The sequence below is a fragment of the Lactuca sativa genome, chromosome 5 (genome assembly GCF_002870075.4).
Source record: "Lactuca sativa cultivar Salinas chromosome 5, Lsat_Salinas_v11, whole genome shotgun sequence".
NCBI classification, from domain to species: Eukaryota; Viridiplantae; Streptophyta; class Magnoliopsida; order Asterales; family Asteraceae; genus Lactuca; species Lactuca sativa.
The window spans coordinates 42,806,764-42,950,942 of record NC_056627.2 but is presented as its reverse complement, the minus strand read 5'-3'; the positions used below and the strand labels follow the sequence as shown (position 1 = coordinate 42,950,942).

At 39.7% G+C, this 144,179-nt stretch overlaps 1 protein-coding gene across 2 annotated transcripts; it reads right to left on the bottom strand.

Annotated features, from left to right (window-relative positions):
- Positions 1 to 124,174: 124,174 nt before the first annotated feature.
- Positions 124,175 to 127,256, bottom strand: LOC111892354 (WRKY transcription factor 72A). Of its 2 annotated transcripts, none has more exons than XM_023888407.3 (4): positions 127,107 to 127,256; positions 125,588 to 126,136; positions 125,382 to 125,495; positions 124,175 to 125,279 (listed from the first exon to the last, which is right to left on the bottom strand). In XM_023888407.3, the coding sequence occupies exons 1-4, from the start codon at positions 127,194 to 127,196 to the stop codon at positions 124,377 to 124,379; spliced, it is 1,656 nt and encodes a 551-aa protein (XP_023744175.1). In that variant the 5' UTR covers positions 127,197 to 127,256; the 3' UTR covers positions 124,175 to 124,376. The 2 variants fall into 2 exon arrangements, with proteins under 2 accessions (XP_023744175.1, XP_023744176.1); XM_023888408.3 differs by having other exon boundaries at positions 127,122 to 127,256.
- Between the last annotated feature and the right edge of the window lie 16,923 nt (positions 127,257 to 144,179).

Below are 144,179 nucleotides of genomic sequence, written 5' to 3'. Positions count from 1 at the left end.
TTAAGTTTCTTCACTTTTCTTTGATTCTTAAAACATCACCATGTAACCAAGTCACATCATGTATCAAGAATCTCAGAATAGAAACTTAGCAGAGTTAGATAGTGGACTTTACCTGAAGTAGAGTCAAACTTATTGACTTTAACATCCTTAGGTAAATTTGGCAGCTTTGCAACTAATGCCCCTTCCTTTGGAAATATAAACATATGGATCCTTTGGTAATGGTACATGGGACTATCACAGACTTAGCTTTTCTATTTACCATTTGGTCAACCGAGTTGACTATGGCCGATCCCTTTCCATTGGGAAGAGAAAGCTTTACTGGATATCCAATGTCATCATTGTCAATGTCCATAAACTTTTAGGAAGTTGATCTTAGCAAATAGATAAGATCATTAAGGGTCTTGTTATAGTCTATTTCATAGGTGTCCCAAAGGAACTCACTATGAGACTTAGAAAGTAGTTGATCCACCAAATTTCTCAAGACTTTGACACCCAACTCTCCCGGCTTGTCAGTATGTGACTACATCTCCAAGATGTTACCACACATAGACCTTTACTTGCCAATAGGGCTTGAGTGAACTTAAACTTTTCAAGAACTTGTGGGTTAGGGAGAATAAATTGGAGGAGGTGAAAGAAGTATGATTTCCATGGGACATCATCTTCATTTAGAAAACCTGGTTTCAAGAGATTTGGGAAGATCATAGATGTCTAAACTAGACATCTTTTGGGAGATATTCAAGATAGTTGATTTAAAGTCCTTAATATAACACCCAATATGAAATATTAAGGCTAGGACCCAACAAACTATTTTATAACTTAGAAGAGGGATGCCGTAATCCAAGTTATAAAATATTTGAAGGTAGGTGAATTACGATTCACCAATTTCCACCAAGATAAACGAAATGTATAATTAGGTTTTAATTGGATTTGAAACTCCTAGATCTTTTGAGATTCATTGAACTTTTCAATGGCATGTTTGAATCTCGAGTGTGCCCTTCAGGTTTTGTGACTGGGATGCCGATGATCACAAAACAAGGTGTGAAGTAACCATGCAAATTACTTGGCACCCTTAAGTGTTTACCCATCAATCGATGTGTCGGTTAACCACACACGCTCCATCGATACTATGATAAACATTAAGTTACCCTTTGCCTACCTTGTTAAATACGAGTTAGTGTGCCGGTTAACCACACACGCTCTGCTAACCGACTTAAACAAAGTGCAAAGTGTAATTTCATGGATTAGCACCTTATTCACATTTTCTTAAGTAACTAAGATTGGGTATTTATAAAAGATTTAGTTACTTAGTATTTATCATTAATACTTTTAATGAAGAGAGAATTATAGTCCTTGTCCTACCCGTTCGGCTAATGACCCTCCACCAGTCAAGGAAGCGGTGGGTGAGAGTGGACACCCATTAAACTACCATTTTATAGGCAGTAACCTTATACCCCCCTTATAGACCGGCTTCGTGAATGAGTCCTACTAACGGTAAGACTGACTTTACTCTTATACACACATATATATATATATATATATATATATATATATATATATATATTATTAACTTATAATATTATAAACTATAAGGGTTGAATTTTAACTTTTAAAATTCTAAGGGCTAACTTGTAATTAAAGTATTCATAAGTGAAAAATTTTCAAATTCCAAAACTTGAGGGCAAGTTTTGAAACTATTCAAAACTAATTAATTCCATAAAGTATGTGTTTAAAGTAGTTTTAATCCAAAAACTCTTCAAGTTCCATAACTTGAGGACAAGTTATGGAAGACTTTAAACTAATAAAAGAATTAACTTATCTTTATTTTATAACTTATGGAATTAATTAAGGTTACACATTTTATTACTTAATGAAGTGACTCTTGAACTTCCATAACTCGATGACAAATTATGGAGTCATAAAACCATTCAATGAGACAAGACTCTTCATTTTGTAACCTTTGCCAATTTTTATGAGTTTTATGAAACTTAAATGTGACTTTTCATATAACTTGAGGACAAGTTACAAAAGCACATTTTAGAATCAACTCTTAGATTAAAATGGATTGAAAACACATAATCAATTAACTTTTCTATTAATCTAAGCAACTCATAAGAACAAGATAATTCAAATCAAACTTTTTCATGTAATTAGCCTAATCACTAAACTAATTCAAAACATGAATCTATTGACAATTATCTTTGGAATTGGATTAGCATGAACATTACCACATCAAAAACAAGTTTATAAGTCCAAAAACATCTTAGGGTAATGTTCCTAGTCTAATTCCAGCCAAAAAAGTCGAATATATGCTGTCTGGGGCTCCTACTCGTCGAGTGCATGAACCTACTCGATGAGTAGGATGATTTTACTCATGGACTCGGCAAGTTCATCAGTGGACTCGGCGAGTCCAGTGCCCAGAAATCCAGAAAATCGAGTTTTTCAGCATTTTTCTCTATTATACATGCAAATTTGAACTTCCAAGGTATTATCCTAATCTAGCATACAAAACAATGAATATAACAAGATAGAATACATACCTCTTTGATGTAGAAAGTCTTCATGAAGCTTGAGTGCCTAGTGCTGTAACATCCCCCTCTGGCACGTATCACAATATTGTCCGCTTTGGGCTACTCGGCACGAGGACTTCCCAAGGGGTCACCCATCCTGGTACTACTCCCGCCCGAGCACGCTTAACTGCAGAGTTCTTATGGGATCTGTTGCCCTCACGACTTTAAAACGCATTGTGTTAGGGAAGGTATCCACACCCCTTATAAGGAATGCTTAGTTCTCCTTCCCAGCCGATGTGGGATCAGATCTAACCCACTTTCACCCCCCATAACAATATGTTGCAATAACATTCTATCTTTTGAAATATAAATTGTTGTAATGCATGTATAAACTAAACATCTTCTTAGATTATATGTATACTTGTCTATCTTAGGCTCCATAAAAATCTATGCTTTCATAACAAGTGATTCCTTTTCACTGTGACAGCCCCAATTTCACGGCCAGAAAAAACCGATTTGTTTATGCTTTGTTTTATAAAATCAAAGTAATCTTTTGATTAAAAGAGTTGCAGAATTTGTTCCCAAAATAAAATATGATAAAATTTATCAAAACGTTTCTCAAAGAGAATGTAATTTCATTAAATAATAAAACCTCGGGATGTCATGTTCGATACAGACCAAAAGCATAAACAATATAAAATAAACCTTACAACAGTTATTTATAACTACTGATCTATAATCCAAAATCTCTCGTCAAGTCCACCAACATATACTCTTGTGCCATCACCTGTAATGCAAAGAAAACTGAGTGGGTCAGGCTTGGTAGGCTGGTGAGCGTATAGGGTTTTCAACCCACAATAATACATTTATTATATTCCATTATCAAACAATCAACTCAATTACCCATTCCCATTATCTTCATTTAATCTTCCCAAAAGATATTATCCTAAGGTTCATCTCCTATATCATGTTTACCTCTCATCTCCTTACATCTTATTTCATTATATGTTTGTTCCTAAGAACTTTTCCTAAGGATCATCGCCTGTATCATATAGACAATACTAATTCGGGGATCACTCCCTCAATATATATCTAGTAAAGGTTAGGGTATCATCGCATGATTAAACAGCCACAACATCGCCTGGACTCGTAAATCATAATAAGGGTTAGACTATCATCGCATGAATACGCAGCCACAACATCGCCAGGACTCGTAACTCATAATAAGGGATAGACTATCATCGCATGAATACGTAGCCACAACATCGCCTGGACTCGTAAATTCATCACCTATCTATCATCACCTAATTATCATCACCATTATATCCTCACCTTTCTCTTATCACATTCTTTCAACACACATCAGCTATTTCATCTACCCATGTTCTACCCAACATATTTGTAGATATAAATTACATATATAATGTAAATCATTTAACACCCATATAAAAAGATCAATTCCAAGCCCATCTCATATAGACAATTAATATATAACACATAGCACGTATTTCATAGCAAATACTTCATAATTATGCGTTAGAAGAAAGTAACTACACACTCACACATATAAACAACAATATACTTAATACACTCAAACCGTACTTGTATTATTATTGTGTTTATGAAAGGTAGTATACACTCACACATATAAACAACAATATATATACACATAGCACGTATTTTATAAAATACTTCATATCTATGTGTAAGATGAAAGTGACTATACAGTCACACATATAAACAACAATATACTTAATACACTCGAACCATACTTGTATTATTATCGTGTTTATGAAAGGTAGTATACACTCACTTGATCAGAAGATGATCGGACAGCACTACGACTTGCAGAAGTAGTAATCCTCAACAGATCTGGAAGATCTCTACAAAAATCGAACTTCTCGCGGGTAGAGCTTCGGCTCGGGAACAGCACTTCTGGGGATCTTCGGGATCTCGGGACTTGCCTCGGGGCTCGAGAATAATACCGGGGCTTCGGGGTATTTCTGGCACACAAATCGATGGAAAACGGGAGAGAGAAGAGAGAAAATGAACAAAAGAACCGGCTGCCCTCGCATCCTATTTATAGGAGGCTGGAGCCTCGGAGTACGCGGAGCGTACAGGCGTACGCGGGGCGTACGTGTCCGAAACGTCACTGCATGCGTCATCCGAAGAACTCGAGTGCGAAGGTCGTCATGCTTCGCTGTACGCGGGGCGTACACTCGTACGCGGGGCGTACTTCGGATGAGTCCGATGACTCGCCTTCGGATAATACCGAGATTTAATAATTAAATTTAATTATTAATTCATTAATAAACTTCGAAAATTCATATCTTTTTCATACGAACTCCGTTTTCGACATTCTTTATATCCACACGTAGGTGACACTACGCTCTACGACTTTCGTTTAGACACCGTCGGCTAATTTTGATGTTTATTTTTATTATTTATTTTTAATAGGTCGGGACAGAAAATTTCGTTATAAATTCATAACTTCTTCGTTTGATGTCCGTTCTTGCCTAACTTTTCGTCGTTTCGCTACTAACAACAAGATCTTCGATTCTCGTTTAAATTGCTAAGGCTAAATATCACTCTAACGTAAAATTCACTTTTTACGTCATTCAGCGTTGTGCCGGTTCTGTCGCGAAACTTCAACAAGTCATAACTTCTTCGTTATAACTCGGATTTTGGCGTTCTTTATATGCACGGAAACCTTGTAACATATACTACAACTTAGTTAGGATTATTCATCCTAAATAGTCTTCTATCAAAAAGTCATTTTTGACGCTTATTGTCTCTAAATTGAGTAGCCCGAATCTACGGACGTTACAATTATCTCCCCCTTAGGATGATTACGTCCCGGAATCATCAACGAAATAGGACTTGCATAATGATTCCACACGTTATCTCTTCATCCTAGGGAATAACCGTAACTTCAATGTTTCCTCGATAGAGTATTTAACTCTATGGCTTTCTTGACCGCAGATGATGCCCAATCTTGCATCTGCTTATCGTACTATGCTGTACCTTCTATCATAACTTCCAAGTTACAAAATAAGTCCTTATTGTGGAGTCCTTCTTCTTCACAGGATAAATACTTTCATTTATCTATTGTAACAAACCGATGGGTCGTGTCCCGATGACCTCTTATCGTAGTCGGACTCAATTGATATGACCACTAGGGTCGGAATAACAACCGTCTTACTAGTTATTACCGAAACAATGGTAATGATATGCTTGAATAAAATGGAATCAATTACTAGCTTCTTGGTAACTTTGCGACTTCCCATGATCCAAGCGTGAGTCCTGTGCTTCCGGTAGTATAGATCTCTACTACCATTCACACCTACTCATACTCGTCCCAAGTATTGTCTCGCAGTTAACTATGTCACCATACATAAATCATATAATCATTCAACACATCAGATAACAAAACCAGGGTTTATATTAATTCTTGAAACTATTACACAAAAGTTCAAGTTGACCCTATACTATGCCTCTAATAGGCTACATCATAAGTTACTATTCGCACTGTTACTTCATAACTTGATCGTTGGATATAAAATCCTCATCCTTGATTCGTTTCGTCGAGGATCATGTGGAATGCCCTTGGCTGTGGCGGTACATTTTTCTTTGCAGCTTTGTCCTTCTTTGGGCAGTTCTTCGAAATATGACCACCATCTCCACATTCGTAGCACTTCCTATTGTCGAATGTACAATCTCTGGAATAGTGACCGGTCCTACCACACTTATAGCAGGTCACTTCTCCATCGCATCTTCCGAAGTTCTTTGTCTTGCACTTTTCACACCACTTGGTTTCATCTTTTCCTCCGGATTTCGAGAGTTTGGTTTCTTTGTCGATCATTGAAGATCCCTCGTGTTTCCTTTGCCCTCCAACTTCAACTCTCTCTAGATCCTTTTACTTTATTTGGGTCTCCACATTCTTGGCTGCCCAGATGGCGGCTTTCAGAGTGGTTGCTTCCTTGACTATCGGACCAAAGGCCGCTGGTAATCCATTGGCAAACTTGTTGAACTTGAAAAGTTCAGTTGGAATTAGGTATGGAATAAGCTTCATCTTCTCCGTAATGCTTGTAGCGTATTCAGTGACGCTCAATTTTCCCTTCTTTAAATTTTGGAACTCATTGTTGATTTCCAGAAGATCCTGCTCAGAGCAGTATTGCATTTTCATTTGCTCCACGAACTCTTCCCAAGACATCTTGCTAGCTTCCCCATTGGGCATTGAACCGGCCAGTAAGTTCCACCAACTCAGTACTCCAGATTTTAACAGAGGGATTGCAAGAGCGGTCTTCTGTCTGTTTCTACACTCGCAACTTTCAAACATTGTCTCCATCTCGGAGATCCAGTCCATGACTTGCACCGGTGTCGGGCTCCCAGAAAGACATGGTGGTTTGGATGCCATGAAATCCCTGTACTTGCATCCACGTCCATCATTGTCTCCATCCTGATTGTTTCGGCGAACTATTGGTGGGTTGGCTTGACCAATGGTCCCACTATAGTTCCCTTCCTCTAACTGCCCCTCATTCAGCTCAGGCTATTCAACTGGTATTGAGGGTTCACTCCTGTTGTTCAGCAACAATTGTCTCATTACCTCCTTTTGTTCAGCCATCATGGCTTGAATCATGGTTCGCACTCCAGCCATTGTGATTGGTTCAGGTGTTGCTGCTACCACAGCCACTCGCTCAACCACATGTGGTTGATTCCTGTTTTCGTTCACGTTTCCAGCTCCACTCCTGGTTCTTGTCATTTTGATCTATACACCGAATAAGGTGAAATTAGAGCCTTATTCACGATAGATATTCAAATCATCCTTATCACTCCGAAACGTTTACATGCTAGTTCTAATATCGTAGTCATACGCTTAGAATCCTACACATATAAGGTTTCCAGATCCGGTCGGCAACAGACCATAGATCCGAACAAATAATATCATATAAGGCAACATATAACATTTAGCACATAAAAGCATCTCAGGCAACTTTCCTAAGATAAGCTAGTGCTCGTGTCTAAAATTTAACAGACACACATTTCACAATCTCCACTTAGCATCCTAAGTTTAAGTCTAGAAATCCTACAAATTCGTAGTTCGCTTAAAGTAATGCTCTGATACCAACTGTAACATCCCCCTCTGGCATGTATCACAATATTGTCCGCTTTGGGCCACTCGGTACGAGGACTTCCCAGGGGGTCACCCATCCTGATACTACTCCCGCCCGAGCACGCATAACTGCAGAGTTCTTATGGGATCTGCTGCCCTAACGGCTTTAAAACGCGTTGTGTTAGGGAAGGTATCCACACCCCTTATAAGGAATGCTTAGTTCTCCTTCCCAGCCGATGTGGGATCAGATCTAACCCACTTTCACCCCCCATTATAGGGTTCGACGTCCCCGTCGAACAAATCGACCCGTGCCCTGGCTCTGATACCAACTGTGACATCCCCAATTTCACGGCCAGAAAAGACCGATTTGTTTATGCTTTGTTTTATAAAATCAGAGTAATCTTTTGATTAAAAGAGTTGCGGAATTTGTTCCCAAAATAAAATATGATAAAATTTATCAAAACGTTTCTCAAAGAGAATGTAATTTCATTAAATAATAAAACCTCGAGATGTCATGTTCGATTCAGACCAAAAGAATAAACAATATAAAATAAACCTTACAACAGTTATTTATAACTACTGATCTATAATCCAAAATCTCTCGTCAAGTCCACCAACTTATACTCTTGTGCCATCACCTGTAATGCAAAGAAAACTGAGTGGGTCAGGCTTGGGAGCCTGGTGAGCGTATAGGGTTTTCAACCCACAATAATACATTTATTATATTCCATTATCAAACAATCAACTCAATTACCCATTCCCATTATCTTCATTTAATCTTCCCAAAAGATATTATCCTAAGGGTCATCTCCTATATCATGTTTACCTCTCATCTCCTTACATCTTATTTCATTATATGTTTGTTCCTAAGAACTTTTCCTAAGGATCATCGCCTGTATCATATAGACAATACTAATTCGGGGATCACTCCCTCAATATATATCTAGTAAAGGTTAGGGAATCATCGCATGATTAAACAGCCACAACATCGCCTGGACTCGTAAATCATAATAAGGGTTAGACTATCATCGCATGAATACGCAGCCACAACATCGCCAGGACTCGTAATTCATAATAAGGGATAGACTATCATCGCATGAATACGTAGCCACAACATCGCCTGGACTCGTAAATTCATCACCTATCTATCATCACCTAATTATCATCACCATTATATTCTCACCTTTCTCTTATCACATTCTTTCAACACACATCAGCTATTTCATCTACCCATGTTCTACCCAACATATTTGTAGATATAAATTACATATATAATGTAAATCATTTAACACCCATATAAAAAGATCAATTCCAAGCCCATCTCATATAGACAATTAATATATAACACATAACACGTATTTCATAGCAAATACTTCATAATTATGCGTTAGAAGAAAGTAACTACACACTCACACATATAAACAACAATATACTTAATACACTCAAACCATACTTGTATTATTATCGTGTTTATGAAAGGTAGTATACACTCACACATATAAACAACAATATATATACACATAGCACGTATTTTATAAAATACTTCATATCTATGTGTAAGATGAAAGTGACTATACACTCACACATATAAACAACAATATACTTAATACACTCGAACCATACTTGTATTATTATCGTGTTTATGAAAGGTAGTATACACTCACTTGATCAGAAGATAATCGGACAGCACTACGACTTGCAGAAGTAGTAATCCTCAGCAGATCTGGAAGATTTCTACAAACATTGAACTTCTTGCGGGTAGAGCTTCGGCTCGGGAACTGCACTTCTCGGGATCTTCGGGATCTCGGGACTTGCCTCGGGGCTCGAGTATAATACCGGGGCTTCGGGGTATTTCTGGCACACAAATCGATGCAAAACGGGAGAGAGAAGAGAGAAAATGAACAAAAGAACCGGCTGCCCTCGCATCCTATTTATAGGAGGCTGGAGCCTCGGAGTACGCGGAGCGTACAGGCGTACGCGGGGCGTACGTGTCCGAAACGTCACTGCATGCGTCATCCGAAGAACTCGAGTGCGAAGGTCGTCATGCTTCGCTGTACGCGGGGCGTACTTCGGATGAGTCCGATGACTCGCCTTCGGATAATACCGGGATTTAATAATTAAATTTAATTATTAATTCATTAATAAACTTCGAAAATTCATATATTTTTCATACGAACTCCGTTTTCAACATTCTTTATATCCACGCGTAGGTGAGACTACGCTCTACGACTTTCGTTTAGACTCCGTCGGCTAATTTTGACTTTTATTTTTATTATTTATTTTTAATAGGTCGGGATAGAAAATTTCGTTATAAATTCATAACTTCTTCGTTTGACGTCCGTTCTTGCCTAACTTTTCGTCGTTTCGCTACTAACAACGAGATCTTCGATTATCGTTTAAATTGCTAAGGCTAAATATCACTCTAACGTAAAATTCACTTTTTACGTCATTCAGCGTTATGCCGGTTCTGTCGCGAAACTTCAACAAGTCATAACTTCTTCGTTATAACTCGGATTTTGGCGTTCTTTATATGCACGGAAACCTTGTAACATATACTACAACTTAGTTAGGATTATTCATCCTAAATAATCTTCTATCAAAAAGTCATTTTTGACGCTTATTGTCTCTAAATTGACTAGCCCGAATCTACGGACGTTACAATTATCTCCCCCTTAGGATGATTATGTCCCGGAATCATCAACGAAATAGGACTTGCATAATGATTCCACACGTTATCTCTTCATCCTAGGGAATAACCGTAACTTCAATGTTTCCTCGATAGAGTATTTAACTCTATGGCTTTCTTGACCGCAGATGATGCCCAATCTTGCATCTGCTTATCGTACTATGCTGTACCTTCTATCATAACTTCCAAGTTACAAAATAAGTCCTTATTGTGGAGTCCTTCTTCTTCTCAGGATAAATACTTTCATTTATCTATTGTAACAAACCGATGGGTCGTGTCCCGATGACCTCTTATCGTAGTCGGACTCAATTGATATGACCACTAGGGTCGGAATAACAACCGTCTTACTAGTTATTACCGAAACAATGGTAATGATATGCTTGAATAAAATGGAATCAATTACTAGCTTCTTGGTAACTTTGCGACTTCCCATGATCCAAGCGTGAGTCCTGTGCTTCCGGTAGTATAGATCTCTACTACCATTCACACCTACTCATACTCGTCCCAAGTATTGACTCGCAGTTAACTAAGTCACCATACATAAATCATATAATCATTCAACACATCAGATAATAAAACCAGGGTTTATATTAATTCTTGAAACTATTACACAAAAGTTCAAGTTGACCCTATACTATGCCTCTAATAGGCTACATCATAAGTTACTATTCGCACTGTTACTTCATAACTTGATCGTTGGATATAAAATCCTCATCCTTGATTCGTTTCGTCGAGGATCATGTGGAATGCCCTTGGCTGTGGCGGTACATTTTTCTTTGCAGCTTTGTCCTTCTTTGGGCAGTTCTTCGAAATATGACCACCATCTCCACATTCGTAGCACTTCCTATTGTCGAATGTACAATCTCTAGAATAGTGACCGGTCTTACCACACTTATAGCAGGTCACTTCTCCATCGCATCTTCCGAAGTGATTTGTCTTGCACTTTTCACACCACTTGGTTTCATCTTTTCCTTTGGATTTCGAGAGTTTGGTTTCTTTGTCGATCATTGAAGATCCCTCGTGTTTCCTTTGCCCTCTAACTTCAACTCTCTCTAGACCCTTTCCCTTTATTTGGGTCTCCACATTCTTGGCTGCCCAGATGGCGGCTTTCAGAGTGGTTGCTTCCGTGACTATTGGACCAAAGTCCGCTGGTAATCCATTGGCAAACTTGTTGACCTTGAAAAGTTCAGTTGGAATTAGGTATGAAATAAGCTTCATCTTCTTCGTAAAGCTTGTAGCGTATTCAGTGACGCTCAATTTTCCCTTCTTTAAATTTTGGAACTCATTGTTGATTTCCAGAAGATCCTGCTCAGAGCAGTATTGCATTTTCATTTGCTCCACGAACTCTTCCCAAGACATCTTGCTAGCTTCCCCCTTGGGCATTGAACCGGCCGGTAAGTTCCACCAGCTCAGTACTCCAGATTTTAACAGAGGGATTGCAAGAGCGGTCTTCTGTCTGTTTCTACACTCGCAACTTTCAAACATTGTCTCCATCTCGGAGATCCAGTCCATGACTTGCACCGGTGTCGGGCTCCCAGAAACACATGGTGGTTTGGATGCCATGAAATCCTTGTACTTGCATCCACGTCCATCATTGTCTCCATCCTGATTGTTTCGGCGAACTATTGGTGGGTTGGCTTGACCAATGGTCCCACTATAGTTCCCTTCCTCTAATTGCCCCTCATTCAGCTCAGGCTGTTCAACTGGTATTGAGGGTTCACTCCTGTTGTTCAGCAACAATTGTCTCATTACCTCCTTTTGTTCAGCCATCATGGCTTGAATCATGGTTCGCACTCCAGCCATTGTGATTGGTTCAGGTGTTGCTGCTACCACAGCCACTCGCTCAACCACATGTGGTTGATTCCTGTTTTCGTTCACGTTTCCAGCTCCACTCCTGGTTCTTGTCATTTTGATCTATACACCGAATAAGGTGAAATTAGATCCTTATTCACGACAGATATTCAAATCATCCTTATCACTCCGAAACGTTTACATGCTAGTTCTAATATCGTAGTCATACGCTTAGAATCCTACACATATAAGGTTTCCAGATCCGGTCGGCAACAGACCATAGATCCGAACAAATAATATCATATAAGGCAACATATAACATTTAGCACATAAAAGCATCTCAGGCAACTTTCCTAAGATAAGCTAGTGCTCGTGTCTAAAATTTAACAGACACACATTTCACAATCTCCACTTAGCATCCTAAATTTAAATCTAGAAATCCTACAAATTCCTAGTTCGCTTAAAGTAATGCTCTGATACCAACTGTAACATCCCCCTCTGGCATGTATCACAATATTGTCCGCTTTGGGCCACTCGGCACGAGGACTTCCCAGGGGGTCACCCATCCTGATACTACTCCCGCCCGAGCACGCATAACTGCAGAGTTCTTATGGGATCTGCTGCCCTAACGGCTTTAAAACGCGTTGTGTTAGGGAAGGTATCCACACCCCTTATAAGGAATGCTTAGTTCTCCTTCCCAGCCGATGTGGGATCAGATCTAACCCACTTTCACCCCCATTATAGGGTTCGACGTCCCCGTCGAACAAATCGACCCGTGCCCTGGCTCTGATACCAACTGTGACATCCCCAATTTCACGGCCAGAAAAGACCGATTTGTTTATGCTTTGTTTTATAAAATCAGAGTAATCTTTTGATTAAAAGAGTTGCGGAATTTGTTCCCAAAATAAAATATGATAAAATTTATCAAAACGTTTCTCAAAGAGAATGTAATTTCATTAAATAATAAAACCTCGAGATGTCATGTTCGATTCAGACCAAAAGCATAAACAATATAAAATAAACCTTACAACAGTTATTTATAACTACTGATCTATAATCCAAAATCTCTCGTCAAGTCCACCAACTTATACTCTTGTGCCATCACCTGTAATGCAAAGAAAACTGAGTGGGTCAGGCTTGGGAGGCTGGTGAGCGTATAGGGTTTTCAACCCACAATAATACATTTATTATATTCCATTATCAAACAATCAACTCAATTACCCATTCCCATTATCTTCATTTAATCTTCCCAAAAGATATTATCCTAAGGGTCATCTCCTATATCATGTTTACCTCTCATCTCCTTACATCTTATTTCATTATATGTTTGTTCCTAAGAACTTTTCCTAAGGATCATCGCCTGTATCATATAGACAATACTAATTCGGGGATCACTCCCTCAATATATATCTAGTAAAGGTTAGGGTATCATCGCATGATTAAACAGCCACAACATCGCCTGGACTCGTAAATCATAATAAGGGTTAGACTATCATCGCATGAATACGCAGCCACAACATCGCCAGGACTCGTAATTCATAATAAGTGATAGACTATCATCGCATGAATACGTAGCCACAACATCGCCTGGACTCGTAAATTCATCACCTATCTATCATCACCTAATTATCATCACCATTATATCCTCACCTTTCTCTTATCACATTCTTTCAACACACATCAGCTATTTCATCTACCCATGTTCTACCCAACATATTTGTAGATATAAATTACATATATAATGTAAATCATTTAACACCCATATAAAAAGATCAATTCCAAGCCCATCTCATATAGACAATTAATATATAACACATAGCACGTATTTCATAGCAAATACTTCATAATTATGCGTTAGAAGAAAGTAACTACACACTCACACATATAAACAACAATATACTTAATACACTCAAACCATACTTGTATTATTATCGTGTTTATGAAAGGTTGTATACACTCACGCATATAAACAACAATATATATACACATAGCACGTATTTTATAAAATACTTCATATCTATGTGTAAGATGAAAGTGACTATACACTCACACATATAAACAACAATATACTTAATACACTCGAACCATACTTGTATTATTATCGTGTTTATGAAAGGTAGTATACACTCAATTGATCAGAAGATGATCGGACAGCACTACGACTTGCAGAAGTAGTAATCCTCAGCAGATCTGGAAGATCTCTACAAACATTGAACTTCTCGCGGGTAGAGCTTCGGCTCGGGAACTGTACTTCTCGGGATCTTCGGGATCTCGGGACTTGCCTCGGGGCTCGAGTATAATACCGGGGCTTCGGGGTATTTCTGGCACACAAATCGATGCAAAACGGGAGAGAGAAGAGAGAAAATGAACAAAAGAACCGGCTGCCCTCGCATCCTATTTATAGGAGGCTGGAGCCTCGGAGTACGCGGAGCGTACAGGCGTACGCGGGGCGTACGTGTCCGAAACGTCACTGCATGCGTCATCCGAAGAACTCGAGTGCGAAGGTCGTCATGCTTCGCTGTACGCGGGGCGTACTTCGGATGAGTCCGATGACTCGCCTTCGGATAATACCGGGATTTAATAATTAAATTTAATTATTAATTCATTAATAAACTTCGAAAATTCATATATTTTTCATACGAACTCCGTTTTCAACATTCTTTATATCCACGCGTAGGTGAGACTACGCTCTACGACTTTCGTTTAGACTCCGTCGGCTAATTTTGACTTTTATTTTTATTATTTATTTTTAATAGGTCGGGATAGAACATTTCGTTATAAATTCATAACTTCTTCGTTTGACGTCCGTTCTTGCCTAACTTTTCGTCGTTTCGCTACTAACAACGAGATCTTCGATTATCGTTTAAATTGCTAAGGCTAAATATCACTCTAACGTAAAATTCACTTTTTACGTCATTCAGCGTTATGCCGGTTCTGTCGCGAAACTTCAACAAGTCATAACTTCTTCGTTATAACTCGGATTTTGGCGTTCTTTATATGCACGGAAACCTTGTAACATATACTACAACTTAGTTAGGATTATTCATCCTAAATAATCTTCTATCAAAAAGTCATTTTTGACGCTTATTGTCTCTAAATTGACTAGCCCGAATCTACGGACGTTACAATTATCTCCCCCTTAGGATGATTACGTCCCGGAATCATCAACGAAATAGGACTTGCATAATGATTCCACACGTTATCTCTTCATCCTAGGGAATAACCGTAACTTCAATGTTTCCTCGATAGAGTATTTAACTCTATGGCTTTCTTGACCGCAGATGATGCCCAATCTTGCATCTGCTTATCGTACTATGCTGTACCTTCTATCATAACTTCCAAGTTACAAAATAAGTCCTTATTGTGGAGTCCTTCTTCTTCTCAGGATAAATACTTTCATTTATCTATTGTAACAAACCGATGGGTCGTGTCCCGATGACCTCTTATCGTAGTCGGACTCAATTGATATGACCACTAGGGTCGGAATAACAACCGTCTTACTAGTTATTACCGAAACAATGGTAATGATATGCTTGAATAAAATGGAATCAATTACTAGCTTCTTGGTAACTTTGCGACTTCCCATGATCCAAGCGTGAGTCCTGTGCTTCCGGTAGTATAGATCTCTACTACCATTCACACCTACTCATACTCGTCCCAAGTATTGTCTCGCAGTTAACTAAGTCACCATACATAAATCATATAATCATTCAACACATCAGATAATAAAACCAGGGTTTATATTAATTCTTGAAACTATTACACAAAAGTTCAAGTTGACCCTATACTATGCCTCTAATAGGCTACATCATAAGTTACTATTCGCACTGTTACTTCATAACTTGATCGTTGGATATAAAATCCTCATCCTTGATTCGTTTCGTCGAGGATCATGTGGAATGCCCTTGGCTGTGGCGGTACATTTTTCTTTGCAGCTTTGTCCTTCTTTGGGCAGTTCTTCGAAATATGACCACCATCTCCACATTCGTAGCACTTCCTATTGTCGAATGTACAATCTCTGGAATAGTGACCGGTCCTACCACACTTATAGCAGGTCACTTCTCCATCGCATCTTCCGAAGTGATTTGTCTTGCACTTTTCACACCACTTGGTTTCATCTTTTCCTTTGGATTTCGAGAGTTTGGTTTCTTTGTCGATCATTGAAGATCCCTCGTGTTTCCTTTGCCCTCTAACTTCAACTCTCTCTAGACCCTTTTCCTTTATTTGGGTCTCCACATTCTTGGCTGCCCAGATGGCGGCTTTCAGAGTGGTTGCTTCCGTGACTATTAGACCAAAGTCCGCTGGTAATCCATTGGCAAAATTGTTGACCTTCAAAAGTTCAGTTGGAATTAGGTATGGAATAAGCTTCATCTTCTCCGTAAAGCTTGTAGCGTATTCAGTGACGCTCAATTTTCCCTTCTTTAAATTTTGGAACTCATTGTTGATTTCCAGAAGATCCTGCTCAGAGCAGTATTGCATTTTCATTTGCTCCACGAACTCTTCCCAAGACATCTTGCTAGCTTCCCCCTTGGGCATTGAACCGGCCGGTAAGTTCCACCAGCTCAGTACTCCAGATTTTAACAGAGGGATTGCAAGAGCGGTCTTCTGTCTGTTTCTACACTCGCAACTTTCAAACATTGTCTCCATCTCGGAGATCCAGTCCATGACTTGCACCGGTGTCGGGCTCCCAGAAAGACATGGTGGTTTGGATGCCATGAAATCCTTGTACTTGCATCCACGTCCATCATTGTCTCCATCCTGATTGTTTCGGCGAACTATTGGTGGGTTGGCTTGACCAATGGTCCCACTATAGTTCCCTTCCTCTAACTGCCCCTCATTCAGCTTAGGCTGTTCAACTGGTATTGAGGGTTCACTCCTGTTGTTCAGCAACAATTGTCTCATTACCTCCTTTTGTTCAGCCATCATGGCTTGAATCATGGTTCGCACTCCAGCCATTGTGATTGGTTCAGGTGTTGCTGCTACCACAGCCACTCGCTCAACCACATGTGGTTGATTCCTGTTTTCGTTCACGTTTCCAGCTCCACTCCTGGTTCTTGTCATTTTGATCTATACACCGAATAAGGTGAAATTAGATCCTTATTCACGACAGATATTCAAATCATCCTTATCACTCCGAAACGTTTACATGCTAGTTCTAATATCCTAGTCATACGCTTAGAATCCTACACATATAAGGTTTCCAGATCCGGTCGGCAACAGACCATAGATCCGAACAAATAATATCATATAAGGCAACATATAACATTTAGCACATAAAAGCATCTCAGGCAACTTTCCTAAGATAAGCTAGTGCTCGTGTCTAAAATTTAACAGACACACATTTCACAATCTCCACTTAGCATCCTAAGTTTAAGTCTAGAAATCCTACAAATTCCTAGTTCGCTTAAAGTAATGTTCTGATACCAACTGTAACATCCCCCTCTGGCATGTATCACAATATTGTCCGCTTTGGGCCACTCGGCACGAGGACTTCCCAGGGGGTCACCCATCCTGATACTACTCCCGCCCGAGCACGCATAACTGCAGAGTTCTTATGGGATCTGCTGCCCTAACGGATTTAAAACGCGTTGTGTTAGGGAAGGTATCCACACCCCTTATAAGGAATGCTTAGTTCTCCTTCCCAGCCGATGTGGGATCAGATCTAACCCACTTTCACCCCCATTATAGGGTTCGACGTCCCCGTCGAACAAATCGACCCGTGCCCTGGCTCTGATACCAACTGTGACATCCCCAATTTCACGGCCAGAAAAGACCGATTTGTTTATGCTTTGTTTTATAAAATCAGAGTAATCTTTTGATTAAAAGAGTTGCGGAATTTGTTCCCAAAATAAAATATGATAAAATTTATCAAAACGTTTCTCAAAGAGAATGTAATTTCATTAAATAATAAAACCTCGAGATGTCATGTTCGATTCAGACCAAAAGCATAAACAATATAAAATAAACCTTACAACAGTTATTTATAACTACTGATCTATAATCCAAAATCTCTCGTCAAGTCCACCAACTTATACTCTTGTGCCATCACCTGTAATGCAAAGAAAACTGAGTGGGTCAGGCTTGGGAGGCTGGTGAGCGTATAGGGTTTTCAACCCACAATAATACATTTATTATATTCCATTATCAAACAATCAACTCAATTACCCATTCCCATTATCTTCATTTAATCTTCCCAAAAGATATTATCCTAAGGGTCATCTCCTATATCATGTTTACCTCTCATCTCCTTACATCTTATTTCATTATATGTTTGTTCCTAAGAACTTTTCCTAAGGATCATCGCCTGTATCATATAGACAATACTAATTCGGGGATCACTCCCTCAATATATATCTAGTAAAGGTTAGGGTATCATCGCATGATTAAACAGCCACAACATCGCCTGGACTCGTAAATCATAATAAGGGTTAGACTATCATCGCATGAATACGCAGCCACAACATCGCCAGGACTCGTAATTCATAATAAGGGATAGACTATCATCGCATGAATACGTAGCCACAACATCGCTTAGACTCGTAAATTCATCACCTATCTATCATCACCTAATTATCATCACCATTATATCCTCACCTTTCTCTTATCACATTCTTTCAACACACATCAGCTATTTCATCTACCCATGTTCTACCCAACATATTTGTAGATATAAATTACATATATAATGTAAATCATTTAACACCCATATAAAAAGATCAATTCCAAGCCCATCTCATATAGACAATTAATATATAACACATAGCACGTATTTCATAGCAAATACTTCATAATTATGCGTTAGAAGAAAGTAACTACACACTCACACATATAAACAACAATATACTTAATACACTCAAACCATACTTGTATTATTATCGTGTTTATGAAAGGTAGTATACACTCACACATATAAACAACAATATATATACACATAGCACGTATTTTATAAAATACTTCATATCTATGTGTAAGATGAAAGTGACTATACACTCACACATATAAACAACAATATACTTAATACACTCGAACCATACTTGTATTATTATCGTGTTTATGAAAGGTAGTATACACTTACTTGATCAGAAGATGATCGGACAGCACTACGACTTGCAGAAGTAGTAATCCTCAGCAGATCTGGAAGATCTCTACAAAAATCGAACTTCTCGCGGGTAGAGCTTCGGCTCGGGAACCGCACTTCTCGGGATCTTCGGGATTTCGGGACTTGCCTCGGGGCTCGAGAATAATACCGGGGCTTCGGGGTATTTCTGGCACACAAATCAATGCAAAACGGGAGAGAGAAGAGAGAAAATGAACAAAAGAACCGGCTGCCCTCGCATCCTATTTATAGGAGGCTGGAGCCTCGGAGTACGCGGAGCGTACAGGCGTACGCGGGGCGTACGTGTCCGAAACGTCACTGCATGCGTCATCCGAAGAACTCGAGTGCGAAGGTCGTCATGCTTCGCTGTACGCGGGGCGTACTTCGGATGAGTCCGATGACTCGCCTTCGGATAATACCGGGATTTAATAATTAAATTTAATTATTAATTCATTAATAAACTTCGAAAATTCATATATTTTTCATACGAACTCCGTTTTGGACATTCTTTATATCCACGCGTAGGTGAGACTATGCTCTACGACTTTCGTTTAGACTCTGTCGGCTAATTTTGACTTTTATTTTTATTATTTATTTTTAATAGGTCGGGACAGAAAATTTCGTTATAAATTCATAACTTCTTCGTTTGACGTCCGTTCTTGCCTAACTTTTCGTCGTTTCGCTACTAACAACGAGATCTTCGATTCTCGTTTAAATTGCTAAGGCTAAATATCACTCTAACGTAAAATTCACTTTTTACGTCATTCAGCGTTGTGCCGGTTCTGTCGCGAAACTTCAACAAGTCATAACTTCTTCGTTATAACTCGGATTTTGGCGTTCTTTATATGCACGGAAACCTTGTAACATATACTACAACTTAGTTAGGATTATTCATCCTAAATAATCTTCTATCAAAAAGTCATTTTTGACGCTTATTGTCTCTAAATTGACTAGCCCGAATCTACGGACGTTACAATTATCTCCCCCTTAGGATGATTACGTCCCGGAATCATCAACGAAATAGGACTTGCATAATGATTCCACACGTTATCTATTCATCCTAGGGAATAACCGTAACTTCAATGTTTCCTCGATAGAGTATTTAACTCTATGGCTTTCTTGACCGCAGATGATGCCCAATCTTGCATCTGCTTATCGTACTATGCTGTACCTTCTATCATAACTTCCAAGTTACAAAATAAGTCCTTATTGTGGAGTCCTTCTTCTTCTCAGGATAAATACTTTCATTTATCTATTGTAACAAACCGATGGGTCGTGTCCCGATGACCTCTTATCGTAGTCGGACTCAATTGATATGACCACTAGGGTCGGAATAACAACCGTCTTACTAGTTATTACCGAAACAATGGTAATGATATGCTTGAATAAAATGGAATCAATTACTAGCTTCTTGGTAACTTTGCGACTTCCCATGATCCAAGCGTGAGTCCTGTGCTTCCGGTAGTATAGATCTCTACTACCATTCACACCTACTCATACTCGTCCCAAGTATTGTCTCGCAGTTAACTAAGTCACCATACATAAATCATATAATCATTCAACACATCAGATAACAAAACCAGGGTTTATATCAATTCTTGAAACTATTACACAAAAGTTCAAGTTGACCCTATACTATGCCTCTAATAGGCTACATCATAAGTTACTATTCGCACTGTTACTTCATAACTTGATCGTTGGATATAAAATCCTCATCCTTGATTCGTTTCGTCGAGGATCATGTGGAATGCCCTTGGCTGTGGCGGTACATTTTTCTTTGCAGCTTTGTCCTTCTTTGGGCAGTTCTTCGAGATATGACCACCATCTCCACATTCGTAGCACTTCCTATTGTCGAATGTACAATCTCTGGAATAGTGACCGGTCCTACCACACTTATAGCAGGTCACTTCTCCATCGCATCTTCCGAAGTGCTTTGTCTTGCACTTTTCACACCACTTGGTTTCATCTTTTCCTCCGGATTTCGAGAGTTTGGTTTCTTTGTCGATCATTGAAGATCCCTCGTGTTTCCTTTGCCCTCCAACTTCAACTCTCTCTAGACCCTTTTCCTTTATTTGGGTCTCCACATTCTTGGCTGCCCAGATGGCGGCTTTCAGAGTGGTTGCTTCCTTGACTATCGGACCTAAGTCCGCTGGTAATCCATTGGCAAACTTGTTGACCTTGAAAAGTTCAGTTGGAATTAGGTATGGAATAAGCTTCATCTTCTCTGTAAAGCTTGTAGCGTATTCAGTGACGCTCAATTTTCCCTTCTTTAAATTTTGGAACTCATTGTTGATTTCCAGAAGATCCTGCTCAGAGCAGTATTGCATTTTCATTTGCTCCACGAACTCTTCCCAAGACATCTTGCTAGCTTCCCCCTTGGGCATTGAACCGGCCAGTAAGTTCCACCAGCTCAGTACTCCAGATTTTAACAGAGGGATTGCAAGAGCGGTCTTCTGTCTGTTTCTACACTCGCAACTTTCAAACATTGTCTCCATCTCGGAGATCCAGTCCATGACTTGCACCGGTGTCGGGCTCCCAGAAAGACATGGTGGTTTGGATGCCATGAAATCCCTGTACTTGCATCCACGTCCATCATTGTCTCCATCCTGATTGTTTCGGCGAACTATTGGTGGGTTGGCTTGACCAATGGTCCCACTATAGTTCCCTTCCTCTAACTGCCCCTCATTCAGCTCAGGCTGTTCAACTGGTATTGAGGGTTCACTCCTGTTGTTCAGCAACAATTGTCTCATTACCTCCTTTTGTTCAGCCATCATGGCTTGAATCATGGTTCGCACTCCAGCCATTGTGATTGGTTCAGGTGTTGTTGCTACCACAGCCACTCGCTCAACCACATGTGGTTGATTCCTGTTTTCGTTCACGTTTCCAGCTCCACTCCTGGTTCTTGTCATTTTGATCTATACACCGAATAAGGTGAAATTAGATCCTTATTCACAACAGATATTCAAATCACCCTTATCACTCCGAAACGTTTACATGCTAGTTCTAATATCGTAGTCATACGCTTAGAATCCTACACATATAAGGTTTCCAGATCCGGTCGGCAACAGACCATAGATCCGAACAAATAATATCATATATGGCAACATATAACATTTAGCACATAAAAGCATCTCAGGCAACTTTCCTAAGATAAGCTAGTGCTCATGTCTAAAATTTAACAGACACACATTTCACAATCTCCACTTAGCATCCTAAGTTTAAGTCTAGAAATCCTACAAATTCCTAGTTCGCTTAAAGTAATGCTCTGATACCAACTGTAACATCCCCCTCTGGCATGTATCACAATAATGTCCGCTTTGGGCCACCCGGCACGAGGACTTCCCAGGGGGTCACCCATCCTGATACTACTCCCGCCCGAGCACGCATAACTGCAGAGTTCTTATGGGATCTGCTGCCCTAACGGCTTTAAAACGCGTTGTGTTAGGGAAGGTATCCACACCCCTTATAAGGAATCCTTAGTTCTCCTTCCCAGCCGATGTGGGATCAGATCTAACCCACTTTCACCCCCCATTATAGGGTTCGACGTCCCCGTCGAACAAATCGACCCGTGCCCTGGCTCTAATACCAACTGTGACATCCCCAATTTCACGGTCAGAAAAGACCGATTTGTTTATGCTTTGTTTTATAAAATCAGAGTAATCTTTTGATTAAAAGAGTTGCGGAATTTGTTCCCAAAATAAAATATGATAAAATTTATCAAAACTTTTCTCAAAGAGAATGTAATTTCATTAAATAATAAAACCTCGAGATGTCATGTTCGATTCAGACCAAAAGCATAAACAATATAAAATAAACCTTACAACAGTTATTTATAACTACTGATCTATAATCCAAAATCTCTCGTCAAGTCCACCAACTTATACTCTTGTGCCATCACCTGTAATGCAAAGAAAACTGAGTGGGTCAGGCTTGGGAGGCTGGTGAGCGTATAGGGTTTTCAACCCACAATAATACATTTATTATATTCCATTATCAAACAATCAACTCAATTACCCATTCCCATTATCTTCATTTAATCTTCCCAAAAGATATTATCCTAAGTGTCATCTCCTATATCATGTTTACCTCTCATCTCCTTACATCTTATTTCATTATATGTTTGTTCCTAAGAACTTTTCCTAAGGATCATCGCCTGTATCATATAGACAATACTAATTCGGGGATCACTCCCTCAATATATATCTAGTAAAGGTTAGGGTATCATCGCATGATTAAACAGCCACAACATCGCCTGGACTCGTAAATCATAATAAGGGTTAGACTATCATCGCATGAATACGCAGCCACAACATCGCCAGGACTTGTAATTCATAATAAGGGATAGACTATCATCGCATGAATACGTAGCCACAACATCGCCTGGACTCGTAAATTCATCACCTATCTATCATCACCTAATTATCATCACCATTATATCCTCACCTTTCTCTTATCACATTCTTTCAACACACATCAGCTATTTCATCTACCCATGTTCTACCCAACATATTTGTAGATATAAATTACATATATAATGTAAATCATTTAACACCCATATAAAAAGATCAATTCCAAGCCCATCTCATATAGACAATTAATATATAACACATAGCACGTATTTCATAGCAAATACTTCATAATTATGCGTTAGAAGAAAGTAACTACACACTCACACATATAAACAACAATATACTTAATACACTCAAACCATACTTGTATTATTATCGTGTTTATGAAAGGTAGTATACACTCACACATATAAACAACAATATATATACACATAGCACGTATTTTATAAAATACTTCATATCTATGTGTAAGATGAAAGTGACTATACACTCACACATATAAACAACAATATACTTAATACACTCGAACCATACTTGTATTATTATCGTGTTTATGAAAGGTAGTATACACTCACTTGATCAGAAGATGATCGGACAGCACTACGACTTGCAGAAGTAGTAATCCTCAGCAGATCTGGAAGATCTCTACAAAAATCGAACTTCTCGCGGGTAGAGCTTCGGCTCGGGAACCGCACTTCTCGGGATCTTCGGGATCTCGGGACTTGCCTCGGGGCTCGAGAATAATACCGGGGCTTCGAGGTATTTCTGGCACACAAATCGATGCAAAACGGGAGAGAGAAGAGAGAAAATGAACAAAAGAACCGGCTGCCCTCGCATCCTATTTATAGGAGGCTGGAGCCTCGGAGTACGCGGAGCGTACAGGCGTACGCGGGGCGTACGTGTCCGAAACGTCACTGCATGCGTCATCCGAAGAACTCGAGTGCGAAGGTCGTCATGCTTCGCTGTACGCGGGGCGTACTTCGGATGAGTCCGATGACTCGCCTTCGGATAATACCGGGATTTAATAATTAAATTTAATTATTAATTCATTAATAAACTTCGAAAATTCATATATTTTTCATACGAACTCCGTTTTGGACATTCTTTATATCCACGCGTAGGTGAGACTATGCTCTACGACTTTCGTTTAGACTCTGTCGGCTAATTTTGACTTTTATTTTTATTATTTATTTTTAATAGGTCGGGACAGAAAATTTCGTTATAAATTCATAACTTCTTCGTTTGACGTCCGTTCTTGCCTAACTTTTCGTCGTTTCGCTACTAACAACGAGATCTTCGATTCTCGTTTAAATTGCTAAGGCTAAATATCACTCTAACGTAAAATTCACTTTTTACGTCATTCAGCGTTGTGCCGGTTCTGTCGCGAAACTTCAACAAGTCATAACTTCTTCGTTATAACTCGGATTTTGGCGTTCTTTATATGCACGGAAACCTTGTAACATATACTACAACTTAGTTAGGATTATTCATCCTAAATAATCTTCTATCAAAAAGTCATTTTTGACGCTTATTGTCTCTAAATTGACTAGCCCGAATCTACGGACGTTACAATTATCTCCCCCTTAGGATGATTACGTCCCGGAATCATCAACGAAATAGGACTTGCATAATGATTCCACACGTTATCTATTCATCCTAGGGAATAACCGTAACTTCAATGTTTCCTCGATAGAGTATTTAACTCTATGGCTTTCTTGACCGCAGATGATGCCCAATCTTGCATCTGCTTATCGTACTATGCTGTACCTTCTATCATAACTTCCAAGTTACAAAATAAGTCCTTATTGTGGAGTCCTTCTTCTTCTCAGGATAAATACTTTCATTTATCTATTGTAACAAACCGATGGGTCGTGTCCCGATGACCTCTTATCGTAGTCGGACTCAATTGATATGACCACTAGGGTCGGAATAACAACCGTCTTACTAGTTATTACCGAAACAATGGTAATGATATGCTTGAATAAAATGGAATCAATTACTAGCTTCTTGGTAACTTTGCGACTTCCCATGATCCAAGCGTGAGTCCTGTGCTTCCGGTAGTATAGATCTCTACTACCATTCACACCTACTCATACTCGTCCCAAGTATTGTCTCGCAGTTAACTAAGTCACCATACATAAATCATATAATCATTCAACACATCAGATAACAAAACCAGGGTTTATATTAATTCTTGAAACTATTACACAAAAGTTCAAGTTGACCCTATACTATGCCTCTAATAGGCTACATCATAAGTTACTATTCGCATTGTTACTTCATAACTTGATCGTTGGATATAAAATCCTCATCCTTGATTCGTTTCGTTGAGGATCATGTGGAATGCCCTTGGCTGTGGCGGTACATTTTTCTTTGCAGCTTTGTCCTTCTTTGGGCAGTTCTTCGAAATATGACCACCATCTCCACATTCGTAGCACTTCCTATTGTCGAATGTACAATCTCTGGAATAGTGACCGGTCCTACCACACTTATAGCAGGTCACTTCTCCATCGCATCTTCCGAAGTGCTTTGTCTTGCACTTTTCACACCACTTGGTTTCATCTTTTCCTCCGGATTTCGAGAGTTTGGTTTCTTTGTCGATCATTGAAGATCCCTCGTGTTTCCTTTGCCCTCCAACTTCAACTCTCTCTAGACCCTTTTCCTTTATTTGGGTCTCCACATTCTTGGCTGCCCAGATGGCGGCTTTCAGAGTGGTTGCTTCCTTGACTATCGGACCAAAGTCCGCTGGTAATCCATTGGCAAACTTGTTGACCTTGAAAAGTTCAGTTGGAATTAGGTATGGAATAAGCTTCATCTTCTCCGTAAAGCTTGTAGCGTATTCAGTGACGCTCAATTTTCCCTTCTTTAAATTTTGGAACTCATTGTTGATTTCCAGAAGATCCTGCTCAGAGCAGTATTGCATTTTCATTTGCTCCACGAACTCTTCCCAAGACATCTTGCTAGCTTCCCCCTTGGGCATTAAACCGGCCAGTAAGTTCCACCAGCTCAGTACTCCAGATTTTAACAGAGGGATTGCAAGAGCGGTCTTCTATCTGTTTCTACACTCGCAACTTTCAAACAATGTCTCCATCTCGGAGATCCAGTCCATGACTTGCACCGGTGTCGGGCTCCCAGAAAGACATGGTGGTTTGGATGCCATGAAATCCTTGTACTTGCATCCACGTCCATCATTGTCTCCATCCTGATTGTTTCGGCGAACTATTGGTGGGTTGGCTTGACCAATGGTCCCACTATAGTTCCCTTCCTCTAACTGCCCCTCATTAAGCTCAGGCTGTTCAACTGGTATTGAGGGTTCACTCCTGTTGTTCAGCAACAATTGTCTCATTACCTCCTTTTGTTCAGCCATCATGGCTTGAATCATGGTTCGCACTCCAGCCATTGTGATTGGTTCAGGTGTTGTTGCTACCACAGCCACTCGCTCAACCACATGTGGTTGATTCCTGTTTTCGTTCACGTTTCCAGCTCCACTCCTGGTTCTTGTCATTTTGATCTATACACCGAATAAGGTGAAATTAGATCCTTATTCACAACAGATATTCAAATCACCCTTATCACTCCGAAACGTTTACATGCTAGTTCTAATATCGTAGTCATACGCTTAGAATCCTACACATATAAGGTTTCCAGATCCGGTCGGCAACAGACCATAGATCCGAACAAATAATATCATATATGGCAACATATAACATTTAGCACATAAAAGCATCTCAGGCAACTTTCCTAAGATAAGCTAGTGCTCCTGTCTAAAATTTAACAGACACACATTTCACAATCTCCACTTAGCATCCTAAGTTTAAGTCTAGAAATCCTACAAATTCCTAGTTCGCTTAAAGTAATGCTCTGATACCAACTGTAACATCCCCCTCTGGCATGTATCACAATATTGTCCGCTTTGGGCCACTCGGCACGAGGACTTCCCAGGGGGTCACCCATCCTGATACTACTCCCGCCCGAGCACGCATAACTGTAGAGTTCTTATGGGATCTGCTGCCCTAACGGCTTTAAAACGCGTTGTGTTAGGGAAGGTATCCACACCCCTTATAAGGAATCCTTAGTTCTCCTTCCCAGCCGATGTGGGATCAGATCTAACCCACTTTCACCCCCCATTATAGGGTTCGACGTCCCCGTCGAACAAATCGACCCGTGCCCTGGCTCTAATACCAACTGTGACATCCCCAATTTCACGGTCAGAAAAGACCGATTTGTTTATGCTTTGTTTTATAAAATCAGAGTAATCTTTTGATTAAAAGAGTTGCGGAATTTGTTCCCAAAATAAAATATGATAAAATTTATCAAAACTTTTCTCAAAGAGAATGTAATTTCATTAAATAATAAAACCTCGAGATGTCATGTTCGATTCAGACCAAAAGCATAAACAATATAAAATAAACCTTACAACAGTTATTTATAACTACTGATCTATAATCCAAAATCTCTCGTCAAGTCCACCAACTTATACTCTTGTGCCATCACCTGTAATGCAAAGAAAACTGAGTGGGTCAGGCTTGGGAGGCTGGTGAGCGTATAGGGTTTTCAACCCACAATAATACATTTATTATATTCCATTATCAAACAATCAACTCAATTACCCATTCCCATTATCTTCATTTAATCTTCCCAAAAGATATTATCCTAAGTGTCATCTCCTATATCATGTTTACCTCTCATCTCCTTACATCTTATTTCATTATATGTTTGTTCCTAAGAACTTTTCCTAAGGATCATCGCCTGTATCATATAGACAATACTAATTCGGGGATCACTCCCTCAATATATATCTAGTAAAGGTTAGGGTATCATCGCATGATTAAACAGCCACAACATCGCCTGGACTCGTAAATCATAATAAGGGTTAGACTATCATCGCATGAATACGCAGCCACAACATCGCCAGGACTTGTAATTCATAATAAGGGATAGACTATCATCGCATGAATACGTAGCCACAACATCGCCTGGACTCGTAAATTCATCACCTATCTATCATCACCTAATTATCATCACCATTATATCCTCACCTTTCTCTTATCACATTCTTTCAACACACATCAGCTATTTCATCTACCCATGTTCTACCCAACATATTTGTAGATATAAATTACATATATAATGTAAATCATTTAACACCCATATAAAAAGATCAATTCCAAGCCCATCTCATATAGACAATTAATATATAACACATAGCACGTATTTCATAGCAAATACTTCATAATTATGCGTTAGAAGAAAGTAACTACACACTCACACATATAAACAACAATATACTTAATACACTCAAACCATACTTGTATTATTATCGTGTTTATGAAAGGTAGTATACACTCACACATATAAACAACAATATATATACACATAGCACGTATTTTATAAAATACTTCATATCTATGTGTAAGATGAAAGTGACTATACACTCACACATATAAACAACAATATACTTAATACACTCGAACCATACTTGTATTATTATCGTGTTTATGAAAGGTAGTATACACTCACTTGATCAGAAGATGATCGGACAGCACTACGACTTGCAGAAGTAGTAATCCTCAGCAGATCTGGAAGATCTCTACAAAAATCGAACTTCTCGCGGGTAGAGCTTTGGCTCGGGAACCGCACTTCTCGGGATCTTCAGGATCTCGGGACTTGCCTCGGGGCTCGACAATAATACCGGGGCATCGGGGTATTTCTGGCACACAAATCGATGCAAAACGGGAGAGAGAAGAGATAAAATGAACAAAAGAACCGACTGCCCTCGCATCCTATTTATAGGACGCTGGAGCCTCGGAGTACGCGGAGCGTACAGGCGTACGCGGGGCGTACGTGTCCGAAACGTCACTGCATGCGTCATCCGAAGAACTCGAGTGCGAAGGTCGTCATGCTTCGCTGTACGCGGGGCGTACTTCGGATGAGTCCGATGACTCGCCTTCGGATAATACCGGGATTTAATAATTAAATTTAATTATTAATTCATTAATAAACTTCGAAAACTCATATATTTTTCATACGAACTCCGTTTTCGACATTCTTTATATCCACGCGTAGGTGAGACTACGCTCTACGACTTTCGTTTAGACTCCGTCGGCTAATTTTGACTTTTATTTTTATTATTTATTTTTAATAGGTCGGGACAGAAAATTTCGTTATAAATTCTTAACTTCTTCGTTTGACGTCTGTTCTTGCCTAACTTTTCGTCGTTTCGCTACTAACAACGAGATCTTCGATTCTCGTTTAAATTGCTAAGGCTAAATATCACTCTAACGTAAAATTCACTTTTTACGTCATTCAGCGTTGTGCCGGTTCTGTCGCGAAACTTCAACAAGTCATAACTTCTTCGTTATAACTCGGATTTTGGCGTTCTTTATATGCACGGAAACCTTGTAACATATACTACAACTTAGTTAGGATTATTCATCCTTAATAATCTTCTATAAAAAAGTCATTTTTGACGCTTATTGTCTCTAAATTGACTAGCCCGAATCTACAGACGTTACAATTATCTCCCCCTTAGGATGATTACGTCCCGGAATCATCAACGAAATAGGACTTACATAATGATTCCACACGTTATCTCTTCATCATAGGGAATAACCGTAACTTCAATGTTTCCTCGATAGAGTATTTAACTCTATGGCTTTCTTGACCGCAGATGATGCCCAATCTTGCATCTGCTTATCGTACTATGCTGTACCTTCTATCATAACTTCCAAGTTACAAAATAAGTCCTTATTGTGGAGTCCTTTTTCTTCTCAGGATAAATACTTTCATTTATCTATTGTAACAAACCGATGGGTCGTGTCCCGATGACCTCTTATCGTAGTCGGACTCAATTGATATGACCACTAGGGTCGGAATAACAACCGTCTTACTAGTTATTACCGAAACAATGGTAATGATATGCTTGAATAAAATGGAATCAATTACTAGCTTCTTGGTAACTTTGCGACTTCCCATGATCCAAGCGTGAGTCCTGTGCTTCCGGTAGTATAGATCTCTACTACCATTCACACCTACTCATACTCGTCCCAAGTATTGTCTCGCAGTTAACTAAGTCACCATACATAAATCATATAATCATTCAACACATCAGATAACAAAACCAGGGTTTATATTAATTCTTGAAACTATTACACAAAAGTTCAAGTTGACCCTATACTATGCCTCTAATAGGCTACATCATAAGTTACTATTCGCATTGTTACTTCATAACTTGATCGTTGGATATAAAATCCTCATCCTTGATTCGTTTCGTCGAGGATCATGTGGAATGCCCTTGGCTGTGGCGGTACATTTTTCTTTGCAGCTTTGTCCTTCTTTGGGCAGTTCTTCGAAATATGACCACCATCTCCACATTCGTAGCACTTCCTATTGTCGAATGTACAATCTCTGGAATAGTGACCGGTCCTACCACACTTATAGCAGGTCACTTCTCCATCGCATCTTCCGAAGTGCTTTGTCTTGCACTTTTCACACCACTTGGTTTCATCTTTTCCTCCGGATTTCGAGAGTTTGGTTTCTTTGTCGATCATTGAAGATCCCTCGTGTTTCCTTTGCCCTCCAACTTCAACTCTCTCTAGACCCTTTTCCTTTATTTGGGTCTCCACATTCTTGGCTGCCCAGATGGCGGCTTTCAGAGTGGTTGCTTCCTTGACTATCGGACCAAAGTCCGCTGGTAATCCATTGGCAAACTTGTTGACCTTGAAAAGTTCAGTTGGAATTAGGTATGGAATAAGCTTCATCTTCTCCGTAAAGCTTGTAGCGTATTCAGTGACGCTCAATTTTCCCTTCTTTAAATTTTGGAACTCATTGTTGATTTCCAGAAGATCCTGCTCAGAGCAGTATTGCATTTTCATTTGCTCCACGAACTCTTCCCAAGACATCTTGCTAGCTTCCCCCTTGGGCATTAAACCGGCCAGTAAGTTCCACCAGCTCAGTACTCCAGATTTTAACAGAGGGATTGCAAGAGCGGTCTTCTATCTGTTTCTACACTCGCAACTTTCAAACAATGTCTCCATCTCGGAGATCCAGTCCATGACTTGCACCGGTGTCGGGCTCCCAGAAAGACATGGTGGTTTGGATGCCATGAAATCCTTGTACTTGCATCCACGTCCATCATTGTCTCCATCCTGATTGTTTCGGCGAACTATTGGTGGGTTGGCTTGACCAATGGTCCCACTATAGTTCCCTTCCTCTAACTGCCCCTCATTAAGCTCAGGCTGTTCAACTGGTATTGAGGGTTCACTCCTGTTGTTCAGCAACAATTGTCTCATTACCTCCTTTTGTTCAGCCATCATGGCTTGAATCATGGTTCGCACTCCAGCCATTGTGATTGGTTCAGGTGTTGTTGCTACCACAGCCACTCGCTCAACCACATGTGGTTGATTCCTGTTTTCGTTCACGTTTCCAGCTCCACTCCTGGTTCTTGTCATTTTGATCTATACACCGAACAAGGTGAAATTAGATCCTTATTCACGACAGATATTCAAATCATCCTTATCACTCCGAAACGTTTACATGCTAGTTCTAATATCGTAGTCATACGCTTAGAATCCTACACATATAAGGTTTCCAGATCCGGTCGGCAACAGACCATAGATCCGAACAAATAATATCATATATGGCAACATATAACATTTAGCATATAAAAGCATCTCAGGCAACTTTCCTAAGATAAGCTAGTGCTCGTGTCTAAAATTTAACAGACACACATTTCACAATCTCCACTTAGCATCCTAAGTTTAAGTCTAGAAATCCTACAAATTCCTAGTTCGCTTAAAGTAATGCTCTGATACCAACTGTAACATCCCCCTCTGGCATGTATCACAATATTGTCCGCTTTGGGCCACTCGGCACAAGGACTTCCCAGGGGGTCACCCATCCTGATACTACTCCCGCCCGAGCACGCATAACTGCAGAGTTCTTATGGGATCTGCTGCCCTAACGGCTTTAAAACGCGTTGTGTTAGGGAAGGTATCCACACCCCTTATAAGGAATGCTTAGTTCTCCTTCCCAGCCGATGTGGGATCAGATCTAACCCACTTTCACCCCCCATTATAGGGTTCGACGTCCCCGTCGAACAAATCGAACCGTGCCCTGGCTCTGATACCAACTGTGACATCCCCAATTTCACGGCCAGAAAAGACCGATTTGTTTATGCTTTGTTTTATAAAATCAGAGTAATCTTTTGATTAAAAGAGTTGCGGAATTTGTTCCCAAAATAAAATATGATAAAATTTATCAAAACGTTTCTCAAAGAGATTGTAATTTCATTAAATAATAAAACCTCGAGATGTCATGTTCGATTCAGACCAAAAGCATAAACAATATAAAATAAACCTTACAACAGTTATTTATAACTACTGATCTATAATCCAAAATCTCTCGTCAAGTCCACCAACTTATACTCTTGTGCCATCACCTGTAATGCAAAGAAAACTGAGTGGGTCAGGCTTGGGAGCCTGGTGAGCGTATAAGGTTTTCAACCCACAATAATACATTTATTATATTCCATTATCAAACAATCAACTCAATTACCCATTCCCATTATCTTCATTTAATCTTCCCAAAAGATATTATCCTAAGGGTCATCTCCTATATCATGTTTACCTCTCATCTCCTTACATCTTATTTCATTATATGTTTGTTCCTAAGAACTTTTCCTAAGGATCATCGCCTGTATCATATAGACAATACTAATTCGGGGATCACTCCCTCAATATATATCTAGTAAAGGTTAGGGTATCATCGCATGATTAAACAGCCACAACATCGCCTGGACTCGTAAATCATAATAAGGGTTAGACTATCATCGCATGAATACGCAGCCACAACATCGCCAGGACTTGTAATTCATAATAAGGGATAGACTATCATCGCATGAATACGTAGCCACAACATCGCCTGGACTCGTAAATTCATCACCTATCTATCATCACCTAATTATCATCACCATTATATCCTCACCTTTCTCTTATCACATTCTTTCAACACACATCAGCTATTTCATCTACCCATGTTCTACCCAACATATTTGTAGATATAAATTACATATATAATGTAAATCATTTAACACCCATATAAAAAGATCAATTCCAAGCCCATCACATATAGACAATTAATATATAACACATAGCACGTATTTCATAGCAAATACTTCATAATTATGCGTTAGAAGAAAGTAACTACACACTCACACATATAAACAACAATATACTTAATACACTCAAACCATACTTGTATTATTATCGTGTTTATGAAAGGTAGTATACACTCACACATATAAACAACAATATATATACACATAGCACGTATTTTATAAAATACTTCATATCTATGTGTAAGATGAAAGTGACTATACACTCACACATATAAACAACAATATACTTAATACACTCGAACCATACTTGTATTATTATCGTGTTTATGAAAGGTAGTATACACTCACTTGATCAGAAGATGATCGGACAGCACTACGACTTGCAGAAGTAGTAATCCTCAGCAGATCTGGAAGATCTCTACAAAAATCGAACTTCTCGCGGGTAGAGCTTCGGCTCGGGAACCGCACTTCTCGGGATCTTCGGGATCTCGGGACTTGCCTCGGGGCTCGAGAATAATACCGGGGCTTCGAGGTATTTCTGGCACACAAATCGATGCAAAACGGGAGAGAGAAGAGAGAAAATGAACAAAAGAACCGGCTGCCCTCGAATCCTATTTATAGGAGGCTGGAGCCTCGGAGTACGCGGAGCGTACAGGTGTATGCGGGGCGTACGTGTCCGAAACGTCACTGCATGCGTCATCCGAAGAACTCGAGTGCGAAGGTCGTCATGCTTCGCTGTACGCGGGGCGTACTTTGGATGAGTCCGATGACTCGCCTTCGGATAATACCGGGATTTAATAATTAAATTTAATTATTAATTCATTAATAAACTTCGAAAATTCATATATTTTTCATACGAACTCCGTTTTCGACATTATTTATATCCACGCGTAGGTGAGACTACGCTCTACGACTTTCGTTTAGACTCCGTCGGCTAATTTTGACTTTTATTTTTATTATTTATTTTTAATAGGTCGGGATAGAAAATTTCGTTATAAATTCATAACTTCTTCGTTTGACGTCCGTTCTTGCCTAACTTTTTGTCGTTTCGCTACTAACAACGAGATCTTCGATTCTCGTTTAAATTGCTAAGGCTAAATATCACTCTAACGTAAAATTCACTTTTTACGTCATTCAGCGTTGTGCCGGTTCTGTCGCGAAACTTCAACAAGTCATAACTTCTTCGTTATAACTCAGATTTTGGCGTTCTTTATATGCACGGAAACCTTGTAATATATACTACAACTTAGTTAGGATTATTCATCCTAAATAATCTTCTATCAAAAAGTCATTTTTGACGCTTATTGTCTCTAAATTGACTAGCCCGAATCTACGGACGTTACAATTATCTCCCCCTTAGGATGATTACGTCCTGGAATCATCAACGAAATAGGACTTTCATAATGATTCCACACGTTATCTCTTCATCCTAGGGAATAACCGTAACTTCAATGTTTCCTCGATAGAGTATTTAACTCTATGGCTTTCTTGACCGCAGATGATGCCCAATCTTGCATCTGCTTATCGTACTATGCTGTACCTTCTATCATAACTTCCAAGTTACAAAATAAGTCCTTATTGTGGAGTCCTTCTTCTTCTCAGGATAAATACTTTCATTTTTCTATTGTAACAAACCGATGGGTCGTGTCCCGATGACCTCTTATCGTAGTCGGACTCAATTGATATGACCACTAGGGTCGGAATAACAACCGTCTTACTAGTTATTACCAAAACAATGGTAATGATATGCTTGAATAAAATGGAATCAATTACTAGCTTCTTGGTAACTTTGCGACTTCCCATGATCCAAGCGTGAGTCCTGTGCTTCCGGTAGTATAGATCTCTACTACCATTCACACCTACTCATACTCGTCCCAAGTATTGTCTCGCAGTTAACTAAGTCACCATACATAAATCATATAATCATTCAACACATCAGATAACAAAACCAGGGTTTATATCAATTCTTGAAACTATTACACAAAAGTTCAAGTTGACCCTATACTATGCCTCTAATAGGCTACATCATAAGTTACTATTCGCACTGTTACTTCATAACTTGATCGTTGGATATAAAATCCTCATCCTTGATTCGTTTCGTCGAGGATCATGTGGAATGCCCTTGGCTGTGGCGGTACATTTTTCTTTGCAGCTTTGTCCTTCTTTGGGCAGTTCTTTGAAATATGACCACCATCTCCACATTCGTAGCACTTCCTATTGTCGAATGTACAATCTCTGGAATAGTGACCGGTCCTACCACACTTATAGCAGGTCACTTCTCCATCGCATCTTCCGAAGTGCTTTGTCTTGCACTTTTCACACCACTTGGTTTCATCTTTTCCTCCGGATTTCGAGAGTTTGGTTTCTTTGTCGATCATTGAAGATCCCTCGTGTTTCCTTTGCCCTCCAACTTCAACTCTCTCTAGACCCTTTTCCTTTATTTGGGTCTCCACATTCTTGGCTGCCCAGATGGCGGCTTTCAGAGTGGTTGCTTCCTTGACTATCGGACCAAAGTCCGCTGGTAATCCATTGGTAAACTTGTTGACCTTGAAAAGTTCAGTTGGAATTAGGTATGGAATAAGCTTCATCTTCTCTGTAAAGCTTGTAGCGTATTCAGTGACGCTCAATTTTCCCTTCTTTAAATTTTGGAACTCATTGTTGATTTCCAGAAGATCCTGCTCAGAGCAGTATTGCATTTTCATTTGCTCCACGAACTCTTCCCAAGACATCTTGCTAGCTTCCCCCTTGGGCATTGAACCGGCCAGTAAGTTCCACCAGCTCAGTACTCCAGATTTTAACAGAGGGATTGCAAGAGCGGTCTTCTGTCTGTTTCTACACTCGCAACTTTCAAACATTGTCTCCATCTCGGAGATCTAGTCCATGACTTGCACCGGTGTCGGGCTCCCAGAAAGACATGGTGGTTTGGATGCCATGAAATCCTTGTACTTGCATCCACGTCCATCATTGTCTCCATCTTGATTGTTTCGGCGAACTATTGGTGGGTTGGCTTGACCAATGGTCCCACTATAGTTCCCTTCCTCTAACTGCCCCTCATTCAGCTCAGGCTGTTCAACTGGTATTGAGGGTTCACTCCTGTTGTTCAGCAACAATTTTCTCATTACCTCCTTTTGTTCAGCCATCATGGCTTGAATCATGGTTCACACTCCAGCCATTGTGATTGGTTCAGGTGTTGTTGCTACCATAACCACTCGCTCAACCACATGTGGTTGATTCCTGTTTTCGTTCACGTTTCCAGCTCCACTCCTGGTTCTTGTCATTTTGATCTATACACCGAATAAGGTGAAATTAGATCCTTATTCACGACAGATATTCAAATCATCCTTATCACTCCGAAACGTTTACATGCTAGTTCTAATATCGTAGTCATACGCTTAGAATCCTACACATATAAGGTTTCCAGATCCGGTCGGCAACAGACCATAGATCCGAACAAATAATATCATATATGGCAACATATAACATTTAGCACATAAAAGCATCTCAGGAAACTTTCCTAAGATAAGCTAGTGCTCGTGTCTAAAATTTAACAGACACACATTTCAAAATCTCCACTTAGCATCCTAAGTTTAAGTCTAGAAATCCTACAAATTCCTAGTTCGCTTAAAGTAATGCTCTGATACCAACTGTAACATCCCCCTCTGGCATGTATCACAATATTGTCCGCTTTGGGCCACTCGGCACGAGGACTTCCCAGGGGGTCACCCATCCTGATATTACTCCCACCCGAGCACGCATAACTGCAGAGTTCTTATGGGATCTGCTGCCCTAACGGCTTTAAAACGCGTTGTGTTAGGGAAGGTATCCACACCCCTTATAAGGAATGCTTAGTTCTCCTTCCCAGACGATGTGGGATCAGATCTAACCCACTTTCACCCCCCATTATATGGTTCGACATCCCCGTCGAACAAATCGACCCGTGCCCTGGCTCTGATACCAACTGTGACATCCCCAATTTCACGGCCAGAAAAGACCGATTTGTTTATGTTTTGTTTTATAAAATCAGAGTAATCTTTTGATTAAAAGAGTTGCGGAATTTGTTCCCAAAATAAAATATGATAAAATTTATCAAAACGTTTCTCAAAGAGAATGTAATTTCATTAAATAATAAAACCTCGAGATGTCATGTTCGATTCAGACCAAAAGCATAAACAATATAAAATAAACCTTACAACAGTTATTTATAACTACTGATCTATAATCCAAAATCTCTCGTCAAGTCCACCAACTTATACTCTTGTGCCATCACCTGTAATGCAAAGAAAACTGAGTGGGTCAGGCTTGGGAGGCTGGTGAGCGTATAGGGTTTTCAACCCACAATAATACATTTATTATATTCCATTATCAAACAATCAACTCAATTACCCATTCCCATTATCTTCATTTAATCTTCCCAAAAGATATTATCCTAAGGGTCATCTCCTATATCATGTTTACCTCTCATCTCCTTACATCTTATTTCATTATATGTTTGTTCCTAAGAACTTTTCCTAAGGATCATCGCCTGTATCATATAGACAATACTAATTCGGGGATCACTCCCTCAATATATATCTAGTAAAGGTTAGGGTATCATCGCATGATTAAACAGCCACAACATCGCCTGGACTCGTAAATCATAATAAGGGTTAGACTATCATCGCATGAATACGCAGCCACAACATCGCCAGGACTCGTAATTCATAATAAGGGATAGACTATCATCGCATGAATACGTAGCCACAACATCGCCTGGACTCGTAAATTCATCACCTATCTATCATCACCTAATTATCATCACCATTATATCCTCACCTTTCTCTTATCACATTCTTTCAACACACATCAGCTATTTCATCTACCCATGTTCTACCCAACATATTTGTAGATATAAATTACATATATAATGTAAATCATTTAACACCCATATAAAAAGATCAATTCCAAGCCCATCTCATATAGACAATTAATATATAACACATAGCACGTATTTCATAGCAAATACTTCATAATTATGCGTTAGAAGAAAGTAACTACACACTCACACATATAAACAACAATATACTTAATACACTCAAACCATACTTGTATTATTATCGTGTTTATGAAAGGTAGTATACACTCACACATATAAACAACAATATATATACACATAGCACGTATTTTATAAAATACTTCATATCTATGTGTAAGATGAAAGTGACTATACACTCGCACATATAAACAACAATATATATACACATAGCACGTATTTTATAAAATACTTCATATCTATGTGTAAGATGAAAGTGACTATACACTCACACATATAAACAACAATATACTTAATACACTCGAACCATACTTGTATTATTATCGTGTTTATGAAAGGTAGTATACACTCACACATATAAACAACAATATATATACACATAGCACGTATTTTATAAAATACTTCATATCTATGTGTAAGATGAAAGTGACTATACACTCACACATATAAACAACAATATACTTAATACACTCGAACCATACTTGTATTATTATCGTGTTTATGAAAGGTAGTATACACTCACTTGATCAAAAGATGATCGGACAGCACTACGACTTGCAGAAGTAGTAATCCTCAGCAGATCTGGAAGATCTCTACAAAAATCGAACTTCTCGCGGGTAGAGCTTCGGCTCGGGAACCACACTTCTCAGGATCTTCGGGATCTCGAGACTTGCCTCGGAGCTCGAGAATAATACCGGGGCTTCGGGGTATTTCTGGCACACAAATCAATGCAAAACGGGAGAGAGAAGAGAGAAAATGAACAAAAGAACCGGCTGCCCTCGCATCCTATTTATAGGAGGCTGGAGCTTCGGAGTACGCGGAGCGTACAGGCGTACGCGGGGCGTACGTGTCCGAAACGTCACTGCATGCGTCATCCGAAGAACTCGAGTGCGAAGGTCGTCATGCTTCGCTGTACGCGGGGCGTACACTCGTACGCGAGGCGTACATCGGATGAGTCCGATGACTCGCCTTCGGATAATACCGGGATTTAATAATTAAATTTAATTATTAATTTATTAATAAACTTCGAAAATTCATATCTTTTTCATACGAACTCCGTTTTCGACATTCTTTATATCCACGCGTAGGTGAGACTACGCTCTACGACTTTCGTTTAGACTCCGTCGGCTAATTTTGACTTTTATTTTTATTATTTATTTTTAATAGGTCGGGACAGAAAATTTCGTTATAAATTCTTAACTTCTTCGTTTGACGTCTGTTCTTGCCTAACTTTTCGTCGTTTCGCTACTAACAACGAGATCTTCGATTCTCGTTTAAATTGCTAAGGCTAAATATCACTCTAACGTAAAATTCACTTTTTACGTCATTCAGCGTTGTGCCGGTTCTGTCGCGAAACTTCAACAAGTCATAACTTCTTCGTTATAACTCGGATTTTGGCGTTCTTTATATGCACGGAAACCTTGTAACATATACTACAACTTAGTTAGGATTATTCATCCTAAATAATCTTCTATCAAAAAGTCATTTATGAAGCTTATTGTTTCTAAATTGACTAGCCCGAATCTACGGACGTTAAAATTATCTCCCCCTTAGGATTTTTACGTCCCGAAATCATCAACGAAATAGGACTTGCATAATGATTCCACACGTTATCTCTTCATCCTAGGGAATAACCGTAACTTCAATGTTTCCTCGATAGAGTATTTAACTCTATGGATTTCTTGACCGCAGATGATGCCCAATCTTGCATCTGCTTATCGTACTATGCTGTACCTTCTATCATAACTTCCAAGTTACAAAATAAGTCCTTATTGTGGAGTCCTTCTTCTTCTCAGGATAAATGCTTTCATTTATCTATTGTAACAAACCGATGGATCGTGTCCCGATGACCTCTTATCGTAGTCGGACTCAATTGATATGACCACTAGGGTCGGAATAACAACCGTCTTACTAGTTATTACCGAAACAATGGTAATGATATGCTTGAATAAAATGGAATCAATTACTAGCTTCTTGGTAACTTTGCGACTTCCCATGATCCAAGCGTGAGTCCTGTGCTTCCGGTTGTATAGATCTCTACTACCATTCACACCTACTCATACTCGTCCCAAGTATTGTCTCGCAGTTAACTAAGTCACCATACATAAATCATATAATCATTCAACACATCAGATAACAAAACCAGGGTTTATATTAATTCTTGAAACTATTACACAAAAGTTCAAGTTGACCCTATACTATGCCTCTAATAGGCTACATCATAAGTTACTATTCGCACTGTTACTTCATAACTTGATCGTTGGATATAAAATCCTCATCCTTGATTCGTTTCGTCGAGGATCATGTGGAATGCCCTTGGCTGTGGCGGTACATTTTTCTTTGCAGCTTTGTCCTTCTTTGGGCAGTTCTTCGAAATATGACCACCATCTCCACATTCGTAGCACTTCCTATTGTCGAATGTACAATCTCTGGAATAGTGACCGGTCCTACCACACTTATAGCAGGTCACTTCTCCATCGCATCTTCTGAAGTGCTTTGTCTTGCACTTTTCGCACCACTTGGTTTCATCTTTTCCTCCAGATTTCGAGAGTTTGGTTTCTTTGTCGATCATTGAAGATCCCTCGTGTTTCCTTTGCCCTCCAACTTCAACTCTCTCTAGACCCTTTTCCTTTATTTGGGTCTCCACATTCTTGGCTGCCCAGATGGCGGCTTTCAGAGTGGTTGCTTCCTTGACTATCGGACCAAAGTCCGCTGGTAATCCATTGGCAAACTTGTTGACCTTGAAAATTTCAGTTGGAATTAGGTATGGAATAAGCTTCATCTTCTCCGTAAAGCTTGTAGCCTATTCAGTGACGCTCAATTTTCCCTTCTTTAAATTTTGGAACTCATTGTTGATTTCCAGAAGATCCTGCTCAGAGCAGTATTGCATTTTCATTTGCTCCACGAACTCTTCCCAAGACATCTTGCTAGCTTCCCCCTTGGGCATTGAACCGGCCAGTAAGTTCCACCAGCTCAGTACTCCAGATTTTAACAGAGGGATTGCAAGAGCGGTCTTCTGTCTGTTTCTACACTCGCAACTTTCAAACATTGTCTCCATCTCGGAGATCCAGTCCATGACTTGCACCGGTGTCGGGCTCCCAGAAAGACATGGTGGTTTGGATGCCATGAAATCCTTGTACTTGCATCCACGTCCATCATTGTCTCCATCCTGATTGTTTCGGCGAACTATTGGTGGGTTGGCTTGACCAATGGTCCCACTATAGTTCCCTTCCTCTAACTACCCCTCATTCAGCTCAGGCTGTTCAACTGGTATTGAGGGTTCACTCCTGTTGTTCAGCAATAATTGTCTCATTACCTCCTTTTGTTCAGCCATCATGGCTTGAATCATGGTTCGCACTCCAGCCATTGTGATTGGTTCAGGTGTTGCTGCTACCACAGCCACTCGCTCAACCACATGTGGTTGATTCCTGTTTTCGTTCACGTTTCCAGCTCCACTCCTGGTTCTTGTCATTTTGATCTATACACCGAACAAGGTGAAATTAGATCCTTATTCACGACAGATATTCAAATCATCCTTATCACTCCGAAACGTTTACATGCTAGTTCTAATATCGTAGTCATACGCTTAGAATCCTACACATATAAGGTTTCCAGATCCGGTCGGCAACAGACCATAGATCCGAACAAATAATATCATATATGGCAACATATAACATTTAGCATATAAAAGCATCTCAGGCAACTTTCCTAAGATAAGCTAGTGCTCGTGTCTAAAATTTAACAGACACACATTTCACAATCTCCACTTAGCATCCTAAGTTTAAGTCTAGAAATCCTACAAATTCCTAGTTCGCTTAAAGTAATGCTCTGATACCAACTGTAACATCCCACTCTGGCATGTATCACAATATTGTCCGCTTTGGGCCACTCGGCACGAGGACTTCCCAGGGGGTCACCCATCCTGATACTACTCCCGCTCGAGCACGCATAACTGCAGAGTTCTTATGGGATCTGCTGCCCTAACGGCTTTAAAACGCGTTGTGTTAGGGAAGGTATCCACACCCCTTATAAGGAATGCTTAGTTCTCCTTCCCAGCCGATGTGGGATCAGATCTAACCCACTTTCACCCCCCATTATAGGGTTCGACGTCCCCGTCGAACAAATCGACCCGTGCCCTGGCTCTGATACCAACTGTGACATCCCCAATTTCACGGCCAGAAAAGACCGATTTGATTATGCTTTGTTTTATAAAATCAGAGTAATCTTTTGATTAAAAGAGTTGCGGAATTTGTTCCCAAAATAAAATATGATAAAATTTATCAAAACGTTTCTCAAAGAGAATGTAATTTCATTAAATAATAAAACCTCGAGATGTCATGTTCGATTCAGACCAAAAGCATAAACAATATAAAATAAACCTTACAACAGTTATTTATAACTACTGATCTATATTCCAAAATCTCTCGTCAAGTCCACCAACTTATACTCTTGTGCCATCACCTGTAATGCAAAGAAAACTGAGTGGGTCAGGCTTGGGAGGCTGGTGAGCGTATAGGGTTTTCAACCCACAATAATACATTTATTATATTCCATTATCAAACAATCAACTCAATTACCCATTCCCATTATCTTCATTTAATCTTCCCAAAAGATATTATCCTAAGGGTCATCTCCTATATCATGTTTACCTCTCATCTCCTTACATCTTATTTCATTATATGTTTGTTCCTAAGAACTTTTCCTAAGGATCATCGCCTGTATCATATAGACAATACTAATTCGGGGATCACTCCCTCAATATATATCTAGTAAAGGTTAGGGTATCATCGCATGATTAAACAGCCACAACATCGCCTGGACTCGTAAATCATAATAAGGGTTAGACTATCATCGCATGAATACGCAGCCACAACATCGCCAGGACTCGTAATTCATAATAAGGGATAGACTATCATCGCATGAATACGTAGCCACAACATCGCCTGGACTCGTAAATTCATCACCTATCTATCATCACCTAATTATCATCACCATTATATCCTCACCTTTCTCTTATCACATTCTTTCAACACACATCAGCTATTTCATCTACCCATGTTCTACCCAACATATTTGTAGATATAAATTACATATATAATGTAAATCATTTAACACCCATATAAAAAGATCAATTCCAAGCCCATCTCATATAGACAATTAATATATAACACATAGCACGTATTTCATAGCAAATACTTCATAATTATGCGTTAGAAGAAAGTAACTACACACTCACACATATAAACAACAATATACTTAATACACTCAAACCATACTTGTATTATTATCGTGTTTATGAAAGGTAGTATACACTCACACATATAAACAATAATATATATACACATCACGTATTTTATAAAATACTTCATATCTATGTGTAAGATGAAAGTGACTATACACTCACACATATAAACAACAATATACTTAATACACTCGAATCATACTTGTATTATTATCGTGTTTATGAAAGGTAGTATACACTCACTTGATCAGAAGATGATCGGACAGCACTACGACTTGCAGAAGTAGTAATCCTCAGCAGATCTGGAAGATCTCTACAAAAATCGAACTTCTCGCGGGTAGAGCTTCGGCTCGGGAACCGCACTTCTCGGGATCTTCGGGATTTCGGGACTTGCCTCGGGGCTCGAGAATAATACCGGGGCTTCGGGGTATTTCTGGCACACAAATCAATGCAAAACGGGAGAGAGAAGAGAGAAAATGAACAAAAGAACCGGCTGCCCTCGCATCCTATTTATAGGAGGCTGGAGCCTCGGAGTACGCGGAGCGTACAGGCGTACGCGGGGCGTACGTGTCCGAAACGTCACTGCATGCGTCATCCGAAGAACTCGAGTGCGAAGGTCGTCATGGTTCGCTGTACGCGGGGCGTACACTCGTACGCGAGGCGTACATCGGATGAGTCCGATGACTCGCCTTCGGATAATACCGGGATTTAATAATTAAATTTAATTATTAATTTATTAATAAACTTCGAAAATTCATATCTCTTTCATACGAACTCCGTTTTCGACATTCTTTATATCCACGCGTAGGTGAGACTACGCTCTACGACTTTCGTTTAGATTCCGTCGGCTAATTTGGACTTTTATTTTTATTATTTATTTTTAATAGGTCGGGACAGAAAATTTCGTTATAAATTCATAACTTCTTCGTTTGACGTCCGTTCTTGCCTAACTTTTCGTCGTTTCGCTACTAACAACGAGATCTTCAATTCTCGTTTAAATTGCTAAGGCTAAATATCACTCTAACGTAAAATTCACTTTTTACGTCATTCAACGTTATGCCGGTTCTGTCGCGAAACTTCAACAAGTCATAACTTCTTCGTTATAACTCGGATTTTGGCGTTCTTTATATGCACGGAAACCTTGTAACATATACTACAACTTAGTTAGGATTATTCATCCTAAATAATCTTCTATCAAAAAGTCATTTTTGAAGCTTATTGTCTCTAAATTGACTAGCCCGAATCTACGGACGTTACAATTATCTTCCCCTTAGGATGATTACGTCCCGAAATCATCAACGAAATAGGACTTGCATAATGATTCCACACGTTATCTCTTCATCCTAGGGAATAACCGTAACTTCAATGTTTCCTCGATAGAGTATTTAACTCTATGGCTTTCTTGACCGCAGATGATGCCCAATCTTGCATCTGCTTATCGTACTATGCTGTACCTTCTATCATAACTTCCAAGTTACAAAATAAGTCCTTATTGTGGAGTCCTTCTTCTTCTCAGGATAAATGCTTTCATTTATCTATTGTAACAAACCGATGGGTCGTGTCCCGATGACCTCTTATCGTAGTCGGACTCAATTGATATGACCACTAGGGTCGGAATAACAACCGTCTTACTAGTTATTACCGAAACAATGGTAATGATATGCTTGAATAAAACGGAATCAATTACTAGCTTCTTGGTAACTTTGCGACTTCCCATGATCCAAGCGTGAGTCCTGTGCTTCCGGTAGTATAGATCTCTACTACCATTCACACCTACTCATACTCGTCCCAAGTATTGTCTCGCAGTTAACTAAGTCACCATACATAAATCATATAATCATTCAACACATCAGATAACAAAACCAGGGTTTATATTAATTCTTGAAAATATTACACAAAAGTTCAAGTTGACCCTATACTATGCCTCTAATAGGCTACATCATAAGTTACTATTCGCATTGTTACTTCATAACTTGATCGTTGGATATAAAATCCTCATCCTTGATTTGTTTCGTCGAGGATCATGTGGAATGCCCTTGGCTGTGGCGGTACATTTTTCTTTGCAGCTTTGTCCTTCTTTGGGCAGTTCTTCGAAATATGACCACCATCTCCACATTCGTAGCACTTCCTATTGTCGAATGTACAATCTCTGGAATAGTGACCGGTCCTACCACACTTATAGCAGGTCACTTCTCCATCGCATCTTCCGAAGTGCTTTGTCTTGCACTTTTCACACCACTTGGTTTCATCTTTTCCTCCGGATTTCGAGAGTTTGGTTTCTTTGTCGATCATTGAAGATCCCTCGTGTTTCCTTTGCCCTCCAACTTCAACTCTCTCTAGACCCTTTTCCTTTATTTGGGTCTCCACATTCTTGGCTGCCCAGATGGCGGCTTTCAGAGTGGTTGCTTCCTTGACTATCGGACCAAAGTCCGCTGGTAATCCATTGGCAAACTTGTTGACCTTGAAAAGTTCAGTTGGAATTAGGTATGGAATAAGCTTCATCTTCTCCGTAAAGCTTGTAGCGTATTCAGTGACGCTCAATTTTCCCTTTTTTAAATTTTGGAACTCATTGTTGATTTCCAGAAGATCCTGCTCAGAGCAGTATTGCATTTTCATTTGCTCCACGAACTCTTCCCAAGACATCTTGCTAGCTTCCCCCTTGGGCATTAAACCGGCCAGTAAGTTCCACCAGCTCAGTACTCCAGATTTTAACAGAGGGATTGCAAGAGCGGTCTTCTGTCTGTTTCTACACTCCCAACTTTCAAACATTGTCTCCATCTCGGAGATCCAGTCCATGACTTGCACCGGTGTCGGGCTCCCAGAAAGACATGGTGGTTTGGATGCCATGAAATCCTTGTACTTGCATCCACGTCCATCATTGTCTCCATCCTGATTGTTTCGGCGAACTATTGGTGGGTTGGCTTGACCAATGGTCCCACTATAGTTCCCTTCCTCTAACTGCCCCTCATTCAGCTCAGGCTGTTCAACTGGTATTGAGGGTTCACTCCTGTTGTTCAGCAACAATTGTCTCATTACCTCCTTTTGTTCAGCCATCATGGCTTGAATCATGGTTCGCACTCCAGCCATTGTGATTGGTTCAGGTGTTGCTGCTACCACAGCCACTCGCTCAACCACATGTGGTTGATTCCTGTTTTCGTTCACGTTTCCAGCTCCACTCCTGGTTCTTGTCATTTTGATCTATACACCGAATAAGGTGAAATTAGATCCTTATTCACGACAGATATTCAAATCATCCTTATCACTCCGAAACGTTTACATGCTAGTTCTAATATCGTAGTCATACGCTTAGAATCCTACACATATAAGGTTTCCAGATCCGGTCGGCAACAGACCATAGATCCTAACAAATAATATCATATATGGCAACATATAACATTTAGCATATAAAAGCATCTCAGGCAACTTTCCTAAGATAAGCTAGTGCTCGTGTCTAAAATTTAACAGACACACATTTCACAATCTCCACTTAGCATCCTAAGTTTAAGTCTAGAAATCCTACAAATTCCTAGTTCGCTTAAAGTAATGCTCTGATACCAACTGTAACATCCCACTCTGGCATGTATCACAATATTGTCCGCTTTGGGCCACTCGGCACGAGGACTTCCCAGGGGGTCACCCATCCTGATACTACTCCCGCCCGAGCACGCATAACTACAGAGTTCTTATGGGATCTGCTGCCCTAACGGCTTTAAAACGCGTTGTGTTAGGGAAGGTATCCACACCCCTTATAAGGAATGCTTAGTTCTCCTTCCCAGCCGATGTGGGATCAGATCTAACCCACTTTCACCCCCCATTATAGGGTTCGACGTCCCCGTCGAACAAATCGACCCGTGCCCTGGCTCTGATACCAACTGTGACATCCCCAATTTCACGGCCAGAAAAGACCGATTTGTTTATGCTTTGTTTTATAAAATCAGAGTAATCTTTTGATTAAAAGAGTTGCGGAATTTGTTCCCAAAATAAAATATGATAAAATTTATCAAAACGTTTCTCAAAGAGAATGTAATTTCATTAAATAATAAAACCTCGAGATGTCATGTTCGATTCAGACCAAAAGAATAAACAATATAAAATAAACCTTACAACAGTTATTTATAACTACTGATCTATAATCCAAAATCTCTCGTCAAGTCCACCAACTTATACTCTTGTGCCATCACCTGTAATGCAAAGAAAACTGAGTGGGTCAGGCTTGGGAGGCTGGTGAGCGTATAGGGTTTTCAACCCACAATAATACATTTATTATATTCCATTATCAAACAATCAACTCAATTACCCATTCCCATTATCTTCATTTAATCTTCCCAAAAGATATTATCCTAAGGGTCATCTCCTATATCATGTTTACCTCTCATCTCCTTACATCTTATTTCATTATATGTTTGTTCCTAAGAACTTTTCCTAAGGATCATCGCCTGTATCATATAGACAATACTAATTCGGGGATCACTCCCTCAATATATATCTAGTAAAGGTTAGGGTATCATCGCATGATTAAACAGCCACAACATCGCCTGGACTCGTAAATCATAATAAGGGTTAGACTATCATCGCATGAATACGCAGCCACAACATCGCCAGGACTCGTAATTCATAATAAGGGATAGACTATCATCGCATGAATACGTAGCCACAACATCGCCTGGACTCGTAAATTCATCACCTAATTATCATCACCATTATATCCTCACCTTTCTCTTATCACATTCTTTCAACACACATCAGCTATTTCATCTACCCATGTTCTACCCAACATATTTGTAGATATAAATTACATATATAATGTAAATCATTTAACACCCATATAAAAAGATCAATTCCAAGCCCATCTCATATAGACAATTAATATATAACACATAGCACGTATTTCATAGCAAATACTTCATAATTATGCGTTAGAAGAAAGTAACTACACACTCACACATATAAACAACAATATACTTAATACACTCAAACCATACTTGTATTATTATCGTGTTTATGAAAGGTAGTATACACTCACACATATAAACAATAATATATATACACATATCACGTATTTTATAAAATACTTCATATCTATGTGTAAGATGAAAGTGACTATACACTCACACATATAAACAACAATATACTTAATACACTCGAATCATACTTGTATTATTATCGTGTTTATGAAAGGTAGTATACACTCACTTGATCAGAAGATGATCGGACAGCACTACGACTTGCAGAAGTAGTAATCCTCAGCAGATCTGGAAGATCTCTACAAAAATCGAACTTCTCGCGGGTAGAGCTTCGGCTCGGGAACCGCACTTCTCGGGATCTTCGGGATTTCGGGACTTGCCTCGGGGCTCGAGAATAATACCGGGGCTTCGGGGTATTTCTGGCACACAAATCAATGCAAAACGGGAGAGAGAAGAGAGAAAATGAACAAAAGAACCGGCTGCCCTCGCATCCTATTTATAGGAGGCTGGAGCCTCGGAGTACGCGGAGCGTACAGGCGTATGCGGGGCGTACGTGTCCGAAACGTCACTGCATGCGTCATCCGAAGAACTCGAGTGTGAAGGTCGTCATGGTTCGCTGTACGCGGGGCGTACACTCGTACGCGAGGCGTACATCGGATGAGTCCGATGACTCGCCTTCGGATAATACCGGGATTTAATAATTAAATTTAATTATTAATTTATTAATAAACTTCGAAAATTCATATCTCTTTCATACGAACTCCGTTTTCGACATTCTTTATATCCACGCGTAGGTGAGACTACGCTCTACGACTTTCGTTTAGACTCCGTTGGCTAATTTGGACTTTTATTTTTATTATTTATTTTTAATAGGTCGGGACAGAAAATTTCGTTATAAATTCATAACTTCTTCGTTTGACGTCCGTTCTTGCCTAACTTTTCGTCGTTTCGCTACTAACAACGAGATCTTCGATTCTCGTTTAAATTGCTAAGGCTAAATATCACTCTAACGTAAAATTCACTTTTTACGTCATTCAACGTTATGCCGCTTCTGTCGCGAAACTTCAACAAGTCATAACTTCTTCGTTATAACTCGGATTTTGGCGTTCTTTATATGCACGGAAACCTTGTAACATATACTACAACTTAGTTAGGATTATTCATCCTAAATAATCTTCTATCAAAAAGTCATTTTTGAAGCTTATTGTCTCTAAATTGACTAGCCCGAATCTACGGACGTTACAATTATCTTCCCCTTAGGATGATTACGTCCCGAAATCATCAACGAAATAGGACTTGCATAATGATTCCACACGTTATCTCTTCATCCTAGGGAATAACCGTAACTTCAATGTTTCCTCGATAGAGTATTTAACTCTATGGCTTTCTTGACCGCAGATGATGCCCAATCTTGCATCTGCTTATCGTACTATGCTGTACCTTCTATCATAACTTCCAAGTTACAAAATAAGTCCTTATTGTGGAGTCCTTCTTCTTCTCAGGATAAATGCTTTCATTTATCTATTGTAACAAACCGATGGGTCGTGTCCCGATGACCTCTTATCGTAGTCGGACTCAATTGATATGACCACTAGGGTCGGAATAACAACCGTCTTACTAGTTATTACCGAAACAATGGTAATGATATGCTTGAATAAAATGGAATCAATTACTAGCTTCTTGGTAACTTTGCGACTTCCCATGATCCAAGCGTGAGTCCTGTGCTTCCGGTAGTATAGATCTCTACTACCATTCACACCTACTCATACTCGTCCCAAGTATTGTCTCGCAGTTAACTAAGTCACCATACATAAATCATATAATCATTCAACACATCAGATAACAAAACCAGGGTTTATATTAATTCTTGAAAATATTACACAAAAGTTCAAGTTGACCCTATACTATGCCTCTAATAGGCTACATCATAAGTTACTATTCGCACTGTTACTTCATAACTTGATCGTTGGATATAAAATCCTCATCCTTGATTCGTTTCGTCGAGGATCATGTGGAATGCCCTCGGCTGTGGCGGTACATTTTTCTTTGCAGCTTTGTCCTTCTTTGGGCAGTTCTTCGAAATATGACCACCATCTCCACATTCGTAGCACTTCCTATTGTCGAATGTACAATCTCTGGAATAGTGACCGGTCCTACCACACTTATAGCAGGTCACTTCTCCATCGCATCTTCCGAAGTGCTTTGTCTTGCACTTTTCACACCACTTGGTTTCATCTTTTCCTCCGGATTTCGAGAGTTTGGTTTCTTTGTCGATCATTGAAGATCCCTCGTGTTTCCTTTGCCCTCCAACTTCAACTCTCTCTAGACCCTTTTCCTTTATTTGGGTCTCCACATTCTTGGCTGCCCAGATGGCGGCTTTCAGAGTGGTTGCTTCCTTGACTATCGGACCAAAGTCCGCTGGTAATCCATTGGCAAACTTGTTGACCTTGAAAAGTTCAGTTGGAATTAGGTATGGAATAAGCTTCATCTTCTCCGTAAAGCTTGTAGCGTATTCAGTGACGCTCAATTTTCCCTTCTTTAAATTTTGGAACTCATTGTTGATTTCCAGAAGATCCTGCTCAGAGCAGTATTGCATTTTCATTTGCTCCACGAACTCTTCCCAAGACATCTTGCTAGCTTCCCCCTTGGGCATTAAACTGGCCAGTAAGTTCCACCAGCTCAGTACTCCAGATTTTAACAGAGGGATTGCAAGAGCGGTCTTCTGTCTGTTTCTACACTCGCAACTTTCAAACATTGTCTCCATCTCGGAGATCCAGTCCATGACTTGCACCGGTGTCGGGCTCCCAGAATGACATGGTGGTTTGGATGCCATGAAATCCTTGTACTTGCATCCACGTCCATCATTGTCTCCATCCTGATTGTTTCGGCGAACTATTGGTGGGTTGGCTTGACCAATGGTCCCACTATAGTTCCCTTCCTCTAACTGCCCCTCATTCAGCTCAGGCTGTTCAACTGGTATTGAGGGTTCACTCCTGTTGTTCAGCAACAATTGTCTCATTACCTCCTTTTGTTCAGCCATCATGGCTTGAATCATGGTTCGCACTCCAGCCATTGTGATTGGTTCAGGTGTTGCTGCTACCACAGCCACTCGCTCAACCACATGTGGTTGATTCCTGTTTTCGTTCACGTTTCCAGCTCCACTCCTGGTTCTTGTCATTTTGATCTATACACCGAATAAGGTGAAATTAGATCCTTATTCACGACAGATATTCAAATCATCCTTATCACTCCGAAACATTTACATGCTAGTTCTAATATCGTAGTCATACGCTTAGAATCCTACACATATAAGGTTTCCAGATCCGGTCGGCAACAGACCATAGATCCTAACAAATAATATCATATATGGCAACATATAACATTTAGCATATAAAAGCATCTCAGGCAACTTTCCTAAGATAAGCTAGTGCTCGTGTCTAAAATTTAACAGACACACATTTCACAATCTCCACTTAGCATCCTAAGTTTAAGTCTAGAAATCCTACAAATTCCTAGTTCGCTTAAAGTAATGCTCTGATACCAACTGTAACATCCCACTCTGGCATGTATCACAATATTGTCCGCTTTGGGCCACTCAGCACGAGGACTTCCCAGGGGGTCACCCATCCTGATACTACTCCCGCCCGAGCACGCATAACTACAGAGTTCTTATGGGATCTGCTGCCCTAACGGCTTTAAAACGCGTTGTGTTAGGGAAGGTATCCACACCCCTTATAAGGAATGCTTAGTTCTCCTTCCCAGCCGATGTGGGATCAGATCTAACCCACTTTCACCCCCCATTATAGGGTTCGACGTCCCCGTCGAACAAATCGACCCGTGCCCTGGCTCTGATACCAACTGTGACATCCCCAATTTCACGGCCAGAAAAGACCGATTTGTTTATGCTTTGTTTTATAAAATCAGAGTAATCTTTTGATTAAAAGAGTTGCGGAATTTGTTCCCAAAATAAAATATGATAAAATTTATCAAAACGTTTCTCAAAGAGAATGTAATTTCATTAAATAATAAAACCTCGAGATGTCATGTTCGATTCAGACCAAAAGAATAAACAATATAAAATAAACCTTACAACAGTTATTTATAACTACTGATCTATAATCCAAAATCTCTCGTCAAGTCCACCAACTTATACTCTTGTGCCATCACCTGTAATGCAAAGAAAACTGAGTGGGTCAGGCTTGGGAGGCTGGTGAGCGTATAGAGTTTTCAACCCACAATAATACATTTATTATATTCCATTATCAAACAATCAACTCAATTACCCATTCCCATTATCTTCATTTAATCTTCCCAAAAGATATTATCCTAAGGGTCATCTCCTATATCATGTTTACCTCTCATCTCCTTACATCTTATTTCATTATATGTTTGTTCCTAAGAACTTTTCCTAAGGATCATCGCCTGTATCATATAGACAATACTAATTCGGGGATCACTCCCTCAATATATATCTAGTAAAGGTTAGGGTATCATCGCATGATTAAACAGCCACAACATCGCCTGGACTCGTAAATCATAATAAGGGTTAGACTATCATCGCATGAATACGCAGCCACAACATCGCCAGGACTCGTAATTCATAATAAGGGATAGACTATCATCGCATGAATACGTAGCCACAACATCGCCTGGACTCGTAAATTCATCACCTAATTATCATCACCATTATATCCTCACCTTTCTCTTATCACATTCTTTCAACACACATCAGCTATTTCATCTACCCATGTTCTACCCAACATATTTGTAGATATAAATTACATATATAATGTAAATCATTTAACACCCATATAAAAAGATCAATTCCAAGCCCATCTCATATAGACAATTAATATATAACACATAGCACGTATTTCATAGCAAATACTTCATAATTATGCGTTAGAAGAAAGTAACTACACACTCACACATATAAACAACAATATACTTAATACACTCAAACCATACTTGTATTATTATCGTGTTTATGAAAGGTAGTATACACTCACACATATAAACAATAATATATATACACATATCACGTATTTTATAAAATACTTCATATCTATGTGTAAGATGAAAGTGACTATACACTCACACATATAAACAACAATATACTTAATACACTCGAATCATACTTGTATTATTATCGTGTTTATGAAAGGTAGTATACACTCACTTGATCAGAAGATGATCGGACAGCACTACGACTTGCAGAAGTAGTAATCCTCAGCAGATCTGGAAGATCTCTACAAAAATCGAACTTCTCGCGGGTAGAGCTTCGGCTCGGGAACCGCACTTCTCGGGATCTTCGGGATTTCGGGACTTGCCTCGGGGCTCGAGAATAATACCGGGGCTTCGGGGTATTTCTGGCACACAAATCAATGCAAAACGGGAGAGAGAAGAGAGAAAATGAACAAAAGAACCGGCTGCCCTCGCATCCTATTTATAGGAGGCTGGAGCCTCGGAGTACGCGGAGCGTACAGGCGTATGCGGGGCGTACGTGTCCGAAACGTCACTGCATGCGTCATCCGAAGAACTCGAGTGTGAAGGTCGTCATGGTTCGCTGTACGCGGGGCGTACACTCGTACGCGAGGCGTACATCGGATGAGTCCGATGACTCGCCTTCGGATAATACCGGGATTTAATAATTAAATTTAATTATTAATTTATTAATAAACTTCGAAAATTCATATCTCTTTCATACGAACTCCGTTTTCGACATTCTTTATATCCACGCGTAGGTGAGACTACGCTCTACGACTTTCGTTTAGACTCCGTCGGCTAATTTGGACTTTTATTTTTATTATTTATTTTTAATAGGTCGGGACAGAAAATTTCGTTATAAATTCATAACTTCTTCGTTTGACGTCCGTTCTTGCCTAACTTTTCGTCGTTTCGCTACTAACAACGAGATCTTTGATTCTCGTTTAAATTGCTAAGGCTAAATATCACTCTAACGTAAAATTCACTTTTTACGTCGTTCAACGTTGTGCCGGTTCTGTCGCGAAACTTCAACAAGTCATAACTTCTTCGTTATAACTCGGATTTTGGCGTTCTTTATATGCACGGAAACCTTGTAACATATACTACAACTTAGTTAGGATTATTCATCCTAAATAATCTTCTATCAAAAAGTCATTTTTGAAGCTTATTGTCTCTAAATTGACTAGCCCGAATCTACGGACGTTACAATTATCTTCCCCTTAGGATGATTACGTCCCGAAATCATCAACGAAATAGGACTTGCATAATGATTCCACACGTTATCTCTTCATCCTAGGGAATAACCGTAACTTCAATGTTTCCTCGATAGAGTATTTAACTCTATGGCTTTCTTGACCGCAGATGATGCCCAATCTTGCATCTGCTTATCGTACTATGCTGTACCTTCTATCATAACTTCCAAGTTACAAAATAAGTCCTTATTGTGGAGTCCTTCTTCTTCTCAGGATAAATGCTTTCATTTATCTATTGTAACAAACCGATGGGTCGTGTCCCGATGACCTCTTATCGTAGTCGGACTCAATTGATATGACCACTAGGGTCGGAATAACAACCGTCTTACTAGTTATTACCGAAACAATGGTAATGATATGCTTGAATAAAATGGAATCAATTACTAGCTTCTTGGTAACTTTGCGACTTCCCATGATCCAAGCGTGAGTCCTGTGCTTCCGGTAGTATAGATCTCTACTACCATTCACACCTACTCATACTCGTCCCAAGTATTGTCTCGCAGTTAACTAAGTCACCATACATAAATCATATAATCATTCAACACATCAGATAACAAAACCAGGGTTTATATTAATTCTTGAAAATATTACACAAAAGTTCAAGTTGACCCTATACTATGCCTCTAATAGGCTACATCATAAGTTACTATTCGCACTGTTACTTCATAACTTGATCGTTGGATATAAAATCCTCATCCTTGATTCGTTTCGTCGAGGATCATGTGGAATGCCCTCGGCTGTGGCGGTACATTTTTCTTTGCAGCTTTGTCCTTCTTTGGGCAGTTCTTCGAAATATGACCACCATCTCCACATTCGTAGCACTTCCTATTGTCGAATGTACAATCTCTGGAATAGTGACCGGTCCTACCACACTTATAGCAGGTCACTTCTCCATCGCATCTTCCGAAGTGCTTTGTCTTGCACTTTTCACACCACTTGGTTTCATCTTTTCCTCCGGATTTCGAGAGTTTGGTTTCTTTGTCGATCATTGAAGATCCCTCGTGTTTCCTTTGCCCTCCAACTTCAACTCTCTCTAGACCCTTTTCCTTTATTTGGGTCTCCACATTCTTGGCTGCCCAGATGGCGGCTTTCAGAGTGGTTGCTTCCTTGACTATCGGACCAAAGTCCGCTGGTAATCCATTGGCAAACTTGTTGACCTTGAAAAGTTCAGTTGGAATTAGGTATGGAATAAGCTTCATCTTCTCCGTAAAGCTTGTAGCGTATTCAGTGACGCTCAATTTTCCCTTCTTTAAATTTTGGAACTCATTGTTGATTTCCAGAAGATCCTGCTCAGAGCAGTATTGCATTTTCATTTGCTCCACGAACTCTTCCCAAGACATCTTGCTAGCTTCCCCGTTGGGCATTAAACCGGCCAGTAAGTTCCACCAGCTCAGTACTCCAGATTTTAACAGAGGGATTGCAAGAGCGGTCTTCTGTCTGTTTCTACACTCGCAACTTTCAAACATTGTCTCCATCTCGGAGATCCAGTCCATGACTTGCACCGGTGTCGGGCTCCCAGAAAGACATGGTGGTTTGGATGCCATGAAATCCTTGTACTTGCATCCACGTCCATCATTGTCTCCATCCTGATTGTTTCGGCGAACTATTGGTGGGTTGGCTTGACCAATGGTCCCACTATAGTTCCCTTCCTCTAACTGCCCCTCATTCAGCTCAGGCTGTTCAACTGGTATTGAGGGTTCACTCCTGTTGTTCAGCAACAATTGTCTCATTACCTCCTTTTGTTCAGCCATCATGGCTTGAATCATGGTTCGCACTCCAGCCATTGTGATTGGTTCAGGTGTTGCTGCTACCACAGCCACTCGCTCAACCACATGTGGTTGATTCCTGTTTTCGTTCACGTTTCCAGCTCCACTCCTGGTTCTTGTCATTTTGATCTATACACCGAATAAGGTGAAATTAGATCCTTATTCACGACAGATATTCAAATCATCCTTATCACTCCGAAACGTTTACATGCTAGTTCTAATATCGTAGTCATACGCTTAGAATCCTACACATATAAGGTTTCCAGATCCGGTCGGCAACAGACCATAGATCCTAACAAATAATATCATATATGGCAACATATAACATTTAGCATATAAAAGCATCTCAGGCAACTTTCCTAAGATAAGCTAGTGCTCGTGTCTAAAATTTAACAGACACACATTTCACAATCTCCACTTAGCATCCTAAGTTTAAGTCTAGAAATCCTACAAATTCCTAGTTCGCTTAAAGTAATGCTCTGATACCAACTGTAACATCCCACTCTGGCATGTATCACAATATTGTCCGCTTTGGGCCACTCGGCACGAGGACTTCCCAGGGGGTCACCCATCCTGATACTACTCCCGCCCGAGCACGCATAACTACAGAGTTCTTATGGGATCTGCTGCCCTAACGGCTTTAAAACGCGTTGTGTTAGGGAAGGTATCCACACCCCTTATAAGGAATGCTTAGTTCTCCTTCCCAGCCGATGTGGGATCAGATCTAACCCACTTTCACCCCCCATTATAGGGTTCGACGTCCCCGTCGAACAAATCGACCCGTGCCCTGGCTCTGATACCAACTGTGACATCTCCAATTTCACGGCCAGAAAAGACCGATTTGTTTATGCTTTGTTTTATAAAATCAGAGTAATCTTTTGATTAAAAGAGTTGCGGAATTTGTTCCCAAAATAAAATATGATAAAATTTATCAAAACGTTTCTCAAAGAGAATGTAATTTCATTAAATAATAAAACCTCGAGATGTCATGTTCGATTCAGACCAAAAGAATAAACAATATAAAATAAACCTTACAACAGTTATTTATAACTACTGATCTATAATCCAAAATCTCTCGTCAAGTCCACCAACTTATACTCTTGTGCCATCACCTGTAATGCAAAGAAAACTGAGTGGGTCAGGCTTGGGAGGCTGGTGAGCGTATAGGGTTTTCAACCCACAATAATACATTTATTATATTCCATTATCAAACAATCAACTCAATTACCCATTCCCATTATCTTCATTTAATCTTCCCAAAAGATATTATCCTAAGGGTCATCTCCTATATCATGTTTACCTCTCATCTCCTTACATCTTATTTCATTATATGTTTGTTCCTAAGAACTTTTCCTAAGGATCATCGCCTGTATCATATAGACAATACTAATTCGGGGATCACTCCCTCAATATATATCTAGTAAAGGTTAGGGTATCATCGCATGATTAAACAGCCACAACATCGCCTGGACTCGTAAATCATAATAAGGGTTAGACTATCATCGCATGAATACGCAGCCACAACATCGCCAGGACTCGTAATTCATAATAAGGGATAGACTATCATCGCATGAATACGTAGCCACAACATCGCCTGGACTCGTAAATTCATCACCTATCTATCATCACCTAATTATCATCACCATTATATCCTCACCTTTCTCTTATCACATTCTTTCAACACACATCAGCTATTTCATCTACCCATGTTCTACCCAACATATTTGTAGATATAAATTACATATATAATGTAAATCATTTAACACCCATATAAAAAGATCAATTCCAAGCCCATCTCATATAGACAATTAATATATAACACATAGCACGTATTTCATAGCAAATACTTCATAATTATGCGTTAGAAGAAAGTAACTACACACTCACACATATAAACAACAATATACTTAATACACTCAAACCATACTTGTATTATTATCGTGTTTATGAAAGGTAGTATACACTCACACATATAAACAATAATATATATACACATCACGTATTTTATAAAATACTTCATATCTATGTGTAAGATGAAAGTGACTATACACTCACACATATAAACAACAATATACTTAATACACTCGAATCATACTTGTATTATTATCGTGTTTATGAAAGGTAGTATACACTCACTTGATCAGAAGATGATCGGACAGCACTACGACTTGCAGAAGTAGTAATCCTCAGCAGATCTGGAAGATCTCTACAAAAATCGAACTTCTCGCGGGTAGAGCTTCGGCTCGGGAACCGCACTTCTCGGGATCTTCGGGATTTCGGGACTTGCCTCGGGGCTCGAGAATAATACCGGGGCTTCGGGGTATTTCTGGCACACAAATCAATGCAAAACGGGAGAGAGAAGAGAGAAAATGAACAAAAGAACCGGCTGCCCTCGCATCCTATTTATAGGAGGCTGGAGCCTCGGAGTACGCGGAGCGTACAGTCCGAAACGTCACTGCATGCGTCATCCGAAGAACTCGAGTGCGAAGGTCTTCATGCTTTTTTGTACGCGAGGCGTACACTCGTACGTGGGGCGTACTTCAGATGGGGCGTACTTCGGATGAGTCCGATGACTCGCCTTCAGATAATACCGGGATTTAATAATTAAATTTAATTATTAATTCATTAATAAACTTCGAAAATTCATATCTTCTTCATACGAACTCCGTTTTCGACGTTATTTATATCCACGCGTAGGTGAGACTACACTCTACGACTTTCTTTTAGACTCCGTCGGCTAATTTTGAATTTTATTTTTATTATTTATTTTTAATAGGTCAGGACAGAAAATTTCGTTATAAATTCATAACTTCTTCGTTTGACGTCCGTTCTTGCCTAACTTTTCGTCGTTTCGCTACTAACAACGAGATCTTCGATTCTAGTTTAGATTGCTAAGGCTAAATATCACTCTAACATAAAATTCACTTTTTACGTCATTCAGCGTTGTGCTGGTTCTGTCGCGAAACTTCAGCAAGTCATAACTTCTTGGTTATAACTCGGATTTTGGCGTTCTTTATATGCACGGAAACCTTGTAACATATACTACAACTTAGTTAGGATTATTCATCCTAAATAATCTTCTATCAAAAAGTCATTTTTGACGCTTATTGTCTCAAAATTGACTAGCCCGGATCTACGGGCGTTACAAGTGCCCCAAGTGTGACACCTCAAATGGTTCACGCAACATCAATTGACTTTGGAATAACCTTGATAGAAATGTAGAACACTTGAAATCGGCTAGCCCTTCTCTAGAATCATAGTGGCTGATTTTTCCAAGAGTATGATCTTTATATAGTGTTACAATTAGTGTAACCCCTAATTGTCATGACTTTCCATTTCCTTGGATCCATGGGTTCAAATACACCATGGAGCATCCTATGGGTTTTAGCCCAACTTGATAATCCATGGAGCATTAGCCCACTATACAAGTATGGATGATTTACAAAATAAACCCATATATTTAATTAGTCTTCTTTTGATCACTTAATTAATTCTAAATTAATTCTTGATCAATACTAATTAAATAATCCTATTAATATATTAGAACTTATAATATATTAATAATCCTTAAGTGTTATTTCTCTCATTATAGTCTATCCAAATGCATGATGCCATGCAACCCAAATGGACCATACCGAGTCGGGTCAAGTCTTACCAATTATAGTTATGGACTTAGACATTAATCCAACACTTTTAGCCACCATTTGTGGCTATCAGGCCCTTGAGAAACCATAGAGAGCAGAGAGAAGGCTTGTAGTGTAACAGGAGGGCTATTTCATCATTCTAAGTGTGTTTTTGCAAGAAAGAAGGAAGGAAGTCAAGCAAGGAAGGTTGAGGATCTCAGATCTATCATCCCTTCATCAGAGGAGGCTACTAGAAGTACTAATCTATGCTCCAACTCGTGTATTTGGTGTTCTAGTTGAATCTAGGGTTTTCTTGTGCATTCTTTGGGTTGGATTCGAAGTATGTGAGGTCCCAAGGTGGAGTTCTTCTTAGATATGGACCTTAAGAGGTCCATAGAGTCCCATTTACATTGCTTTTTGCTACTTCATTAGAGATATGGCCCTAGGTTGCCATTTTAGGGGTTATTTTGCCCAAAGAAGCTTTTTGGTCATTGCATGAGTGTAAAGGTCAGACCTTTACGTGATTATAGTGGTTGGTAAGGCCAGATCTATGGATTGGAGGAACAGATATGACCTCAGGAGGTCATTAGAGTTTGAGCATGGCGTAAACTCGCCGAGTCCAAGAACAGACTTGGTGAGTAGGATAGTTTTTCCCCATGAATCACTCAGTTGGTGACTCGTTGAGTTGGGGAAGTACCTCGGTGGGTCATTGGGGATTTTGAGGACTTGAGTTCATGACTAAACTCGCTGAGTCACAATTGTGCACTTGGCGAGTCTGGTCAAAGGGTTTACCGTTGACTTTTGTTGACTTTTAGGGTTTGGTCAACAATTGGACTTGTGGACTCTTTGAAGGGTAAAATGGTCTTTTAGCCTTCTTAGAGGACGTGTGAGGATTTAGTCTAGCCTGGAGAGCCGTTATTAATTGAGATGGTCGTTTATGTGTTTAGGTAGAGGCTAGTATGTGTTATGTGTGGTATTTTAGGGAACTCACTAAGCTTCGTGCTTAAAGTGTTTTGTGTTATGTCTTTCAGGTACTAGTGAGGATCGCGGGAAGGCGCCGACATGATCAGTACACACATGCGCAGAGTTTTATTGATATGTTGATCTTGGGATTTTGACTTATGTTGAATATAAGAACAATGTGTTTTACAATGTTGTGAATTGAATTGTTTTTAAAATGTGAAAATTTGTTTGAAATTTTACAGCGTTACATAAAAACAATATATATATATATATATATATATATATATATATATATATATATATATATATATATATATATAAATTTTAAAAACTACATAACCTTTTTTTTCTAATTTTTTATTTTAAAAATTTTCAAACCTAGAAGATTGTTCCATTGCTTGTAATTTTACAATAGTGAAACTAAATTCACCCGATTAAAATAAAATACTTTTTGAAATAGTTCATTTTAAATTTTGCTTTACCCGGTCAGCATTATGATCTTATACAGATGCGTAGATTAAAAAGAAAAACCACTCCCACCCCATCGTCTTAGTTCCACCGTGGTTGCCCTGGTTAGGAGTAGGACTGTTCACTATTCGGATAAAACCGAATTATCCAATTGGAAAATTTGTATTAGACTATTTGGTTTGGATATTCGGACTTTTGGATTGGTTTTTTACAAAACCGAATTATTATTTGAATTTCGGATTATTTTTGGTTTATAAAATAAGAACCGAATAGTCCAAAAAAACCGAATAAACATTTATTATTTATCTATTTATAACATACATCCATAGTTATTAATTTGGTAATTTATTTTTTCAAATAGGTTCAAAACATTTCACCCCATAAGAAAAACATTAATATGCATTTCTCTCAAAAGTTTTCTATCTATAAAATATTAACTATAATATATCTTCTTAGTAATTGTTTATAAACTTCAAAACACAACTAAATAATTTGTTTTTGGTTCCTATGTAAAGTTGGGTAATATTATAATTATATATCGTTTTAAAATGTTTTTTTTTTTGAAAACCAAATTATAAAAAACCTGTAACACCCGGATTCCCAGGTATATTATTTTATTCCTTTATTTTTGGAAGTTGGGAGGGGACTCGGCGAGTGTGTGTTAAACTCGTCGAGTATGGTCACAAATTCTTATCCGGGTTCACAGCTGGACTTGACGAGTTCATGAGTGGACTCGGCGAGTCCACTCTGTTTAATGAAACCCTAATTTCCTGGGTTTGGGACCTATTTAAAGGCCCTTAGGGCCGTCATTTGCGGCTACCAAACCCCAGAGAGAAACCCTAAGAGATCTAGAGTGTTTGTGAGGAAGGAGAGCCCATTCTTGATCATTTTGTTGGTGTAATTGCAAGAAGGAGGTGACCAAGACTAGAGGAGGCTGAAGGAGGTGCGATTCTGGTGACTTTAGAGTTCATAGACTTCATCTTGAGGTATTTATTCGGACCTTCTTCAGATTTGGTGTTGATTCTTAGAGTTAGGGTTTTCTAACCCCTTGAGAGGATGGATATGTGGAGCAATTGGTCCCTTCTCGAGTTTATGCTTTGGATCTGGACTCAAAGAGGTCCAGAGACCTTAACCCATGGAGCTTTATGAGTTATTTTGGGAGCCATGAGCTTAGGATGTTATTTTTGGGGCTAAATCACCAAGTGAGACCATTTAGATGTTATATGAGTGTCAAGGTCTGAACTTTACGTGATTATCTTGCTTGGGAAGGTCAGATCTATGGATTTAAGGAACATATCTGACCTTAGGAGGTCAAAGGAGTTTGTGCATGGCATGAACTCGCCGGGTCTGCAGAACAACTCGGCGAGTAGGGTTAGGGTTTCCCGTAAATCACTCAGTGAGTAGACTTGCTGAGTTGGGGAAATAACTCAGTGAGTCAGAGGGGGATTAGGGGACTGGAGTTCAAGGGGGAACTCTTCGAGTTGTTCTTGAGACTTGGCGAGTTGAGTTGGGGTGGCCCCGTGATTCATGCCAGGTGTGACTCGTCGAGCAAGGGGAGGAACTCGACGTGCCAAGCGGGTCTAAAGAGTTAGTGGACATGTGTAGACTTGCTGAGTCGCCCAAATGCATTCGACGAGTCGGGTCAAAGTTTGACCATTGACTTTTGTTGACTTTTAGGGTTTGGTCAACAATGTGGCCTTTAAGCCAAAAGAGGGGTAAAATGGTGTTTTACCCTTCTGAGGGTGCTAAGATAGGGTTGTGTATAGTATATTTATGAGAGTATTTACTTTATGTGATTAGGCGGAGGCTAGATCATATTTCTACCGAGTCAGAGATTTACCGAGACAAATGAGGTGAGTCTTCTCACTATACTTTACCTAGTGTGGTAACAGAAATATGTGGCAGAGTAATTTAGAGTTATATGCCAGTGTATTTGCATGTTATTATGTGTTGTGATTCATTATGATATGTGATATGCATGATTTAGAGTTTACAGAGTTAGGACCAGTGGGTCCACAGAGTTATGGGACCAAGAGGGTCCCACGGAGATATTCGACTAGAGCGTCAACAGAGTTACAGCCCTGAGTGACTGATATGCGTTTATGTGGTATTTTGGGGAACTCACTAAGCAATTATGCTTACAGTCTTATGTGTGGTGTTCTAGGTACCAGCGACGATCGCGGGAAGGCGCCGACATGACTCGTACACACGCACACTGGAGTTCATACGTTTTGATCTTTGGGTTTTGTATTGAGATGATGTTGATACAATGTTTTGAAAAATGAATGTGAATGATGCTTTATGTTTTCTTTAAAAAAAATATGAAAAAAAATTGTTTAAATTTTACGGTGTTACAAGTTGGTATCAGAGCCTTGGTTTGAGGGATTCAGATGCGTCTTCTGGCGTATCTGAACTCAAACTGAGGATTTGGGAAAAATTTTGATAATAAGTAAACTTTTTGAAAAGAGTTTCTAGACAAACAGAGCAGAGCCGTGTGTACCATCAGCCAGCGCCCGAACGGTGATTTCCCAAAATACCTTTATAATAAGTGCTATCAGATATGTTATGTTATGCTATATGATGAATTATGATACACATGCTAGAGTTGACTAGGTATTCTTATTAGCACTACTAGAAAAAAAGGCCTTTTATGACGTTCATTGCGCGTCGTAAAACGCTCAGACGACGCGTAAATGTGCGTCAAGGAAGGCCCTGTCATAACGAGAGACGACGTGCTTTTGCACGTCGTCTATAGACGACGCGCATTTATGACACGCAATGCGTATCATTAAAGCCATTGTCAAGAAAGGCCATGTCATAAATAAAGATGACACACATTTTTGCGTATCATAATTTTTATTTTAAAAAAAAGTTATTTATAGATTTACTAGTTTTCAAATTAAATTTGCATTTCATGTATCATAATAGAAAATAAAATACCATATACAAAAAATACAATCATATACAAATAATAAGAAAACAATTCATTTCATACGATAAATGTATTAACATTTAAACTAAATCACATTCAATAATCTCTTTATACAAAAAATAGTGTATACAAATAATTTCTCTAACTAATGGAACATTTAAAGGGATTAAGATACATGAATCAACTTTCACCAAATCAGGAACCACCATCACATCATCATCAAACATGATCTGTGTGAAAACATAACCATAATTGTCAGCCATCATAAAAAAAACACAAATTATGAGAAACAATGACAGAAAAACATGTACTTTCCAAGTGTTGTCTTGTGTATTGATGTTAAACTGCTTGATCATACCAAGTGATATAAAAAAACACAAAAATCTTTTAAAAAAACACATTTTACATATAATGAGGGTATACCCCTCTATTGATTGGATTTATATATAATATGACCAATTGAAAAGGAAAATCTTAGAATGGAATGCTCTATTCCATTCCTTTATGGCAAACAAAAAGGAAATTTTTTTTTCACTCCACCATAATACTACATACCACTACCTCTTTGTTTACTTAGTTTGTTAAATAAGTTGATTCCATCACTAAGCACCCACAATGTTTTATTTGTTGAATATCTTGAGAAAAATTTTCTTATTGATAAATTTTCATTTACTCTAGAGACAAAGGTAAAACAGTCATTTTACTTTCATTAAGACCCTTTATAGCACCCAATTCATACCATCTTTAAACAAATAAAAAACTATTTACATACTTTATAAAGGAAAACTAACTTTCATGCATTCCTCTCCCCACATAGATTCTTGATTGCAGATAATTAGACACAAGAGAGATGAAATAGATGATGTTGTGGGTAAAAGGGTAAAAATGGAACTTCAATAATAAAGATTATATCTAAAATATACCTGTGACCGCCATAGGAAGAATCTTACAATAAGCCAATTAGAGTTCTTGATTCATTGCTGCTAGTAAAGTTGACAACAAGTATAAAGCCACTGCCATAATGTTTGTAAGGAATTACAAATTTACATACAACAATTAAAAGAGCTGCTTATTTATGAAATGTACTGCAGTCAATTTTCCAAACTCAATTTAGGAATTTTTCTTAAGTATTATTATTCACATAAAGAATAGAACGTAAATAAATTTACCTAAAAGAAACTTGTCCACCAACTTGTCCAGACCTTAGTAGAACTTTTGAATACAAATCCATTTAACCCGAAGAGCATAAATTCTATTAAATGATAACAAATAATAAACAAAAAATGATTCGAATAACATAAATGCTAGAGTTTTAACAAAGTTGTTCAAACATTTCACATTAAAAATTTAGAACTATCAGTTGGTTAGAGAATTATACATGAGGATCATTAGAAAGCACAAACCCAATAATTATAACCTTATCAATTATGATGGCTGAAATTGTTGATAAATATTAGAAGCTAAAAATTCTCAGCATATAATGTAATTCTCTTAGAAACAAGTAACAATTCCAAGAAAATATATAACAATGACAAAAATACCCCTAAAACACAACTATGGCTCTAAAACTAGTAGACTAAACATGATGAAGCTAGAGAACTAGTTAGTCCATATTAAATAATAAAACTTACTAATGGAAGCAAAAAAAATAGTGACGCCAGAAATATTCAACCACATACAGTAAACAGAGAAGATTGTTTTGAGTAAAAGCAAATTTGATCAATTAGGAGCACTCCACTCCTACCTCTCTAATCTACGATTAGGCTGGTTAAATTTCCAATTTAACTGACTTCAATTGAAATTTGGATTAGCAAAATTAAAAGGAAAATAGATGCTAACCTTTAAAGTTTATTTCCTAGTGCTAACCTTTGAATGAGCCTTCGTATTTAATCACAAAATTCTTACCCCTGAAATATAATTAGATTATGTATCAGTAACAGAAATAGAGAAGATTGTTTTGAGTAATATTTATAAAACATCCTTACCGGAATCTCTCTAACATTTTTAATTCATTATAAACATGGTTTTTGTTAGCATTTTCATGAGGATCGGCAAAAATGTTATGCAACTATTCCAGGTCAGCATTACTTCAAGAAAATATTAAATTAACAGATTAAGCAAATAAATAACATTCAGCTCCTTACTTTTAACAGCAAATGTTGTTCCATCTTTTTTTGCTTCTTGCCTTATAGACTGTGCCATAACCACCTGTTTATTTCATAAGGAAACAAAAAAACAAAAAATATGTAAATTCTCACATGAAATTAAGTTTTTTTAGCTTGTAATTTTAAACTAAGTGTTCATATTTGCTTTCATTACCTGAACCTTCTTCTTACTCTACAATATATTTTTTAGGAAGTTAGCATTTAGAATACCAAGATTTTTGCAAACTCTATCCCTATTCCCTAGTTCCTCTGATTAGAAAAATTAGAGATGCCCTTTTGATTATTACAGACACTCAAAATTAGAATGGACTGTTCTTGGAGTTCAATTTAGAGATTGAAACAGTGAAATGAAATATATTTTTTTAGGAAGTTAGCATTTAGAGATTGAAACAATTGACTGAAATTGCAAACAGTCAAATCAAAAGAGCTAAGAAAAAGGAAGGTATCTTCAAACAAAGAACAATCACAGATTCTGAGGAAGGAATAAACAATTTGAAATGAAATGAAAGATAGTCTCATAAAGGTAATGGAATGAAAAAAAATCAGAGAGTGAAGAGTGAAGTTGGATTTGTACCAGTTTTAGGGTTTACTTCGGTTACTCCCTTCACATATCCGACAAACTTCATCTATAGAGGAGAGAGATGAGAGAAAACCTGGTGGAGGGGGCGAGATGAGAAGGTGGATGCATCAACTAGGGAGAAAACAAACTCAGAGAGTGAAGAGTGAACTCAGATTTAGGAGAAGTACCATTTTTAGGGATAAATCGAACCAGCTGGTCTTCATTGTCGATCTTCTTTGCCGCCATTACTGGCTCCTGAATAAAGAGAAAGGGTAGGGGTTAGGGTGATTTGAAGATTCGTAGTCACATATGTGTATAGGTGAGCCTCAGGTCGTTGACGAGGTGAGGTGAGACAGAGGTTACTAATGAGGCTGATCAGGTCGTTGACTGGAAAGCACTCGTGTGGAATGGAAAATCGTTTTGAATTATAGGGTTTGTAAACATAGGGAGTCGTTGTAGATGGAGTAGGGTAGAGGTGAAGAGGAGTGAGCGGGGTACTTCAAAATTTTGGGGGATTTTCCCCCTTTAGCTATTAATGAAGGATCAGACTCGCGTTCTTACAACACAGAACGAAGCCAACATAAAACCATGTTTCTGGTCGTGGCGGCTGCTAGGTTTTACAGAGAGAAGGAGGGGAGAAAATGAAGGTCATCGGCAAGAGGAGAGGAAAGAATGAGCGGGTCTTCCAAAATTTTGGGGATTTTTGTCGATCGATCATTTCCCGCCTAAAAGGCATGTTTCATTAAAAAATTATAAAGCGACATACTTACATGACACACATTTTATAAAAGGTGCCCTTCGCATTTCCTTTTTTTTCTTTTCTAACACTAATTTTAGGGCATGAACAACTGCGTGTCTACTATCCTTCAAATTTTGCAAAACTGACATTATTTTTTAGTGCACCGACAAATGCGCATCATCTATCGGCGAGTGTCATTGTTTGCACGTCATTAAAGGGCTGTTTTCTAGTAGTGTAGGACTAGAGTGGCCTGATATATGATGCCTTAGTCTAGGGGTTTTGCTGCTAGAAATGTTTGACAGTGTTTAGATAGCAGCGAGGTGCTTATGTGATATCTGCTAGTGAGTAGCACATGATTTAAGAGAGTAGAGTTCTTGGAAATTTGGGACACTTGGAGGAGGACTTGGAATGAGTGCTGAGTCGGTGTGGTCGGTAGTATTGGGCCCGTACTACCGAAGGCACCGGGTCAGTGCGCAACCCAAGTAAGAATCCTTAGGGTACCAGAAACCAAGTAGGATTGGGGGTATCGAGTGTGGGCACGCTCGAGTGAGTATTTGATATCTTGTGTTGTATTTTAGAGAGGTATCATGGTGGGAACGCACCACAGACTAGAGACCAGTGGAGGGGGTGTGAGTGACGAGGAGCTCTGCTAGATTATTCATGATGAGGTGGTTGCTGCCATCCGCGATGAGATTCCAGAGATGTTCGGGTCTATAAAGGCCACCCTGATAGAGACATTTGACGAGAGATACGCTGCTCTTTCTGATGCTGCTGTTGCTGCGACCACTGCAGCTGTAACTGCGGCTAGACCATAGGGTGGTGATGCGTTGCTGTTCCGGGAGTTTAGCAACACAAAACCACCGGAGTTTGATGGGACCCAGGATTCGATTGCAGCGATGAGGTGGATTTCAGACATTGAGGGGTGTTTCTTTACTTGCTCATCTCCTGAGCATTTGAGAGTCTGGTTCGCACTGAACCAGCTTCGCTTGGGAGCGAAGGACTGGTGGAAGTTTGTGATGGCGCACTATACGCCTGCTGAGCTTGCTGCAGTGAGTTGGGAGAGGTTCACTACTATGTTTCGAGACGAGTATGTTCCCCAATTGGAGAGGGAGTGATTGGCACAGGAGTTTCTGACCCTCAAGTAGGGTACCGAGTTTGTTACGACGATTACTCGGATGTTCCATGAGAGGGCGATGTTCTGCCCAGAGCACGTGTCCTCCGAGCAGGCACGTATGAGCTGATATCTAAGCATTTTGAGGAGGGATATACGGGAGTTCGTGGCGAACTCAATGTACCAGACATTTGCTGAGCTTCAGGAAAATGCCCGGAAGAGGGAGATAGAGCTGGAGACTCAGGCTAGGGAGGATGCTGAGTCTCAGGGGAGGGATCGGCGACCAGCGCAGTCTCAGCCGGTAGCCAAGCGGGCCAAGCCCGCTGATTCGAGATCTGGGAGTCAGAAGGGCCACACTTGTGGCATGTTCGGCAAGAGCCACAATGGGGTATGTAGAGCGGGGTCTTGCTACAAATGTGGCAAGGAGGGGCATATGGCCAAGGATTGCCCCAAGGGGTTTGCAGTATGTTTTTACTGCAACCAGACCGGACACCGCAAGGCAGAGTGTCCACATTTGAGAGGGAGAGCCCAGGGAGAACCTTAGGGATCTGCCCCTGCTGCTATCAAAGCTACTGAGAGCCGGCTAGTGAAGGCCAAGGTACCAAAGGCACGAGGGAGAGCCTTTCAGTTGACTGCGGAGGAGGTTCGCATTGCGCCCGATGTTGTGGTTGGTATGTATCCTTTCTTGTATTTATTTTAATGTTGGGACATTGTGTTTATTTTGTGTTATGGGTAGGTACTTTTCTTATAAATTCTGTACCTACCTTGGTGTTATTTGACTCGGGTGCGAGTCGGTCTTTTGTATCTTTGGCTTTTAGTCAGCACATCAGTATTAGCCGAGAGGCGTTGAGTCGACCTCTGAGAGTTTCCATAGCTGACGAGAGGACGGTGTATGCCGCCGAAGTGATCCAAGGATGTGTACTCAAGATTTTTGGCGTCGAGTTTCCGATTGATTTGGTTCCTATTGCGATGGGAGATGTCTGTGTCATCGTGGGCATGGATTGGTTGAGCAAAGTTGGAGCGGTCATCGACTGCGAGAGACAACTGGTGACTATACGAGACCCCAGTGGGGGAGTTCTTACAGTGTACGGCGAGGGTACACATGCTGGGGCAGCATTTTGTTCGGCCGCCAGAGCGAGACAGAGTCTACAACAGGGCTGTAGGGGATTTGTAGCATATGTGATGGATACGAGGGTTGATTCAGAGAGACCGAGGTCAGTTGATGAGGTTCAGATAGTTCGTGAGTTTCCGGATGTATTTCCGGAAGAGTTGCCAGGTGTGCCTCCCGAGAGGCAGGTAGAGTTCAGTATCGATTTGGTTCCATGGGCTGCGCCTATCGCCAAGGCGCCTTATCGCCTTGCGCCTCCAGAGATGCAGGAGTTTTCCTCGCAGCTTCAGGAGCTATTGGGGAAAGGGTTTATTCGGCCGAGCAGCTCACCTTGGGGAGCGCCTATCCTTTTTGTCAAGAAGAAGTATGGTTCACACCGGATGTGCATTGATTACCGGGAGTTGAACAAACTAACGGTCAAGAACCGTTACCCGTTGCCGAGGATCGACGATCTGTTCGATCAGTTGCAGGGAGCATCTTGGTTCTCCAAAATTGATTTGAGGTCGGGATATCACCAGGTGAGGGTAAGAGACGAGGACATCCAGAAGACAACATTCATGACTCGTTATGGGCATTACGAGTTCGTGGTGATGCCTTTCGGACTCACCAATGCACCAACAGTGTTCATGGATCTCATGAACAGAGTATACAGGTCGATGTTGGATCGCTCGGTGATCGTGTTCATCGACGACATATTGGTGTATTCGAGATCCAGAGAGTAGCATGAGGAGCATTTGAGGGAGATCCTCGGAGTTCTGAGATCGGAGAGGCTTTATGCCAAATTCTCCAAGTGTGAGTTTTGGTTTCGAGAGGTCCAGTTCCTAGGGCACCTCGTGAACCAGAAAGGGATATTGGTCGACCCGGCCAAGATTGAGGCAGTGATGAGTTGGGAGGTGCCGAGGTCACCTACCGAGATCAGGAGTTTCCTAGGAATGGATGGTTATTATCAGAGATTCATAAGGGATTTCTCCAAGATCGTCGTGCCACTCACCAAGTTGACCCGGAAGGGTGTTACTTTTTCATGGGGTCCAGAGCAGCAGGCCTCCTTCGAGACACTTCGCCAGAGATTATGCGAAGCTCCGGTGTTAACCCTTCCGGAAGGGATGGAGGACTTCGTAGTGTATTGTGACGTGTCGATATCTAGGCTGGGAGTTGTGCTTATGCAGAGGGGTCATGTGATAGCATACGCATCGAGGCAGCTGAAGCCTCATGAGATGAGGTATCCCACCCGCGATCTGGAGTTGGGGGCGGTGGTGTCCACCCTCAAGATCTGGCGTCACTATCTATATGGGGTTCGGTGTACCATATACATGGACCACAAGAGCCTGAAGTATCTAATGGATCAGCCTAACCTGAATATGCGCTAGAGGAGATGGTTGGATGTGGTGAAGGATTACGATTGTGAGATCTTGTACCACCCGAGCAAGGATAATGTTGTAGCCGATGCACTGAGCTGTAAGGCAGAGGGTGCCCTGATGCGAGATGTTTGTTTGAGATTGATAGTGATGAATCCGGTGTTGGACACTATTCGTGGGGCCCAAGGGGAGGCCATGAGGCCAGAAAGCCAGAAGAGAGAGCGAGTTGTCGGGATGGTATCAGAGTTTGTTACCGATAGCCGGGGGCTTATGACGTTTCAGGGTCGGATATGGGTACCGTTTGTGGGCGGGACGCGTACCATTTTGATGGAAGAGGCTCATCGATCGAAGTTCTTGATCCATCCCGAGGACACTAAGATGTATTTGGAACTGAAGAGGGAGTATTGGTGGCCTTGTATGAAGAGGGATGTCGCATGGTTTGTAGAGAGATGCTTGACCTGTCGCAGGGTTAAGGCTGAGCACCAGCGTCCACATGGTAAGCTGCAGCCGTTAGAGATTCCTGAGTGGAAATGAGAATAGATTACCATGGATTTCATCACCAAATTGCCAAGGACTGCGAGAGGTGTCGATGCAATTTGGGTGATTATGGACAGGTTGACGAAGAGCACTCATTTCCTTGCTATCAGTGAGAGCTCTTCCGCGGAGAGGTTGGCAGAGATGTACGTCAGAGAGGTGGTATCGCGACATGAAGTGCCGATCTCGATTGTCTCAGATCAAGATGTACGTTTCACTTCCAGATTCTGGAAGAAGTTTCATGAGGAATTGGATACGAGACTGCATTTTAGTATCGCATACCACCCACAGACTGACGGGCAGAGTGAGTGGACGATTCAGACGCTCGAGGACATGCTCCGAGCATGTGTGTTGGATTTCAGCGGGAGTTGGGACACGTACTTGCCCTTGGCAGAGTTTTCCTACAACAACAACCATCATTCGAGCATTGGTATGCCACCCTTTGAGATGTTGTATGGGAGGAGGTGTCGGACCCCCATTTGCTGGGGAGAGGTAGGGCAGCGTGTGATGGGTAGTACTGAGATCGTGCTTCAGACGACAGAGCAAATTCAGCAGGTCAGATAGAGGTTGGTGACCGCTCAGAGTCGTCAAAAGAGTTATGCGGACAGGCGCCGGTCCGAGCTCGAGTTTCAGGTCGGCGACTTCGTGCTCCTGAAGGTCTCTCCTTGGAAAGGAGTGATTAGATTCATGAAGAGGGGCAAGTTGGGGCCCCGATATATTGGCCCTTTTAGGGTGATCGTGATAGTATGCAGGGTAGCCTACCGTTTGGAGTTACCTGCAGAGTTAGGTCAGATCCATGACACTTTCCACGTGTCGCAACTGAGAAAGTGGATAGCCGACGAGTCGGCAGTGGTGCCATTAGAAGATATTCAGGTGGATGCAAGCCTGAACTATATTGAGAGACTGGTGGCAATTAGGGATCGGAAGATCAAGGTTTTGAGGAACAAGGAGGTGCCTCTGGTGCAGGTCCAGTGGCAGCATCGGAGAGGGTCAGAGATGACTTGGGAGCCGGAGCGTGAGATGCGGGAGCAGCATCCAGAAGTTGTTTACAGAGTATGACTTCGAGGGTGAAGTCTAATTCTAGTGGGGGAGAATTGTAACACCCGGATTCCCAGGTATATTATTTTATTCCTTTATTTTTGGAGGTTGGGTGGGGAGTCGGCGAGTTTGTGTTAAACTCGTCGAGTATGGTCGCGGATTCTTATCCAGGTTCACAGCTGGACTCGACGAGTTCATGAGTGGACTCGGCGAGTCCACGCTGTTTAATGAAACCCTAATTTCCTAGGTTTGGGACCTATTTAAAGGCCCTTAGGGCCGTCATTTGCGGCTACCAAACCCCAGAGAGAAACCCTAAGAGATCTAGAGCATTTATGAAGAAGGAGAGGCCATTCTTGATCATTTTGTTGGTGTAATTGCAAGAAGGAGGTGACCAAGGCAAGAGGAGGCTGAAGGAGGTGCGATTCTAGTGACTTCAGAGTTCATAGACTTCATCTTGAGGTATTTATTCGGACCTTCTTCAGATTTGGTGTTGATTCTTAGAGTTAGAGTTTTCTAACCCCTTGAGAGGATGGATATGTGGAGCAATTGGTCCCTACTCGAGTTTATGCTTTGGATCTGGACTCAAAGAGGTCCAGAGACCTTAACCCTTGGAGCTTTATGAGTTATTTTGGAAGCCATGAGCTTAGGATGTTATTTTTGGGGCTAAATCACCAAGTGAGACCATTTAGATGTTATATGAGTGTCAAGGTCTGAACTTTACGTGATTATCATGCTTGGGAAGGTCAGATCTAAGGATGACCTCAGGAGGTTAAAGGAGTTTGTGCATGGCATGAACTCACTGAGTCTAAAGAACAACTCGGCGAGTAGGGTTAGGGTTTCCCGTAAATCACTCAGTGAGTAGACTTGCCGAGTTGGGGAAATAACTCAGTGAGTCAGAGGGGGATTAGGGGACTGGAGTTCAAGGCGGAACTCGCCAAGTTGTTCTTGAGACTCGGCGAGTTGAGTGTAGGAGGCCCCGCGATTCATGCCAGGTGTGACTCATCGAGAAAGGGTAGGAACTCGACGTGCCAAGTGGGACTAAAGAGTTAGTGGACATGTGTAGACTCGCCGAGTCGCCCAACTGCACTCGACGAGTCGGGTCAAAGTTTGACCGTTGACTTTTGTTGACTTTTAGGGTTTGGTCAACAATGTGGCCTTTAAGCCAAGAGAGGGGTAAAATGGTCTTTTACCCTTCTGAGGGTGCTAAGATAGGGTTGAGTATAGTATATTTATGAGAGTATTTACTTTATGTGATTAGGCGGAGGCTAGATCGTATTTCTATCGAGTCAGAGATTTACCGAGAAATATGAGGTGAGTCTTCTCACTATACTTTACCTAGTGTGGTAACATAATTATGTGGCAGAGTAATTTAGAGTTATATGCCAGTGTATTTGCATGTTATTATGTGTTGTGATTCATTGTGATATGTGATATGCATGATTCAGAGTTTACAGAGTTAGGACCAGTGGGTCCATAGAGTTATGGGACCAAGAGGGTCCCACGAAGATATTCGACCAGAGGCTCAACAGAGTTACAGCCCTGAGGGACTGATATGTGTTTATGTGGTATTTTGGGGAACTTACTAAGCAATTATGCTTACAGTGTTATGTGTGGTGTTCCAGGTACCAGCGATGGTCGCGGGAAGGCGCCGACATGACTCGTACACACGCACACTGGAGTTCATACGTTTTGATCTTGGGGTTTTGTATTGAGATGATGTTGATACAATGTTGTGAAAAATTAATGTGAATGATGCTTTATGTTTTCTTTAAAAAAAATATGAAAAAAAATTGTTTAAATTTTACGGTGTTACAAAACCGATCCAACCGAATTGTAATTTGATCGTATTTGAATTTAGTTTGGACTATTCGGATCCATGTTTTGAAAACCGAAATCAATTTGGATTCATTTGATTGGATCGGATCAAATCGATCCATCCAAACAACACCCCTACTTAGGAGTTGACTCTTTTGAATCTTGACTTTGCTTCTTTTCTGCGATCTAAAATGCTGTTTGTTTTTTTGAAGCGAAAATGCCTGAAGTCAAACATCCCAAAAATACAAGCCAAATATTTCATTTTTGAAATCATTTAATAAATATAATATTATCATCATAAAAATAGTTTATCAAACATGTATCTCAAATCTCATAAAATCTGTGCCATGCCATCAACTCAAGCCCTTCCCTTTGCTAGCTGAAGTACCTGAAACCAAAACTAAAACTATAAGCACGATGCTGAGTGAGCTCCCCCAAGCTACCACATACCATACACATATAACATGTAACTAGGAGATATGGGCCTCGCCCACACTCGTGGAGATACGGGCCCCGCCCACACTCCACTAACTAGGAGATATGGGCCCCACCTATACTCCACTAACTCTAAGATATGGCCCCCGCCAACACTCAGCTACACGAGATACGGGCCCCGCTCACACTCGGCTGCTATAAGAAATGGGCCCCACCCACACTTAGCTATTAGGCAGACATACAAGTATCACACAGACAACAAGTATAACTAGATCTATCATTCAAACTTATACCATAATCAAACTCTGCTACCGGGAAATACGGGTCTCGCCTACACTTAGGTAACTGGAGGATATAGACCCCGCCCACACTCATGTACTAAACATAACACGCTACGGGCCCACCTTGGTGCCTTAGACCCGTTCCTACTGAAGGGAAACTCACCTCGTGTGACTGGCTGTTGAAAATCTGAGTGAGAAATCCTTGTGTGCTGCTTCGGCGACTCTCTGGATATAATTTCCATAAAGACACATAGTCAAGAACTGGTAACTGATCTTAGGGTAAAATGACTATTTTACCCCTGGCCAAAGTCAATATCCTGATCAGGGTCAACTTCCAGTTGAATCGACTCGCCGAGTCCCTATCCCTTCATCTGTCCCTCAACCCGACTCAACTCGTCGAGTCTAGCAAGAACTCGAAGAGTTCTCCTTCAATCATATCATCAGGAAAATCTTCAACTCACTCGCTGAGTTCCTCATTGAACCCGTCAAGTTTATCTTCGTCATATGAACGTGTCTAGTCTGTGACTTGCCGAGTTGTATGAACAACTCGTCGAGTCCATCTTCATGGGTTGGGAGATGGCCTTGGACTCGCCGAGTGCGTTCAAACACTCGCTGAGTCCCATGGCTTCCAGGTCCATAGTTATGTCCATTTCACCGAGTCCTTCCTCTGGAATCATCTAAATCCTTTTTAGACTAAACTGGATTCCCTCGAATCATAGAAGCTTGGGAACCCAAACCCCCGACTCTCCGAGTCCCATGAACGACTCGCCGAGTCGACTAATGTCCATGTCCAAAACTCGGTTTATGATGTACAACTCTGATCCAACAGGTAGATTTGGGCTCCATTAGTCGATATAACACGTAAAGTCATGAACTTTACGTATATGCATGGTATTTTTATGCTCAAAGGACCAAAAATGGGGTTTATTTCATACATGGGGTTCTCATGGCCATAAAGATGGCACCTTTATGCCATGAGGACCCTCCAAGGTCCCAGATCTGAAGATATATTGACTTGGGACATCCAACTCCCAAGGATCAAGCTACTTGGACCAAAAGTCCATAAAAATGACCACAAGGAGATCTAAGAAACTATAAGTCAAGTATGAAGCTTGATTACCAGAAAGTGAGGAGAAAATGTTGTTGATCCTGGATCTATTCCTTACCCTTTGGGTCTTCTATCTTCCACTTCTTGCTCTAGCTTCAAAACACACCAAGAAACACTCAAAACAACCAAGAAAGCTCAAGCTCACTTATGAAGGATTAGGGTTTCGGGTGTAATGTTCTGGAGGTGATGGTGGCTGGGGTGGAAGCCCCATAAGATGCTTAAATAGGGTGCAAACTCTCCAATTTAGGGTTTCACCCAGACAACTCCTACTCGCCGAGTCTGTCTTCCGACTCATCGAGTAGGTCACTTAATCCCCGAACCGAAGTCGATCCTACTCGACGAGTTGAGCCCCAAACTCGCCGAGTCCAAGAGTAAAATATGATATTTGACTTGAAATTAAATGCGTACCTGAGATCGGGTGTTACATGAAGTCTGCGAACCACCTCTGCAACCTTCTATAGAAGAAGAGTGAGACCAAACGGCTGCAACATGTAATAAAAAATTTGTTTTTTTAATCTATGCACACTACTGCAATAAGTTAAAGTAATGTGTGAAGAGGTTTGAAACAGAGGGTCCATTGTTGTGCCACACAGCACATGCGCAACAGTTTTTAATTCAGAAGTCTTCTGAAAAAGAAACAGCTGCGAAGGGCCAAGTGCTGCGTGTGTGCTGTGCGACGCAACAATAAGTGGTAAGATGTGGTTTTTATAGAAAAAACAAACAACACCTAAGTTTATCTCATATATTACTCTTAAGCCTATTTCTCTTTCAACTACAAACTAGTCTTCATCATATGGGTTTATATTTGGAAAAGAAGATATCGTTGGATTTCGACTTACGGGTTAAATTAAAATTTTGATTTGTATTTATATTTAGTTGGCAAAAATGATATTGGAAAAAACCCAATACCTATATACTAAAGGACGTTTTAATGATTATTATCAAAAGACTAATTTTCAAAAATGGTCTAAGTGGTTTTTATCTTTAATTTTTTTTCGGTCTCATAAAAGGTCCATATGGTTTCAATTTCTATCGTGTTTTGTTACCCATCATATATATATATATATATATATATATATATATATATATATATATATATATATATATATATATATATATATATATATATATATATATATATATATATATATATATATATATATATAAACTTTTATACCATTTTTAAGTTACTCTATATTTTCTTTAATCAAATTTTAATTTAAAAAAAATAAGAAAATAAGATGGGCCCACCCACCCAACTTACACCTGTCTTTTACCTCACGAATATCATACTTCTCTCACTCACTCACACATTAAATCACTCTCTCTCTCTCTCTCTCTCTATATATATATATATATATATATATATATATATATATATATATATATATATATATATATATATATATGTGTGTGTGTGTGTGTACGTGTGTGTTATCCTTCCTAAAAACTATCTTCCACATTCTTTTTAGAGATCTTTTCTTCCAATTTTCATTTTCCAGACAACACCACCACTACTACCACCCTGCCCCTAATCTTCACCTCTATCGATCTCTTCTTCTTTTCCTATGCCTTCACCGAAAACCTCCCTTCTCTACTATATATCAATGAAGTTGTTGTTGATTGAGTTACTTCACGTGCTTCTCGTCGAACATGAATCCCTAAATTAAATCCAGAAAATGAAGCAAAATCAGAGAATGATCATCAATTTAATCGTTCAATATGGAGATGGAAACATGTGATGGTCGTCAATTAAATGACAGTGGCGAAGGAAATCAGGCGCCTAAGGTTGCATGAGGTGAAGAACAAGGGTTCCTAACTGATGTTTAAACCATCTCCTGTTAAGACTCTACGCTCGACTTTAACTTCACCAGTTGTACCACCACCACCACCACTGTTTCCTCCTCCAATTCACAATCCAATCTTGTTCATCCAATGTTTACCCATCATCTCCTTCTTCTCTCAACTAGTTTGTAGGATGAGTTGGTGTATATTGGTATATGATTTTTTCCCCTAAACCGCTGAAGAAAACTCCCCTTCTTCCCTTTCTTTACCATATATTTGTAGGTAAGAATGATGTATAACTAGAAAATGATGGATAATAAGGGATTTTCAGTTCTAAAGATGATAAACAATGGTAATAGTGCTTACTTGTGATGGTTGTTGATCGAGATGGGTAAAGAAGGTGGAAAAGACGATGAACAGTAGATTTCTGAACTTTTGTCCGGAAAATCAAACCCAACTTTATTAATATTCATCTAGAATATCGAGCCAACAAAAATAACGACAAGAATGAGCAAATCAGATGTAACATCCCCTTTTCTGGTATTCATTTTTATAATATTTAATAATAATAATAATAATAATAATAATAATAATAATAATAATAATAATAATAATTAGTATGAGTATATTTTGATGAGGGACTAAATAGGAGTTTTAGAAACTTAAAATGTTAAAGTTTTGGTCTTAGGGATCAAATAATGAATTATGGCAAACTTGAGGGGCCTTTTTGTAAATTTTGAAATTCTACATGTGGGCTTTGTACTTACAGGATTTTTATGGGATTTTATTCTCCTAGCAGCCTAAGTTTCATCCATGAGGCCTAGTAACCCTCAAAATTTTGGCCTAACCCTATGAAGAAGGAGGGTGTCATTTTAGTGTTGTAGCCAAATTTTGAGAGGGAGAAAAAGAGGATTGAGTTCGGGAAAAGAAGGGATCAACAAGAGGATAAGGCCTGGATCAAGTTGGGCATCATCATCAAGCAAGAGTGAAGCTTTGAACCTTCCCATGTAAGCTATTTGATTTGCTTCTCTTCCTTATTCTTTTCTTTGTGTATGCAAAACTTTTAGGGATCAAGATCCTGAAACATGTCTAGGATTACAGATCTTAAAGTGGAGTCAGGATCTTGAAATGTAACGCTCGTAGACCTGGGCTAGTCAAATTAGAGGCAATAAGTGTCGAAAACGACTTTTCGACAAAAGAGTATTTAGAATAAATAATCTTAACCAAGTTGTAGAATATGACACAAGGTTTCCGTACATATAAAGAACGCCGAAATCCGAGTTATAACGAAGAAGTTATGACCCATCGAAATTTCGCGACAGAACCGACACGACACCGGGAAGCGTAAAAAGTGAATTTACGATAGAGCGAGATTTAGCCTTAGAGATCTAAACAAAAGTTGTAGAAAACGTTAAACCGAGAGCATCTATAAAAAGAATGCCTATATCTGACTTCGTATGAGGAAGTTATGATTTTTCGAAGTTTCGGATTAGTAGTGTACAACCCGTAATTTGAGTAATAGACCGAGCGGTTTTAGCCGACACGACCTAAACGACAATCGAAGATCTCGTTAAGAGTAGCGTAACGAGAAAAAGATGGGCGAAAACGGACGTCGGATGAAGAAGTTATGAGAATTTAAGGGACCAATCATGTCCCGGCCTGTTAAAAATATAACTTTTAAAATAGAATCAAAATTAGCCGACAGAGTCTAAACAAAAGTTGTAGAATACGTTCCCGCCTTCGCGTGGATATAAAGAATGTCAAAAACGGAGCTCGTATGAGAAAGATACGTATTTTTAAAGTTGGAAGGTGAATTTGCGAGACCTGTTGCAAATCCGATGACGTGGCACGATCTTGTCCATCCATCGCTGATCTAGCCTCGCATCCGATGGTCGCCACGTCGCCCTCGCATACGCCCCATGTCCGAAGTCAGTACACCCTGCGTACCCTCGCCCTTATCCATCCAACGTACGAAGACAGCTGGATCCGAGCTGGTGGCCTTATCCGAGGCATACGCCCAGCGTACCCTCGGTACGTCCAGCGTAAATCCAAGATCAGGCGCCTATAAAAGGGCAGCGAAGCCTTCCGAATTCTCACACCAATTTTCTTTCTCTCTCTAAATTACTTTCTCTCTCTAGCCTATTTTAACCCCCTAAACCCTAGGAAAAATCCCCTAGCACCCAAAGGAATCCCTGAGGCTCCCGGAGTCCCGAGAAAAAGTGTCTTTCGGTTTCGAATCGCTACTCCAAATAAAGTTCCGGTTTTCTCTAAAATCCGCTGTAAGTGAGTTACGCTTATGCAACTTTTAATATAACTTTCAAATAATTATAGTAATGTTATTAGGTCCTTAAAATAATTATTTGGGCTATTATTATGAGTTATATTGAGTGTTATTTAACGCTTATATAATAATAATAATAGTCAGACTATTAATTTGTCGCTGTTATCGTTAGATTAAACCCTAGTGGTATTGGTACTAGTTTTTATCGAAGGAAAATTGTTTTGAGAGTATCGAAGCGCTATCCGAGTGCTGAGTCACCACCTTTCAGGTGAGTGCATAGTTACTTTCATCTTACATATAGATATGAAGTATTTTATATAAATTACATGCTATGTGTGCATATTATCTGAGTAGTTGTTGTCTATGCTGGATGAACGTTTTTATACATGTTTTAAATAATTTAAACTGTATACGTATTTTATATATACAAATATGTTGGGGATGACATGGGTAGATGAATGATGAGAGAGAAAAGATTATGTGAGTAAACATAAGCAGCTATAGATTTAGTGCCTAATAAATAACACTGGCAGCTATGGACTTAGTGCTTATTGGACAAACACTGGTAGCTATGGACTGAGTACCTGTTAGGAATTGGTAGCTATGGACTTAGTACTTAATAGATAAACGCTGGTAGCTATGGATTTAGTACCTGTTAGGAATTGGTAGCTATGGACTTAGTACCTATTAGATAAACATTGGTAGCTATGGATTTAGTACCCGATGAATAAACTATAGCAGCTATGGAGTTAGTGCTTTATGAACGAACATTGGCAGCTATGGATTTAGTGCCAGTCCTATAACCCTGGAAGTAAGGGACTTCGGAATAAACGAATGCAGGATAGATGACTCTCAGGATAAATCCTTAAGTGTAAAGAAGATAATGGGGATGGGTAATTGGGTTGATTTTTTGATTGTTTAAACATAATAATTATATTATTGTGGGTTGAAAACCCTATGTACTCACCAGGTTTCCCAACCTGACCCACTCAGTTTATTTATATCACAGGTGTCGATATGAAGTGACATTACACTGAGAGATTAAAGAGATGTAGATCACTAGTGTAAATAAATGTAAGTTCCGTTTATGCTTATGTTCCTGTATTGACGATGACATCCCAAACGTTTTAAAATAAATAAAATACGTTTCTTCGTAAATGTTTTGATAACGTATTTATCGTATGTTTCTGGGAATAAATTCCGCAACATTTTTATGAAAAGAAGTACTCTGATTTTTATAAAGCATAAACAAAATCGGTCTTTTCTGGCCATGAAAATAAGGATGTCACATGAAACATATGTTTTAACGAGTCAGGATCCAGAATATTACCAATGTTATTTCTTAACGAGATTAATGAATATATTTCTTGTTTATAATTCACATGTGTAGAAATAGTAAACACAAGATGCATCTATACTGAAGAATCGCTCCAGTCAAGCTTAAAATCCGGAGTCACCAAGTCAAGGAAACGTGCAAGGGCTTGTTCAATAGGATCCCAAGAATATCGAACATCTAGATAGTCAACCAAAGCTATAAATACACAGGTATAAATCACACAACACACACACACACACCCACCCCTAGAGTGACTGAATCACTTGAACTCGTATTCTCAAACACATTTTTGTAATTTACATTTAAATTAATAAGATTAAATAAGGTAGATGATCATTATCACCTCCCAAGGTTTTATGCCGGAGATCCTAGCAATGATCAAAGGCTTTCCTTCTAAGATCACTCGAATCACTTGTTGGATTAGGTGTCTAATCCCAAAAATTTCATTTTTAAATCATAAATAAACCATAGTTATTAAAATCATCTCATAAAAACATAAGTCATAGTATCTCAAAAATCATAAACGGTATATCCATATCAAAACATATGTCAAATACATCAGAGTAGACATCCCATGCTAAACATCATGGTGTGTGCAATGTAGTCATCCCGTGCTCTTCCCTTAGCTACCAAAAAAGTACCTAAAAACAAAACTGAAAATCGTAAGCACGAAGCTTAGTGAGTTCCCCATACTACCACATATCATACACATAATCACATATACTGGCCCCCACCCCTTCATCGGGCCCCGCCTTGCATCAGACCTCACCTGGCATCGAGCCCCACTCAGTATACATATATGTTTATCCCATGCCGCACTTGTCACCGGGCCTCGCCCGCTATACACATACAATCAATACCGTATAATCATGCTAACACATAACAAAAACATACGCAGTACCATGTGTTCCAATCCTAAGGCCTCGCCTATCATGGGCCCCACCCGTACTTTGCTAATGATGAGATATGGAACCCCGTCCACACACAACTAGTGGTGAGATACGGGACCCTGCACACACTTACTTCCCTAACCAGGCACATACAAGTATCACACAAAAAACGAGTATAACTAGGAATAGTTAATCTCGAAGGATCTAAAAGCTCAACAATAATATTTATAGTTAGATGGTTAGATAGTTAGTTGCAGAAAATTAAAGAAATGAAATGGCAAAAATTGTTATATCAAGTATACACTTAGGCTGATTCATAACGAGGAATGCATTCAAACCAAGTTAATAAGTGAGATCAAAATTAGTGATTAAATCTCTAAATACTTTCTATGAAGAGAGATTGTAATATATTATGAGAGTAAGAAGAGTGAGTAAGAGAGATAGAAAAGATAACCCCAGGGGTTGCAATTCAGAATTAGATGTGTGTTTTTTGAATACAGGAGAATGAGCTATATTTATAGAGACGCATGAAGTATACTAGATTAAATCTCTAAGAGTAGCCATGCAAAGCATACTGGAAAATAGAGAGTATTACAAAAAGACAAATAAAGCAATCTAGTAAAGAGACTGCGGTAGCGATTGCTGATGAAGAAGCTTGACTGCGGGGGCATGATGACTGCGGTAGTCGAAGTTCAAGAGGGTCACTTTTTATGATTCAAAAATTTCCCCCTACGTGACCTCTTTAACTTTTGATCAGCTATCAAGTTTAAGAAACTTGATCAGGATCCACCAAAACTTCCTGATGTTCTCCAACCAGATGATTCTTCTTAAGATCTCGAACTTGACTTCTACACTAGTGTGTTTTGATTTTTCAACTGCGATTCGGCAGATGTCAAGTTACTTCCTGGTGAGGCGATGCATGGCAGTCATAGGAATGAAGTATTTGACATTATCGGTCTTCCTTTTGAAAATGACTCCAAGTGCAATCTTCATCTTCTGGCGCTTCCTGGTGGGGTAGATGTCTGCGTCGATTTTAGCAAAATCACAAACTGTTTCCTTCAAGAAAGTATTTTCCCTTTCAAGTGCAATCTTCATCTTTTGGTGCTTCTCAAACTTGTGTTGGAACACCTTTGCAATGAGAAAGACTTCTTCCAGATTCATACAAGGGAAGTTAGCATGGGTGCGGACATAATTGTGTTCCCTTCTAGTCAGAGTGTACTGGATGAACTCAGCCTTCATGAACTTCCTGATTTTGTAGTTCTTGACTGCATATGGTCTATCGTTAGACCATATATTCTCAATGGGAGAGGCATGATTAGCATAAAAACGACTAAGTCTCTCAAATTCCATTGGCAGTCTTTTGGAGTCTGGAAGGCTGTGGTCGAACTGCTCAAATACTGTGAAGTATCTGGCATTTGGAGAGATTGGGACATCGCAGTAGCTATCCGGAGGAGGTTCCGCATAGGTGAGGTGAGGTGTGTAATCATCATCAAGCAGTCTGCGGTGAGGATTAATCCAAGAATTTATCAAGGATTCATCCATGACAGTATCAAAACTGCATTCTCTCCATATGATCTCAGCAATTTTGGCTGCCTTCCAATCTCTTTTCCTTTGGGTGGTGGCAGGTGAGTCATTTGAGCTAGGAGAAGACATGTCCTCCGCAAGATTTTTGATGTGAGGGGGAGTTTCTGGGTTCTCAGGAGTGATTTCCTCTTGCGGGGGAGAGTTATGAGGTGGAGTATGATGAGATGGTTGCGGTGAAGGTATCTTTTCTTTAGAGATGGGGGGAGTTTGATGTTGTGAGATGGAGTGATTGGAGTGACAGACTTCTTCACTTCCCCCTCTTAAGGAGTTCAGACCCGGTGACTCCTCAAGCCATTTTCGAAGGCCATCAACTTTGGCAAAAACTTCTTGGAATTGTGCTTTGAGGGCTTCAGCCAGTTGTTGATTGTTGGGGATGGTGGGATTGAAGAGTAGCTTGCGAATTTCCTTGGTGAGATGAAGGATTTCAGGACCATGGAAATTTGTTGACAAGGATCGTTGCAGACTGTTGATTGTAGCTTGAAGAATTGATATTGCAGACTCGTAGGCAGTGTGAGTCTCAGCAATCAGGTTGTCAGTGTGGGAGGCTTGATCCGCAATGGCTGCTTGAAGATCTTTCTTGATTGCGGTTATCCCAGAGATGAGGCGTTCCGCAGCAGCCATGAAGTCTTTGTGATCTGCCTGTCGATTATTGTCAAGGGACCGGATCCCCATCTCAACCTTGAGTGAGATACGCTCAGCAGCCATTCTCTCATGTGTTTCCAGGCATTCAATCCGTTCGATTAATGCCTGCGGTCCAGGGATATCTTCTGGTTGCGGTTGGGATGGCTTGACCGCAACAAGGTTTTGATCAACCTTTGCTTGTAAACATAAAAATTCTTTCCTAGTGACATCATTCTTCATCTTTTTCTTCTTCTCTTTGGGCTTTGAAGTTGAATGATGAGAGCTACTAGATTCTTCTTCTTCATCAAACATCATAAGGTCATCATCAGAAGGAGAAGGTTTTTTTAACCACTTGTAGATCAACATCATCAAATCCGAAGGTGGGAGTAGAGCTCACTTCGATTTCGGGTCCTTCGTCTTGTGATACTTGAACAGTGAGAGTGGGAGGAACTTGTGGAGCAAGTTGGTCAGCAGTTGCTTACTGAGCCTTGTGGAAGGTTTCAACGATTTCAGTCATCCAGTCTTGAACTTTCAGAATGGTGGCTACGGTATTGGCATTATTAATTGCATATGCCCAATACTTAGCCAAATCTTAGATTTCTTGTTCCTTTTGCTGCTGTTGCTTGATTTGTTGATCCTTTGGCTTCAGCTTCGTTAGAGGGTTGAAACTTACTCCATGAATCATTTGAGTCACCACCATCAATTCCTTGAAATCGCACCGAGGTGTCCCTCGGGTTCATGCACTACAAGAAAAAGACCCTTTTACGACGCGCAAACAACGACACTCGGAGATAGATGTTACGCAAAGGAGAGTAACGTTAAATAAGTGTCATCTCTTCAAAAAATTTAAGGATTTAGGTCGCGCATTATTGCGTGCCCTTAAATTAGTGTCTAATGTAAAAAAATAAAAAACACGGAGGGCACTTTAGCTAAAAGGTGCGTCGTCTATGAATGTCGTTTTATATTTTTTTAAGAAACGCACTTCTCACTTCTGCTTAGAGGGAAAATGAAATCCCCAAATTTTTTAAACCCCCGCCTTCTTCTCCCTCGTCTCCACCCTCACCCACATCCATTGCCTCCAATCCTCGTTGCCTCTTCTAGTCTCAAACCCGATCCTCGCGTTAAATGGTTCAGTGACTGCAACTCCTTTCGATTGTAGCGCTGATCGACAACTACGACTCATCAACCGTCAATTGAAGCTACCTGTTGAACAACTCCTAATCGAAACCTCAACCTTCTCGTCTCTCCTTCCCCCAAAATTTTGAACATCCTCCTTCCTCTTCCTCTGTACTCTCTACACCCGCTAGATCGATTTCATTCTCTCCCTTCCTTCTCTCTACAAACCCCTTCCTCTACGATCGACTTTCACTCCTTCTCTATGCAAACCCTAATCAGACATAACACATTTGCAATGGTAATATCTTCTTTCACAAAATAGACGATTGACCGAAGAACTAGGGCTTTTGATGAATCATGCATTACCAATAACGATAGCTACCCATCATAATTTGTGTTTTCTCTTGGACTCCACCATTCTAACATCGCACCACAACAACGATTCAAGCCACGAATCAACAGTTTTGAGTTTTTTGGCTTCAATTTTGAAGGTACGTAGACATGATTTTAAAGTTCTGAACTTTTTTCTTTCCTATGCTACCACTTCCCCCCTTTCCTTTTTATTTCACTCTCCTTGTAATTACAAATAAATTGAGATAGAGAGTCGGTCTATCGATTAATCAACCATGGTGGATGATTTGGTGTAACTATCACCTGTTATAGTTTTTTGAATTTTTTTGTTCGAACAATGCATGCCAACTGTTCGTTGAATTGCTCAAACGAAACTTCCATCACAAAAAATCAACTGATGGTCTACTTTTTTGTCCAGATTGCCCAGAGAGTGAAATATTAGCCGTTGGGATGGCACCTTATGCTCATCTGGCGGTTTATAAAGTATGTTTTGGTCTAGATTGGCCAGAGAGTGACATCTTAACCGGGCTTGATGCTGCAGTAGCTGATGGAGCTGATGTGATATCAATTTCTATTGGAGAAGAAAACATGCCTTTTTTTCAAGACAGCATTGCAATGGCCTCATTTCAAGAAAAAAAATGCCTTTTTTTCCCAATGTAATGTTCGGTAAACTGATGCAAATCACCAAGAGGATGAAGGGCCTTCAATGGTGCTTTGTTTATTACACTATGGTAGCGGAGATGACGGTGTTGTTGATAGCCCTAAACAATAGTCATCTTAAAAGAAATTATCAAAGAGAAAGGTACGTATCAGTTATAGAGTTCTTATATAAAATTAGGTCAGCTGTACCCTTCTTATATAAAATTAATGAAATCGATTTTAAAAGCAAGCCATAATATTGATTTTGAAATCGAGCACCAGATTTCGGAATATAGCCCTGCCTGTTACCATTAAAATTTACCCCTGCTTCTGATTTTTTAGCTTCCTGGTCAGGCTGACTCATAGAACTATTCCCCACAAACCCTTTGACTTCCGAAACATCACCCCCATCCTTGTTCTTTCCCATAACCTTGTTACTTTTCCAACTTTGCCCCTGTTCAATCTTTGAATCATTAGACTTTCCTTTCATTGGCTCAATATTCCCATAATACCCCTGCCCATTTTTACCTCCTGTCTTCCCACCTCTATCAAAACTAAATTCCAAATTTTCCTGATTATTCCCATTATACCCTTGATAGCGAATTCCAGCAGAAGCCCCAGAATTTCCAATTTTCGGATAATTCCCTTTTTGCCCCTGCTTGCGGTTTCCAGCAAAAACCCCTGCACCTTCATTTTTCGAGAAATTCCCTTGATGCCCCTGACTCGAAAACTGTTTTCCCCCACTGTAGCTTCTTTTGACAACAAATTTCCATTATTTCCTTTGGTTTTCTTCACCACATCAACAAACCCATCATTTTGTTCCTTAACTTCTTTAGTGCTGGCAAGAAGCACTTGCATAAGATCCATAGTAGCTCCTTCTTTTCCTTTCTCTATTTTACTTCTCTCCTCTTCTTCTTTCATCTGAATAGCAGTAACATCAATTGAGATTAGTGGAAATTGGTTTTTATTTTTTATAGTTGATACTTGAGAAAACCTTATATGTTTTTTTTTATTTTGTGAAAATTAATTCCAGGTGAAAACAGAAAATGGTATGTTGTGTTAGAAAATGACAATCATACCCTTGGTCACAGTAGTCTCATATCATTATTTCCATTCTCACCTTCACTCCAATGCCCATTATTAGAAGAAATCAATGAGCTCCTTGACAGCTCACAAATTGATTCTGTTTTCCATCAGATCTATAGTCATATTGTAAAAATCATACATTGAGCTATAGAACTCAAACGGACCCCAAACCAGTTCCCAAAGTTCACAAATTGAGTTGGCTAACTTTATTAAGCAGCCCAACTTCACTGGTAAGGACTTTATCTATGTGCAAGAATGGAATCTTTGCTGTTAGGTCTGATCCGGGTCTGTTCTGATATGTCATTTTGTTTTCATCATTTATAAGGCTTGGAAAAGGATCCAGAGTGATTCCAAGTTTCTATATGTTCCTGATATTATGAATTTAAGATCTGGAGCAGATGGGGTGTTATTTCCAATTATAAATTGGTTAGAATTGATCCAGACTCCAGATCAGTGGGCAGTCACCAGCTTTTACTAGTGTTGTGATTGTCCATAATGTGAATTTTATATCCGGAGCTTGGGAAATGCTTTTCATTCAATTCCAACTCTGAGACTTTCATTTGTATGTCCTTTACTTCTCTGAATTTTGGTATGGACGAATTCTACTCACAAGTTGGGTAGAATTGGCCAACCTCACTTGACTGTCTTGTTGGAGATAGAAGTGATACACCTTTTTGTAAAATTCATATTTAATTCATCCTTTGGAGTTAGAAGGAGTTCTTTATAGTTCTGGAATCCTGAACAATCATAGTTTTCTATAAAATTTAGTTAAAGCTATGTTTCTGTTTTAGATTTTGGAGTAAATCCGTTTTGAACAGCAGGTCTGTTTTAGAGACCTTGCTGTGATTACTCTTTTCTCAACTCATAGCTTCATTACTTCTCCTTTCTAACCTTTAGTCCTTCTAAGATGGATTTTAAAAGTTTAAAATTTTTTCAAGTGTGCTATTGAAAATGAAGATAAACCCAATTGTGCTACTGAAAATGAAGAGCTTGTTCAGGTATCTCAATTTCCAGACATACCCTTTTGGGTTTTTCACTTTCCTGAAATACCCTTTTTGATCTTTTATAATTTCCAAAAATACCCTTCTTGGTGCCTAGGAGTTACAGTGTTACCAGTTGCAGTTGTAATATATATATATATATATATATATATATATATATATATATATATATATATTACAACTAATAATGATAAGAAAACAAGGTAAAGGTTGGAATATAGAATGAAATGGAATGGAATGAGTCATTCCATTCCATTTCTTCCCTCTCTATTTTCTCTCTCTCTTTTATTCTAATGATCAAAGTTCTTGTTTTTAATATCAGTTTCCCTGTTCTCTTTTATACTTGATGCACCTTTTATTTGCAGGCTTGGCCTGTGCGTACTCCAAGGCCTGTTGCTTTCAAGCTTGTTGCTGATACCCCTCTTCTTACTGGACAGGTAAGTTTCAAATCTTTTTGTTGTGGATTTCTTATAGTTTCTTTTTGTTGTGGATTTCTTATAGTTTACTTAGCTTCTTAAATCAAAGAGTATAAAGCTTTCCTAATGTGTTCTAATAATTAAGAAAACGGTGTTTTTTTGAAAAATGCTTCTCAATTTATCTTATTAGGAAGAATGGAGAACAGGCCTCAAATCATATGTTTTTTTTTCCAGTAACTTCCACTTCCTTCATGGGTTTGTAACAATACTGATGGACTTTGCTATTTTGTTGTATGGTGTATTACCTTGGATATAATTTGTTTTTACAGTTTTCTCTTTTTATTTAATTTAAATTTGGATATAAGTTTGTAACACATGGGATTTATGATTGCAGCAAACAATCTTTCTTTTCTTTCCAGACATGATTAAAGACATGTTTTTGGCTGTAGTTATTGGACCACCTGTTGTGGTTGCCATCATTTTGATAGTACAGGTATTATTCTATCTCTGAGAATTTTCATTTGCCATGTCATCAAAAGCTGCCAGATGGACTATTATCTTTCATGTTTGAGTTGGTTCTCAACTTGTAGAAGAATAACATAAAATATTTTGGCATCTGAGTGTAAAAAATAATATTTGAACTCATAAGTTCCTTAATAATACTTTATTGTGTTACATGTAATTTATTACTTACTCATAATATATAATTCAATCTGATTATTGATTATATATTATGAGTAAGGAGAGCATTCTAAACATTCTGGAAACTTTAAAAGAAGAGGGAAATAGGGTCTTGTTCAATGTTTTAGCTGTGTTTGCTCTAAGGGAGATCAACTTATCAAAAGTAAGTTATTGTTTCACCCTTTTATTTAATATTTTTGTGATTGAATGAAAGTCTTAATGAAAGTAATTGACAACCCTTTCTCTGTAAATGATGTTGTGATTGTGGGAGAGGTGTTGTGTTTTTCTCTGTTGCTAGGTAACCTTCTCAACAACAACATTCTACTTAAGCAGGTGAGTAATCAAGATTAAGGGAGACTTGTAATCATGTTTGACATTCCTTTCCAGTAAGAAACAGAGTTGTATGATTATTTGTTAGTTTTATAGAAATGTATAACCCATGTTAGCAATGTATTATTTTTGTTTAACATTTGAATGATTCTTTGTATGACATTACAATTTGTGTAATTTATTTTATTTTTTGAGTATGAAATTTTATTTTATATTATGCAATGGATTGTATTTTTTGTATATGGTATTTTATTTCTATTATGAGAAATTAAATGCAAATTTAATTTAAAAATTAATAAATATATAAATTTATTTTTTTAAACATTTAAATTTACGATACGCAAAAATGTGTGTCATCTTCATTTATGACATGGCCTTTCTTGACAGGGGCTTTCTTGATACGCATTGCGTGTCATTAACACGCGCGTCGTAAGGTTACGACACGCGAATGCGTGTCATCTTCCTTTATGACAGGGCCTTCCTTGATACGCATTGCGTGTCGTAAATGTGCGTCGTAAATGAGCGTCGTAAATGCGCGTCGTCTATAGACGACGCGCAAAAGCGCGTCGTCTCTCTTTATGACAGGGCCTTCCTTGACACGCATTTGCGCGTCGTCTGAGCCTTTTACGACGCGCAATGAGCGTCGTAAAAGGCCTTTTTTCTAGTAGTGATGGATCCTTGCACATTTGTGCTCACCGTGCCTAAACCACCTATTAATGATGTAAGCAGATTAGGATTTCCTGAGCTTCCTTGGTCTCCTTGACCCGTGGTCAAGTGTGGCCTCGGCTCAGTTCTGGCATGGGCGGAAGAAGTGCTCTGCGGTTGGGAAGGTATTTGCAGTGTATGGGTTACATTCAAAAGGATGGAGTTCAATTCCTCAGGAGAAAAGAAATGCAGTCGGGAAGCCCTGGAGACTTTAGGGCGAGAACCAGTATTATCCTCTTGGGATTGAACTGGGGGGAGTCTCCTCGTTGCTGTGAGTTAGACTCACTTTCTGAGTCCGAGAGGAAGAGGATGGTAGTGTCAAATGGATGTGCAAGCATCCCAAGGACTACCGAAGCCTGTTGAGAGGTTGAGGTATCAGTCCAGTCATGCATATGGCTAGAGGGATTGGTTTTGTGCTTCTTGAGGATTGAAATGGGTTGATCATCCTCGTCTAAATCACTACTGGAGTCATGTTGTCTTGGTTCCACACTAGTGATAACTGGTGGTGTTTTCCTTTTCTTGGAGGGCTTGGAAGCATACTTTTTAGGAGTTACTTGCTTCTTGGTATTGCGGGGGCCATGAAGGGCAGAAACTTTAGGCTTGCGTCTTTGTGTTTGAGAAACATTGGAGAGAGTTGTGGAGGAAGGGACCGCGGTGCCTTCAGGCTTAACGATTGCGGATGGAGTTGGAAGTGGTGGGGTAGGAAGGTATGGGTCAATACCGTCCATAGCCTCAATGTGGTTTGAGACATCAACAGTCTCAAGACCGAGGGTAGAGAGAATGTGGGCTGGAAGTTTGCGGATTGGTCCAAAAATTGATTGATCGGATGAAGGATTGTACCTTTTGAGATCCTTGGTAACAAAGAAGTTGATGTCACTGCCCATGTCGATCCCTGCATCCGCATGAAGATCTGTAATGCAAAGGGACCAGAACTTTGCAAAAGTGAGTTCTGTTGGATTCTCCCTTGGGCTCCCCTTGGGAATGTATTGAAGAAAATCATCCCAAAGAATTTGTTCGTAGTTCACATCACGACCTGTGAAGATGCTCCACACCAGTTCTAACAGTTTGAGTCCCATATTACCCGTGCCTCCGGTTCTTCCGGATAGACTGTGGATGACGAAGTGGCACACGAATTGCCAGACCACAGGCAATTGGTTCTTCTTGAATTCACTGATTCCTTTAATACTTTTCTGATACCCCATTTGGTAGAGTGCTGAAGTAATGTTCACAATCGATGGAGATAAAATCTTGATGGAAGGATGAACAAGGAGGTTAATGGCAGTGAGAAACTCTTCTTTGGACAAAATGACCAAAGAATCATTAACTAGGTTAAGATGAACTTCTTGGGGGTTATCGAGTGGGCGATAGGCTGAGAAGGCACATTTGAAGAGGGTTGAGATTGGAACAACATCTGTGAAAGCATCCAAGGGACCAAACAGAGGATGATTCTTTAGAAATTTGATCATGAGTTTCGTAGGAGCATTGTAGAGAGGGTGTTCTTCAAAGACGGCTCAGAAATTGCTTGAAGCAATTGTGGGAGAGTCTGAACCAGTAGGGTTCACTAATCCATAAGCCTTGGATTGTTTCTTCGAGACATTGGATTTCACCATTGTTGAGAGTTTGAGAAGGCTTTGAAGAATGCAGAAGAAGGTTGAAGGTTTAGAAAGCGTGAACTTTTCTTTGTGGAGAAGAAAGGGGTTTTATAGTGGCTTAAGGGAGTGGGAAACGTTTTTTTTGACCCAGGTAAATTTGGGTAAAAACGTTTGGGTTTACCTTTTGAATTAGGGTCTTTAATCTTAGCCACATATTGATAAGAGAGGGAATAAATCTGAAATTGGAATTTACCAAAAAGGGTTTGCATTTAATGAAATGTCAGATGTGATATCACGTCAGGTGAACGTGTGGTGGGGGAGATATTAATCTGTTGGGTAAAGGGGAAGTTGTAATGGATGTGATGTTTTGGGGTAATAGGAAAAGACGTATTAAAAGGATTTGATTTGGAAAATCTGTCTTTTTTTCATCATACCTAAAATAGGTCTGACACGAGGTTTAGAGAAAAAGAATGAGACAGTTTCTCAAGGAATGTTTTTTATTTAATGAAGGATCATTAAATAGCACACCATGTTTTTTTTTAATTTAAAAAAAAAAGAATGAATAGTCTAAAAATCAATTAATGTGACTGCGGATGGACACATCATTGCAGATGGATCCTTTGCCATTGCTGATGACTACAGTGGAAGAAACTGAGAAGAGCACTTGTACAATAAGTTAGTAATAACAAACAAGAAGGACCAGTGAAAGATAAATATAATATATGGTTGCGGTACATAGACTGTGGTACACAGAATATACCAAAACAATTTATTATAAATAACTTTTAGTTAGGAAAGCAATGGAGACCAATGATGGTCTGCGATACCTATCAATTCAAGAAGAATTGAGGGTCCGGATTCATCATTCCTAACATTTGTAAGAATGCATTGAGTTTGGTAGAGTCAAGTGCTTTTGTAAATACATCAGCAATCTCTTCATGAGTAGGGACAAATATGAGTTCAATGTTAGCTTTCAGAATGTGGTCTTTGATGAAGTGATACCGTAGTTCAACATGTTTTGTCTTGGAGTGCTGATTAGAATTATGAGAAATCGCTATGGGACTTTCAGAGTCACAGTAGATTGGTATCCGCATCATTCTGTATCCGTAGTTTAACAGTTGTATCTTCATCCATAGAACTTGAGAACAACAGCTGGTTGCGGCCACATATTCAGCTTCTGTGGTAGACAATGATACACAACATTGTTTTCTTGAGGACCAGCTGACGAGTCTTCCTCCCAGAAATTGACATCCAGCTGAGGTACTTTTTCAATCAAGTTTGCATCCGTCATGATCTGCATCTGTAAATGCTTGAAGACTAAAGTCATTTCCTACGGGGTACCATAGACCAAGAGATTTGCTTCCTTTCGGGTACCAGAGAATTTGTTTGGTTGCGGTCATATGTGACACTTTTGGGTCAGCCTGATACCTTGCACATACACCGGTTGCAAAGACAATGTCTGGTCGGCTTGCGGTGAGGTACATTAGAGAGCTAATGATACCTCTATAAGTCTTGTGATCCACAGATTCGCCCGAGGGATCAACAGAGATCTTATAACGGAAGACCATGGGGCCCTTAACCGAGGAACAGTTATCCATAGAATATTTCGTCAATAGTTCAGTGGTGTATTTCTCTTGATGAATGAATATCCCTTGCTGAATTTGTTTGACCTAAAGACCTAGAAATAAATTAATCTCTCTATTCATGCTCATTTGGAATTTGTTAGTCATGAGCTTAGCAAATTCATCCACCATTCCTTGATCAGATGATCCGAAGATGATATCATCCATGTATATTCAAGCATAAGGTGGTCACCATTTGCTTTTCTAAATAAAGTGGGATCAAATACTCCTCTTTTGTAACCTGAAGAGACTATAAATTCAGAAAGAGTCTCATACCAAGCTCTTGGGGCTTGCTTCAGACCATAGACTGCCTTTTCAAGCTTGTAGCAGTGGTCAGAGAATTCAATACTTTCAAAGCCAGGAGGTTGCTGAAGATAAACCTCTTATTTTAATTCCCCATTGAGAAAAGTACTCCTAACGTCCATTTGGTGTACCTTGATATTTTTGTGGGCTGAGTATGCTAAGAAGATTCGGATGGCTTCCATTCGTGCCACTGGAGCATACGTTTCATCGTAATCAACACCCTCAAGTTGACTGTACCCCTTTGCACCTAGTCTTGCCTTATTTCCGATGACTGCACTAGATTCATCTAACTTGTTCTTGAACATCCATCTTGTACCAAAAATAGTGTGGCCTTGCGGTATGGGAACGAGTTGCCACACCTTGTTCCTTGTGAATTCTTCCAGCTCTTATTGCATTGCAGAAATCCAATCAGGTTCCAATAGTGCTTCTTTGATCGATCGCGGCTCAACCAAGGACATAAATGCTGCGTAGTGACAATTATCAGATAAGTCCTTAGAAGATCGAGTCTGGATACCTGCGGATGGGTTGCCAATGATTTGACTTGGTGGGTGGTCCTTTGTCCATACGTGTAGACGAGGTTGTAGATGATCAGCAGCTGCGGTAGAGGGAATGTCTTCAATATCAGAAATTTCTGCGGTTGGAGATGGCAGTTCCCCCTAGATTTGAGAACATCCTGCGGAATCATCTTGACTTGTTGGAAGAGAATTTTCTTGAGTAGTTTGGAGAGGTTCACCCTGGATTACTGATGGGAGTTCCTCTGGAACCTGAGAAGGTTCCCCCTGGATTGCAGATGGGAGAGTGATAATCCTTGAATCGGTTCTAGTGTCAATGTTCTCTATGAGTTCATCATCCGAATCCAAAGATACATTTGATAGTAATGATTTTCTTATGATAGGAACTTGAGCATCATCAAGTACTGGAACCCGATGGTTGTTGCTTGATCCGGAGTAGAGCTTTCCCCCTCAACCGGAGAGGTGAAAGTATTGAGAGATGCTACTTCGGATAGAGATGGAACATGAACTTCAACATGTTGTTGTTGAGAGGCTGGTGACACAAGAATTCAGATAGTTTCGCCATTTGCACAGGGTCGAAAAGGTAGTCATAATTGACTTCGACCAGATTTAAAGGACCTGAAGAAGAAGAAATCTCACTTTCCATGATTGCGGTAGTTTCAGTGGATGGAGGGGCATTGCGGATGTGAGAATCATCAAATTTCACATCGAAGCTTTCAATGATTAGCCTTGTACGTCTGACGAGAAATTGAAAAGCAAGCTTGTTCATGGAATATCCAAGAAAGATGCCTTCATCAGACTTTGGTGCAAATTTGTTTAGTTGATCTCTGTTGTTGATCACAAAACATCTACAACCAAAGATATGAAAGAAGTGAACATTTGGTTTGTGGTTGTTAAGGCCCTCATACAGTGTTTTATTGAGGCGTTTGCACACAATGCTTCAGTTTTGTCCAAAGCATGCGGTTGCTACAACTTCATCCCAGAAGTAGAGTGGAAGGTGTGCGATGTTGAGCATAGATCTAGCTGCTTCGACTAGCATGCGGTTCCTTCTTTCTACTACTCCATTATGTTGTGGTGTATAAGGTGCTGAAAAGTTGTGAGTGATGCCTTTGGACACCAAGAAACTGTTAAGAGGATGATTAGTGAATTCAGTTCCATTATCACTACGAATACGTCTTACTGGCAGCTTGATCTGAAGTTCTATTTCTTTGATGAAGTTGATGAGAATTTGCGATGTTTCTGACTTGAGTCTGAGGAAGAAAACCAATGTGAAGCATGTGATGTCATCTACTATAATCAGTATGTACTTTTTGCGATGGAGACTGGCTACAGTTCATGGACCGCAGAGATCAATATGCAGGAGCTCAAGTGGTTCAGAAATTGAAGAGTCAATCACCATTGGATGACTTGCTTTGGATTGCTTACCACATTCACATGCAGGACAGAGAGTGTCATTGCTGAACTTGAGAATAGGGAGTCCTCTGACCAGCTCTCCAGTGATCAAAGTGTTGATGTATCTGAAGTTGAGATGAGCGAGTTTACGGTGCCACAGCCAGCTGACTTCGGATACAACTTTGGAAAGGAAACACAACTGCGGTTTGCCAATGATCAGAGAGACATCCAGAGGATACACGGTACCTTCGGATCGTGACTTGATCAAACAGGTGCTCCTATCACTTGTCATTACATAACATAATTTATCATCAAATTCTACTCGATAGCCTGCCTTACATAGTTGGCCAACACTGATGAGATTGTGTTTAAGGCTTTCTACATAAGCAACCTTTTTGAATTGATAAGTTCCCCGTAGTGAGTACACCGTAACCTCGGATGATTCCATTCGCATTGTTTCCGAATGTAACATTTCCACCGTTTCAAATTAGCCTGAAATCCCGAAGGTATTCTAACCTTCCGGTCATGTGCAAGGAGCAGTCACTGTCAATTAACCATTCGTCTTCTTGTTCCTCCTTGCACAAAGCCTGAGAATTACACAGTTAGTTTAGGCATCCAAACTAGTTTGGAGCCTGGAACAACTAATGAGTTTCTGAGCGATGCATGGACCGAGGTTACAGGGACTGGTTTCGTGTCAACTTTTAAACCAAGTCTTGGGTATTTGTGTAGTTTTGGAGTGTTGTGTGTTCTTGCAAGGTTACGAGGTTTCTGATCTTGGCAACTACACTGACATTCACAGATTGAGATTTTGTCTTTTGTTCTGACACCACGTTTTGTCAGCGGTCTAAAGGATGAGTTGTTTGGCTTTTGACTAGTCCGATGTTGAAAAGATCTGACATGAGTGTTGTACATTTTCTGAAAAGTTTGTTTTGAAAAAGGTTTATTACGTGTAGATCTTTGTGTCCTTTTTGTTGGATTTGGTAGAATACCCTTCCTTTTGTTAAAATTTTTATGTGACTTGAAATGTGTTGGAGTGGGTAAAATTCCTTTCCATTTCGGATCATCTGAGGAATAGATTTGAAAAACATTGTTTTGAAAAGACTTTACACCTTTTTGAGTTGTGTCAGATGAATTAGGAATGACTGTTGAAACTGTACATTCCTTTTTGGATGTTTTCTTGATGGTAGAATTTTTTGCAAAATAGTGAGAGAAAATAAACTTTTTTGGACTTTTGGATTTTTGAGATCTAACATCCTGTTAGTTAGGATGGTTGCTATGTTAGATACCGGTTAGATCAATATCTTGGTTATAGGATGGTTGCTATTTCAGAGATCGGTTAGATCGATATCCTGGTTATAGGATGGTTGTCATGATTAATGACATGTTAGATCTGCATGTTTAATTGTTCATATGTATGTGTACATGTTTGTTGGTTTAAGGGAAAGGGTTGAGGCAGGTCGTGCTGTGTGCAGTAGGCTAAGACACCCTGGGCGGACCGGGAAGACTGCAGGCCCGGGCCGGGCAAATCTAGTCAGGCCGAAGGCCTAGCGAGCGGTCCAGATAGGCTGAAGGCCCCGAGGAGGGCGATCCAGATGTGCCGAGGGATCGGAGAGCAGTCCAGATAGACTGAGGACCGGGACTCAGTCCAGTCAGACTGATGGCTCATTATATATGTTGTTCTGTATTTGTTATATGATATGGTTATACATGTATGGTGTTGGTATTTTGGGGAAACTCAATAAGCTTCGGGCTTACAGTGGTTGATTTTGTTTCAGGTACTTCTGATGATCACAGGAAGGCGAAGACGTGATCGTGCACCTCCTCATATTTTCATGATCTGATTCTAGGGATACTCTGATGCTTAAACTATTTTGAAAACAAATTGTAATAACTTAATGATTTTAAATGTTTTAAAAAGTTTTAAATTATGGGCATTACAAGTTGGTATCAGAGCCTTGGTTTGAGTGAATTGGAGGAACATTCGTGTGAATCCAGTCTCAAATCCAGAAAATTTTTCAAAATGGTTTTTAAATGGTTTTCAAAATAAGTAAAGGAGGATACAGGATGTACGATCAGTCGGAGCCAGTAAGTAGACCCCAAAATACCATACGGTATTTGATTATGTTACATGTTAGAAAATCATGCTAGTGCTAAGCTAGGGTTCTTCTGGAATTGGATGATAGAATTGTCTGATTACATGATGCTTGCTAGCCTAGGGTTTCCTTTATATGAGATTGACATCATTACTGTAGTTGCTTAGAGTATGCATCACGGTTATACATAATTAAGATCTTATAGGCTGAGAATGCTTGATTTGGCCTTATGTTATGTTGTTGTTTGATTGGGAGCTTAGGGTAGGATTGGATATTCAAAAGTCTATACGGTCCAGCGTTATGTATGGCTAACATACACTAGTGCTGCATGGTTAGTGGAAGTTTCAGGGATGGGTGGGTTGTGTGAGGCCGGGAGGCCAGTTATGTGATCTTTAGCATTCATATAGGAGTGAGGATTGAGCGCTCGCTATAAATATGTATATTGTTAGGGTTTTGTGATGATACTTGATACAAATATAGGTAGGTGTGGAAGGTAGTATGGGCATGTACTACTGAAAACACAGGACCCATATGCGTAGCAAGGAAGTCACAACCCCTAGGGTTGAGTAGGGAGTTGGTCCCCTGTCATATTATGGATTATTAGAGATCTTTCTGGTGTCTTACCAGAATGGTGGTTACGAGATGTCTTGAGACCAGATCCAGGTTAGGAGTGGGAGCTGGCAGCCAGGATAGGCCAGCATTGTCAGAGGACCATGTCAGTGAGATCATCCAAGTGGAGGTGATCGGAGTTATATGGGGACAGTTGCCAAAGATGTTTGGGTCTATTAAGACTGTCATGGTTGAGTATTTTGATGATCGTTATGGAGCCATTGCCGAGAAGGTTGTCGAGGCAGCTATAGCAGCTGTAACGACGACATGGGAAGGAGTTGGGCGAGCTTTCCAGTACCGGGACTTATTATTGGGATATATTCTGATGAGTAGAGGGCTGCAGTTACTTTGGATCAGGGATATGTTCTGTACTTGTTACATTTCGTGGGTTAAGCGGGAGAGTCTAGCACATGTGTTTCTAAATTTGAGGCTTCGGGGGTTTTTCTCGAGGCCGGAATATGAGTCACGGGGACTTCGGAAAGGAGTAATGATTATGTTCAGCTGGAGTTATGCAGCTGGAATTAGAATGGTTAACTGATAGGATTCGAATGTTGTTTTCTAGGGCAAGGAATGTTCCCTTTCAGTTTACGAGCTCGAAGGATTGAGCAGGCTTGTGACCCCAGGATCAGGTTGTATTCTAGCTCAGGGTCAGTTGGTCACCGGGATTGGCGATAGTAGTTTAGCACTGGTAAGTAGGGGTGAGCATTTGGACCGGCCCGGACCGAACCGGACCGGACCGGCTCTTGGACCGGACCGGTTATGGAGAATTTTGTGGACCATGGACCGGACCGGATGAGTCGTGTCCGTGTCCGTGTCCGTGTCCGGGTCCAGGTCCGGGTTTTCCGGTTTTTTGACCCGTTTGGACCGGTACAACTTTAATTACATAGAGTATAATAAGTAATCTATATTGATGTATAATATTATAACTTGCAAAATTAATATGTTTCCGTTTCATGACTAACTAATCTACATTGATGTATAATATTATAACTTGCAATTTGCAAAAATTAATTTTCCAAATAAAAGCAACTAACATATAAATCAAGTTCACCAACAAAAGTTAAACAATTTTAAGACAAACATACAAAAGTATTACCGTAACAACAAAAATCATAGTTTAAACTTTAAAATCAATATGTAACATATTTAAAGCTTGTGCAATCTCTAAATAAACACAAATGAAAATGTTGTTAGTATTTAATAAAAAGTAATAATTGTAAAAAAAAAGAATAAATATTGTAATTTTTTTACCCAAAGCTATATCATTATCGTTCAAGATGTTACCAACGTTGTCAACTATCGGATTTGTAAACTTTATTACCCAATCATGGGTGCATAACAAAGCTTCAACTATCAATGTTGATAAACTAGTTTGATACTCACTTACAACTCTACCACAAGTGCTAAACGCGGACTCGCAATTATAGTATAAAATAATACTAAAAAACTGAAATATTTCAGCTTTGATAGCTCTACTTTGAAAGATTGTAACTCAATGAATATAATACCAAAATAAACAAAATTATAGTCTAAATTCATCTAAAAATTGTAAACTAAATGTTGGAAAAAACCGTAGGTCAATCCGACTTAAAACGAATGAGTTATGGGTGTTTAAAAAACGTCACAGATTATAAAATCTTGCTAAAAGGCTGAATTTTTTTCAACTTTGATAGCTCTACTTTAAAGGATTGTAGCTCAGTGAATATAATACCAAAATAAACAAAATTATAGTCTAAACTCATCTACAAACTGTAAACTAAATGTTGGAAAAAATCGGAGGTCAATCCGACTTAAAACGAATGAGTTATGGGTGTTTAAAAACCGTCATAGCTTACAAAATATTGCTGAAAAGCTGAATTTTTTCAGCTTTGATAGCTCTACTTTGAAGGATTGTAACACGGTGAATATAATACCAAAATAAACAAAATTATAGTCTAAATTCATCTACAAACTGTAAACTAAATTTTGGAGAAAACCGCAGGTCAATCCGACTTAAAACGAATGAGTTATGTGCGTTTAAAAAACGTCACAAAAATCTTAATCATGTCCAACCGGTTCTAAACCCGGTAAAAACCGGACCGGACCGGGAAAAAAACCGGACCGGACCGGCAAGAAATCTTAGAACCGAGAACCGGCCCGGGGGTCCAAAAAAACGGTCCGGTCCGGTCCGGTTCACCGGTCCGGTCCGGTCCACTGGTCCAAATGCTCACCCCAACTGGTAAGCGTGGGTGGGTCGATGTGGCATAAGTTTTTTGGAGGTCCAGTTCGCCTCAGATCTCTTGTATCGGGCAATAAGGATTGATTGTACGATCTATTGCACTTTTGGGATTCCATACTATGTCTTGGGAGTAGTTATAGCCCAATTTAGGGCAGAGGTTCTTTCAACTATTGCAGTTCAACTGTGGATGATCGGGCTGGTGAGTAAGTCAGGGTGCGAGACCCTGAATGATATGATTTCTAGAGCCGAGATCGGGATATTTGTTGGAGCACTTTAAGAAGAAGGGTATTATATGGGAGGTCTGCGGACAGGGTCCCATAGGATGGTTATTCAGCATTATTAGGATTCAGTGGTTTTAGTAACCATTATTGACATGTGGGGGAAAGCGCCAAGGGAAGTAGCTCGTTGTTGAGACATTAGTTGGAGCATCTATTTTTGGATTTCAAGATTTGGGTGTGGGATCATTCGAGCTTTAGGGAATGTTGGTTTCCTAGGGATTCAGGAAGTGCTCATCTAGTTATTAGAAGCGTGTGATCATTTGGGGTTGGCTAGTAAAGGAGTACTAATTTGAAAGGTCTGGTTCTCATTAGATCGATCGTTGGGAAGTGAGAAGGATTGGGAATTCTCAAATTTTCATGTATTGTGAAGACTTTGTTGAATCTAAGTGGGGGAGAATCATCCTAGAATGTAGAAGCAGGATCGGTTTTGAAACTGGGATAAGTTTTGCATTATTTTCAGGAAGGAAGATTGATGGGTTTTCTGCATAAGAAACAATCCTATGTGCTCATACAAACCCTAATGCTTGGATCTTGGTTTCTCTATTGTACATGCTTTGAATCCAAGACTTACAAACCTAGATCTATCATATATGATTCAAAATTATCATAAAGAAAACAGATCTAAGTGTTTTACCTCTTTCAAGTAGCTTGAAATTCTTGTAATCTTCTTGATCTTGAGCTTAGAGTCACAATTGTAACTCCTCTAATGGTTCACAAACCCCACAAGCAAGAAGGCAATATGAGGAAAGATGAGAGGTGCTAAAATCGTCCCTAGGGTTCTCTTAGAAGCATGTGTAGCCGATTTCCATAGCCTAGGGGTCTTATTTATACTTGCATGCTGCTAGGGTTTCAGTCTAAACCCTAATGGACAGCTTAACCACCAAGCAGCCCCAGGAACCTTCTGGAATAAGGCCTTGGACGAAAATATGATGGATCCCCATCATAATTTCGTTCCCCCTTTTGTTCATAAGGTTTCCTTAGCCCAAAACTTAAGTATCATACATTTAACAAATTATACCCCTTTATTTAATTAATCTCTTTTAGTCACCAAATTAATTCCTAATTAATTTATGACCAATACTAATTAAATAAGTATGATTTCTCCTTTAATATATTATTATTATAATATATTAATAAACCATAATATTCTCTCTTTCTCCTTAAATTACCTTGTCAAGTTGCTTTGGTGAAGGCAACCCAAAAGGACCATGCACAACCGGGTCAAGTACATACCAAATATAGTTACGGGCTTAGAAACTATTCCAACAGTCTCCCAATTGGATAAGTCTAGTAACTATATCTCACATATGACTTCAGAATCCGATTTGCAATCGTAGCTCTTATATTTCGCTGTCAACTCTGATCAGCTTGTCCTTCAGATAAGGGATCGTATAATCCTCTATTCTAGATATCATGCTGAGAATACTTATTATCTAACACTTGTTTCTTGATCTCTGATTTGTTTGACATAAAATTTAGTTGAACACATCAACCTCATTCTGATCGGGCCCGACACATAAGTCAAACCAAATCATCAAGTGGCCAAAATATCACTTTTATTCTCATAGAATAAAAGGAACATATCAACTTCGACTCATATGCATCCATTATTTACTAATTGAGTAACGCACACAATGTATTTTATAACATCAAGTTACTGATGCATTTACACATCATCAATGCATAACCAACCAGCAAACAACAACCATATCTCTAAGTTTTAAGACTATATGATATTATCGCTTTCTGATCACTTTAGGTACATCACCACGAAGTGATACCAGCAAACGCGGGTTTATTCCAATGCTCAAATCAAATTCATAAGCACTCATGAACATTGCAACAAAACTTTTCTATGCCCAAAACCTTTTAGACAATCTACTAATAATTCATGATAGTCTTCATTCACATCTACTTCCAAAACATGAACGACTGTGGATCGTTTGAATAATCTTATTATTCAGGAAGTCAAAACATGCAAAATTGAAACAACAGACTAATAACCAACACAAGATAGTAAATTTACTTATAAATAACACAACTTTATTTATTCATCAAATGTCAAGTATAAACTATCTATTACATGTTTCCTATCTAATCCAAACTTATATCATCCTTCAGCCCAATGCTCCTAGCATGCTGCAAGTGTTTGACCCTACTCAGTCCCTTCGTAAAGGGATCTGCTGGATTTTCTTCTAATGATACCCTCTTCACAACGAGGAGTCCCTCTTCTACCCGATGTCTGATAAAATGGTATTTTCTGTTGATATGTCGAGATCTACCATGATCTCTTGGTTCCTTGGTTAAGGCAACCGATCCTTCATTATCACATAAAATTTCCATCGGCTCCTTTATGGAAGGCATAACTCCAAGGTCTCTAATGAAGTTCTTCAACCATATAGCCTCCTTCGACGCTTCGCTTTCCGTAATGTACTCTGATTCGCACGTTGAATCAGCCACGGTCTCCTACTTGAAACTTTTCCAAGTCACTGCTCCTCCATTTAGGGTAAAGACCCAGCCCGACTGCGATCGGTAACTATCCTGATTCGTCTAAAAACTAGCATCACTGTACCCTCAAACCCTCAAGTCATCACTCCCACTGAGGACTGGAAACCATTCCTTTGTCCTTCGTAGGTACTTAAGAATACTCTTTACCGCAATCCAATGAGCTCTACCAGGGTTCCCCTGATATCTGCTGACCATGCTCAAAGCAAAGGCCACATCAGGGCGAGTACAAGTCATAGCGTACATGATATAGCCTACTACGGAAGGGTAAGGTACTTGACTCATATCAACTATCTCTGCTTCTGTACTCGGACTTTGAGTCTTACTCAACTTGGTATTGCTTTGGATTGGCAACTCCCCTTTGTTGGAATTTTCCATACTAAAACGCTTTAGTACCTTATCCAAGTATGTATCCTGACTAAGTCCTATCAGTCTCTTTTCCCTGTTTCTTACTATCCTTATCCCTAGAATATAAGCAGCCTCTCCGAGGTCCTTCATAGTGAAACATTTCCCAAGCCAGGACTTGACATCCTGCAAGGTTGGGACATCGTTTCCTATAAGTACTATGTCATCAACATACAATACGAGGAAGCTTACTATAATCCCACTGGCTTTGACATATACACAAGATTCATCTTCGCTTCGCAGAAAGCCAAACTCTTTAACCTTCTCGTCAAAACAAAGATTCCATCTGCGAGATGCTTGTTTCAATCCATAAATTGATTTCTTAAGCTTACACACTCTATTTGGATGCTTCGCATCGACAAAACCCTCTGGCTGATTCATATATACATCCTCAGCCAACTTCCCATTAAGGAAAGCGGTTTTCACGTCCATCTGCCAGATTTCATAATCATGAAACGCAGCTATTGCAAGCATTACCCTAATAGACTTTATCTTCGCAACTGGTGAGATGGTATCATCATAGTCAACTCCGAGAGTTTGAGTAAAGACCTTCGCAACCAATCGCGGTTTATAAGTGTGCACATTCCCATCCATGTCCGTCTTCTTCTTGAAGATCCATTTGCACCCGACTGTCTTACGACTCGGTACATTATCAACCAAATTCCAAACTTGGTTGTCGTACATGGACTGAATCTCGTTGTCCACTGCCTCTTTCCATTTAGCAGACTCCGGGCCTGCCATGGCTTCTTTGTAGCTATTAGGTTCGTCCAAATTCATTAGTGTTTCATCACTAATAAACGTGTCCCCTTCAGTAGTAATATGAAAACCATAAAACTGGGGTTGAACACTAACCCTATTAGAACGTCTAAGAGGTAAGGACTCGTCAACAGGTTCAACAAGAGTTTCCTCCTCGGGTTGAGCGCCCATGTTAGAGGTTCCTTCATTGCTTTGCTCTTGAATCTCTTCAAGATCAATTTGCCTCCCACTGTCTTCTTCGCTTATCAATTCCCTTTCTCGGAACACTCCTCTTCTAGCAATGAAGACGACATTGTCATTCGGTCTATAGAAAAGATAGCCAAAAGACTTCTGTCGATAGCCGATGAAATAACACTTCTCACTACGAGGTTCGAGCTTGTCGTGAGTCTCTTGTCTTACGAAAGTCTCATAACCCCAAACCTTAATATGTGCTAACGAGGGAGCTTTCCTTGTCCACATCTCGTGAGGAGTCTTGGTAACCTTCTTGGTGGGAACTAAGTTAAGGATGTGGGCTGCAGTCTCTAAGGAATACCCCCAGAAAGATATTGGTAACGAAGTCCGACTCATCATAGAACGAACCATGTCCAACAAGTTTCGATTACATCTCTCAGCCACACCATTCAATTGTGGCGTTCTCGGAGGCGTCAATTGCGAAACAATTCCGCATTCTTTTAGATAGTCGTGAAACTCAAGACTTAGGTACTCTCCTCCTCAGTCAGACCGAAGCATCTTGATTTTCCTACCCAGCTGATTCTCCACTTCATTCTTGAACTCTTTGAACTTTTCAAAGGTTTCCGACTTTTTCTTGATTAAGTAGATATATCCATATTTGCTATAATCATCCGTAAAAGTCACGTATAAGTGGCAAGCATCCCTTATGGTGGATCTAAAGGGCCTACACACATCGGTGTGTATGAGATCCAATGGACCCTCACCCCTTTCACAAGAGCCAGTAAAGGGTGACTTGGTCATCTTCCCAGGTAAACAAGATTCACATGTGTCATCGTCCCTAAGGTCGAATGACTCCATCACTCCATCCTTTTGGAGTTGGGCTATGCGTTTCTTGATGACATGGCCATGGCGACAATGCCACAAGCATGCTTTGTCTAGGCTAGTAGATGAATCAATATTAATAGAACCATTACTATTATCAAAAGAATATCTGAAACCTTGTCTAAACAATCCATGAAATGAAATAATGTTTCTTGCCATATCTAGCAAATAACAACAATTTTCTAAATCTAACCCTAACCCATTACTCAGCACTAAAGAATAAACTCCAACTCTGGTCACATGTGACGATCTTCTGTTTCCCATAATCAAGTTTATCTTCCCATGTTCCATTTCCCTACTTCTTCTTAGGCCCTGCAAATCAGAACAAATGTGGTAACCACAACCTGTATCAAGAACCCATGAAGTAGCAAATGATGAGTTATTAGATTTAGTAGAATACATACCTGCGAAGGTGGGCTTAATCTTCCCATCCTTTATATGTTGCAGATATTAAGGGCAACTTCGTTTCCAGTGGCCCTTCTTGTGGCAGTAATAGCACTCTGCTTCTTTGGGATCGGAAGAGGGTTTGACCGAACCAACTTTGGTTCCACTAGAAGAGGAACCATCTTGGGTCCTACCCTTGTGGTGGCCCTTACATGGAGCCTTTCTCTTCTTTCCCTTTCCTTGACCAATTGCCAACACGGGAGCAACAACAACAGGGGATGGTGCAACAAATTTGTCTTTGAGGTCGCTCTCAGCAGTCGTCAGCAGTCCTTGGAGCTTGCTTAAGGAGACCTCCTCTTTATTCATGTGGTAGGTCATTCTAAACTGGTTGTAACAGGAGGGCAAGGAGTGGAGGATTATGTCGATAGCCAAATCCTCATCAAACTTAACATTAAGTTTGAGAAGATGATCAACATACCTCTGCATTTTCTGCAAATGAGAGGTTAGGGATTCTCCACTCCCCATCTTAGCGGTGATCATGTTAGTAATGATGTCATAGCGCTCTTGCCTCGTTCTTTGGTGGTACCGGTCCAGCAAATCCTGATTCATTTCATACGGATACATGTCCTCATAGGACTTTTGGAGTTCGAGGTTCATGGTGGCCAGCATGATGCAATGAACTTTCGTAGCATCATGCTCGTGGGCGTCAAAGGCGGCCAACTCTTTAGGAATAGCAACATCTGGGATGATCTTCTCAAGCTTTTCATCGAAGACATATTCTTTGTCCTCGTAGCGAGTGATCATGCGAATATACCTCATCCACTCGTTGAAGTTTGAGCCATCAAATGTCACCTTTTGACATAGGTTCATCAACGAGAATGACCCAGAAGCGTTGTTGTTGTTATTGTTTGCAGACATCTGAAAAACAAAAGGAACAAAGTTTGATTAGAAACGAGTCCCTAATTAAACACCCAAATGAGAAATTAGAGCTAGGACCCCACAACATTATTTACAACTTAGAAAGGGATGCGTACTCTAAAAGTAAATAATTTGAAGGTAAGTGAATGACGATTCACTAATTCTCACCATGAAAAACAAAAAAGAAGATTTAAGTTTTAAATGTATTGAAAACTCCTAGAACTTTGAGATTCATTGAACTATTCAATGGAATGTTTAAATATCGATATGCACTTCAAATTTGCGACTGGATACCGTGGATCGCAAACAAGTTGTGAATAACCATGCGAATCAACATGGTGCACTCAATGTCTTTATCACCTAATCAACATGCCGGTAAACCACACACGCTCCATTGATCTATGATAAACATCGAGTCACCCTTCGCCACCAATGTCAATCCTAAATTAGTGTGCCGGTTAACCACGCACGCTCCACTAATGTTTTACTAGGGTACAAAGTGTAATTCCATGGAACAGCATCATTTTCACATTTTACCCTAAAATAACTAAGATTGGGAATTTGTAAAACATGTAGTTACTTTGTATCTTACATAATTTTCACATTGCCCTATCCTACCCGTTCGGCTAATGATCCTCCATCAGTCAAGCAAACGGTGGGTGTGAGTGTACACCCATTAAGCGCCATTTTATAGGCAGAACCTTATACCCACCGTATAAACTGACTTCATGAATGAGGCCTACTAACGGTAAGACTAGCATTTTAGTTATATATATATATATATATATATATATATATATATATATATATATATTCATTAAGCTTGTAATAATATAATAGTATAGGTTGAATTTTAAACTTGTAAAACTCTAAGGGTTTGAAATTTAAATTCTTCAAAATTAAACTTTTAATCACAAAACTCAAATTTCAAAACTTGAGGACAAGTTTTGAACTTTTCAAAACTAAAGGGATCAAATAACAAATAACTTAAATTAAACAATTAATTTTATAATTATCTATATTTGACCTAATCCAATTTTAATCATTAGATAATTACCAAATAATTTTAAATAATCCATATTTATCATATAAACAACCAATATTCAAAAGATTTGAAATTATCTATTGTTTTGGCAAGGATAATCATTTAATTAAGGTAAAATTCGGATTTTAACTTCAATAAACGATTTAGGCATCAAATCCAAGACAAAACAGCAACTAAGTCCAGATACTGACTTGCCAAGTTGAGTCGGGCAGAGGCAAGAAACCCGATTTTCAGCAAGTAAAACAGTTAAGCATCACATACAATTGAAACCAATCAAAGCTCTGATACCACTGATGGGTTTTATGCATAAGAAACAATCCTATGTGCTTATACAAACCCTAATGCTTGGATCTACGTTTCTTTATAGTACATGCTTTGAATCCAAGACTTACAAACCTAGATCTATCATATATGATTCGAAATTATCATAAAGAAAACAGATCTAAGTGTTTTACCTCTTTCAAGTAGCTTGAAATCCTTGTAATCTTCTTGATCTTGAGCTTAGAGTCACAATTGTAACTCCTCTAATGGTTCACAAACCCCACAAGCAAGAAGGAAATATGAGGAAATATGAGAGGTGCTAAAATCGGCCCTAGCGTTCTCTTAGAAGCATGTGTAGCCAATTTCCATAGCCTAGGGGTCTTATTTATACTTGCAGGCTGCTAGGGTTTCAGTCTAAACCCTAATAGACATCTTAACCACCAAGCAGCCTAAGGAACCTTCTGGAATAAGGCCTTGGATGAAAATATGGTGGATCCCCATCATAATTTCGTTCCCCCTTTTGTCTATAAGGTTTCCTTAGCCTGAAACTTAAGTATCATACATTTGACAGTTTATACCCATTTATTTAATTAATCTCTTTTAGTCACCAAATTAATTCCTAATTAATTTATGACCAATACTAATTAAATAAGTATGATTTCTCCTTTAATATATTATTCTTATAATATATTAATAAACCATAATATTCTCTCTTTCTCCTTAAATTACCTTGTCAAGTTGCTTTGGTGAAGGCAACCCAAAAGGACCATGCACAACCGGGTCAAGTACATACCAAACATAGTTACGGGCTTAGACACTATTCCAACAAAGACAACCCTAGGTGCTGCTTGGTTTGAGTGTTGTGTGAGTTGGGAGTTCAGTAAAACTCCCCAACATATGAATCACGTCTTCTCGGTGCTTGATATGAGAACTTAGGGAAATCAGGTTGGGATTATAGCCATGAATTAAGTTCAGTGGTGTGTTAGGTGGAGAGCGTGTTCGACCAGTATGGAAAGTGTTGTAAGACTGCGGGGGTAGCCGTAGTGTTCACTAGCGATCAGTTAGTAGGGGAGGTGTTGTAAGACTGCGGGGGTAGCTGTAGCATTCACTAGCGATCAGTTAGTATGGAAAGTGTTGTAAGACTGCGGGGGTAGCCATATCATTCACTAGCGATCAGTTAGTATGGGAAGTGTTGTAAGACTGCGGGGGTAGCGTAGCTTTCACTAGCGATAAGGTAGTATGGAAAGTGTTGTAAGAATGCGGGGGTAGCCGTAGCATTCACAAGATTAGCAAATACTGCTAGAGTGATGTAAGTCTGTGGGTGTAGCCGCAACATTCGCTAGGTTGGTAGATAGTATGAGCGTGTTGCTAGGACGTGGAATGGATAGTAGTAACCACTAGTTTGGGTGTAGCAGTGAGGATATGGAAATCCACGAATTGGTTTATGGGTTTCCCCAGAGGATTTAGACCTGGTTAAGCCAGTGATAAGACTATAGGAACATCACTACAGTTATGAGACCAAGGAAGCAATGGATTGCTTAAGGTTGCTTATGATATAAGGCCACTATTGGTCATGTAGCAATCACTTTTAGCCGTGGATTTGGTAATGACGGGGTTTGACGCATGGATACGATTGGTTGGATCAGGAGGTTGTTAGAGTCGTAGTGGCATGATAACTAGTGGTAACTAGTTCCATGGAAGGATTTCGTTCGGAAGTCGTGTGAGGCAACTATGTGGGAGTCCATTAGCTCTGCGACCAGGTTGGAACCCGGTATGTCAGATGATTGGTGAACGAATTGAGACCTGGGAAGTCTCAGTAGATTTTGGAAAGCAGCCATGTCTTAACATACTGCTTCAGGAAAATCAGTGTTCAGATAGTTTTCGTGTTTAGGACGGTATTGACAAATTGGGTCTTCAGGTGTTTAAGAATTATCCAGATGTTAGAACCCCCATATATCAGGAGTAGAATAGTTAGATGAGAGATGAGCGGACTGGGCTCAACAATAATGATTAGGTATGACAGGTCTGTCAGGGAGCCAGATCATCTCGAGACTTCAGGTATTGGATCTAGTAAATGTGAACATATTGCAAGGGATTCTTTTATTTTCAGGTTTTAGAACCCTACGAGGGTTAGTTACGGTTGCCTTGGAAAGGCTAGGGTTATGCTCGGGATTGTAGTTCAAGTTGTCTGGCGTGTAAAGAATGATAAGAAACAATTCCGAGGACGAAATTAAATTTAAGTGGGGGAGAGTTATAACATCCCATTTAAAATAGAATAATTAACTAACGGATCAAAACCACAAGAAGTAACTTTATTATTATTTTATATTATTATTGCCCCAAAAAATTAAGTAATAATTATCGGAATTTTAGTTTCAGGGGTTAAAGTGTAATTAAGTGACTTATTTGGAATGGTTGTGAAAGAAAATGGGCTATTTGGTATCATTTCGACCTAATATAAAAGAATTTATGGAAACAGGGGTTAAAGAGTAAATATTGGACTTAATTTGAAAAGAATTCGTCATGGAAGGGCCATTTGGTAACGTTTGGATTTAATTTGAAAGAAAAGGAAGAAGGAGGGACCAAATATGGTATTATGGGAGTAAAGTTTTGTGAGGCGGATATATAGTCTAAAACCTGTCACCATGTGCATCTAACCATAACCCTAGCTTGCGGGAGCCACCACCTTAAGCTCCAGCCTCCATCGCCACAACCTCCCTCCGCTGTTAAGGTCGTGAACCACCAGGACGATGCCGCCATAATTGCTGTCGGCGCTTTAGGGTTCGGCAAGTTTGAAAGTTTGGACGTCGGGCTGCTGGAGGATGAATGTGTGAAGTTCTCGTCGCCGTTGCCTGCTTCCGTTGAAGACGAAGCTGTTGTTGGTGTTCTCGACTACCCTCACTTCTTTTCCACCCCGTAGCCGGCGTGCGCCACCGCTCGAGTGCTGTCGTTGCTTCTCTGCTAAGGATAACATCGATAGCCGCCAAGTCAAGGGCCGACGACGGACATCGTGGTCGTCTGTGACGAGCACGACAACCCCTTTCAGTGAATGATGTTCTCTCTCTCTCTCTCACACACTCTTTCTTTCTCTCTCTCTCTCTCTCTCTCTCTCTCCGTTTCCGTTGGGCCGTTGATAGCGTTCGCTGTCACCGCTAAACAATCCTTCTGTTGCTCCAGCCATCATCTGCCGCCACTATGGTCGCCACCTGCTGCTATGTTCCACCACCACCAGCCACCGTGGGTGGCTGTGTACGTGCTTTGTATGTAGTTAGGTGTGTGTGTACGACTGTTGTATTTTATTAAGAGTGTGTGTGTGTGTGTGGTTTGTGTAAATGGGAAACAAAAGTGAGCCACTACCACCACCGTGAGGTGGTGGCTAACACCTCCGACCACCGCCTGCCACCACAGTGCGGTTGTGTGTGTGAGTGTGTATTATTTTATGTGAGTGTGTGTGTGTGTGTTTGAGTATTATTGTAAAGTTGCAACCGTGTGGAAATAATGGAAGAAAAGTCTAAACCACCACCGTAGGGTGGTGGCTGCCGCCACCGGCTGCCGTGTCGGGTGGCGGTGTGCTTTGATTGTGTTTGGACCTCGTTTGGGATGATGGGATAGAATGGGCCCAATGAAACCCTAGTAGGCCTAATAAAACCAAAATGGGCCCAATGAAGCCCAAAGTGACCTAAAAGCCTAACCAATTGATTAATGGGCTAATATTGGGTAGGAAACCTTAATTAGGGTTTGGAAAACCCTAATTTTTGGGAATTGATCGGGACACACACACGAGAATTATTTAATAAACTTAAAATAATAAATTATAATCATTGACAAATAAACCTAAGACAAAAATGGACTTAATGGATTAAGCCCTTAACGGATTAAGTCCTTAATGGGTTATATAGGAACACTTAACCGTAATCGTCATTTCATGTGGGACCCCAAATTTCACTTGGGCCTTGAATTGTGTCTCCTATTGGGCCTTGGTAGTTGGACTATTGTTGGGCTATCCAAGAACAAGTAAATGGTCCAAAATAATTTGATGAGTTTTAGGGTAAGGCCAATGTGAAGGACTTGGGCCCATTTTTCCATACATGGGCCATAGTTTGGGCCTTTATGATTATGTGATATTGGGCCATCAGAATGTCGAATGTTGGACTGGACTAAATGGTTGGGCCTTATGGTAAGACCTTATAAAGGTTTGGGCCCAATTTTGGGCTTGGGCCTATTACTTGATTTTGGGTCTTTAAAGTATGAGTTGGACCTTGGGCTTGGAACCCAATTATTAATTGGGTATTGTTTGATGTTGGCAATTCAGGAATCTGTCAATCAGCAGCTGGAATTTCATCTGCGGGACTTCAGCAATGCCAAGTGAGTTCTCCTCACTATATCAATAGGGTCTAAGGCATAAATGTCGACTCTATTCGGATTTGCATCTGGGTTTATTGCATGATATGTTTTTTGGATTTACATCCTGGTAGCTAGGATGGTTGCTATGTTAGAGATCAGTTCAATCAGCATCCTGTGTGTTAGGATGGTTGCTATGTTAGAGATCGGTTAGATCAGTATCCTGGTTATAGGATGGTTGCTATGTTAGAGATCGGTTAGATCGGTATCCTGGTTATAGGATGGTTTCCATGATTAATGATCTGTTAGATGTGCATGTTTAATTGTTCTTATGTATGTGTACATGTTTGTTGGTTTGAGGGAAAGGGTTGAGGCAGGTCCTGCTGTGTGCAGTAGGCCAAGACACCCTGGGCGGACCGGGTAGACTACATGCCTGAGTCGGGCAAATCTAGTCAGGCCGAAGGCCCAGCGAGCGGTCCGGATAGGCTGAAGGCCCAGACGAGAGCGGTCCAGACATGCTGAGGGCTCGGAGAGCGGTCTAGATAGACTGAGGACCGGGATTCGGTCTAGTCGGACTGATGGCTCATTATGTATGTGGTTCTGTATTTGTTATATGACATGGTTATTGTAACACCCCGATTCTCAGGTATTGCTTAAATAAGATTTTTTTTGGGTTCAGCTCTACTCGACGAGTTGGTTGACCTACTCGTCGAGTAGCAGCGGGGTGGGATCGCGTTTTAATTGACCTACTCGATGAGTCCATGTTGTGACTCGGCGAGTAGGAGCTGGCAGTGGAAACCTTAAATCCAGGGGTTTGCACCTCTATTTAAAGGAGCCTTAGCCTCGTAGGCCTCTTTGCAGTCTTTGAGAGCCCCCTTAAAACCCTAATTCGTGTGTGTGCCTTGGTGTGGTGTTGAAGCTTGGAAAAGAGGATCTTGGAGGAAGAAAGCTAAGAGTGCAAAGGAAATTGAAGCAAGGAAGGAGTGACAAGCCGGATTTACCTCAGCTAGCATCCTTTGGAGGTATCAAAGTGCCATTTTCACTTCCCTTTTTCCCTTTTGTTGAGTTTCTAGGGGTTTTATGGATTTTCAAGTTGGTATGATGAGCTATGGGCTAGATCTGAAGTTGTAACTTCAGATATTGACCCTCCTTGGATTCTAGAAGCATAAAGTCATAGTCTTGGTTGTGATTAAGGTCCCTCTTGAGCATAAAGTTCCATTAATAACTTAGAATAGACATTTAGAGCCTTTATGGTCATGCATGCACGTAAAGTTTGGAACTTTACATGATAAGCATGCCCTAGAAGCTTAGATCTATGAGTTAGAGCCGTTGCATGGTTCAAAACAAGTTTGCATGGAAAAAGGACTGAATGGACTCGACGAGTCGTAAGGTTAACTTGGCGAGTCACATGAAGATGGCCGTGAACTCGACGAGTTGATGAACAACTCGGCGAGTCCGATGAAGATCGGCTTAAGACTCGACGAGTTGAAGAACAACTCGGCGAGTCAGATGAGTTTTCTCTTGGATATGTATGAGTGTGTATCCGTCGAGTTGCAAGGAGGGAACTCGACAGGTGACCTTAAGTTCGATCAAGAATCAAAGGAACTCGACGAGTCTCTCCGATGACTCGGCGAGTTGGAATGTACTTCAGAGAACTCGGCGAGTACCCAAGGGTACTCAGCGAGTTAAGGTCAACATGTGGGTTATGTTTAGTGTATGCATCACGGTTGTGCATCACGTAGACAGTATGTTATGCTCTTATGAACCATAACTGTAGATGTTTAGTGTGTGCATCACGGCTGTGCATAATAAAGACCTTATATGCTAAGAATGTTGATTCGACCTTCGGGTAGGATCAAATATTCGAAAGTCTATTGGGTCCAACTTTATGTGCAGCTAGCATGCATTAGTGCTGCAGGGGATGATGGAAGTTTCAAGGATGTGTGATTCGTGATAAGTGGTGAGTCTAGATGCGAGGTATTTGGTATTCCCCTAGAATGAGGGTTGAGCGCATTTACTATGTTGATGATATTGTTAGGGCATTGTGGTGATACTTGAGACAAATATGGGTAGGTGTGTAAGGTAGTATGGGCCCTTACTACTGAAAGCACAGGACCCATACACATAGCAAGGAAATCACAACCCCTAGGGTTTTTGGGTTTTGGTCTCCCGACATTATGTTATCTATCTGATGACTTGTGTATATATATATATATATATATATATATATATATATATATATATATATATATATATAAAGTATGGTGGTGATAAGACGTGTTGCTTCGGGATCCGGATCAGGATCAGGATCAGGGTCAGGGTCGGGAGACGGAGGGTTGGAGGTGCCGGTAGCACCCGAGCCCGTGGTTCAGTTAGGGACAAAGGAGTTGGATGTGAGGATCCGGGAGATCATGCACGATGAGATTGCTGTTGCGTTCCGAGCGCAGCTGCCAGAGATGTTTGGGTCGATTAAGACCACGATGGTTGAGTATTTTGACAAGCGATATGCAGCTCTAGCAGAGACAGCTGCCGCTGCAGCCACTTCGGCTGTAACTGCGGCAGGGGTTGAAGGAGGAGCCGACAGGGCTTTCCAGTACCGGGACTTCGATAATATGACTCCCCCGACGTTTGATGGTACACAGGATGCGATTAGGGCTATGAGGTGGTTGTCTGATGTCGAGGGTTGTTTCTTCACGTGCTCATGTCCTGCTGACCAAAAGGTCAGGTGTGCCCTAAACCTGCTGAGGCTTGGGGAAAAGGACTGGTGGAGGCTGACGATTGGGTCATATACTGATGATCAGCAGACTACTGTTACATGGGAGCAATTCAGAGATATGTTCCGCACCCGCTACGTTCCACGCGTTGAGCGGGAGCGGCTTGCACAGGAGTTTCTGACCTTGAGACAGGATGGGGAGTCTGTGATGGAGATTACCCGTATGTTCATATATGTTTTGCCCGGAGTTCGCTTCAGAGCAGTCTCAGATGACTCGTTATCTGAGTATGCTCAAGACTGATATTCGACAGTTCGTGTCTACACAGCGATGTGATGGCCTCCTGGACCTTCAGGAAGCCGCGAGGCGGCGTGAGGTTGAGATAGAGCTGCAACTAAAGGAGCAGCGTCAGGCACCGGCACAGTCTCAATCGGCGCCTAAGAGGTCTAAGACCGCTGATACACTGTCTGGGGGTCAGCAAAGCCGCACTTGTGGAAAGTGTGGCAGGGTTCATTTGGGAGTTTGTAGAGCAGGAGGTGGGTGCCACAAATGTGGCAAGGAGGGGCACTATGCTAGGGACTTCCGTCAGTCCGCCCCTCACGCAGATATGAGGATTTGTTACCATTGTCATCAGGTTGGTCATGTAAAGACCAACTGTCCGCAGCTCGTCGCCAAGCCGGCACAGGGTTCCGCGCCAGCTGCTGCAAGGATTGGAGATGGGAGGCCAGTCAAGGTGGAGCCTCCGAAGGCTCAGGTTCGCGCCTTCCAGCTCACGACCGAGGAGGCCAAGTCAGCACCAGATGTGTTTGTTGGTACGTCTCTATTCTCCGTCTCAGTTATTGTATTTGTGTTATGCTTATTGATTGTACCTGTGATTAGGTACCTTTTTAGTAAATTCTTTGCCCGCTTTGGTATTATTTGACTCGGGGGCGAGTTGGTCGTTTGTATCTCAGTCCTTCTCTAGAGGGTTCAGTGTGCCGATAGATGATCTTGAGTGTCCGTTGTGAGTTTTGATCGCCAACGAGCATGGGGTTTCTACTTCTTCGGTCTACTGACGGTGCGAGTTAGAGATTTTCAGGGTGTCCTTCCTGATAGATTTGATTCCTATCCCCATGGGGGATGTATGCGTGATTGTAGGGATGGATTGGCTTAGCCGTTTTGGTGCCATGATCGATTGTGAGGGACAGCGGGTGGTGGTTCGAACCCCAAGTGGGGGAGAACTTGTAGTATATGGTGTGGGCACCAGATTGGGATCAGGGTTTTGTTCGGCAGCCAGGGCTAGACAGTATATTTAGCATGGGTGTGCCGGTTATTTGGTGTATGTGGTAGATACGCGGGTTAGAGAGCAACTCTCAGTTTCTGAGGTCCCGGTAGTGAGGGAATTTGCTGATGTGTTACCCGGAGTGCCTCCAGAGAGGCAGGTTGAGTTCAGGATCGACTTAGTGCCAGGTGCGGCCCCTATCGCCAGGGCGTCGTACCGACTGGCACCGCCTGAGATGCAGGAGCTATCATCTAAGTTGCAGGAGCTGGTGGGCAAGTAGTTTATTCGTCCGAGTAGTTCACCCTGGGGAGCACCGATCCTTTTCGTCAGGAAGGACGGTTCGCACAGGATGTGCATTGACTATAAGGAGCTAAACAAGTTAACGACGAAGAACCGTTACACACTCCCGAGGATAGATGATCTCTTTGATCAGCTGTAGGGTGCGTCTTGATTTTCCAAGATTGATTTGAGATCAGGATATCACCAGGTCAGGGTGAGGGAGGAGGACGTGGAGAAGACCGCGTTTTGGACTCGTTATGGTCATTACGAGTTCGTGGTGATGCCGTTTGGGCTCACCAACGCGCCAGCGGTCTTCATGGATCTGATGAACTGAGTCTGCAGACCGATGCTCGATCGCTTGGTCATTGTGTTCATAGATGATATCTTGGTGTATTACAAGACTCGAGAGCAGCATGAGGAGCATCTTAGGGAGCTGCTAGAGGTTCTGAGGCGAGAACGGCTGTATGGGTTAACCGGGAGGGGATTTTGGTCGATCCGGCCAAGGTGGAGGCGGTAATGCAGTGGGAGGCTCCGAAATCTCCCTCAGACATCAGGTGCTTCTTGGGTTTAGCAGGGTATTATTGGAGATTCATTTTTGATTTCTCCAAGATTCCCGTACCCGTCACTCGTCTAACGAGGAAGGGGTGGATTTCTGGTGGGGCCCTGAGCAGCAGAGGGCGTTTGAGACCCTCCAACAGTGTTTATGCGAGGTGCTGGTGTTGACACTCCCCGAGGGAGTGGAGGATTTTGTGGTATTTTGTGATGCATCCATTACAGGATTAGGGGCAGTCCTCATGCAGAGGGGACGAGTGGTAGCCTATGCATCACGGCAGCTGAAGCCGCATGAGAAGAGATACCCTATGCACGATCTTGAGTTGGGAGCAGTGGTTTTTGCTCTCAAGATTTCGAGGCACTATCTGTACGGGGTCCGTTGTACTATATACACGGATCACAAGAGTTTGAGAAACATCACGGATCAGCCGAACCTAAACATGAGACAACGTAGGTGGCTGGATGTGGTCAAGGACTATGATTGCGAGATCCTTTACCATCCTGGTAAAGAGAATGTGGTTGCGGATGCTCTGAGCCGCAAGTCAGCTGGGTCCTCGACCCCAGCCAGATGTATGAGGATAGCAGTGGATTCCCCACTGGTGGGTTTGATCAGAGATGCTCAGATTGAGGGCATGAGGCCAGAGAACTGGAAGTTGGAGAGGATTAAGGGCAAAAGCGCCCGGTTTGTTCAAGATAGTCGCAAATTGTTGACCAGTTACGGTTGGGTTTGGGTTACGACAGACAGTGATGGAGGAGGCTCATAAGTCTCGTTTTTCGATTCACCCAGGAGCCACCAAGATGTACCATGATTTGAGTTCGATTTATTGGTGGCCTGGCATGAAGCGAGAAATCGCTTGGTTTTTTGAGAGGTGCTTGACCTGTAGGATGGTCAAGGCCGAGAATCAGAGGCCGCATGGTAAGCTGCAGCCTCTGGAGATTCCCATGTGGAAATGGGAATGGATCGCAATGGATTTCATCACGAAGTTGCCAAAGATGGCAAGGGGGTTCGATGCTATATGGGTCATCATGGATCGATTGACCAAGAGTGCCCATTTCCTAGCCATACGGGAGACTTCATCGGCAGAGAAGTTGGCCGACCTGTATGTCAGAGAGATTGTCTCTCGCCATGGGGTTCCAGTTTCTATCGTTTCCGATCGAGATTTCAGGTTCACTTCTCGCTTTTGGCAGAAGTTCCATGAGGAACTGGGTACACGACTGCATTTTAGTACGACGTTCCATCCGCAGACTGATGGGCAGAGTGAGCGGACCATTCAGACCCTCGAGGATATGTTGAGGGCGTGCGTTATTGATTTTGGTGGGAGTTAGGATTCCCACCTACCGCTTACAGAGTTCGCCTATAACAACAGCTATCATTCCAGTATTGGCGCCCCGTCTTTCGAGCTGTTTTATGGGCAGAAGTGTAGGACCCTAGTCTGGTGGGGCGAGGTTGGGCACAGAGTGATGGGTCGGACAGAGGTAGTTCTAAAAACTACCGAGATGATACAGCAAATTAGACAACGACTACAGACCGCTCAGAGTCGGCAGAAAAGTTATGCCGACCGATGCCGATCTGAGCTGGAATTTCAAGTGGGTGACATGGTCCTCCTGAAGGTCTCACCCTGGAAGGGTGTGATCCGCTTCAGGAAGAGGGGATAATTGGGTCCCCGTTATATTAGACCATTCAGGATTATTGACAGGGTTGGCAGGGTGGCTTATAGGCTAGAGCTTCCGGAGGAGCTTAGCCGGATCCACAACACATTTCATGTTTCGCAATTGTGAAAATGCATTATGGATCAAGAGGCAGTGGTATCGTTGGATGACATTCAGGTCAATGAGCGCCTGAACTATGTGGGACCTGTGGCTATTTTGGAAAGAAAGAAGAAGATTCCGCAGAATAAGGAGATACCTTTAGTAAGGGTACGGTGGGAACATCGGAAGGGATCCGAGTGGACATGGGAGCCGGAGGCGGAGATGCATGAGCATTACCTGACATTGTTTACTCCAACGGACTTCGAGGATGAAGTCTAGTTCAAGTGCGGGAGAGTTGTAACGCCTCGATTCTCAGGTATTGCTTAAATAAGATTTTTTTTGGGTTCAGCTCTACTCGACGAGTTGGTTGACCTACTCGTCAAGTAGCAGCAGGGTGGGATCGCGTTTTAAGTGACCTACTCGACGAGTCCATGTTGGGACTCGGCGAGTAGGAGCTGGCAGTGGAAACCCTAAATCTCGGGGTTTGATCCTCTATTTAAAGGAGCCTTAACCTCCTTGGCCTCTTTACAGTCTTTGAGAGCCCCCCTTAAACCCTAATTCGTGTGTGTGTGTGCCTTGGTGTGGTGTTGAAGCTTGGAAAAGAGGATCTTGGAGGAAGAAAGCTAAGAGTGCAAAGGAATTTGAAGCAAGGAAGGAGTGGGAAGCTGAATTTACCTCAGCTAGCATCCTTTGGAGGTATCAAAGTGCCATTTTCACTTCCCTTTTCCCTTTTATTGAGTTTCTAGGGCTTTTATGGATTTTCAAGTTGGTATGATGAGCTATGGGCTAGATCTAAAGTTGTAACTTCAGATCTGGACCCTCCTTGAATTCTAGAAGCATAAAGTCATAGTCTTGGTTGTGATTAAGGTCCCTCTTGAGTATAAGGTTCCATTAAGTACTTAGAATAGACATTTAGAGCCTTTATGGTCGTGTATGCACGTAAAGTTTGTAACTTTACGTGATAAGCATGCCCTAGAAGCTTGGATCTATGAGTTAGAGTCGTTGCATGGCTCAAAACAAGTCTGTATGGAAAAAGGACTGAATGGACTCGGCAAGTCGCAAGGTTAACTCGGTGAGTCACATGAAGATAGCCGTGAACTCGACGAGTTGATGAACAACTCGATGAGTCCGATGAAGATCACCATAAGACTCGACGAGTTGAAGAACAACTCGGCGAGTCGGATGAGTTTTCTCTTGGATATGTATGAGTGTGTATCCGTCGAGTTGCAAGGAGGGAGCTCTCAAGAATCAAAGGAACTCGACGAGTCTCTCCGATGACTCGGCGAGTTGGAATGTACTTCAGAGAACTCGGCAAGTACCCAAGGGTACTTGGCGAGTTAAGGTTAACATGGACTGTTGACCTTGACTGAGGACGTTGACTTTGACCAGGGGTTGACTAGTGGGTTATGGAGCACCTTATAAGGTTAAGGACTTATGAGTATGTTGTGCTATGACGATAGGTGGTGGGGCCTGTGTCAAGTGAACCGAGAGTTGGAGTTGCCTTTCGAGTCGACATCTGCAAGCTGAGTTATCCTCACTATATTGATAGGGTCTACGACACCAAGGCCAACCCTTTAGTTGTTATTGTTATGATATGTTGCATGTGGTTATGATCTGTTAGTTCGGAATCGAGGTAGACAGTATGTTATGCTCTTATAAACCATAGGGATTGGTATGTTAGTGACCTGCTAGGTCGGTACTCTAGTTATAGGAGATTTCTATGATTGATGATCAGTGAGATAGTTGTGTTTGATGTTTGTATATGCCAGTATCTGATAATATGTGCACATGGTTATTTGCTTGTGGTTGGGTTGAGGTGGTCCTGCTTTGTGCTGAAGGCCAATATACCCTATAAGCGGTCCGGGGAGACTGTAGGCCCATGTGGCGGACCAGTCATGTCGAAGGCTCGGGATAGATTCAGACAGACTGTAGGCCCGGTAGGGCGGTCCAGTCAGGCCGATGGCCCAGTATGCATGTTGATTGAATTGATTATTACTGTTGTGGTATTGGTATTTTGGGGGTAGCTCACTAAGCCCTCAGGCTTATAGTTTTCAGTTTATTGTTTTAGGTACTTTAGGAGATCGTGGAAAGGCGAAGGCATGACCGTATCGCTCCTCCTCCTCCTTATGTTATGATTTTTGGGACGCTCTGATGGAATATGATTTGAAAACATTTTGTAAACAATGCTATGTGGTTCTTATTTATGATTAAAAAAGTATAAATGTGACGTAAAATTTATGGTTGTTGCAGTTATACTTGTATGGCGTTGGTATTTTAGGGAAACTCACTAAGATTTGGGCTTACAGTTGTTGATTTTGTTTCAGGTACTTTTGATGATCGCAGGAAGGCGAATGCGTGATCGTGCATCTCCTCATATGTTCATGATCTGATTTTGGGGATACTCCGATGCTTAAACTATTTTGAAAACAATTATAATAACTTAATGATTTTAAATGTTTTAAATTGGCTTGAATTTTATGGGCGTTACAACCAATCTAGCAATTAAAAGTTCTAGGCTTGAAAAACTTCCATACATTTAATTGCTAGATTGAATTTTATGCATGCAATATGAACCTTATAATTCTCGAGATGTTACAGGTATCATATCTAGAGGGACTAAATACGTCTACCCAAAGAGATCCCGTCCTCACCAAGGCATCATGTCAAGCCATATGTTCCAATGCACAACAACCAACAAACAAAAAACAAGTGTTAACATAAGTTAAGTGAGTCAATTAGAGTACTGTATTAGAAGAACACACATATCATAGATGGATCACACAATACATCTCCACATAGTTAAAGACTCACAGGCAAGACATAATAACATCACATCGCATATCAAACACTGTTTAGCTCAATTTATTTTTATTTTTCTTTTAGAGTTTCCTTTATTAGTTATTCTCCTCAACCCCGATTTTTTAAAATTTTTTTTCACCACTATAATATTATTATATAATATTTTATTTCTCCGCTTAATTTTAATAATTACTCACCGCTCACAATCACTGTGATTATTAAAGTAATACTTCCTAGTTAGGGCCTATTTATTCACCGCAAACCCCCAAGGCAAATACCCCGTTCGCTACTAACGTGAACGACATGACCCAATGCACTAGATGAGTCGCGACTCTCACCCATAAAATAAATATATAAATGTAATATAGTTATTTCATATCCACTATGGACTAAACCACGACAAAACCAAACCTCCAAGATTGTCTGAGTTTAAAAAAAAAAAAAGAAAAAAAAAAAAAAAAAAAAAAAAAAAAAAAAGAATTAAGAATATGACAAAGGAGACCATTCAAACGCACAAAAAAAATCAAATTATAGGAGACCATTCATTCGTTTATTTTGTCTAAAAAATGATAAGCCTAATATGACAAAGGAGCTACATATATTCATTTAATTATTTTGGCTTCAATCAGCATCTTGCCATGCACAATTTTCTTCACCATACATCACCCATTGCCTAGATTTTACAACGTATTAATTACAATTGTGTAATTATCTATCATTGACTACTTATAATCCAAAATTACAAAAAAATATAATCCAATAATGCACCCATAATTACATTCATCAAACCAAATGATCTCTGCTATTTTCCGGAGAAGTTGATTTACTCCTTGAGTTAGAAATCGGCAACGAATTAGAACCAGCAGGTTGCGAACTCAATGTTGCTGCCGTTGACTTGTTGAAGAAGCTTGATGAACATTTGTTTGTGTTTGAAGTTGAAGGAAAGCTCGAAAACACTGGAAATATTTCTCCAAGTTTTATATTTTGGTCGGACTTCTCACCTCCGCCTTGAAGCCCCACCCCACCACCACCAATTATTGATGTCAATGCTGCCTGTAAAACCGATTGGAAATTAGGGTCTGCTGTGATAGCTCTTGTCGCAGCTTCAATGGTGTCTGGCTGTAGAGAATGTTGATTAGCGGTTGCAGTTGCCATCAAGTTCTTATTTTGCATGTAAGAATGGTAGATATTTTCTTGAGCTTGTGTTGATCCAAAGTTGAGGGACCCCATTTGATTTTTCCCATAATTGAGGTGGCCATTGCTCCAAGAAATTGGCAATGCGTTAGACTCTAAAGAACTAAAATTCAGATTTGTCGTAGAATATCTTGGTGGGAAAGTGGTAGCCATTGGTGGCGACCGGTAGCTGTATGGTGATGATGTGGAAAGCGTGTTCGAAGTAAGATCAAGTGTAACAGTTGGGCAAGAGGGTGATGGCGATATAGAAGAATGTGGCAAGTAAATCGGCTGTAATTTTGAGTTCTCGTTGAGATAAAAGTTTAGGCCGTGAGAGGTGGTGACAGTGTTAGGGTTTGAATTTGCTCCGGAGGTTGAGGAGCCGGAGGTTAACATACTCGCGGCTGCGGAGGTGGTGGAAGCCATAGCAGTGGCGGAAGCCGCAAGTGGGTGGTTGTGTGTTCCTTCATACGTGGTGATCAAAATCGACATATCTTGAGGACATCTTTGTACCTACACAATTTTCATTCATCAAGATACAAATTAAATAACAGAAACAACCAACATTTTAAACCCACAATACTTTTTATTGAATTCTTTATGTAATTGTTATACCTGTTTCCTAACTGGGCAAGTTGGAGAAACAGTGCAACGATAATATGCTCGTGGACATGGATTTCCTTTTGCGATCTTTTGTCCATATTTTCTCCATTGACATCCATCATTCATCTGCATATTTAAAACCTTATGTTTAATTAACCTGATTATATAGATTCAGATTTATTTTACATGTAGAAAATTACAAACTTATTATTAATTACCGTTGGCGTATCACAACGAACCCTAACAGAAACCCTAGTTTTCTTGGCAGGGTTTTGCTGAACATCTTGATCATCTGCACTTCTCTTCGGAGTCGAAGGTTTCTGTGGTGTCCATGTCTCGCCAGCTTCATCTTTAGCTTCCTGATCCAAGCTATTCTCAGGGCTCGGATTGACTGAAGATTCGGTTTGTGTAGTTGATGATAATTCAAACTTTCCGTATTCGAGTCCAAGACCTAACCCTTCCGCATTTTTGGTTGGTGGAGTCGTACTTCTGATCTTATCTTTCTTGACCAGTTCTGTTGACGAAGTCCTTCCGAGACTGAGAGAAACAAGTTCGGATTCATCGTTGATTTGTGGTTGTTCGTTCGTGGGGGCAACATGAGGAGTTGACGACGTCGTTTCTTGTTGTTGATGGAGGATGTCTTGGAATTTCTTTTGAAGGTTCTGGTAATCCTTCATGATCTGGTCAAGGTGCAGTCTTAGCCTCTGGTTTTCTTCCCTCACCTCACCCATTTCGGTTTTTGTTAACTCAAACTGCTTCTCATCTTCCTGCATTCATTAAAATCACCTTAATTACTTGAGACTAAGTCTAATGAGTTAATCAATGGATGATAGAAGATCTAGCTTCCAGATGAATTATTGCATAATTAATTGATAATATTAAAGTTGTCACTTTCTTGTTGTAAGGTTTTTCTAGAGCCATTGAATTATTTCTGGGGTATAACTTAAACATCTTAAGTGAAAGAATGGTCTTTTTGGATTCTTTATGGAATTATTAAAAGGTATGACTGTTGATTTAGACGAAATTTAGTACAAATTAGGGTTCTTCATAATGTAAATTCATATATATGGAATTAACTATTTCTACTTTCTCTTAGTATTTTGGTCTTCCAAAAAAAAAGAAACTTTTTAATGTTGAAGCTACATGAAATATTGAATCATGAAAATAATAAAACAGTTTCAGTTTTGAGCAACCAACATGAAATATTGAATATTGAATCTTGAATATAATAAGAATTTGAGATAAATTTTGTTTTTCTTTTTGGTACAAAAGTTTGTGTTAATTAAAACTTCAACTTTATTAAACTAAGCTAGTAAAAAAACACACACGAAACATATGATTACAAAGTGGATCACGGAAGAAACCGCCCTCGTTATCCAAAACTGATGTTATTTAAGATATGTTTGTTTAGATAACATAGTCCAGTAGATCTGATATTTTCAAAAAACCAAAAAAGAAAGATGGAACGCTTTTTCATATAAACATATACCTTAATAAAAGATTAATTTATATACGAACAAAAAAGAAAGATGGAAGAAAATAAAGATTTATCATGAAGAACAGCCTCTTAGTTCATTGTAGAAATAACAAAAAGAAATAGAAACTAAAAATGAAGAATATATCAAATATGAAAGCTTTATATATGAACCTAGCTTATGAAGAACACCTTTTCTATATCTCAGAAAAAACTAATTAATAGCATGGAATTCTAAAGTAAATAAAAACTAAGCGATGCACCTTATCATCCACAACCTCTTGTTTGCAGTGGCGATCGTCTCCCTTATCTTCCTGCTTCATCTGGGTTGTTTTTCTGTGGTCAACTTCCATGGCTGTCTTCGCTGTGTGAACAAAAGTATTCTGATCGAGTTGAATATATAGAATTGATAAATGAGGATTTAGCCAACTTAGATCTGTTCTTATATAAAGATGGGGGCCAGCAATGTTTGACTTGTATATACGCTCTATTTTGTTCAGTATTAATTTACTTATTAAAGAATGAAAAATGTCAATGCCCCAATTGCATGCCATCACCTACAAAATTATTTTACTACTACTAGCTAGTATCCTTTTGTATTCACAACAAGACTTTAATTATTAAACAAGAATACCCTAAGAGGGTGCATGGTATCCTGTACATATTAAGGAATATAGTACGTTTTAGCCAATTTTTATATTAGGAACATATACTTTAAGTTTAAGTGTTTTAGCAATTAGTTTTAACAAAATGTTTGTTTTAATTAATAGAACAGAGTGTAAGAAAAAACCTGATTCTTTCATTTGGAAGAAATATTTTTAATCTTCCATTAACAAAAAAAGAAAAAAAAATCAATCAATTTTTTAGGTAAATGTGCATCGTATCAATATATTTTAAGAAATTATAATTTAATTTTAGGTTGTTATGATATAATAATGAAAGTTTCATAACTACTAATATGTTTTTAACTGATAAAAAAAAATCTATAAATCATCTTTCTTTAGCTTTTAGATCATAACTTCTGTGTAAAGGAAAAAAAAAAGTTAAATAAATATGAGATTTGAACGAAGAACTTGAAGAATTCAACTTCAACGTTTAGGTCTTTTAGATTATGGAGGTTAGACCCGCAAGAAACGGGCCTATTTGCTGACTGACAATCTATTTATTTTTTTATAGCCAATAAACAGCTAAACATCATATGGTTGACGTTTCGTACATACAAAAGTCAAACATACACAAATAAAGAAAAAAATAATACTAATCAAGAATTCAATATGATCGGAGGTCAGAGTTGCATCACCGTCGTTATGATTCGATTGCAGCTATTAGGGTTTCAGCTTCATACCCAAGTAAAGGTGAAAAGGCTCCAACTCCACAATGTTAATAATTGTGTTAATATATATATATATATATATATATATATATATATATATATATATATATATATATATATATATATATATATATATATATATAGGGTTAGATTCATTTGAGACCATCTATATTTTGTGAGACTGTGAGACGCATTTATTTATTTATTTTTTATTTATTTTTTATTTTTTTAGTCAATTCAAGTTCCGAAAATAATATTTAAAAAAAAAGAATTTTTTGATTTTTCCATTTATTTTGCATTTTAAAATTATTTTTAAAATATGTACAGTGTAATATTCTATTTAGAATATTTCACGTATTTTTCAAAAAAAATAGATTTTTTTTTTATTTTTTTATTTTTTTTAGTTAATTCAAGTTCCGAAAATAATATTTAAAAAAAGAATTTTTAGATTTTTCCATTTAATCTGCATTTTAAAATTACTTTTTAGAATATGTCAATGTAATATTCTATTTACAATATTTCACGTATTTTTAAAAAAAAAACGGATTTTTTTTTATTTTATTTTTTTATATTTTTTTAGTTAATTCAAGTTCCGAAAATAATATTTAAAAAAAGAATTTTTGGATTTTTCCATTTATTTTGCATTTTAAAATTATTTCTACATTTGGTCTCACGGTCTCACAAAATTAGAATGGTCTCAAATGAACCTGAACCTATATATATATATATATATATATATATATATATATATATATATATATATAATATATATATATAAGGGTATGTTATAATGTGGATGTATAACTATTGTGCGGACGTGTGGACAATGTTATTCTACGAAAATTACTAATTGAATAGGTTGTTTGTTAATATGAATACATTCAACCTTACACAACTATCGTTATTTTCATGCATTCTTACTAATTCTTTCTCATTTTTGTTTTTATGCATCGTTTTTTACTTATTTTCATTCTTACATAATACAACTCAATAAACATTCTGATGACATTATAACAGAATGAGAATAATAAAAAAAATCTATAATAACCTTATAAACGATTAATTTGTGAAAATTCGTGATCATGACAATAGTTATGTAAGATTGAACGTATTATTCTGTCAGAATCCGACTTTACATTACCACACAACATATTTTCTTTACAATTCTCACATAATATCAATACTCATACGTCCGCACAATCGATATCAATCCACATTTGAACCTAACTCTCTCTCTCTCTCTCTCTCTCTCTCTCTATATATATATATATATATATATATATATATATATATATATATATATAGAGAGAGAGAGAGAGAGAGAGAGAGATAGAGATAGAGTTAGGTTCATATGTGGATCCATATTTATTATGTGGATATAGTGACCAATCAAATTTTAAGAAAAATTGAATTATTAATAAATAACATAAGGGTATAATTATAATCTTACTTATAATGTATATGGTAAAAACACTAAATCAATTAATATCCCTTAAATTAAGGATATCAGTTTCACTAGAGCCTCATCTCAATTTTAATAAATTCAAGTATCCAAATCGTACTCTCTAACCCTAAATTCTTTGAGTTTTGCTTCGTTGCGTTCCCTGTGCTCTATCGTCCTGCATCATGCACCTTCGACTACTATATGGGAAGCAATTCCTAACATCAAACGCTCACCCATGCCTGTCTCCTCCCGCCACCGTCGACCGACGGACTCCATCACGACACTGCTAAACAAATTGATGACCAGTGGACTCCATCCCCCTTCACGAGAAGGAGAGGTAAAAGTAAAAAAATAATATTCTTGTGGAATTCTGGAAGGTCAACCCTACATCACTCTTGTCTATTTCCTTTTATTAATTTTAAGATTATAACTTTTTTATTGGTTGCTTATGGAATTTTAATTCTTGGGTCTTGACAACTGTTTACTGGATCATAACATAATTGTATTATAGTTGATGGCTTTGGTGGTGGAAGTTTCGATGGTGATGACATATGGTAGTCATGATATAGTTGGCTGCTTTTAGAGTTTATTACCACTTAACTAAGTTCAAAGATTATACTATGCTTCATGTTTTGCTTGATTCCACCATCTCATACAGATCTTATCTGATGTAAGTATGTTATTTTCTTTCCCCTTTTTCTAGTTTAGTTAGTTAAGTTTCATTTACATATGTGTTTAGTAGGTCTATGTGGATTTTTTGTTAGCGATTATTTTGAAGTTATTTCATATAGAAGAACACATAAATAAATTGTACTTGAAAGTTATCATAAAAATTACATCTTTTGGATTAAAGGCTTTTATTAAGTAATGAAAACACAATACATATCAGTAATAAGAGAAATATAATACATATCAACAATTGAAAAACAACATTTTACATATAATGTTCCTAGAATAGCATTGTGTAAATAGAGGACCATTGTTGTTTTCACTTGTTTTTGTCTTACAAGTAGTCTCCTAAATTACTAAAAAAAACAAAACTCATACAATTTTACATGTGTAGAATACTCATCAACCCATTTTATTAGAATATTTGACTGAATCGGTTAGAAAAAACATCATTCTATTAAGATATACATCATTCTAGTATAATGTATAACCATTCATTTTATTAGAATCTTGTAGAAATACAATGTGGTTGACATTATATTTTGGAAGATTGGGTTATATTTTGTGAATTTCGTTTTAAGGATTGTCATAATGTTTGGGTTGTAATTTAAATAGATGTTGATGTTCTTCATATTCATTTGAAGGTCTCATAAAACCAAGAATGATTAAAGAATCTCAGATTGATTCCAGAATACCAAATATTTCGACATTAAAGAAGCCAAGAATGATTCCATAAAAAACAATATTTGGATACTTAAAAAGTAAAAAAAACAAAGGCATTTTGTTGCTCTTAATGAACATGATAGATATGAAAAAAGATGATGAATATTGTTGGTTTCATCACTTGCAACTTCATGAAAAATTCAGAGGAAGAAGCCCTATAATTCGATTCTATGGTTGACATTCTCAAAGAACGGTTTTTTGTATCTTATTCTTCAAGAATACAAAATAAAAAATTGTTATTGGTTTTTAGATTTTTCAGTTTTTTGATGTAGACTACTTCATAGAATGTAATTATTTAATATGTTACTTTTTTTAAGAAATGTTGTGTGGATTACATTCTGCTAAGAATGGATATTTTATTAAAAAAAAATTGATTTCATATTTAGAAGTATATTCTGTTAGAATGCACACAATATTTACATACAAATTTTTTCAAAATTCCGAATTAAGAGAAATTATTCTCTAAAAATAGAAATTTAAATTAAGAAAATCAATCATCCTCAAAATCCGAAATTTTCCTTTTTTAAATCTTGTTAAATTGACTAAGTTACCCTTTTCAATGAAATTTGTGTTATTATATAATATATGCTATTCCACTATAATAATATAGACCTTCCAATCATTGTCATTCTTGATTTTCATCCATTGATTCAGAATTATCCTTATGACCACACAATAGATATCATCCACATTATAACATATATATATATATATATATATATATATATATATATATATATATATATATATATATATATATATATATATATGAATAAGCATAGTGGAAATGATTATTTATATATAAATATGGTGGCGATAGGTGGTGGCGGAGGTGGTGGTTGATGGTGGAGGGGAGGTGGTGAATTCATATATAAATATACTCATATTTATATTCATATATGAATATTAATCATCTTCCGTCGACCCGGTATGTCGGAGCATTTTGCAACAAAAATAAATGATTGGCTGAGAACGATTCCCTCATTCTCAAACTTTTTTATTTTTTCAATTGAACTTACCCCCCTCTCTCTCTCTCATATATGTTGTAACAACTATTTTGTTCTTGAATGCACCAATCAAAAATTAACATATATATATATATATATATATATATATATATATATATATATATATATATATATATATATATATATATATATATATATATTAGTACTATTATGAGTTAGTTATACTAATACATTTCTTTTAAGAAAATAATTATTAAATTGTTAAAGGGTATAATAATAATTTTTACCAAATTTAATTTTAGTAATTATTTAATAAATTTAATATCCCTAAATAAGGATAATCAGTTTAAAACCCTACATTCATATTTGCTCCAATTTAATATCTACGTTCAGAATTGTCGATTTCCTCTGTTCCCGACTTCATCCCTCACCACTGGTGCAAGCTCCTTATTCCTTGCAACTACCAGCGTCGTCGTCATCTTTCCCCGAAATAGCGATCACGTCTGTATCTCATTAACCTAACCCTACGCGTCTTCATCAACAATCGATCATCAAGAGGCTTTTATAAATCCATTGTTTTGCATCGGTAACAACAAGTTCATCCAAACAAGGGATACCATTATCGATTCATATACCCTCGTTGATCCAAATCGCAACCAAATCAGAGCATACTCTATCCAAATCGCAGCAGCAAAATTAGTTCCTTTAAATCAAAGGATAATCGATCATAATCGTTTCCAGGTTAAGTGCTTTTTATTTCTTTTTTTATTTGTTTGTTGTTTTTTGTTTACTTACAGTAATTTCGCAATCTGCGTGTATAAATAATCAAATGGGTTTGGTGTTAACAGCATATTGGTAAACAATATATTTAAGTAATAGTTATGTTCATAAGTTGCACAATAGGTTTTTGTGGAAATGCCTAAAAAGGAATTTTGCTTTTGCTTTTTTAAATCCTTTTCATTTGTGGGATCTTTGTTTTTTTATACTTTAAGCTTTGATTGTCTATTATTTATATATGTTGCACAAAAGGTGTTTGTGGAAATGCCTGAAAGAGAATCTGACCATGTTGTATGTATTCTGTCAAAACTCCCAGAATGCCTATTATTCCATTAGAATCCAATTTCAGTCTCCTTATTTGTCATGATAAGAAAAGTAAAAAAAAATTGCAAGATAGGAAACGTAAAAAAAATATTATGGTAGAATATGCTATCAGTCTCCATTATATAGTTTACTTTAAATAAGTAATGCTTGTATTCTGCTAAAATTTATTTATATAAATGCATTCTGTTAGAATGTCTTTGAGAATGTTTGTTAACAACAAGTATACTTGCTTAACTGGTAATACTAACGAGTAACGCATGTTATTCTTTCAGAATACCTTCAAGAACGAATCAAATGTAGATCAAACAAGAGAAAGACTTGGAATATAATTTAAAAAACAAGTATATTCGCAAAAAATTGCATTCTTACAATAATACATCATATTTTCGTAAGAATTGTTGGAATGAAGTCGATTATTTGGACCAATAAAGAAGATCAAGTGCATTTGTTCAATAATTGTATATTTAAGATTGCAATTTTGTAAGAATTTTATTTATTTTTTATGGTATTCTGTTAGAATATGTATAATTATATTAAAATGTATAGGACTGTTATTCTATAAGAATATGTATTGATTTGTGTTTAAGTTTGTATGTCTATGAATATATAAATAATTATATATATATATATATATATATATATATATATATATGTTCATTGATTGAATAATCATATATGATTATGGCAGTTGGTAGCAGAAGAGGTGGCGGTGGTATAAGTGACAGAGGTGGCAGTGGTGGAGTCGGTCGGTGTCAGAGGTGGTGGTAGTGGCGGTGGCGGAGGCAATTGTGGTGCACTACAAGAGCGAAACCACTCTTCCAATGTCGTAGAACATGTCGAGTCCTTTAGTATCGTTTGCAACATTTCCATCTACAAAGAAAACAAAATATATTATCAGCATATCATAATAGTATTATACTTTCCAAAAATTACCAAAATAAAAAATACCAACATATCTAACTATATCCAACATAACATTATAGCATTCTACTTTCTAAAAATTACCAAACTACAAAATATCAACATTTCAAACCATAACCAACATATCATTATAGCATTCTACTTTCCAAAAATTACCAAACTACAAAATATCAACATATCAAACCATAAGCAGTGTATCATTATAGCATTCTACTTTCCAAAAATTACCAAAGTACAAAATATCAGCATATCAGCATTCTAGTTTCCAAAAATTACCAAACTACGAAATATCAACATATCAAACCATAACCATCATATCATTATAGCATTCTACTTTCCAAAAATTACCAAAGTACAAACTATAAACATATCAAACCATTAACCAACATATCATTATAGCATTCTACTTTCCATTATAGCATTGTATTATATACTAAACAAATAATTACCAACATATCATTATAGCATCCTTCCTTTTTTTCATTTTTCCATTATAACATTATACTTTTCAACTTAAACTAAGAATTACCTGTGATTGTGGTGGTTCTTGTGTCATTGGTTGTTCCTGATCGTACATAGACACAACGGTAGGAGGTTTACGCCCAATGCATTTGATATGTGCGTGTCGAACAATCAATATTCTTTCAAAATATTTTCTTATATCACTTGGTGTTAGACTGCTTGTTGTAGAAGAAGCTTGGGTTTGTTGTTTGATCTTATGGAGTAAAGCATTCTATATTTTCAAAAAATGATAAACATCATAAAAATTAGATTACTAAATACCCTTGACGATATAAACACTTACATGAAAATACAAATTAACCACTTACGTATTGTTGCTCGATTGTCGGACTATAAAATACCCCTTGACGATTGGAATTAGCCTTACAGAATGCTTCGATTCGAGTGATATCCTATTTAACATTTAAAATTAGATTAATTATACTTTAAATAAACATTTAAATATATCATAACTTACTTCTTTGAAACATGCATTGTTGTACGAGCTCGACCCCCCTCTGTTTACAACTAGTTGTTTTGCACGGACTTCTGTGTTTGACGCCGAACGCCTTAAAAATTCGGGCGATTGAAAATGTTCGACTGCCTTCGCCCAATTTTCAGATGACATACCATTGGGGGTCGTTTAGTTCCATTGGGATATCTGCAGGCCCCACGGTTTGCTTAAAATAAGAATGAGCTTTACTTTTTCGACCTCTGTAAACTTTTGCACCACTTGAATCAATGCTCCACAATAATTGTGCACGCTCTAGATCCAAGTTAACCTTATCCCAATCAAACTTAATCTACAAATACAAAAAAGTTTGTTAATTAAATAAAAATCACAACTAAACATAAAATATTATCCAAGTTACCTTTAGATGCATAATTATTGCATTCCTTCACGCGGGGGAAACATTGTCCCAACCAGATACCAGGCTTCCCTACACGGGAATACCTCCCAATTTCATGTGTCAACCAAATACCAGGCTTCCCGACAGGGGAATATGTGATCTCCCTATCGAAAGCCAAATCCACGGGCTTTCCCTTGTTTGCCCGTATCCATTTTCCTAGCTCGATGTTCTTTGACAAGCCCCTTCTTTTCTTTAGAAGCTTGGCTGAAAAAAATACAATTAAAAATATTAATCATGATAACTTATAATAAATTAATAAAAATAACTAATAAATATATCATAATGAAACTTACCATCATGTTCATGTTGCCCGCGACCAAAGCCTCCTGGAGGTGGTGGATCCCCAGCTCCATCACCTCTGTGTCAAAGGCTCAGAACATCGGCCATCATGACAAAGAGTATTGCCCGAGTAAACCTCATTTGTAGCCTGTAAAATTACAAGATGTACAATATAGAAATACAATATCAATAAAAGCTAGTTACCCTGCAAAATTATAAGATAGGCAATACAGACAAACAACATAAATAAAAGTTAAAGAAACAATATGAATAAAAGTTAGACATCAAATAAAGTTTCTATTACAAAAAAAAGCATTTGATTTTTTTTAATCAAAATCTCCATCATATACTTCAATGTCTTATTCATCAGTATCATAATCAAAATCATCATCATCATAGTCAGTCTCTTCATCGGAAACATTATCGACTCTACTAGTTGGCGAAGGTACTTTAGTATCGTCCTCATCATCATAATTAGAATTGTTTTGAGATACATCAATATTGTTTTGAAAGTATTGTGAGAAGTCGATAAAAAGTCTAGCTCCAGATGAAGAGTTGTTTTGAACTATGTCAACATTTTCGGCCTCCACATTGTCGACATTTTTGACAGAGTCACTGTAAGCATTTTGGAAACGAGCATTGTCGGATGGTAGATCCCAAATACTTCAATGATTAACATGCTCGATGACACATTGAGGGTTGTTGTTTTGGTTTCTTCAATGATTAACAGGCTCGAGGATTTAGAACACTTGTTTGGCTTGTGAATCATATATGAGTTGATCATCTTGGTACGCTTCTTGTTCTGTGTTGATACTTATGAAATTATCATTAGGAATATCTCTTGTATCAAACCACTTGCACCGAAATATTACAATCGAATAATCATATGGATATTGCACCTCCATAATCTCTTCTAACTGGCCATAACATGTCTCTCCATTCAAGCCCACCGCTAGAACCCCATATTTTTGCATTTTGCGTTGTGCATCACAACTAAGTACCGTAAACCTAACACTATTGACTATGGACGCGGTGTAAGTATAAACATCCATTTGTGAACCCATTGAAAGGGCCGACAACTCTTTGTGGAATTCTGGAGAGTTTTCTTTTTCCATCTGGAAAACCAATTAAACATATGCTAATGTGTTATGTATTCTTGATTCGTTTTATTGATCAAATATATTTGTTTGTTAATTATTATTACCTTTTCAATAAACCAGATGGGAAATTCGGTCTTTTCATCACTTTCAGGATGTTCAAATTTGAATTTTCTATATTGATGACAAATATATATATATATATATATATATATATATATATATATATATATATATATATATATATATATATATATATATATATAATGAATGAAAAAAAAAAGTAACAATAAATAATGAAAGATAATTGAAAATAAGAACACTTACTCGATATATTGTCTGACTTCTTGACAACTATTCACTATAAACCATTCGATATTACGTTTTTCCCTTACATCAAGATGTTTGATTTGCGTTGCGCTAGCCGGTCGGCACTTGGACTCAAACATCCAAAACTTTGTTTTTTCAGTGACAACATCATTGTTTTTTTCAGGGCGATTGAATTGAGTCTGCACATCTCGAACGTACATCGAACAAAATGACAAAGATTTTTCAGTCAGGTTTTTTGAATGAGTAGTTTGCAAGTGGTCTAGTGAACTTGTTACCCTTTTTTGCAACCATGGATTACGCCGGATATTCAGATTTCTCAAGTCCTCAATTCTGATGACTCTCCTTTCTTTTTTGGTTCATAAAATCTGTTCCGATCAACACTGAACATGGTTTTTGTTCCAAACTCAACCACATCGATCACATCATCCCGATTTCAAAACACCATGTAACACCCGAAATCAGAAAGGTCAAGAAAGGAAAGGAAAACCATAAGTTAAAGAGGGTCGACTCGTCGAGTCCAGGGAGGAACTCGGTGAGTCGGAGCGGGATCTGGGTGTAAAGTAAGTGACCGACTCGGCGAGTCGGTAAGTGGACTCGGCAAGTCTGGTCTGGGTTAGGAAACCCTAATTCCGGGACTTGTTACCCTATATAAGCATCTTATTCTCTTCCCTAGGGCTCATTTGCGGCCCCTATAGTCCAGAACCCCAAACCCTAGCCACCATAACCGTTTTTGGAGCAAGATGTATCCTTGGTGAAGTAATTTGGAGCTTGGAAGAGAAGAGATTCATAGTGGTGCAAGAGGAGGCCTTGGATCCAAAGTTCGTGGAACTTTTTATAGCATTTGGAGGTAATGAATCGTTATCCTTGGCTTTCTCCTTTCTAGATCCATCTTTCATGGAGTTTTATGGTTTCTTTGAGAGCATGTGATGAGAAGTGGGTGCACAAGTTAGATCTGGAGTTGAAACTCTAGATCTGAGCTCTATTTGGACCAAAGATGCAGAAAGCCTTGTTAGTTGCTATGCAAAAGCCATTCCCCATGAGTTAAATTCCTTTCTAGCTTGGTTTTAGTATTAAGAGACAAGAAGCACGTAAAGGTAGCAAATTTATGTTGCTAATGGACTATAGGAACTTAGATCTATTGTTTGGAGCAAAGGAGTAGCTCTATGACTCGAGATCATGAGAATACACGGAAGGAATCGGGGAGTCTGGGAGATGAGTCGGCGAGTCGGGCTAGATACCAGACTCAAATCGTGTAGCAACTCGGCGAGTCACATGGGTGGACTCGGCGAGTTGGATGAAGATAGGCAGGAACTCGACGAGTTGGAAGAACAACTCGGCGAGTCTGTTGAAGATTGCCTTGGACTCAACAAGCCTGTTCTTGGACTTGGCGAGTCAAGTCGCGAAACCCCAAACCCTTCTAGTTAAGACTGGGATCAGTGAGTTGAGTGAAGACTCAGTGAGTTGGACAGGACCGAACTCGGAAATCAGTAGACTCGGCGAGTCATGGTTTGACTCGGCAAGTCGAGTCGCGAATGAAAGGGGTTTCTGAGCTTATGAACTCGGCGAGTCAGCAGGCTGACTCGGCGAGTAGGGTCAACCTGGAAGGTTGACTGTGACCAAGACTTTGACTTTGACCAGAGTTGACTTGGTTGACTTTAGGAGGACTGTCAGACTAAGTTTCATATTGATATTGGTAGCTCAGTGAGCTAGAGGAGCAGCGACTCAAAGGGTTGTCGGTTAGCAGCCAGAGGGTTATTAGCAGAGCTCAGCAGTTCAGGTGAGTTTCCTTCTAGTATGAACAGGTATAAGGCCACAACACCGGCCCGTCTAGCTAGCAGTAGTTTTCAGACTTCGGTCTGATGCAGTAGTTAGTATGTTTGATGCCTTCGTGGCTCAAACAGGATTTATGTGTTATGTGTTCCGGGCTACGGCCCGATGCAGTATGCAGTTTATGTGTTCATGCTAGTGGATATGTTTATGCTATGCTATGTTCAGTTAGTTTTCGGATTTCGGTCCGATGTAGGGGGAAGGCCCCAGTTAGTCCGGACTTTGGTCCGATGCAGGGAACAAGGTCCCAGTTAGTTTCTGGACTTTGGTCTGATGCAAGGGGCAAGGCCCCAGTTAGTTCAGACTTCGGTCCGATGCAGGGGACAAGGTCTCAGTTAGTTTCTGGACTTTGGTCTGACGCAGGGGGCAAGGCCCCAGTTAGTCCGGACCTCGGTCCGATGCAGTGGGCAAGGCCCAGTATGTGCTTTATATGTTTGTATGGTATGTGGTAGTTTGGGGGAGCTCACTAAGCTTCGTGTTTACGGTTTTTAGTTTTTGGTTTCAGGTACTCAGTTTTCAAAAGAGGAGCTCGGAGTGGTTGCAGTGCACACACCATAGTTAGTTAGCCTGGGAATGTTTTACTCTGATAATAAGATTATGTTTTGAATTGATAATATGTTATGACTTATGATACGGTTTTTATAAATATGGTTTTAGTAATGTTTTAAAAGAATTTTTTAGTCGTGATTTTGGGTCGTTACAAGTTGGTATCAGAGCCTTGGTTTGAGGGATTCGGACACACTTGAGAGTGTATCTGGACTCAAACTAAGGGAGCGGTAAAAAGGTTTTCAAAAGAAGAACATTATTTAAAAGAATTTTGGTAAAAGGAGTTGAGAAAAGAAAAGAGTTTTAGAAAAAGTGAAAGGAATACTTAGAAAGAAAATAACTTGAAAAGAGAAAAAGGGTGTGGTGCATGCAATCAGCTGAGCTCAAGTAAGTACTCCCAAATTACCCATACAAGTTTATGATCATCAGTTTTAGTTTGAGTTCCAGTTCCAGTTTCAGATTCAGTAGAACAGCATGCTAGTATAGGACTAAGGATCTAGGAGGATGCCTTATGTCCCTGCTTTATGTGTTTCAGCTTGATAAGAATTGCATGCTAGTATTGCGTAGATAGTAGTAGGATAGTCTGTGTAGGTTATGCCTGATAGTATGAGCTTAGCATTCTATGCTAGTACAGTTTCTTGTTATGAGAATAGTTTTGCATGAGTATGTTTCCTTTATCCGAATGTTGCTTGGTTTGTGCTTTATGGGACTCTGAGTGATGGGAGTTAGCCATTAGGTGAATACGTCACATCACATGTGATCAGGGTTGAATAATCTCAGAGTGTTGGGTTTGGCCCTACTGCGCAGCTCTCGTTTGAGTCTAACCGTTGTAGGGATGATTCTTTTACTCGAAGGATTATCCGAGCCTCATTGCATGTGATGGTATTCAGGTGGTGGCTAATTGGCATTACAAGGAGGCCTTCAGTAGCTGAGGACTGGTTTAAGTGGAGTCAGAAGTTCCCTAGGGCAAGCCTAGGAAGGTAGTAGTAGAGATGAGTAGCAGTAGAGTGACTTGGTGGAGTTAAGGTAACTCTTGAGGAAAGTACGGATAGATGTGGAAGGTAGTATGGGCCCGTACTACTGAAAGCAGAGGATCCGTACTCGAATCAAGAGGGGCCGAGACAAGACCAGGGAACTTTTAGAGTGTGTGAGAGATCCCTCAGCAGCGGTGTGTATATTGATCAGGAAGTGTTATATTTTCAGCATGGTAACATTACGCGAGTTACCAGTTAGTAGTTCAGGTACCGGGGAGGGATCTAGCTTGGGCTCTGGAGCCGGGTAGCTTGATAATCAGATGAGGGATTTCATTTCCGCAGAGATTATGCACAACATCATTGATCAGACTCCAGTAATTTTCATCTCGGTTAGAGAGGCCATCGTGGAGCTTATGGACAGTCATCTTGAGGCCTTTAGGGCCGGGATAGTTTCAGGACAGATTGGGGCTCATCTAGATCCCGATTCTTATGGAGTTCAGGGATCCATCAGGGAGGGAGATCCCATTTCTAGTTTTTGCCATCAGGGGACAGGAGTGAGTGGGGCACCCTGTCTCCAAGAGAGACCTCTGCATGATTGGATAGTTGAGGAGGTTTCGCGAGCCATTCACGAGGATCTGCCCGACATGGTCGTGAGGATCACTGATAGGTTGAGCGCGAAGCTCCAGGATCAGACAACTGTTGTTCAGACGACGGATGGGGTCGACGAGGTAACGCAGGAGCGAGAGACGGGCAGGGAGTCGGAAAGGAAGAGGAAAACGGATGAGACTCAAGTAGCCATAGGTTCGGGAAAGAGGCCCAAGGGGTTGGATTTGAGATCGAGGGACTATCAGAGCCGCAGTCGATGCGGGAAGTGTGGTAGGGCGTACAAGGGTGCGTGCAGGCGTAGAAGTGGTGGCGATGCTGGATGTTTCAAGTGCGGCCGGATTGGCCATTTTAGAAGAGATTGTACTCTTACCATCGCCCAGGAACTTGACCCGATATGTTTCCATTGCAGTCGGAGGGGCCACAAGAAGGCCCACTGTCCGAGTTTGTATACAACAGAGCAGGTGATAGCTCCTACCCCTGTGACTTCGAGTACCACCAGCGGTTGCCGGGGCTGGGCAAGGGCGCCCACAGCTCGGAGCAGAGTATTTCGGATGATTTCAACAAGGATTCGTGCAGCACTGGATGTTGGGGGTACGTATCTTTTACCTTCCTATCAATTATTATTCATGATATTATTGTTATGTTGCTGCATTGATATCAATAAGCATATGTGTTGGGGTATTATATTACCTGCTTGTGATGGAGTTTTATGCCATCTGCATACCTTGGAATTAGAATGACAAATTGGAGGTCATCCCCTCTAGATCAGGTTACTTCAGATGTGGTGACTGTAGCATGTATGTGTAAGAATCAGTAATGCCTCACTACTTTCGAAAGGTGTCATTCGGGATTGATCAGTTAAATCCTTAGTAGTGACAATTTAGAGCTTCTAGTGAAGTAGCCAGCGGATAGTAGGGAAGTGGGTTGGGGATGTGCACCCCAAACGTAGGTTCTCAGGATGTAGTCCCTAAAGCAAATACAGTTAAGGATTTAAGGGTGCTCAGTTAGATAGCAAGAATGGTTCGGATCTGGTAAAAGTTAGTTGGAGCGCCGACAGAGGTAAACGTTGGCGGACAGCAGATCGCCCTTTAATGGAAGGAAGGTTGGGGAATCCTTTCGACCAGTGAGCAGTAAGGAGTTAGCCGAATCCAAGTGGGGGAGAACCCTCCGAGTATACACGGGTAAGAGCACGCAGACCCAGAATGAGTACACGACCTCGGAGAAGAAAAGATAGTAGTGCGGCGATTGATGGATTGAGGAATTCAGGATTGGGAGTTTGAGGAACTTCCCAATAGTTAGTTCATGTAATCGAGATGGTTAGTAGCTGGTTGGGAATCCAGGATTGGAGGAACGCCTGTAGGACTCTAGTGAGTCAGAATGAGGATCTTGAGAACGGTTAACAATAGATGCTTTCGTGTTAGTAGTCAGTAGCAGAGACGGCATGCAGGGTTGTGTGGATTTAGGAGTTGGGGGTTTGGAAACTTCCCAACGATAGTTTCACGTATCCGGATTAGTAGACGGTTGGTTTGGGAACCAAGCCGAAGAATTCCTCGACAGAACGCTAAGTGTATCAAGGATATAAGATGTCGAGGTTGATGCAGCATTCGATGACTGAGGGCTGATTTTGAGAAATAAGGATGAGGAATCACTAGCCGGACTAGGGATAGTCAGGATGTCCTCGGAATAGTAGTTAGTAAAGCAGTCAGATAGTAGTAGTGTTGTAAGTCTGCGGGGGTAGCCGTAGCATTCATTAGCAGTCAAATAGTAGTAGAGTGTTGTAAGTCTGTGGATGTGTCGTAGCATTCGTCAGGTTAGTAGATAGCATGAGCGCATTGTTTGGACGCGGGGGAAACAGTAGTACCCACCAGTTCGGGTGCAGTAGTTAAGATATGGGAATCCACGGGTTAGATTTCGGATTTCCCAAATGGTTCAGTTATGGTTAAACTGGCGATTCGATAGTCGGATCGTCACCACAGTTATGAGATCAGGGTAGCAGTGGACCGTTTAGGTTCGTGTATGTTAAAGGCTACAGTTAGTCTGGGAGCCATCATGTTTTTAGTCGTGGGATTGATTATGTCAGGATGTGACGTTTGGACCTGATCGGTGGATCGTGAGGTTGTTAGAGCCACAGTGACAGGATAACTAGTGGAAACTAGTTCCAAAGAAAGATTTCGTTCAGAAGTCGTGGGAGCGACTAAGTAAGGAGTCCTTGGACTCCACAGTTGAGTTGGGACTCGGTGTTGCAGATAACCGACGAATGATTGGAGACCAGGAAGGTCTTGAGATATTTTGGGAAGCAGTCATATAGGCAGTTCGGTGCTTCAGTCACTTCAGTGTTTCAGGTAGTTTAGTGTTTCAGGAATGTTCAATGTTTCATGCAGTTTAGTGTTTTAGGTAGTTCAGTGTTTCAGGCAGTTCAGTGTTTCAGGCAGTTCAGTGTTTCAGGCATGTTCAGTGTTTCAGGCAGTTCAGTGTTTCATGCAGTTCAGTGTTTCAGGCAGTTCAGTGTTGTAGGTAGTTTAGTGTTTTGGATAGTTTCAAAGTTATAGACAGTATTAGTATTTGTGATGACGGTATAGCTGGTTGATTTGGAAATGGCAAGTCCCTCTCAGCAGGATCAGTTGAGTCTTCTCCCAAGTATAAGTGATCTGCAAGGGTAATTAGGTAGGTAGCCTTTCTTTTAGGATGGAAGACTCAAGTTATTGGAAGTTGAGTAGTCAGATGAGAGATAAGCAGGCTGGTTCCAGCATCATCGATTCAGTATGAGTGGCAGAATGGATAAAACAGTTATAGATAGTCGAAGTATCTTCATAAGTCGCTCGAAGCGACTAGGAGATTGCGATGGGGTGTAGTGACCGGTGGGAGTCTGGTAACCCAGATATCGGCAGATTAGTTGGACCAGGGTGGTCTCAGTGCATCCAGTAGGTGGATGAGGGGCAACAGAAATTTCAGTCAGAGGCAGTAACGACAAGGGAAGTATGGTAAGAGGCAACAAGTTGACAGAGGGTGCTACGCCTCTCACGACAGGGTTGGATAATCTTAGAGGGGAGGGTTTGACCTTGTTGCACAGCTCTCATATGAGTCTTAACCGTTGCAGGGATGAATC

Coding starts and splice junctions, on each gene's coding strand:
- LOC111892354 (XM_023888407.3), bottom strand. CDS start 127,196: ATGGAAGTTGACCACAGAAAAACAACCCAGATGAAGCAGGAAGATAAG. Junction 126,137..127,106: donor AAGAGGTTGTGGATGATAAG/GTGCATCGCTTA, acceptor TAATGAATGCAG/GAAGATGAGAAGCAGTTTGA. Junction 125,280..125,381: donor CTTGCCCAGTTAGGAAACAG/GTATAACAATTA, acceptor AAAATTGTGTAG/GTACAAAGATGTCCTCAAGA.